We start from the raw sequence: 126,507 nt of genomic DNA, 5'->3' as shown, positions 1-126,507 counted from the left end.
CCCATTAATACTTTACGAATAATTTTGCCAGAGACACGCTGCGCACATATCAATGAGAAACCACGTACACAAATAAAGCTCTTATAATTTATACATCAATCTTGGACTGTAACGCGTCCTTGATTTATTGAAACATGCTAAACTAAAGGGGATTTCGTCTTGGCGCAATTAACGCATAACTGTTCCCTTCGCGCCATTCGTATTTTTCATTTCGAAAACACTGTTGTTTCTCCTACTTAAAACATCCATCGGGCAGTATGATAACCTAATCAATGTTTGTCACCGGAATCTCGGTAGAACCACCTCTGAATTGCACGCACGAGGCTACCCCAATTTTTATAGTATTGAATGAATATATTATATCATGGATCTAGTCTGGAGGGGTATTAACGTTTGTTATATATATAATTGGTGATCTATATATATTGGTTCTATATATAATTGGTGATCGTACGTGTGACTGGGTGAAAAGTAAAATTAGAAGAATATTCTGGCGATTATGGTGAAGCATCACATTACCCGCTAATGGCTAAAGAAGATTAGCGTTGCACAGACGTTTTGAAACCAGTGAAACAGGTCCTCCTATAAGTACCGATCTCAGTTAAACAAGCAGATTAGCAGTCTTACTATAATCGTCAGGGAAGTTTGATGTAGAAGTACGCCAAAGAATGTTTTCATATATTAGTTAGCACAGTCGAACATCACTGAATGGTAGGTTTATAATATTTTTTAAAAATAAATTATTTATAGAAATGAATAGCAAGTTTGTTTATAGCTCAGCAAAAAAGTATGGTTTTAGACTTAAATAGATAACCAATGTAACGGCAAAAGTTTGGTTGAGCGGTGAGTTGAACTCTTAAGTTTCATATTAACGGTGCAATAGGTAAAACAATATCTTCGACTGTGTAATCAAAATTTCATTTTTAAAACTAAACATTTTACCTTAAACAGTTATATTCTATTTTTATCGTACCAGCAAACAACTCTATCAAAAGCAGTCTTCTGCTCAAAGTAAGCAGTTATTTTTCAGTCTTGAGTCATTTTAGCAAGTCGATTTAGGTTGAACGGTATATAATAAAAAGTGCTAGGTAAAATTGAAAGAATTGTACTTTTTTGAAAACCTTGAAACGTGTGGGATTAATCCTTTTGAAATACAAGGTAGTTTGCAACATAAAATCTGTAATCTTTTTTTGAAATAGTGACGACAAGATTGCGGAGGAAAAAGACTGAGATTAATTTATCTTTATAGAACCTGTAGAACGTTAGCTTGGCCAAATGGCCAGAAAAATGGCACAGATCCTTTGGAAAACTGGCGGTCTCTCATAGGGCGTAAAATTGCACTTAAATCTTAATCTAATCAGAAAGTTAAATGTCGTCAATTCAAAGGATTCCATTAGCGAATCGGAAACAAAATGATTTTCAATAATGCTAGTTGCGAATCGTTAAGTTTGGACTTGGGCCCTCATCGGCTTATACCTTACCTTTACCAAGCTAAAGTAAGCGGAGGTTACGGAAGATGAGAAAGGATTTGTGGTTCGATTTGCGAATGAGCTCAATGAAGACCGATTTGCAACCTCGACTAATAAATGATAGTTCAGGTGGACATATAGCATTCTTAACATGTCAACTGGAATTTTGGCAAGCAGTTGCGGTCGAAGGCATGAGCCAGATTTTTGGATGTTTGGCTATTGAGAAAGTTCAACAATTCTACATGAAGCAGCTCTCCTTTAATGTCAACTTATGAAACTAATGAAATGGCTGTTCTTGCCTTTAATCGTGACTGGAGATTTGACGTATAATCTTTACCGAGCCGAAAGGATGACGAAAAATAGAACTTTCTATACCAGTACCTTCTCATCAGAGTAATGGGAATTTCGAACATAGGCCATACACACATAATGGTGGTAATGATAGGAAAAAAATACTAAAAATTTGCTAGAGTACTCTGTCTCGCCCATCATATAGCTTCTATTTCAGTCAGACAAAGCATCATCTTCTCAGTTTTCTTTAAATTCTAGTGAAGTAATATTCGACTCTATTAATAGTATAAAGGTGCGTAACGGTAAAAGGAGCAAAACGGGGCGATATTCGTTTCGTCCTGTTTAGAACGTGCAAAAGATATACTTTTTTCTGTCAAGATCTACGAATTGTCATATATCTGAAACGTCGCTATTGATAGGCTCTTGACCAAAGAGACCGCAAAAAGTCTCCTGGGACTCAGAGTGCAGAAAAATGTATCACCCTTGGCCTGATATTCTTGGAGTGCTTATGAGGATCGTGTGCTTGACCAATGGCGTTTTTAATGCCAATCTCAGTAATGCCTCAGATTATGGGAAACATTATCTTTACAGTTCGAAAAGTAAAAAAAATCGTTTCTTTTAATTTTAGTATATCCCTGAAATAACAGTTGATGCGGCGTCTCCAGCTCTTGCCTTAAGTCGGATTATCCATCTTGAGTGCAGAAGGTGTGACAATGCATGAGCAGAAGTTGCGACTGGTGATGTCGTTGGTGCTGTTCGTAGAGGTGCCATTTAACTGGGTTCCATGAAGGGAATCGATTCAAGTCCTGTTCCTTGCACAAATTCTACTTTTTTCTGAAAAAAGGCTTTAAAACCATAGATTGAATGATAGGCCTAAGATATATTTTAATAGTTTTAAGACACCGCTAAAGTAAGTGTGCTTCACACTCAAGCGTAAAGTAGGGTTATTAGACTACCATGAGCGAGAAAAAACGATGGTGGAAAGAACCTTCCTTCAAGGAAATTATCCTATCCTAACATGTAATTACTCTCTTATTTCTTATGCAAAATGAAAGATATTTCCAAAAGTTGCTTGTTTATAGGTAGACCATCGAACTACCCAAAAAACAAAAAAATACTAAATTTCCAAATGCACTTACCAATGTTTCGAACCAATACTCTTATTCATTTATTTCAAACAATTTATAAAATGTATTTTGTTCTGACTTCTTATACAAGTTTTATACCAGTTAGTTTAGAATCCGCTGACTCAAATTTGCAGAAGTGCTATGATATTCACGAAGAGGATTCACTCGAAAATCTTTCCTCTTGTAGTTTCCTTTCCTAGGTACACGGACTGCGTGCTGTTTTCCATTAATACTACCGTTTTTTTTTACGAACAAAAGGAGAACACGTTATAGTGAATCGAGGAACGATATCAGGTATAGTACGTAAAATAGTCCTAAAAAGTCTGGGGCCCAAATGAGGAAATTAGTTGCAAGAAGAACACGCATTTTCAGAGTTTATTCCTACATTAAATGGAAGTACTTTTTATCAATTTAGAGACTGTTGAATTCGGCCCAAGATAAGAAAAGTTGCGAGCTTTTGATTGGAATCGCAACAGACGCCCTCAGGGTATCGTTTCCACTTAACTATTTTTATTTATTACTAGTAGTAGAAGTAATTTTATTTACTCGGGGAGAGACGTAAACAACCTACTGTCGTTCAAATTACACTGCACTTATCAACTTTGCACTTAGTAGTCATGTATTAAAACCATGAGAGGTACCACTATAACAGTGACCAGAACCAAAGCCACTATGGTGGGGGCGATCTATCTTTTTTTAGTGTCAATAATTGTAACAGCATTAACAGGTTATCAATACAGTAATTCCAGGATTCAATTCTTGTACTATATTTTATTGGTACATACAAAGTTCCGAAATACCAAGAAACTCTGAACCGACTATAAAAGCTGTGACTCTTGTACAAGCCTTTTTCTTTAAGTGTTTTTTCGAGTTTGCAATGAGCTATACCGACCCTATTTTTTTTAAATATAATCAGTCTGCTGACTAAGTGCGTCGACATAAAGTCGCTGTTTTGAAAATCAGAGGTTTAATGCAACCTGAATTTAGTCTATGGGGCTAATTTCAAAAATGGTATGTAAAACGTCAAAGTTAATTGATCCGAAATTCAAGAAAGCAGTCAGTTTTTGAATTAGAGGTAGGATTATGGGAAAAACCGGCAAGAATATACGTAAGGGAATCGGTAGGGGTTCTTTCGTCGGAATGACACAGAACTCCCAAAGAATTTTGCTTTATTTTACTAAACGTACATTTGAAGTAAGGCATAGTCATTCTTACAGGACCTCATATGCAGTGTTTCATGAATAAAGCAAAATAGCTAAGTACTTTAATGAAATAACCCCACGGAAGCTACTACGCATGACTACGAGTACATTGAAGCAAAGTACTCCGCAATTTCCGCAATTCAGTGTTCCCTATTTCTCCGATGGGGTTTTAAAATGCGCAGCTTTTACATGTAGAGGGCAGAAATTTTTCCAGTATAACAACAGGGATATAAGTAAACATCCAGTAGTACGCTTTTCATTTTTAGATGAAATAAAACAGCTTAATCCTACGATGCTGATAGAAACGTGCAGCAAGGGTACGGAAATGGACGGACACTATGTAACTAATGCTCCAGCTCCACGCTTTGAAAGGCATGACAAGCCTGGCGCAACCATATTTCCATCTTTGGACACAAATGTTTCACGCTGCTCAATTCGAAATGTTTGACAATGACACTGTGGTATTAAAGACACAGGAGACCAATATTAATGCTTTGCAATGCAGGCCCCAGAAGACACTCTACTTATAAAGTAGTTAAATCTTTTCTCTCGTGAATCCTAGTAGTCCCTTAGTGATTGCTAAAGATCTTTAACGCCGTCTTGTCTAATCAGAAGCCAGTTGCGCTACGTTAAACTTTATCGGACTTTGTCATTTAGACTAACTTAATTTCAAGTAGCACTGTCGATCCACATCACGTTGTATATATGTAGAATGGAAAGAAAGCGCGCGCAGAAGAAATTACGCAGGAAAAAATAGTGTAGCAACAGGATTTGATGCATCATTTGTCGCCTTGAACGCCGCTGTCAATGAGCGAACATATGACAGTAACCATTTTTATGTTGTACTTTCAAAGCGGAGCCAGTTAAAGCCTTGGCTAAACTCTATTCTATGAGGTGCCGCGTTACATGCAACAGATTTCAAACAAAGGCTGAGGCACAGATGAATGCCTTTTCTCATTATAAATTAAAGCCACGAATTACTAGGTCCTATCGTAGGATCATACGGATCAAAATAATTATTTGCAATTAATGTACGGAAAAAGAGAAGTATTTTATGGTTAGAGAGACTGTATACTCACCATTTGAAACGACACGCGCAAGCTTCTCAATCCATCATTATGGAAAGACATGGCAAAGGAAAATTCTTTGCTTTTAAACGCATTGTCGTAACTTGGCAAACGAACGAATCCACACTGAACGTTTACCACAATGTTTCACATATCTTCTGGGCGAAATATAGCGCATTGAGAACAGTCTCCTTGCGATATTTATTGATTCCAAGACTGAGACGATTTATAGAAATAAACCATTACAGCAGCTTACTGAAGCAAGTTAGTCCCCCATTTTTTTTTAGACTATTTCTTTTATCTGGAAGGCCATTCAGGGGGTCGCTGCAAGATACAATTTAAGTTTCCTTCTATTTTCAATGGTAATACCTAACCCACAAAATACGATTTAATGACTTTCAAACCGGTGACAGCAAGAGCGGAAGAACAGTTTTCTTTGGCGGAGCATGTTTTTTGCAGTACAGGATAAGGAGCTCTGTTCAACATGTAATCTCTATAATCTCACCGTAAAAATATCACTCATCTTTCATTTCAAGTTTAAAAATGACAAAATTAAGAAAATTAATTATTCACAGTGGTGTTGTTTTCACCTCTACTAGACCCACCCAAAAAACAATAGATTATTCAATATTTATGCTATACTGAAAAATATACATTTTACACAGCGCTGGAAAGCGGCCAGGCTCATTAAGATTTCTTTATCACGACCCCGTACCTTACCAGAATATCTTTGTATCTCTAATTAGCGAAATTTAGTTGAGCATACAATATCTATTTTGTAATACTACTTTTAATAGATATGACCAATGAGGGTTTACACAACATGCCAAACAGCATGTAACACGTCGTTACACTAGGCTCAGTAGTATGTAAAATATAATAAAGATAACTCATTCAGTATGTAAAATATAATAAAGATAATTGCGTTCTTGTCGTACGTACGATCGTTTATAGATGGTATTTTTGAATCAATTGATTGTTTCGTTGTGTAGCTCAAGAAAGAAAAAGGCATTCTGGTTTTATGCCATTGACAAGTCTATCTCTTTAAAGCGTTTAAAAGGTTGGGATATGAAAGCTATGAACGGAAACACTAGGTTACTTTTATTTATGCTTAAAGGTTCATCGTTGGGTTTCCGGTTGTAAATGTGGCTGAGCGAGTAATAACACCTTAGAATCATAGTAACAAAATTTTAAAAAGAATCCCGGCAAAGCCCGTTAATTTTGTTAACAGGAAATTGTACGCCTGTGCAAAACATATACGTACAGAATTTCAAAGTAGCCCAACTTAGAACAAGCGTCATAGAAACCTTTAGGGTCAAACAAACTTTTTTCATTTATATTATCTGTCGAACCTATTACGGCGGATTAAAACCTGTGTCAAATAGCATGTCAAACGACTATTTGAAGCTCTACAGACGAAATACAAAAGAAACTTGGTATCAGTGCATAACTGTTAAACGAATGTCGAGTTACTACAACACCTCTAAGAGCAAGTAACGCTAACAGTGGGTTAGGTGGCTAAAATAATTTGACTCAAGCCTTCCCGTCCACCATAACCAGTACTTCTGTCTTACCGGCTTTTAAGATTACAGAGCAGAAAATATGAATGTTACTAACATTGTCAATAATTGAACATAGTGAGTGCTATTAGTGCAACTTAAAGAATTCAATACAATACGAACAATAATGACACCGTTCCATGTGTTTATGGTTCGTGCATTTATTTAGATAAAATTGATTTCGTTAAAACATAGTATTCTAGTACACTAAGACTATTCAAACTATCGCCTTTTTAGTGCACAGCTTGAGAACCCCGCTATCGACGTATTGTTCTAACGATAATATTTTATACGTTATGTATGTACAAAAATACAGTGTTTATTATTATTTTAAATACAGGAAATTGGTATTAATTAACGATGCAAATTAGTTTTAAATATTGATGTGAATAAAAGTATTCAGTTTTACCTCCCGTATAACCGTGCAGTACTTCAGACGACTGGGAGAACAAAATAAGCGTAGTTTGCTTTCGAACTTAGACCACCTTAGGTGTCACTAAATTTAGTAGGGTACCTGAAAAAAGCTAAATTCCCTATACTATTTGCAAGACGCTGTAAGGACTAGAACTGAAAAGAATAATGACGTAAGCAGCAAGACGGCAATCCGAGAAAACTATAAACGTCTAAAACACTAACGGCACACGAAACCGAAGCCAAGATAAAGGTTACACTAACGAAGCACAAATTGACGTAAACATCAAACACTGCTATAATTTGGAACAAACTTCACGTTAAGCTTGTTATTATGGATTATTATGGATTTCAATTAATTCATTGCCTAATGGTATCTTCGCTAACCCGCTAAGGAGTCTTAGTAAGCCATTTCTCTATAGGGTTGACTGCGTCTTACTTCACGGTGTACAAATTCTGAAGTCGTGTGTTTGAGTTCGACGCTAACGTCAGTGGCATTGATCTTTGACGTCAAATAACATGAAGTCAAAGATGACATAGTTCGCAGGAGGACTGTATGGTGGAAGTTCTGCGAAGAAGAACCTGTCACCATGAGCGAAGATCATTTGAACAGTTATTATCTATGCTAAATTATCGGGCAGTTCAATAATAGATGAACCTTCGCTCTTCGATATAGGTAAATTGTCAATAACCAAGCTGGCTGACTTGTGTTCAGTTGAAGGAAGACGCTAAGCCTGAATACACACTCTGGATTTCGTGTTGGAGAAAGCTAGTGCGCGAAAGATTTTTGTGGTAGCTTAAAACCGGTTGGTACTATTCTCAAGTCAATTGGGTATCAGGCTTATTATAATTAGGTATATTCAGGGACACTAATATGGTATGTTTTTGTTAGAAATCGTATACTCAATAATGGTTATTTCACCCTATTGGAAAATCTATTTATGAAACGGAGAACAGTTTTAGATTTCATATTTAGGTCAATGCTGACACATTTTCCCCACAGGTTCTCTCTATTAGAATAGATATCCATTTCCTTAATATAGACGTTCTCGTGCATTTCATCAGATGTACTTAAAATAGAACATCAGAAAAGGAAACGCTGCATAAATTTGTGACAGATTTAGTAACTCGATTACGATACGGCCATATGTTTCCTTAGTGGAAACACTATCTTTTTTGTTGTCTCTTCTTACTTCTTTTGAACAGACGAAATGATGGGAACTCATCCGTAGATATGGAAAAAAAATGATACATTACATACAAGCGTTAGACCTTTAGATAATCCTTTTCATGTAAGTTAACTTTTTGTCCAAATTGCGATGAAATGTTTGCGCATCTTTCAACAACAAAGAAACATGTTAAAGAACAAACGTTTTCCTGAACGAATGCACCCTTTCTGACTCCCATTAATATATTAGCTATAAGTGTCACGTGTCGTTAGTATTATTTTGAAGGCGGTAGGATTAATACGAGGAAGGGTTTATGGTCATTGCCCTGGTGGTGTTACAAATGCGGAATAAGAGAAGCAAAGGTTCCCTATTCTTTCTATTGTTGGGGAAAATATGAAAGGCTTTTACACTGTAGCTCGACAAAAACACCATTTAAGTTCCTCCAGGCGGGAGAAAACTTGTGGCACTAAGCACGATGCAGACCTAGAAGTGGGCCGTATTTTTAAACAGGTTTACAAGATTCAATTGTGCCGTTTTTATTATATTGAAGTATTTACAAAAAAAGAACTAAGCATCGGCACAAACATCCGACAAAAAATGTTTTTATTTCATTTACTTACTGCTTAGGACTTTTCTTTCTTTAATTTCCTTTTCACACATATATTATTTCATTCAAACAATACTTTGCTACGCCGAATCGCATGAGCAATAAATCATTAGAAGTATTTTCATTCTAACCATTTTTCTATGTTCATAAGTTCCTCTCCGTTGCAAGACATACGAAACACAATGCAAACGTAAACCTTTGCTTTCCTGTTGTATTGGCTAGCTGGTTAATAAACACATAAAACCAATTTAATATAAAGATTCACAAAATACATATGATAAGAGAATGAATATTTGTAGAATGTGATTATTATTTAATTTTTTTTAAGTTTTATTTTTCATCTTGATGGATTTCTGTGGCATGTATGGGTAACGGTGGACTTGGTTATGATAGTGACTCACAAGGATTTGAGAGTTCTCGCTACTTTGTATGCATCGTTTTATTTAATCGATAGTCTCAAAAGTTTTCGCAAATTACGGCAAGTAGCCTGACAACGAGGTAATGTGTCTAGCATGCACGCAGTTGAATTCATTAAGTAAACACGACTGTCGTCATTTGATACTGAGTTTCATCCGCTATAGAGTGACAAGTTTACGCTGGCTATCTGGCGTTTGTATAGAATCTCCACCGTTGCTCCGCTGAAATACAGAAAAACAGCAACATATTTAATTAAAGTCATGGGAGACTTAAGTTTAATCGCCGGTAATATTAGGCGATCAGAAAGGGATACGGTTTCTCCAACTGAATGGCTTTAAAATCGCATATCTCAGGTAATATAACTTACATTGATGTAATTTTCTAGCTGAGTAATAGATGTGCTTATCGGAATGCCTTCATTTGGACTAAAGGCAGAGCGCCTTGAATATGAGTGACATTTCTGAAACAAACTGCTCTATTTAGCTATTTTATGACAACAAAAATCCTCCTCCTAGTAATCGACCAAGTACAAAAAGTTGATAAAACTGTTGCGAAAGTTGAGCAACGTGAGTAGCCATAATATCACCAAGAAACATTCATTACCAATAAGTTTTTAATCATTTAAAGAAAACTGGCTACAAAAGAATCTTGACATTTGGGTGCCATGAAAACTGACCCAAAAGAATTTGTTCGATCGAATTTCCAGCTTCAAAGCTCTACAAAAACGAAACAAAATTGAGCCATTTCTAAAGTGGTTAATGTCGAGTGAAGAAAACTGGACAACGTACAACAATAGTGCACGAAAAAGATCATCGTCAAAGCAATTAAAGATTTCACAATCTGTGGCAAATTCCAGACTGATTGATTCGCACTTCATTGAAAGCTCATATTGAAAAAAATATTGGCAAAATATCAACTGAAAGCAAAAAAATGTGTTTTTTGCACCCGAATCGACTACACTTCAGCCTCTGCTGCTGACCCTGGTCTTCGTTACTATCAAAATTTTACCATAAATTTGTTCGATAAAGGAATTAAATTGAATTAGTAAAGGGCCAGATAAAAGAATTTAAAATAGAGTACGATACTTTTCAATTTTTTCGGAAAGGCAGCAAAACAAGTAATGCTCAAAACAAACAATGATCAAAATCGTTTATATAACCGTTTCAGCACTTAAGTTATTGTTCTTAGATTTCTATAAATCTCAGGCTAATCGATTTTATTGAAATTGTATGCACATGTACAGCAATCTGGAAGCATGCCCTCTACATGAAGCTGAAATTGCTAATGTTTAGCATTATATGAAATTTGAAAAGGGTAGCTCAGTTTTTTTTTTGACACAACGACGCATTTTTACGATTTATTTATTACAAGTGAATGCACCGAATTTTAAAATTGAATACAATTTAAGCTACGCGCCGTTAAGAGACGAAAATTGGTTGTTAACTATTCCAATCTTTTAGAAATTTGCGAGTTAAAACAGGCCGGATCTACTTTGGGAGAGATGATAGGTTTAGAAAAAGGACATATTTTTGTGTTTAACATTAACTCTCAGTGGTCAACCATTTGTTCATCGAATGCCACAGCGCTGTAGACATTCATTGAAAATTGCTGGAGATATTAGGTACGAAGGCCTTGCGTGAAAAATCAATCAATAATGCAATTATTTTAAGAGCGGAGATTGGAGTGTTGAAAACTAGCGAGTAGCTGACTAGATGTCGCAACCCAGAAGACAAGGACGCCTTGCCGCAATCGACCAGGCCTTCCACTTTTAGAGTCTAAGGGCTCCGTTGCCCAAGACTGGTATTTCACATGTAACGTGTTGTAGATTTATAATGTAACCGATGAGTATGAAGAAACTGAAATAAAATGGAACCCTCATAAATTGACGCCAGGCCTGTTTAAAACGCGTTAGATGTATTCTACGTGCAATTTGCGGAACTTCAGTTAACAAAAAAGCATTCTTGAGCAGATGATTGAGGGATTGAACTACACATGAGGCATCGTTTGATCTATCGTCAGGCGAAAAGGGATTAGGCGAGTAAATGAGGTTCCCCTAGAAAAAATCGACGTGTAGTTTCGTACTTAAAGCGGTAGTAATGCTTGCAGTAAACACCGAGAGTATCGGCTACTATAAAATATTCGCTTAAAATGAAACAATGAATGCAGCCCGCTATCTCGAGTTCCTCAAGGGCTTCACGGACCATTGGTACAGCGAAAACACACAGTCTGGGTTCTTCATGACAACATTAGACCCCACCGCCATATCTCAATAACTTGCCGGATTGACCAAAACAATATTTAACGTTAACTTCGGCCCGCTTATTCTCCTAATGTAGCATTCTGTGATCACGAGGTTTTCCATGACTTGAAAAGGGCAGGTGGTGGCTAAACAGTGATTTACAATAAAGTCATAGATACATAGTAATAATGTAATAGAAGTTACATATAAGAACGCGGATGGTAGGTATAATGTCCATAAACCACCAAACATGGGACAAGTGTGTAAAGAATAAAAGAACGTATCTCTAGCACATATTAAACCACTATCACTCCAGCCCAATTAGTTTAAAAATTATTGACTCCGAAGTTCATTTTAGGGATACCATAGACTTGACTTAGGTGATTGGAATATATTTACGTAGATCTGTGTTCTAATAGACCGCAATATTAGTTGAATAATGTAAGATTTTTTATTTCCACTGGATTTTTTTTCATATAAAGCGTATATGAGCAACACTTTGACGAGTTTACTTCACTGCATGCGGTTCTGTATACGATAAAGTTCAAACAGACGTATGCTGTTCAATAGGCTAACATTAAGATTTCGTGTATCAGCTGAATTGACGATCGAACGTTTTGGTGCTGTTGCATTCGTTGTCTCTTTACATATGGATTTTTTGCATTACATACCATTTCTTATTTAGAGAGTTATTACACTTAATAAGCTCAGTCCGTTGAGTGAATTTAGTGAGTTGTCCATATAGTACTCGTACAGCTACTATTATTATAGTGGCGGTGGTTATTTGAAAATTAGAGAGCAAACATTTTTAAAATCACTAATGAATGGTTTAGATCTAGAAATGGAGCTGTACTTAAAATTAAATGCTTGGTAATTTATACTTTATACAATAGAAAAATACTGCTTGTTAGCTACTGAACGCAATGAGTTAGCTGAGTACGTGTGAATTTAAACGTTAGATCTCCTGTATCATTGTATGGACCAATGAACGGCCCAACAACTGATGGGTCAGTATTGACAGTAGGAGAAGTTAATAACGGAAGACTAAAGACTTAACTTAAGGAACACGGAGCGTTCTCTGATTTTCACTATAAGTTCCGTAAAACCCCCTTTACAAAGATGACCGTAGAGAAAGAAATCTAGGAAAACGAAAGACATAACACACAGAACCAATGATCGAGAAAACTGTGCGCGCTAACCTTACTAGACATACAAAATGTCTTCAGCTCTTCTTGCTGACAAGTGATTATAGATAACATGAGAGAAAAGGGGTATTGCTGTATCTGCAGAGACTTGTACTTTAGCAAGCGAACAGTAGGATAGTAACACATAAGGACGTGACCTACTCCATGACCGCAGGGTTACTAAAACTGTCGATGCACATGGAGAAACAACTTTACAAGAGAGGGTCCAAAGGACGTTGGCAAGGATTAACGACTAGATGGAGAATTCAGCTTGAAACTGGATCAGGAAAAGTATTAAGCGGCTAAAGCATGGAAAAATTAGACGGAGACCCGATGGAAAAGTCATTAAAATAAAGGAGACCGCGTGATGTGACCGTTAACAGACGATTCAACAAGAGTTCTTGCATAGACATCGCAGTGACAAAGGGGGCATACGAAAGGCGCGAATAGCGTAGGTTAAATCATGCCAAAAGCGCAAAGACCAACAGAAAGGAAACTCTTGCTCACGGTGGCTGAAGCCATAGTTTTAGATGCGGCAGGCATACGGGGCTCGAGAATAAAGCGAATACAATTCTGAGCACTACAACGGAATGAAGTAGCAGACATTAGCTGGAGCTAGGATCCGAGAAGACATAGGACATATTGTTCACATGATCTCAACATCATTTTAGAAAGGTACCAAGATACTAAATGAAGCTTCACATATGGATCGAGCAGCTAAAACGGTTACCTTGGCAGCATAGAGCATTCGCAGATTAATGCCAAGGATAAGCAGAAAAAGGATGTAAATAATTGCTTCAGTAACGGACTCCAGAGTTTTCTACGCGGCTCCCGTCTGGGCAAAAGCTATGAAAGCCAACAAGAACAATGGTGGAGATTGTCACCCCCTTGAGATAAGTACAGCCTATCAAACGGCCTCGATTTTACTATCTTGACCTTAAGCAGGAAAGTACTGAAAAATGTCATACTCAAATAACTGGAGGAAACACATCAGGACTGCCTGAAAGGACGTACGCTAAAACACTGCACACCCTTTAAGAAGTGGAGGGCAAAAAAGCAAAAACTGAGGCACCCATTGAGAGCCAATGCAGTCGCATACGAATTCTTTAAGATTATAAATGTACGATGGCGACTTCAAGTATATCACAAAGATAACGAACCTTAAAAAGGAATAAGCGTGAAAAAGACATACGTTACGAGCTGAACTTCTTCCAGGTTTGCGTTAGAGAAACAATAGTAATATTAAAACAAAACCTCGTATTAGGGCAAGCGACATAGGAAGATATGAGTCCCCAGTAGAAGGAACGAAATCCTACAGAGTTGCGAGGAACTATTGTTTTAGCAAAACCTCTGACAAATCCAACCCTTTAAAGATTAAAATACCTAGCAGGTCTAATCCTGACAAAGACATGATTTATTCAATTTCTGCGGTAATACTTGCCAAATAACCAAAAAGTGTTCATTTCAGATACAGTACTCGTCAAAGCTGTTGTTCAAAGACTGTGTTGACATGGCGGTTGTAAATAAAATAAGCATATAATAATAAAACTATGCGAAACTTATTTTCCAGCCACCTGCATTTGCTGGAATCAAATTTACAAGCAAATGGCCAAGACAGACATTTATATAGTATATATAAAGTAGTAAAGATATAGTATATTTAAAGCTCGATGGACCATCAATTGGAGGAGAGAATATCTGATGTGATTTAGAAGTAGAAAGTTATTGTATAACTTTCTACTTTTAAATCCATAGGTATTATATATCTGTGGAACAGGAAAGGATCATAGCCTAAACCTACATCGAAGACAACAACGTAAAAATTTTTTGACACAAGTAAGATGGATATATATATATACATATAGTGGATTTCCTAAGATATATATATATATATATCTAAATATGGGTAATTCTAGTAAAAGGTTCAGGCATATACTTATCCTTCTAATCTCTTTTATATTAATTAAACACTTGATTAGCAACGTATACCACTGTGGTAAATATTGGGACATAAAACGGACCTGCTGTTGAGTTGTGCACGATGGTGAGAAGGCAACAGGCGTTGCAACGGGCGTCGCTCCCGGAGTAAGTCCAGTGCCTTCAATTAAGCCTTCGAAACTGTACATACCTGAAATAATACATGTTGTTATTTTATAAAAAGAAAAGACTAACTGACCGCGCACAAATGCTACTAACCGTAATGTGTTCGCAAAAAAAGTTTAACGAAAGAAATCTGAAGTGAAATATAACTTTTGTATAGTTGCTCTTTTCAAAAATAAAGTGTTCATAAAAAATCGGAGAAGGTGACAGACTTCGGTTAAAAATTTTGTGTTTAACAAAAATTCAAAAAAATGCAAAAAGCGAAAACAGTCATACGAACAGCATTGGTGAATAATAATATGTGCAGCGTACGTACATGCTTGTCAAGTAATCTACCGTAAAAAATAGGTTTGCATATTAAGGTCAATCAAAGCTCATGGGTCACTACTTCTTCTAGCGCAAATGTTACAATGTTAGATCAGTTAAATAAAATGTAATGGTACGGAACGAACGAACTGAATAATTGATGAATTTATTCCAACTGCATATCGAAATACACTTTTTTAACCTATGTAATTACAGAACAACGACAAACAATGCACGAAAAGCTTTCATCAAACCTGTCAAACTTTCATATTCCACAGGAGATGCTATACGCTTCCAAACGTTCGGCATACAAAACCATGCTAGTCATAACTACTGTATCCAATGATACAAAGTACGCGCTATAAAATATGCCAACACAAGTTAACTCATCTTACCGGGATTAGAATTAACGTGGAATTTAGGTTTAGACAACAAATCGTTACTATTATCAAAACCATGGACGTCTAATATGATATTTTTTCCATTTCTGACAACCTAGTCTTCTATTTGAAGTTGTATTATGCTATTGTAATTATTCTATTTTCTTGTCAACATTTACCTGTTGCTTTCAAGGGTGTTTTTTTTTGTATATTACATATTCATTTTTGAAAAAATTGAAAAACGCAAAATCATTATATTGTGCTACCACTTTTTGTCAACATTAATGCACGGACTATAGCAAACCTCATCTATATTTTAATGGATCAGATTTGCCAAAAGCTGAACAAAAGATTGCCCAAAAAACAGCCTATCAGCCCACATAGTGAGGACCTATCATGATAACAGTAATGTCGTACATCAGGTTTTTTAGATTTAATATAAGGAACACTAATCGAATGGACCCTAATATCTGCCCAGCTGATCTCAAGTCTTAGATTGTCACAAACTAATTTATTATGTATACACTGCCACTCTCTACGACCCTCTCTTATCTTTTAACTAATTCATTTATTCTATTTCGGTAGAAGTTCTCATATACGGTATTGAAAAACTTTTTCAGCTAGTTTCTGGTACACTCTTCGTTGCCAAAAAAACTGTTAGGAGTTTTCTTTAGCAGTAATAAAAAAAAGGTAAGCCGTCCATGCGAACCCTGGAAAATATGGTGAAGAAAGAAGAACTTTCCAAGATCTTGCCAGATTATTTTAATGCCTCTTGCGATATCTGGAAAAATATAATTTCCTTTTCTTGTTGGATAAGTTCGTTTAGTCGATGCAACTTGATTGTATACGAATCCTTGTTGGCCGTACTGCTTCTCTCAAACATCTCCCAATGTGTAGTAACTTTATAGCAACACTAAACACAAATGATGATGTTCCTCTGAAACCACTCATGCCTTCGTAAAGACACCACTTCTCGTTATCCAAAACAATCATAACAATTCTAGAAACTTGTCGTTATAGCTTCCTGTTGTCAAATGTCGGGCGCGATGTTAAAGGTGTAACAAAAAGCAGTTTACTAAACAAGTAAGCTTCTAATTTTTGTGTAAATTCCATCAAGCTAAAATTGTTAATGCTAGTTATCTCAGCTAATTAATATTTTCCTAGAAAAGTGCCTTTAGACTGTCCTCATTAACCTTAGATGTTCGATCAGAGAAAGATGTATGCTGCAGATCCAAAATTCCTTATTTGAAGTCAGCAAACCGTCTTTAAACTACGTATTCTCATACATTTCCCATTTTATGAATAAAAAAGCTCGGTACGTCGTAGTTTATACTGTTTTAATGAACAAAGCAGCTGTTCTTTCTAGGCTTATTTGTTTTTTCTAATGGATAACCGGGAATGTTTGACGCACACTAAACTTGACACCTAGGTACTTGTCTTGATAGTATGAGATTCGCATTTACTGAAGGCTCGCATTAATAACTTAGCCAGGAGAGTGTCCAACCTAGTGGCGCTCTATTCTAAGATATCTCCACGCATACGTAAATAATTGGTTCAAGTTCTACACAAAATCAGTAACCGATAAAGTAATACGGTGTGCATAGAATGGTGAAAAACGCATTTGAGAGAATTTGGTTCAACGAGCCATCGTAGTGTTTCATAGATCTCGAAACAGCTGCGCTACTTTTTCTACCATCGCACCATAATTTGAAATTTATCGGAAGACAATGAAGTGCACAAAGACTTAAAAATCCTTTACTATATTACATTGCACTTGCAGGTACTGTTGTTAGAGCAATAGCCCAGAAGATAGCAGTTTGTTTAGCCAGCGTTAGTGCATTTATCTGGGAGACGCAACGGTCATTTTTGACCACTAATTGCAGATAGTAAATGGATAAATAGATGAAAAAATAGAGCTTTTGAGTATCCAATATTACCTGCAGATGGCGTTTGTACGGGTATTCCGGTCCCTTCAAACATGTTGACAGCCAAACTGGTTGGACGCGTTCGCTTCTCTGTAGAGTCACACAAAATTTTCTGAATAAATTGCAATACAGTTTACCTGTACGTAACTATTTAGTTAGCAGTGTTCGCCGCCACTGAACAGAATTCGGCACAGCGCTGATATACGAATGCACCTAAGCATAAGGTGGCATCGCTACTTCAAATCCCACCAGCATTCAAAAGCGCTAAAGAACTTGTATGAATAAATTAAAAAGCTACTATTAGAACTCAGCTTGAACTATAAAAAAAATACTAATTGCTATCGAATGTACCGATAACGTTAATTTTTGGAGACGGCAAACTGATGCTTCAAAACATAGAATTCGATTATAAATAAAGAGCTTTCAATTTAGGCATAATTGATTATAAAGCCGTACGATTGCTAGAATTATCTATATAGAGTGTATGTGCATGAAATCAGGTCTACCTATATTGTTAATACAAGAAAATTTATATGGAAATAAGATACGCATAAGTTTGAATAACTGTTTATACAATAAGATGGCTTTGCTAGCAGTGAACTATTATTAAACGTTACAAAATCGTATATATTTTAAAGAGGTTTTTCGTACTCTGATTACTGTTTCTGCGTTAGTCCGAGCTAATAAGGACTTCGGCATGGATGCGTCAATTTTATTGCGACAAGTCACTGCTTGTCTCTGTTCCAAATGACTTACACATGAGTAGATATTTTAGCGCATATTTAAAAATTGATGATGCCACTTAGCTAAATTGCGTGACACAAAGCTTATTTCATTACATACGTGAAAAGCTGGACTAGATCATTAATTGTAGGATGTTTCTAATTTCATGTTGATCACTCCACAAAAAATGACAACGATGTCAGTGAATAATATCTATCGGCTGCTGATAGATGGTCTTTGATTACGAGCAACTCCCAGAAACTCATGAAAAATCGGCCGTGATATATATAAAAAAAAACAACTATGACAAAAACTTCCATCAGCTAAGTCTAGCGGAGTTATGCCATTGCACATTTTCCTACAAAAATGCATTTTAGTAGTCCTTATAGACTTTAGATGTCCGAGCGCATAAAGGTGTACTCCACGAATCCAAAATACCTTGTTTGAATTTAGAAAACCCCTTTTGAGACACACATCCTCGAATATTTCCTATTTTGTAAAAAAGCCCGGTGCGTCTTGTATATTATTTTAATTAGTAATCATCTTAGTTGATATTAATATTTTTAATTAATAGTATTCATTTTTAGGATATTTTTTAATTGTCAAAGCAACTACTCTTTTTACGTTTACTTCTTTTTTTCTATTGTTAAGATATTCGACAATTAACATCATTGCTATGAACAGAAAGGTACTCAGGAAATTATGCAGGAATATAGAGATATGACTAAAGTAGCAGGCACCAGAGCACCAGTGATGCTTATTTCCATAGCCTCCGCATTTTTGTACTGCACGTTGTCTTGCACTCTGGAAGAAAAAAATATAAAAAAGGCATCTCAATGCCCAGTTTTTTCACGAGGTCTAGACACGGCTAGGTGTTCCATGTCCCGGATGCTGTGGTTCGAATAAAATCATCAACGGGCACAACAAGTGCTCGACACTACTTATTATACAGTGCACAGAACATTGGTCTAAAGCACGGAGAAACTCTTTGCAAGAAAAGACCGGCTGACGACTGTTACTGCAAAAAAAAAGGAATCTTGCGGACCAGACATTGTGGAGGAGTTTACACGGTAAATTGGCTACAAGTTCAACTCCGTGAAAGCTCGCCCACTTGGTTCCGTCTTTTAATTCCTAGAAAGCGATTTTTAATAGACAGCGTGACTTCCAAATGAACCGTCTTATCTCAGGCTACAAGGCACTGATGCGACTAAACTTACCCATTGTAAGCAACGCAGGCACTTTATTTTTTAATGCCCTATATAGCTCGGACCATAGAGTGCTAGTTCTTCTTAAATGTTAGGCCTGAAGGTTTTCAAAAATATTTTAAGGTACGTTTGAAGGATATAGGACAAGGTTACTTGAGGGAATATCTTAGACATAAAAGAGAATTCGTCAAAAAAATAATGTAACCACTTCCCACTATCATAATGATTCCACGAGTGTACATACCCGTTTTGGTAAGTATGACAAGACTAGGTATCATCTGCAATAAACCATATTTTTTAGCAGTTTGTTTTTTAGGAGTATCGGTAGTCGTCTTCGATAAATAGTTGGCAGTCGTAATAATATTAACGTGTATATAAAATATCTCGAGTGTTACATTTGTACTTGGTCATTTAGTTCCGAATTTTTATTTACAAGAAGTGCCCCCAGTTTATATATTTCATTCATTGTAGATCAAAAGATCATTGTAGATAACCAGCTTAACGAATTGGCATATGTTACACATGCTCGAATCCTGACTAAATTTTTTTTTAAAACGCTTGACCCTAAAATAAAACTTACAGTGGACCCAAAGTTAAGCGACCTCAAATTTATTAACATATTGCGAATTTCGATGTAGTAAAAAGAGCATTTGCTATAAAATCAACCGTAAGGATATAATTTGCAATCAAAGATTTACTGAACTAATTTTTGCGGTTTTCAGAACCACAACAATGGCTTTGTTTTCTTTTGAAAGAAGATTTGGATCTCATCCCATTAAATAGATTGTTCGACTTTAAGCCAATAATATTTTTTACTTTTCTTCTACTCTTGTTAGACTAATTGTCTAAGATTTTTTGCCTCTTTTGGTAAAGGTTTGACCATAGATATTGGTCATCCGTGTATTCGTTGTAAGGCTTTTATGTCAACTACACTAAGAAGTTAGTCCTATACTCCCACGAAAAAGATTAAGCAATCCATGTCGAAATGCTTACCTGTTTTTTCAAATTTCCTCTTTAGCTTTTATTCGCGTGACAAACAACAATAGCTACGCTAGCAATTGACCACTATCGTTATTTTTGACAAAAAAATAGAAAAGTAGAAATTTCGATATAAGTTGGCATCATCTTTAGATTTAGCATGGAAAAGCCTATCGAATGCAGCTTTCTTTGACAGTCTACGGTGAACCCGCTTAACCGAGCTTCGTCATCATTATCAACTATGAATTCATCCTTCTAAGGTGGTCATCTAGAATATAAGAACATGTACAATAGCATCAAAGATAATCATTTTTTCAAACAACGTAAGAACATTTTTTTGCTAAAATTAAAGGATTTACTGAACACGATTGGTTTCAAATCTTTTTCCACACAGGAAAATACTTTAAAATCTTGAAAACGGTAGCGCTTTAAGAATACACTACGAAACAGAAGGCAAACTATATTGTCCCACTTTTTTTGATAAAAGTCACCGTTCTGGAGGCAAACAGGTTAAAAACTGCGTAAGCATTCTGCCTAATTTATATATACCAATGGGTAGTCTATCGTCCTCTAAAAACTATATTGTACTTAAAAAAAAAGGCGATAGGATTTAAATGAGTTTACATTTATTATCTTACTTGTCCCTTCTAATTTGAGTATCAAATACGATCTTTGCCAAATATCCTTTTAAGCTTTTAAGAAAAAGTCTGCGAAGATATTAGAAAGCTGAAGTACCCAGAAGGCGTCGGCCAGAATACTACACCATAACTTTCTCGTAGTGAAACGAGATTTGTATTATCATCCTCGAATTTCCTGAGCCACGAAAGCGACAATTCCGTTTGTTAACGTACCCTTTACGTCACTCTGAAGGAAATTTACAGCTGCAATAGTTTGTGCTATCCGTTTGGTACTCCAGGGACTGACAGGCATTATTTATAAAAGCTTCAGTCGTAGTTCTTTTATTAGGGCCAAGGTGTACTGTCAACGGCCGAAGGAGGTGATAAATAAACTTTGCACTAAGCAACTAAGACTAGTGAACAAAGATAAACTGCTCCTACCCTGCGACTGTGTTGGACCTCACACAGTAATGATCACTGTAGCAAAAATGCAAAAATTACAGGTGAAGACTCTGACATCCCACACTTCTCACACAGATTACAACCTTTTTTAAAATTAAAAATTAAAAAACTTAAAGAAATCGGTTTACTAAAAAAATCAAACTTACTGAAAGTGCTGTTGAAACTCTTATACCCTAGATTCCTAAAACTGCGGAATAAATAAGTTTACATTTAAATGTCAGAAGGTTAGAGATTATAAATATGAATACTTTAATGAAAAATAAATAGCTACACTTGTGAATAAGTTCAAAGGACAAAAGTTAACTATCTTGCTTTTCAATTTGGACAACCTAGTGTTATTTAATGCATAGCAGAGGATTGGGCACAGTTCAGGGCCAGATTGCCGAAAAGTGGAGGTTGCCCTGGTTTCAACCGTTAATACTAAAGCCAGGTTTCAGTCTAGGCGGTCGTCGGGACTGAAGCAAGGCGCGAAAAAGGCAGTTCGCCGTAAAGGGCTTCACAGAGGAGAAAGACCATACTGGTACTGGATGGAAAACAAGCGAGAATATACCGGGAGAAGATTGTACTACGATGATAGATAGACGTGTAAGAGCGCCAGGACAAATTAAGAACAATGGTGGTCACTTAAGAGGCGTCACGACGAAAGTGTTGTATCGTAAGGGCACTGCATGGGCGCAGCCACCGGTGGTGATCGTCGAGTGTGAAAAGCAAGGGTTTAAATACCGAATAGTTGCTATTTCCAACACTATAGGATGTAATTATTCTAGCCGCTAGTCTCACACCTAGCAATCACGCAAAGAGTCTATCTTTAAACCGAGCGCTGTATACGTTGAAATCCTGGTTGCGATTAGACCACTGAGAACTTTAATTAATTAAACTAACTCCATCGATGAGGTCAGAGGTTAGTTTTGTTGAAAATACTCAATACAGAAATGACGAATTTGTGTGTCGAGGATGAACTTTTTCCGTGCCGAACGTGCGGACGTACAGGGATCTATAGCTTGTTTCCTTTCTCATCTCTCTCCAGCAATAGATTATACAATTTTTGGTGTTTCGTTATTAAATTATATATAATAGATCCAATTTCGTGGTATAGATATCCTTATATGAAATGTGGCCTCGTTCCTACAGGTATATGCAATATTAAGTATCTCCTAGTTTACGGTTGGAAGTCCTGGCAAGATTGTGTAGCAAATTTTCCTGTCTAAAAGCAAAAAATTACCTGGTTGTTGAGTTTGTGGCTGAGGCGCAGCAGTGGACTCGATCAACCGGGAATCCAGAGTATCTTTGCAACGGACAATCACCTTGACCTATGGATATAGAGAAATATGCACAAAATATACCTGCTATTAGCAAATTCTGGCGGTATAACGTTTTTCGATGTGGAAAACTAACGCGTATTCCAAAATTTAAGATCGATTCTTCAAGGGATAATACGGGTCCACAACAGAATTTTTTGCAATGGAGCAATGGAGCCGATGTTTACATAGTGATGACAAGGCGGATATGTATCACTTGGGAAACACCCGATGGTGCGAGAACCACTGTCTCGATAGAAAAAGTGCATATAGAGCAGAGTCTGCTTTCCAGGATAATACAAATTTTTACCCAGACTTCAAATAAACCCCTTGGTAGTGATCAGTCAAATAAAACTAGCTCTAAATTCTTCGGTAAATTTTGCATTAATCGATTTTGTTTTTTAACTTAAAAATTAAATTTTGTTAGAGCTTCCCGTGCGGCACATAGCATCGTTTATTCGTCGGTACCAAACAAACTATTGGTTAACGTATAATTACTTACCTAACTTGGTATGATACCAGTAGGTAGCTGCACCAAGTAAGTAAAGTAAAAAAGCATAGCATCGCAAATATGAATACGTATCATCCTATAGAAGGTGTTTATAAACCTCAGTTAAAACTTACTATTACTACTATTAACTCCTGTTTACAGCGGAAATCTATTTTTAACAAAACGGTTCTGCTCTATACCTACATGATCTTTCTTTCTCCTTCGAGAGGTTGGTTCTCAACAATAATAATTGACATGTGTAAAGTTGCTTGAAGAATAACGGCGGTTTTATTAACTGATTCGCTTTTTTAATTCTTTGTTTGTTAATGGACTACTGTTATATACAACCGGCAAGTGTCCTCTTTGTTCTTTAAATCGATTTAAATCGCAAAAGAATTGTGCAAATCACAAATTATTGCTTTGATTTAGGGATGGGCCTGAGATGACAAAAATATTTTCAACATTTACTTTCTTTAACATTTATTATCCATATAAAAAAGCTGCATAAATAACCCAGGTTACTTTTTCATACGTGCTAATGACTCTGTACCTGGGAGACGTAGGTTTATCTAGCAATTACACTCGATTATAGATACTCCGTCCTATACTTCATACCTATTTCGAGTGGTTTTGACAACCCTTTGCCCTCAGTGAAAAAGGCATAAATGAGTGTTGCTGTTCCTTATCATCTAACATACCGATTTTTAGGGCACGAAGTAAACGTTTGTGATGTATTCAAAGCAATGTTAACAGTCTGGATAGAGAAATAAGGAGCTTCCCAATCGTCTATAGCACTTATTTTAAAAGCGAGAAGCAAACGAAGAGTTAAAAAGGAAAATAAGAAAAACATACTACTCTTTGAGTGACCTAATATCATTCTACTTTTACGCATATGTCGGCACTTAGCGACAAAATAACGCCTCATGGTCTTACCGGAAGTTAAACTTCTTCAGCTGAGATGTATTATTTTCAAATATTGGCCTCAATAAGCTGAAGTGTTGGAATATCCTGTTTTTGTACCAGACGGCAATTCGGAAAATCTGACGTACACTACAAAAGGCAGTAACATATTTGCATGTGTTTCTGCTGTTATTTTGAAAATCGTTTTTACCAGGTCATTACTGTTATTTATTAAATACGTTTTAAGTCAAATAATAACAAAACATAAGGTATGTTTATTACCAGTATCACAATATAGTATATTTCAGTATCATTAAGGATGACGTATACTGGGAGCGATCTGAAATACCTCTCATATCAATCTAGGCCACCATGATTTACAAAGAACTATTCAAGCGGATTTTCTATATTCAAAAACGGAATTTTGGGCTTCAAGAGTGTGTCCAACCCCGACGACTTTCCAAGGTTGATAAGGACCTCGGACGGCAAACAACTGGTTAATTGTTGTTATATTAAAAACAAGAACATATGACATTAACCCATAGCATATAGCAATATGCCGGGCACAGCCACAACGACATGTTTCTACACAGAATCATTGCGGATGACGACAAGCCGCACCCGACAATAAGCTTTTGCGAGTGAAATGGTTGCTCACCATTTACTTTTGGGTTGTCTGAGCTTTAGATGCAGCAATTTATACATATACTCATTCAGCTGAAAATTAGCTTGATTAAAATAGATAACGTGACCAAAAAGGCTTTAGGCATTCTCTTCAAAATATGATCAGCGAATGAAAAAAAAAACTTTAGATGGTCCTGGGTCTCTGATTGTATAATAAACTGTACTCTGTAGGGATGAAAGTGCAATTTTAGTTACAAAGGGCATCGCAGAGTGGTTTTTCGTATGCCGAGTTGTTAAACGCGACATCATGGTGAAATGGTTGAATCGGCATGCACACTGCTCCGTACTGCAGCGATGTTGTAACCTGTCCATGCGCTTTGTAGTCTTTCTGACCTTACTTCACTTGCGAATGAGCCGCTCTTTTAAACTTCTTTGATCAGTCGGCTCAGTATTATCGTCGTCAACTATTAGTATCGTCGATATTTTCTGCGGTACCTGGGAAGTCTAAATTATAGCGTCTTATCATCACAAGCCGCCAACGCCGCTGTAGTCATGGTTTGTCAGTCTGTTAGCCTTTTTTTATTTGCATCCACAGAGGAAGAGTTACGAAACGGGACGAAAACATTTACGCACTTCATATTTAGCGAAAAAAGATAATTCTCAAAAAAATACTCCAGATATCTTAACAAATGATGGTGCAAATACAATACTCTTGGCTGATATATAAATTATTATTAGCTTTTGATGTTTATGTAATTAAGGAGATTCGTTCTTAGTATGACATCGTCGTGAGTTTGTTGACCCATTCATTAATTTAACATACATTCCTATAATATAGATACAGGTAGGTAAACTCAAGTACCGCATTTGCACTTGTGGTCATACATAGCACCTTAAAATTCACACATGGCCCCTTTACTTTTTTATTATATAATGCTCTGATAACCTATTTTATGAGAGAAAAAGTTCTTGGAATAAACTCTTTGGTTTAAAGTAAAGAACCTGCCCCACTAGAAATAACCTGGGTGGATTCTGCTTGACTTTTATTTTTTCTGCAGGCCTTTGAAACACCATGACAAACATACAAGCAGCTACCAACCCAATTAATTTTCACAAATGATAAGATAGTTGACTCTAAGCCTGACAGGATTGGCGATTTTAAAAGCATTATACCTCTTAAAAAGGTAACCTTTTATAATTGCCCGGAAAAAATAAAAAACAGTTTCTAACTTTATAGATTTGGAAGGAATCGAAAACTGTTCTAGGGATTTCAGATATTGCATTAGTTTAAGGAATCTGAAAGCACGTAATGGAATATCGGTGCTCCGCAGCTTAGACAGTCTTGCTCTGCGCGACGATAAAGCAAACTGTTTGTTAGCTAGAAAAAAAAAATTCCAAAAAAAGAAGTACTAAAACCCAATGTATTTCTCCAAACCAAATGGGGATATTTGGAGATATCGAAACATAAATAAAATATGGAGACAGTTGGATAGCAATCTACCAGCAAAAGAAGTTCAAGATTTTTTTGCGTGGAGCGCAACACACAGCAGAAATCCTAAGTAGGCGTAATTTAGAGACCGATGAGAGATCAGGAATGCTTCAGGTACTTAGTCTTTTATGCCCTAAATAATACAATCACTGTTTCCTAAATCATGAACGACAACCCAAAAAATCTAACTTTCAGCCAGTAATGAGGCCACTCTGAATGTTCAGTAAATACTGTAGAAAAAATAAACCACAAAAAAACCTATGGTCCGCAAAATTGCCGCAGTCCGCATTGTGACTCATATAAGAACATTAGTGGTTGGTGAAATATGCGTGCACATTATAACTTATACATTATAACATTATACAACATTATAATATTATAACATTTAAACTTATGACCACTTTTTAACTCAGCTTTGAATATTTTGGATTACTATATTTAGGACATGCTGAACGAGACTCCAGTAAATCTCGAAATAACGTTGCTTCGTTCAATGTCGCTATCAAAAAAGCTTGCAAAAATAACTGTAGTAATATTTTATACAGGTTTGTGAGGAGGAGGAGGAAATTGGGGCTGTGATTAGGAAGAATGGAAGTTAAAATGAGTGAATATGTCCACTAGGATGTCTTTGTCGGCGCATGCAAAAAAATTGATCCATATATGTTTTCATTTATATACAGCTTACCTAAATACTGAAAAAATGATTTTTAGTTCAATCACTATTGTCATTCGATTAAGGGTCGCTTTTTCTTGTCATCCTCGGAGGTTGCCGTCCAGCTATTTTCGCCCTTAATAGCCGTTTTACCACGCGATCGGTTCCTGGTAGACGCGTCTCTTTCAGCTTCAACTTCTACGCCCCAAAGAATGTGCAGCACTGCAGTGTACAAGTCACATCATTGCACACACTAGCATCGCATGTGGTACAGGACATAGTCTGCGTTCACTTTGTGCTCATGGAAATTGTCGTAGCCCGTGAGTATCTTCGAAAAATGGTAGATGATAGCCTCAAAATCTCTCCCGTGCCGCTCCTTCTTAAGCTTCTTTGTTAATTTGTTAATCCAAACAGGAGTTTCTGTTGTAATTGATAGCTCGTGTCACAATTCTTCCAATAGTCTTCTCCTTAGCCTTGTCTCGGGTAGGACCCTCAGCTTGGCATACTTCTTTTTTCGACAATGATGTCCTATGGCACCGTTTTAATCCAAATAGTAACAGAGAGGGTCAAGGTAAGTCGATCTATTTTACTTATGGGAAGGGCAAGCGCTTGTTGCGCCTTTGTTAGAGTATACTTATCGTTCGCGAATTTTATGTTTTTACCTGATTTAGTATAGCGTGAAGAACTTTAGTCCACTACTGCCGTAAGCAGTTTCCTTCTCCATAACCCTGCTAAAACCTGCATGACCAAAGCATTTAAACCCTGGTCAAAACTTACCCCTAAATGCCTAACGACTTTGTAGCTTTACTGATCTGTCTTCTAAACCGAACGTCACTTATCTTTTCATAAGAGCAAATTGTCTCCTTCCCATATTGCCTCGCAGGTTTCAGGAGGGGTTTTATCAGAGTTATCTAAGCTCCCTTTGGCCGACCTATAAGGTGGCAGCGTAACTGAATCGGAAGCTCCTGTAGCGATTACTCTTTCTCTCTTTTGGTAAATTCTTCCTAGTTGCCTGTTAGTGTTGAGATTGAGACAGCGGTGGCTGGTACGTTTGCTCTTTAAGGTTGCTATGATAATGTGGTTAGGAAATTTGATTAGTTCAACGAAACTACGTGCGCTGTGTTTAAATTACATTGTAAGTTGAAATAAGGATTACCGTATTTTCCTCCTTGATTGATCTGAGGTGGTTCGACCTCCACCTTTGTTTTGACATATGAACCCTAATTTCCATTTAACTTTGTGGTTTTAGTATCCACATATTAGACAAAATAGATTTAAATTTGTGACTTGAGCACCCTTTATATTAATAAACGATCGTGTTGGCGATGTGGCTTTCTGCACTGCGTGTGAAGCAGCCCTTTTTTTGCCGTGCAGTGCCTTGCTTCATTTATTATGGTAAAGTACATGTAGCAGCGTTTGCAGTCAGATTTCTTTTTGGGACAATCACATGTTCAGTGACTTCTCCATTTCTGGTCTCGGTAGTTCTTACCTACACCGATAACCTTTTTTAAGTTCTACAGCTTGTTTCCTTGAGAGCCGAAGTCTTAGATCCAGTCTCTACCTCCACTCCTTATTTTAGCCTCATAATCGCTTCTACAATTTTCTGAGAGATGAACAGGCAGTTGATATTGTGTACTTGCAAGTTAAGCCGAGTTCTTGAAGACGCTCCAAGCGATTGGCAGATCGTATTACTGATGTCAGTTTTCGTTCTTGTTCTTGACACCTTTGTGACGGCGCATTGGTAAGCCTTTTTCCGCCGCTTGTTTCTAGCTACGGAAGGTCTGTCCCCGTCGAGAGCTGTTTCTTTTTTGTTTCTTCACATTCGCTTTTCATTGACCGTTTTCTGGGACTACATCATAATATTGATTGCTCTCCTTTCTTGTTGCATTCCTTTTAAGCTTGAGTTTTCGAGTTTTATTTACCTTAGAGGGATGTCCTTAAGCATCGTGTTTTTGGACTAGGCGGTGCTGTTAGCAACATTCGCCAATTTCTGCTCCAAAGCCTGCACTCCACGGTTGCTGCCAAAAACGTAAGAATCACAGAAATAGAAAGCTTTTGCGTTTCGTAAAGTAGGTTGTTTAGTGTTGAAACCTATTTCGCTTGTTTGCGAATATTCTATGTACCCGGTATACGCTTCTGCTGCTCAGACAACCCCCATTCGCCGCCTTCATCCTTTCTTGCACGGCGGTTGGTTGCGTTCTGGGAGAATCAAAAATATTTTTGTGGTGGTACACGTGATACGTCGGAAGAGCATATATCTGTATGTATCAACAGATTTCGAGAGCAAATACCAAACAACCTTAGACATGAGACCCACTCCCAACGCAGAAGCTATGCACGTCTATGTAGGCGAAAATGGAAGCAATGAATTAGCATTAAACATTTAGTTTGGCAACTGCATTACTTCTAAATTCTTTAAAGGTAGTAATTATGGTAGACCTTTTTCTAATCTGGAATAGCAGGCTACCGTATATTGCGAAGAGAATCGAATAAGAAGTGCCGGAAGTACTGATAACATTGTAGTTAAAACCACTTTAGTTGACAAGTTTTTCCTTAATATAGGAAAAACAGGAGCAAACATAATTTTTTATTCGCAAAGTTTAAATGCAAAGGTTCCAAACTATGTCCAACATTGGGCAATTCTTCTCCAGCGCTCGGGACTGTTGACCCATACTCTGATTTTGAATGTGGTCTAGCGGGTACCCAGAGTGAAATGGTTGGTATTTTTGGCAACAGTCGAATGGAAATGAGTACCATAGTTCGGACATACGGGACTCATCGCAGGCAAAATTTTACCCAAACATTTGACGAGAAGCAAAGTACTCGCACAATGTAAGCACACATGTCACGCAAGGAGCACAAAAACCGAAACTTCACAAACTGGCTGCCGTATTTCACTGGCGCTGATGATGAAATATTCTAAAAAATACTTCAGTATCATATATGTGCAACCAACCCAAGCTTCTGAGTCAGTATGGAACACCAAAAAAGTGGAAATTTATGACAACGTTTCTAAAATCAAGCAACGTTCAACATAATAATGACAACTATAATTTCGAACATTAATCCAGCTCAAAGCATGGTAAAAACTGTTGCATCTGATTTACCTTTACGTATTTAAAATAAAAACAAGCATTCTCTAGTATTTATTTGAGCAATGTAAGATATAGCATTGTGAAATAATCGTCTTTAAACATGAACAGGGGTTTCTCATACAAAACCCCATTGTGCGCTCGCGCACTGTACTTGCTAGGTAAATTTTCAGAAATCTCCTGTTATTTAAATAACAAATATGAATATTAATGTCGCGCTGGAGCTATAAATCACGGCCAATTGAACATACACAATTTCTTTGAAAAATAGCTGGAAAATGTACATCAACTTACAAAGAGACATCTTAACAAAAAATACTGCTATAATAGTATCAAGAAAACAAGGGGTTTCAATGGTTCTCCTACGGGCATTTTTCTTATATCTTTTTTGTTGTGGTCTGGTGTTTGCGGCAACAACTGTTGCTTCTAAGGCGTTACATAAACAGAAATTCCAAGCGTTTGCGAGAGATGTACTGTCTTTTCTAAACACGTAAGACATTTTGGAAAATAAATGTAAATAAACGAATTTTTGGACATGCATAAAAATGTAACACATATATATGTTAATTCACTCTACGCTTAAGATAATTTACTAATAGTTTGTTTCTTTTCCAGGATTTGGCCACCTTTCAGAGTTATTTATGATATAACGTAGTGGTACCTACAATACATTTAAGTAAACTCTGCCCTGTTAATTAAAAAGAAAATACTGATAAAAGCATATTCAAAAAGCCTAGATAGATATACCAACCTGTGTAGGGACGGCGATGGCTTCTGGTGCCTGTAGATGACTGTCGATTACAGTAACAGCGCTGGTTGCACCTGTGACAGAAATGATAGTAGTAGCAGCAAAGTTTTGAATTACAGGTTCAAAAGTTACGCGTGCTTATGGCACTAGAAAAAAAATTGGCCGCCATTAAGGCGCTATAAATAATGTATACGTAAAGCTCAACATAGATTAATGATTATCACTGCTACCGTCATGGATAGCGACACGGTCGGCAGTACAATTGGGCAGCTTCGTTGTTGATATGTTCACTACGAATATGCCTGTATACTGAGTAAACTTTTCAGGAAATGAAGACCCTTTGTGGGAAGGGAGTGAATTCATGAAGTGGAAATGAAATTAGAAATGGCTGGTATTTCTAACTCCTGTAGAAATTCAGATGGACGGCTATTTAACAAGGCCTGGAAATTCCATTCATCAGCACAATTTTCTACTGGTAACATCGCAAAGGGCCATGGTTTAAGAAAACATACACAATTTAATAATGCTGCTATACTGGCGCTGCGCTCTTTTAAGATGTTTATAAAGAAACATTTCGGGAGACACTGTTAGTTAGGCGGAAAAGCTTTCTCGATATACAACAGGGATGACTGGTGGAAAAGGCAAGGCAACTATGCCACCGATGGCTGCGACGAGATGTTACTAGAGCGGGCCTGGTCTGATCAAACCTCCTCGTTCAATATTTTTAAAGCGCACTAATTGGCCAAACCCTTGTCCCGCACAGTCGAGTGTTCTAAATGAATGCATAAAGCCAATTAACGCTTGATGTCAGGTTCTTGCGGTGCAGAAGATGATATTTACTTTTCAACAGGCTTTGACGGAACCACGCATCTGATCTTGGCTCTATCCGTAATAAGAATTTCCAAGGAGCCGTCTTCTTTGCCTCTTGCTGGAGAGTTGTATTTAATACTTGTCTGCACCCCATTAAAGCGGCAAAACCTTGCTTTCGGTTATACCTAAAGAAAAAAACGATACCATATAGCCATTTAGTTCGCACTTAGCTACCCGTAGATCGGCTTTGGCAGTATCTCGAGCTCGTCGATACCATCTTTGAAGATCAGTAGGTTGGAATACACTACGCAAGCACCTTACATCATCAACTAGGAAAATATCGAACCAGCGGCAGGCAGCCTGAGTCGGTATCTATCAGCAGTGTTCGAAGCCTTTCGGTCTGCATTTCATATGGTTGCATTTCAAATGCATTTTTTGCTTTTTCTTTTGAAAAATGCTGCTTTTTAGAAGATAACCCGTGCAGGTATGACAAGCAATATCTCGAACCCGCTGAGAACAACACTACAAGAGAGCGAAATCGTCATAAAGTACGGCGTCACCGAAACGGATTTTTTGAAGGAAACGACAAAAGCGACAAAGTCTGCTTCAGACTTAGCCCGCTTCTATTTCCGTAATCATCAACTATCTATTGAAGGGAACTAGGAACCGCCATCTGCAAGTAAATATTCCTGTATGTCAAGGTTTTTGAACTCGTGACCAACTCAGCTTCTATCCCCTGTATATTAAGTCATCTTGGATCTGAACCGTAAGGTATTCCTACAAAGGCCATACAGGGGAGAGGGGGGGTCACTAGGCCAACTTTAGTCTTCCGTCGAAATCTTAGAAAAGCTGGTTTACATTGCAGAGTGTCAGCCCGAATGTAAAGTAGTATACCCATGTTTCCTTCCATCGGTTGTTGGCTATTGGGTCTGTTGCATTAAAGAAATACAAATCCTCGATTCTTGTGTCTCCTACGGATAAAAAGTCATGCAGGACGTGTTGCTTGTTGCAACAGTTAGAGCCATCGCCATTACTTTACAAGTCTTGTACCAAACAAGACAAAGAACCGTGTGCAAAGAATACCGTGAGAATCGGTATTATTTGCACACGGCTACGATCGCTGCCACTATCGTACCAAGTGGGATAATATTGTGTTAGACGATTTAAGCCGAAATCGCAAACCGAGATTGCAAGCTCAGCCTAGAAATCAATTTGCGAAAGGCAGACGCAACAAAGATTTGTGCAAAGGTCCGCGATTATTTACGAAACATGTTATCAAAGGGCATGAAAAGCACTTGTATCAGCTGCAACGATAAAGGAACTGCACGATCTTTTTTAAAACAGTTTTTACCTTTCCTGACTAAAAAATAGGCCCTTGTAAGCCGTATGAAGTGTCGTAAGTGTGGAAGCACTTTAAGGTCAATTAACTCTGCTACCTCAATCGCGTAAAGCCGTCATATCGGTGAAGAATGGGTTTATTTACTTGTTCACTAGTATGCCACTTTTTGTAGAACAGCTCAGAAAATAACAGAGACCCAAACGTCAATTTATCTCGTCCCGTAACTTATGAGTTTCATGATATTGCGCGTAAAATCTTTCACTATCCCAAAGATGACTGCCAATGCCATCAACACTGTTCAGCAACTTCTAGCGGGCCACTGTTTTATTATTTGATTCGATGCATGGCATTATAAATGAGGCAGGCTTTCATTTATTTGATCTAATTTCACATTTTTGATTTCTTTGCACCAATTTATATTAACCCATAACAAACATATCTACTAACGTAGTCGATCCAACCTATGGGAAATAACGTGTTATTCACGTATGAAAAGGTTACGCATTGCTCCTAGTGTCAATTATCGGTTAAATCTTATAGCCTCAAGTTGTTTAAAATCTATATATTTAATTTTGAATGTATGAACAGAGTGGAGGCGGACATAGGTAAACCATGTTTCTGCTGTTTAAGGCGACTATGAATAGAGTTGTAACGCCATCGTTGCAAAATAGGCGTATGCTTATGGCAGTTATCTCAATACATTTGTTTTATACGAGTAGCTGGTAAACTAATTATTTGCCAGATTTACCTGTATCTACTGCAAGCTTTCGGAACTCTTATTATCGATTTTTTTTACATGTTTTTACATTTTTTTTTTACAGTTTTTACATGTTTTTATTTTTTTAATTTTTTTTTAGATGTTTTTACAGTTATCAACGTCATTTAGTTGCCTTCGGTAATCGCAGCTCACGGATTACCACTTACATCTTTAAAAGTCCCCACTTGAATCAACAGGTCTAAGGATGGTAGCATAATGTTTTTCCTTAAAACGAGAAATATATTCGTTAGACATTGACTATTTTTCATTTCTTGGCAAATCAATTCACTTGGCATGTGCCTCGTTGAAGAATCGTTGAAAACGGTGTATCCATATTAATAAAAGCTATTGCAATAAACAAAAAATAATTCCAATGAAACTTTTTTTACGCCGGGTTTATATTAAGCGGCCTAGTAGAAAGTACTATCCCAGATCCAGTCGAAATGTTTTTATACAGGCATCATGTTTGCAAAGATCGTCACATTACTAGTTATATTACAATTTTAGCAAGTGATTTGTTGTCGCTAATTATTAGTAGTAACAATCAGCGACAACAAATAGCATTGATAGCTACGTACTGTATATCTGTACATTCCCCTACCAGAGGATATACTTTGGTGGTTAGTCCCATATCATCAATACAGCAGATTCATATCTTACTTAATCATATCGGTCTATATTCTGAGTAAGAATTTCTGATTTGCTGATAGCTTCGAACACGAGCTCTTTTCGGTGCGTTGATATCCAAATTTGAACAGTGATTTCCGTGTTTGATATATCCATTTAGATTTCTCCTCTGCACTTTCCTTCGGGACTTCAGTTTAAATATATTTTTCATAAAATAGGTAAAAATTACTAACCTGGTGTAGCCGTAGCAGGAGCTCTAAGCCGGCAATTATTCGGCGAAGAAATACCACTCTGACGTTGTTGAATACACGAATGTTGTTGAAGGAGTTTTTCAAGTTCTTTTTTGGCTTGTTTTAATGAATCAAGTTCTCCGCGTAATTTTTTCTGTGTACCTTCTAGCCCGTCCACCTCATCCTGCAGTTCTTTCGTCTGATCCACACGCCTTTGTCTAAAATGTGGAACCCAAAGGATAGAATTACACTTCTGTTGTGAACTATCTGCTCTTATACAAACGAATGAGAGGGCTTAAAAAGGAAAAAAAAAAGCCAAAAGTAAGTAATACATGAGCCTAAGCGAGGACAAGTAAATAAGCCCATGATCTGAAAGTTAAAGATGATCAGCATCTCGAGTAGGGTTATAATGCTTCGTATCATATACAGAACTCTACAGGGATATATGTATATATCCTTGTAGAGCCCTGTATATACTCGAAAGCACGTCCTACGTGCGTAATTTTATCCACAGGGACTTACCATTGATTAGCCAATGTTACAGCTCAGAACTGGATATTATTCACTAGGCTTTAGAGTCCTAGCTTATATTTTATGAAACGATAAATATTTAGGTTTTACATTCAGTACTATTTTTGAGTACCGTTTTAAGCGGCTAGCTTTAAGCGCAAAGCGAAAAGTATCTACATGCGTGTTCAAACCAAAACTATCGCATATATTTTTAAGTTGCATCTCATTTACATCATCGTAGATCCTTTTATTTTTCTCCTTCTATTTTTTAGGCCGATAATCTGTCTAACTACCTCACTAAACCGTTGCGAAAACTGTGAAACATGATTAGCTATAATTGCAACTATACTGCGCTTGCCTGGTGAAAAATGTGCCCTGCGGTCAAAATGGTATCAATATACCACCGACATTGGTGGTAACAGGTGTCAATAATGGTACTGAGGTGGTCTCAAAAACCCACTTTGATATCAAGTCCATGCGAATTTATGTGTGGGCACTTTCTTCACAAAGCGACCAATTGTATTCTTGAAACAGTCTCCATTTTTTAAAGTTTCCGTGATGGTTTAGTGAACAATAGAACCGATTAACGGCCTAAGCCTGCTATAAACTGGTAAAGGCTTGAACTCTAGAAAATAAAAAATAAAAAAAAATAAGACTAGAAAACACTATCTTTCCCTCTCTAGTAAACAATAAAAACATCCCCTTTTCAGCTGAAAAAGAAATGGTCTCGCTATAAATTGAATTAATACTCGCCTTCAACAATTCCACTGCATGTCATCGCGATAGCATTACTATTATAAACATGTGTTAAACCACTGAGAACATAACACTGTTGACGTGCGTCAATATGATACATTTGACACACGTCAAATGTAATACCGAATGAGAATCTATATGTACGTGTTTGGCGGTAAGATTCTGTAAAAGTGGAGTATGACATTGAATAATACGGAGAGCTTCATACATTTATTAGCAGAAAGGCAAATCTTATGCCGAATACATTGCGAAATCCAGAAGACTAATTCTGTAATGCCGCTTTTGAGACTATGACACTCTAAAGAACTGTACAGATGAAAACCCGTTGACTTCACAGATTCGCAGCTAATTTGTCGTAAAAGAAATACATCAGGTCTAATCGGAGCAAAGAGCAGAAAGAACAGTTAGTTTGAGCGGTCTGATTGAATTATTCATAATAAATAATTTCAGTGCATAATCTTGGACCATTTTTATTGACCAAATTATGAGAACGTTAATAGCGGTCTTATCCTTCTTTTTAACTGATTTTTTAAGGAGTATGCAAGGCGGTTCCACAATAATCTGGTAAAACAATATGTAGTTGAACTAAAAAATCCTTGCAGACGATTTTATCAAAATAAATAAACCAAAAAGTGTTAAATCCTACTTACTTTAGAAATATTTTAAGATGACTTTAAAGACTAAATTATTTTTTAATCAAAGGTTGCTTCTTCGGGTCTATAAGAACATATTCGTTTCTAAAGCTTTAGATAAATAACCCGACTCATCGAGGAGATATTCTATTAATAATTTATGGTAGAGTTTTTCATACCGACATCTTGCCGCAGCGAGTTTATTCCTCTCCCGTCTCTGACGTCGTCTTTCTTCTTCTTCGGGCGGCAATCCCTCATCTTTTAGATTTCGTCGGGACGTGGAAGGATGACAACTTTGTTCATGTGCGGAGCTTGGCGTAAAGGTCGTGGTACCTCTTGACGTTGCAGCACAATTTGACAACGCAGTTCGTCTCTTATTTGCGGTATTTGCTCCATTGCAGTCCTCCACTGATCCAATTAACGAGGGCACTGATGTTCTGACATTCCAAAAAATATACATTGCTTGGGTCATAATAAGCTCATGTACTAAACGCCCAATCCAGTTTGCAGAATTCAATTTTTCGTAATATGACTTAAGCTTTAAGAAGCAACTGCGTGTAAAATAATATGTATTAATATCTATTTTCTATCGTACAAGACATTTTCCAGTCTACCGTTTACATAAACTACCTAGATGGCTTGCACATTACAACAAATACAAGGTTTCAGGAATATGTTGTATACAGAATATATGTTGAAATACTTTATCATGTTTATTGAACTCTAAAGGCGGTAAGTACAAACTAACCAACCAAATAGATTTTAGAAGGTCACAAGGGAACTCTACTAGTGTTTAATTCATATACAACAGATTTCAATACAAAGTGTGAAGTATTTGTGCTTCATTATACGAAGCGAAAATACTGAAGCTATTATTGCTTTAGGAAGAGATAGAAAAACCGAACGTGCATTTGAGCATGCAATCTATATTGGCCGCCTCGGAGAGTATCGTCTTGGATAATAAAAAAAACTCGTTATAGCATTATTTCCTAAACTTTGACTATACACCTTCATGTAAGTGTTTTTGTGTAATCTTTGTATAGTAAAAGTTTTTGTTGTTTTCCTTTCAATGGCATATTTCATAGATACTTTATAAATTGTATTGCTATCAGTATAAAACTATACTATTCAAACAGTTTAAGTATATAGGTTTATTTAATCTGAAACGATTCCTTAAAGTAAACGGATTGGGCTAATTTTCTGTAGATCTCCAGGGAAAGTTTTGTTGAAGATAAAGCTGGTTAGGCAAATATATTTTTCCCTAGAATACAAAACTTATTGGATCCATGCATGTTATTTTGGCTGGTCGTAAACCAGGACAGCAACTTCTTTTTATTTTTCCACGTATCAAAGCGACGTCGCACCGCCGTTTATAAGCACTAAGGTAATCACCAGCATCGTCTGCCCTGATATATCACTAAATTCACAAATGTAGATTTGCGTAAAAACCGTGTTGTTTTTACTCTTTTTTTTCTTTACTTGTTTTTATTAAAAAATTCAGGTGTGCTTAACTTGTGTTGCGCGAAAGGTTTTGTTTAAACTAGTATGTCAAGACATTAGTAATTTCGGTTTCTTCATTTAACGTGAAACAGCTCTTCATTTGCACTCTGACAATAAATAATTGATCATAAATTCATTGTCACTCTTCATGAACTTCTCCTACTTTTTTAGGTCTTCTTTAGGAAAATTTTTAGTCTGTTATTGCGTATCTCATCCTACCGGGTTTTTAGACCCTCTCCAATATCGAATGTACAGTTGCTAAATTTACTTGCCAGTAATTGGAAAGGAAGATAATCTGTTAGAGCGTGGTGTAGAGTATATGGTGGATGCAAATTAACCTTCCATTTTAGCGCTCTCGCAGTGTCTTGATAGCCATTGCTATGTGCGGCTTGGCATTGTCTCTGAACGTAAATGGCTATTTCGTCTACCACGTTTTTTCTGTTGTACGACCTTATTTGCTTAATGAAACTGGGCCATATGCAAGTTTTTATTAACCGTCTCTTCTGAAATTTTCAGTGCATAAGACCATTCCAGTGCCAAGCAAATCATTGTCTCGTTAAGGTCCGCTTAATTCTAAGCTTTGGCGTATCTTCTGGGGCTCCAAAGAGGCTTTTTTGCTCTATGTCGGCGTGGAGACGACTTCTTATAACCGGTGACAACTCTATGTAAGAGGCATCAAGCACACCAAGCAACATGCGGCTGCATAATGCTTGGTGCCGGGCGAGATACTGAGAGACGATGGAAAACCGTCTTTCTTAGTTAATGGGGCAATTACTCCGAATTTTTAAGAACCCCTCATATATTTAAGGCGCCTGTAATCAGTTATATAGCTGCAATTCATTTCCCCACTAAATTAATGAACTCTTTGCCGATTATCTCCTTTCAAATGTGCCTTCAGTTGACCTTCATTAACGTCAAATGGCCAACCGGGGCAGGGTCAACCTCCAGGTACATGATGCCGTTCTTAACTGCACAAACTATTCGTAAACAGTTTTCTCAGAAATAGTGCTCGATATAAACGGCACAAATATCCCGCGCTGCTTCGGTAGGTATTTTCGCAAAAGGCGAAACAGAATAATCAAAAATGCACTTTTTTAATAATATATCAAAGTGAACAATTAGTGAAAAGGTAAAACGGAAAAAATATTACGACAAATTAACGTAGTAACGTTTCAAAATAATTGATTGTGAAAAAAGAGTTTGTATTTATTAGTATTAGTCTTATGACTAGGAGTTATTTGAGATTGCCTATAATACAAATATAATTGGCCCTTTAACTTCAATCTTTATATACGTGAAATGAAATGAAAATAATAGCAAAACAGCAACGAAGCAAAGCCTGCGCATTGGGCTTTATTAGCAATTAGAATGCAACTCTGGGGCCAAGCCCAAAATGTCCGCAAGAGTTTACTGTAGGTATAATTTCATTGATTAAGATATACTCGTATTTCTTTCAAGTATTACATATCACAGTGCAATTTTGCACAACTATTGTAATATCATTCTTTGTCAACTTATATACCTCATTAATTACACATGTGGATTCCGTTTTTTGACTATGGTAGCGGACCACACAATAAGAAACTGACCCTTGCCAACAATTTCGTTTAACGATCAAGAGAAAATATAAAAATAAAGCTCATCCAGAGACACGCTCGCAAATCACGAACCACATTAAATACGACTGTTGTTACCCTTAGCAACTATCATCATCAACCTACAGAATACCTGAGACATTTGCCTTTTTGATATTCTGCTATTCGTTTGATTGTAGGATTGTTAATTTTTAAATACTTTAACTATAAACTGCAAATGATTCAGTCCGTCAACGGCTTTGAAAAAATTAAAATTATCTTCTTTATGTTAGTGTGTACAGCCGTGTGGACCATTTCAATGAGTTGAGTGAGTATGCATTTGTCTTTTGAAACCGCATTGGTGTATATGATAGTGATGATGAATAATTAAATTGGTGTTTTATAATGAGCTCTTTAAAACTATACAAGTGATACATAACTGCTCAACCGAGAAGTAGTTATCGATGCTTGACTTTAAATGTTTCTTATGAACTAATGGTACAAGGAATGTAAAAAAAGTTTAGAAATAGCTTCATCCAAAAAAACCAATTATGATAGCGTCCACGGACGTTAAGCCATGACCAAGGCTATATATGTATAAAATTATTTGGGAATAAAATGAAATAGAATTTAGCGAATAGCTGTTCGATTCTATTTAACATGGCTTTCTTTGAGGTTTACACACGCGGACAGCTTGTTTCGGACTGCGTTAAGTTGGTGCTCCATATTATATTACAACTACACCAGACAAATACGCTTTAGGCATATTGAAAAGGGACCAGAAAATCAAGGTAATGATTTATTTTAAATTGTAATTATTTCAAACTTCATCAGAAACACACCTGGTAACATCAGAAATTTGAGGGAAGTTTAAATGACCCTGTTGAAAGTCCACGACACTGGAATTAGTAATGTCCCCTGCTGTACCCGATCTCGAAGCGGTCGAAGGCAAAAGACCTGGATCTGTCCACGGAGTCTGAACCCAGCCTGCATCTTCTTCAATTATTTCTTGTTTTACCTAAGTATCGGCAAAAAAGGAAAAGGTTGTTCACTTAAAAAGACAAGTGGAAAGCTTTTAGACTGATATATAATAGGTACAAAAGCATATGTACCTAAATATACGATTCCAAATCTGTTTTGTAGAACGCGAAGACAAATCATAATCTAAACAAAACTTACATTGAATTTACGACAACATCAGTACAACAGAATGAAGAATATCTACGTCCAACAAGGCACTTATTTCAATTAGTTTGTATTTTCTGGACACATAACAATGTAGTTTTATAGTAGAGAGGCTATATTAAATAGAAACGACCGCCTTTGCAATTATTTCGTTTCTTTGCATGTTTTACAAGTCTTTAGTTTATGTATGCATCATACACAACTTCCATGACTGAGGGTTATACAAGCGCTCTATGGTGTGGCCATGTACATATAAACCTGTAAAAACACTACGAGCATAAATGTTACCGAACTACTAACTTAGACAATGCTGACATTTAATGAAAGACTTGATGATTAATCCTGGTATACAGGAAAACAGTGTCCTGTTAGTTCTTTGTAATTTACTGAAACATTGAATTAGTCCTTTTACATGGGATTCTTGAAAATATCAGAGAAAAAGAAATACCTCAATGTCGTGTCGTTCGCGCTGGAGTGTGCTCACAGCGTTGTCTTCGAGACTGTTGCTGTTTGGGTTTGTCCCGACCACGGGGGTAAGTACACCTTGACTGTTGTGGGTTCCGTTGGAGGCAAACTGCTGCACTATTACAGAGGGAGGTGCAAACCCGGCTGCCATTTGGTGCTCCATAGGAGGTTGAACCTTCATTTGATTACATTAGAAGTCATTTTAGACGGCATTGCTCATCACTTTAGTTTAAAAAGCGACCTCTCGTGATGTTAGTCACCATCTTGATAAGTGATAATAAACGAATATGTTACATACAATTAACAATGTATTTAATAACAATGCTATGAAAAACATTAAAAGGCCTTATGCTATTATTCAAATGGAATTTAAACATTTTTAATAAAAAAATTATCAATTACTTTCGTATCACATGAGAACGTACAGCTACTTTCAATATGTAAGTTACAGATAAAACGCGATTCATTTTTTGTCTACTTTGGAAAATGTAGTGCTTGGGCAGATGAAACTGTGGTGAAAAATAAACTAATTACTTTCCTTCTTTATCGTCCAGGAGAAGTCTGATACGATATGAAAACATACTTAGACGTTAAAAATAGCTCTGTCTTTTGAAAATTAATCAAAGATTAATTTCTTTATTCATGCACCAGACTTCGGACTAGCGTGGACCCAAAAAGTCCTAAAAGCTTGATAATATCCACTTTTTAAACCAACTTTCCCTCACTATAAAAACGGAATAACTTATACCGATTCACATTCCACTAAATATTTCAGATGAGAGAGCTGAGGACATACAGTGCCCTGTAAAAAACAAGTGCAAAGTGGATCACAGGGAAGTTACCTATTATACTGTATCATGTACATGAATCTCAGATTCGGGAATTCTAAAATAATGGCGTGGTATGATATTACGTATATTAGTATCAAAAACTGCCTTTGCAGCGGGTTCTTTCATCCAATATTCGACCATCCAAGTATTCAAAGCGACATGTTCAATAGATTAATCCTCAGCAGACTCGCAGTTTATCTCGCTGTGACGGTCGGTCGACAGTGAATATGTTTCCTGCAGCTGGACAGTAACGCTCGCTAACGTCGGAAAGGGCTTTAATCACCGATATTCAATGTCTATTTCTGATGTATAAAAGAATTACTACTTAAGTACTTTGTTATTACATTTCTTTACAATATGAGCGTAAGTGGGTAAGCCTATTAAAACAGAACCGATAAGCCAGAACCAAGAAGAGGTGTCCTCTACATCCAAGTTAACTGTCTGCGTCGAAACCTAACCCGACCGTTCTTAAAAACACTGTGGCTACAACAGTAATACGACAGTACGACAGAAATAGACCTCAACCAACTATAGGAGAAATAGAGTAATAATAAGTCAGGTATAAGATAAAAGCTTGGTCGGCATACCTCATGAACGTGCACTGATTTACCTATGGGTGAAAACAACCGCATTTTGCTGTACACCGTCACTTTTCCTTGTTTACACACAAATGTAAGCGGATTTGAAACGGGGACTCATCTATCGGCGATACAGATCACTATTTATAAGCACTTAAGATATTTCTCTGAATAATGCAGCCACATGAACTTAGCAGTAACTTAGTCATAAAATGTTTGAAAACATACCGCGGCAACATACCTCATTGTCGTACTCGACGAAAGAATCTTGAATATTGCGCAGCGTAGTCGGTGTCAGGGTGGAAGTCGTCCGCGTAGGAATACTGAGATTTGGCGAGTACTGTAACGCAAAAAAATGTTTTATAGTCTCAAATTAGAATGTGTATCTATTCATAATTTCCCCTCCAATGATGACAGACCATTAGAGCATGAGATTTGCATGAAAGCAAAGAATTTGCGAAAAACCTTTGCATAAAATAGGTGGCCTTCGCGTAATGAGATGAAACTGCAATACACTAATACTGTTGTTTATCAGATAACATTGAGCTGATGTCAGGTTTGATTTTGCGTTTGTTATTTTTTGTTCAATAGGAGTGATGTGTTGGGACATAGGCTTAAAGACCGTAGCTGCAGGTGTGCATCATTGGCGAGGTTCAATACCAACACACAATAGAAGCAGAAAAATAGGTGCGTACTAAATACGATCACTGTTTATATTGCATAGATAAAACAGTGTGTTATTTGTAGGACTAAATGAAAAATAAACAGTTATGTATGAACATTGAAATTGTGTAATTTTTTTCCTAGCCTTCTGTCTGGTCTGTGTACTAGTTTTGCTTTCTTGAGTGTTTCAAACAACCGTCTGTATCGACTTCTTAACATTTTGGGAATTTTTACCGCAGAATTCCTTACCGCCCGTTTCTATTGTTTTCTTCTTGTCTCTGCCTCTCAGTCGGTACCTTTCGATTTTCAGTGTGTACAATTTCATGCCGCAGTATATAGACTTTTAAGGGCACATGTCGAACGGAACACCAAGCGAAATTTCGCTATCTTTAAAACCGATTAGGTCGTGTACTAACGGCGTTCGACGCCGTCGGGGTGCCTTGCACGGGTCTTCCGCCAGGCAAGGTTCCTGCCATCATTATACACATCGTGGAGTACTTGGAATCATAGCTTCCCATGCCTTACCCTACGCTGCTCATCTTCTCCCAGTAACAGACTGACAAATCTATCATTGATGTAGTAGAAAGAAATACACCTCAGCGACTTTCTCCCACAAAAAATATAGTCGGGTATATACGCACGCGTTCTAACCCAAATGTCTGTCCGAAAAATTGTACGGCATCATCTAGTGAAGCTTTCTGTGCATTTGCTAAAAATGCTAAAAGCCTTGCTGCTTGCGGAACTGCAAATCGTAATTTCGTTAAACCGGAACACTAAAGGACGATGCGTAAGCAACAAACTGGTAATTTTCCAATCGTTCTGCTGTGATTACTGGCGATACGATAGCGTGTCAGTGAAGTTTTGTTTTGGAGTTGGTAAGTTAAGAGTCGAACTTCAGTCCTGTCGTGAAGCCAGACAGTGCCTGTTTTATGCGAAGCTAACTCAATTTGGCATCTCGGTCACCAAATGCCATATTCTCCTGATATATAGTTTAAGAAGAACTTACCTTGATTTTCTAAGGGCATACTCAAAATTTTAGGCTATTTCACATTGAACGTCTCGCCTGCCTCTGTGACGATACAAAATAAAACGGAATGACTTAACTATGTCCTTCGTCAATAGGAATGAGCACTTAATAGCCAGTGGTTCTGCGCATGTATAGACCTATACGTGTGACTATTCACGTATTTGTTATAATAATAGATTCATTGTCGCGATGTAAAACACATATTTCCGAAAAATTTTGAAAAGAAAATTACGTCTATCAATTAAGTTAGCACCTTCTTTTGTGTATTTACTTTAATGAACGACTTGTGTATATGAGGTACTATAAAACTGAACTTAACAATATAAATATAAGCGTGTTCAATTTTGCGTATGGTTTGTGTAGCTCACAAGTTAGAAAAGTCTGAGCTCCTTACGTCTTCATTAACTTTTTTTTGCATTTGGATCCTAAAATAAATCAAAACTATTCTTAAAATAAACTATTACTATGGGCGTACTCTGCTTAGGTTCGTTGCTCTGGATCAGTACCTCGTATTTGAAACAGTTAGAAGTTTTAAAAACACGAGTAAAATTTAACTAAATAATTTTCGGATCATTAGCACCATTCCAACATATGTTAGTATCTCTAAATCTTACAGGAAAACAACATGATCACATAACTTATACTTTTCTTTGTATGTTTTACTAAAATAAGGTCAAATGAGAGTTAACAAAGGGTTCTGCTTAGTTCAAAGATTCTGATTTGGTTGATGATCGTTTTGGACAGCCGTTAATAGTACTACAGTTGAATTTTTAAGTTTCAATTTTTTCAGCTCAATTTTGGGGTTCGGTCAGTGAATCTTTCTAAAATTGAAATATTGTACAATCATTGAAAGTTATTTAATGAAATGTAATTGATATAGATATCTGCCTAAAAAATCCGATTTTATTGCTAGGGTTGTATTTGTGAATGATATGATTAACTTGATACTATTAATTTGTTTTTTCGATATTCGAGAAGCCTATGCATTGTATAAGTATACCTCTACAGTTTCTACTTCCTATGTGAAACAGATACTCTAAGGAAATGGGCTAAAATACATAGGGAAGGGAATAAAATGTTTATAGTTAGCAAAAATTAGGTGTACTGTTCTGACAGAGTAAGAGGCAACGGATACGCGCGTGTAAACAAGTAGCAAATGGCAATCTTTCGGCTCACCCTTCAACACAAATTGTTCTTCTTACAAAAAGGCAAAACGAGAGTTTCGCCGGTCATAGTTGTTTAGAACAAGCCTAAATATGAAATTATTGAATTCATACGGAAAGCGGTTCCACTTATTTGGTTGCGAAAACGATAGAAATAAAAGGTGCTCTTAGGTTATTTATGTGTCCCAGTGATAGCTTTTTGTCTAATCTTAGGGACACGTTGTGATCTAGATTCGACTCCGCCCACCACCACACCCAATGAACACATTTCGTTCCCTGCTGGAAGTCAGTCGACAGCGATGCCGGGTAGAGAGAGCAATCTTGAAATGTGGGAAATGTATTTCAGAATCATGGGTTGAAAAGTTTATATTTCATTTCAAATTAAAATATCTCTCGCTCAAAAAACGAGCTAACGTGGTAACTATTCACTTTTTTAAATAGTACGCATATAGTACAAGCAACGGAGTCAAATGTACTCAAATTCAAGTGAAACCGATGGCTTATCAGTGTATTAATTGGTAATATGGTGGAACCCATATTTAGACTAGCTGATCTGTCTTATGATGTAAAGATGATTGCGTTCATATTTGTATGAAGCTATGATATGTTAGTAAAATGACTAAAAACAAAGTAATGGCGCCACATTGGCGCAATTCGATAAATGAATCGTAATTTAAGGAAAGTACTGACAGGATAGGTCCAATACAACTAAGCATCATTTTTTGGATGGGTAGAATCTTAATAAGCTTATAACAGGCTAGCAGGTTTGGTAAAAGCCCATGGGAACGGAGTTCAATGTAAACGCAAAGTTTGCGATATGCCAGTATTCACATAATATACGCAGCATATTTCGAGCACATTCGTAATATAATACACTAAGAGCTATTTAGATGCACCCTTTCAAAGTAAAAAAAACATTAAACACTCCGCAATGTTTGAGTAAACAAATACTATAGAATAGAATATTATGCTGCAAGGCGGTATTAAACGAGAAGTCATTCACATATAGATATCTTATTAAAAAAAACGTTTTAAACACACAATCAAATAAGATAATTTTATTAGTTGCTAGATCAGTGATAAAGTAAATCAACTATATCAGATATCAGGGTATATATATTTTACCAAAGCTTTTTTAGAAGCTGTAGAGATTCGCGTTCCTACTATAATCACAGGAAGGTATAGTTATTATTATTATTGACTTAAGTAAAAGCTCGCCTTTTCTCGGATTAACTGACAGGTTTAATTGCAATATGTTCCCATAATATTCTCATTGATCTCGCAGAGAACTCGTTGTCAAAACAGGACTGGCAAACACAGCAAGCACTTCATCAATTCCACGTTGTTATTGAAGTCGGCACAATGGAAGGCCTACGGAAAAAACTTCACACAATTCAGAGTTTTACCTTTTTGCCTTAAAATTTCTTTCGTTAGTTTCACAAAACAAAGCATTTTGTTTTACCCAATATATTCACACATTTATATAAACAGTATATTTCAAAAAAAAACAAGAGCGTGCTTGTGTATCAGTCCTTCTTGTTCTAAAATCGTCAGAGTTAAGCTCGCACTTGCTCAGAACTGCCAATCTATTCAGCGATAAATTATATAAACAATATCAACGTAAGGACCATTGTGGCCTCTGTACTCCATAATGCTCTTTCTCTTTCGATATTTATTTTCCATTGCCAAGTCACTCATGTGGCCGCACGAATCTAAATTCGTCATTATCACTAAGACTGGACTTAACTCAGATAAACGACACTGTCTGTAAAGGCCGTTCCACACTTACACCGTTCTAACATTTCACAATCTATAATACAGTACAGGCCATATGGCCGTTGTGCTTGCTGACGTTTTCTCCTCCCTAAATTCGCATTCCTTTGGACTCTATAGCCACGTCACTAATCTATTTCGCTTTTCACTACAACCTCCTTGCAATCACAGGAAGCTTGAAATAATTTTTCAAATAACAGAAGTTTGCATACAGACAAAGTAACGTATCACCAGCATCTTATTACCGAATTAATTGCATCGTGCTCGATGGTATGGCTGTTTGTAGCTTTGAACTTACAACTTTTTCTTTATTTACATGACTTATGTAATGTATGTATGTACAATTTTTAAATAATTGTTTAAATATAATGGTAAACAAACATAATCAATTTGAAATTAATCTCACTAGGGGTTAAGCTAATTTTGTCGGCTTTACTTGGCAAATTTTGAACCGTTCTTAATTCTGGCTTATTAACTCCTAAATAATTTTTTACTATTGTCGGTTGTATGGACAGGATGTCCAAAACTTGGCTTGTTAATATGATTTTTTATATACTGTGGTAGAAAACTATATTTTTTTTCGAAGAAGGATGATAGACGGTATATATATATATAGTCGGGCGAGCTACAGAGATGCACAAATCCATATATGACAATATCCAAGGAGTTTTAAATATAAACTGTCGGTCTTAGTTTATTTGATCCTAGTGGAGTGAGATAATTAAACGCTGGTCAACTCTACCTTACCAAAATACGTCACTATAATACAGTATGGGCTAAACGCTTGTGCTTTAGTTCAGTACTTGTGAAGAAACTGGGGCTAGCAAACCATCAAACGATAAACACAGCAGCGTTTTCAGTTTGTGATGATAAAATGGTATAATTTGGAGAAGCGTTTACGGTGACACCCGCAAGCATCGCACAGAATACAGACGATTGATCAAGAAATTTGAAGAGACTAGTTCACTAACGAGCCCAGGGAGACCATGAACTGAACAAACAAGTCACAATATCACTTTAGTACGAAGCCAGCGATTCTCACATCACGTCGTGCTCAACATGCTCTCTTAGTTTGCGCGTATAGCACAAATTAAACCCCCTGGATTGAGGTAATGTAAAGCATACATAGACACTATTCTATAAACCTTCAAGTAGAGAAGCGATTTCTAGTCCAGCCCGTATTATCCTGTAATATGCTTATAACATGGTATTACAGAAATCGTAAAATCGCATTGTTTCCTGTGACAAATGTGATGCACAGTTAAGCCCGTTCTTTACTGCAATGGTGTAGATATCCCCTGTCACCTTAGGCAATGTGAAATAAGGATGCACTGACTATTCAGATATTTTTTCTATTATTTTTAAATATATATATATATATATATATATATATAGCCGGTGTTTAATCAAATAAACTCAAGTTCAATTAAATAACTTCAACTTTCAATCGCGTAGCACTACAAATAAGTCTAGGCAAACGATTTCTGACTTATGACTGCGGTATTATTCTACTTCATATTGGAACCCTATAGGTTGATGAAGGCATAGGGTGAACATTTTCAAACAGTTGATAGAAGATGTGAGACGTAAAACTGACATACCGTATCGATCACCAGCGTGATAGCTTACTACAGTTGGATTTCCGCAGGTCCATAATTCACATTTCGTGCTAATAAATCGTACTACGTGCAGCAGTTATATCTCGCGGTGTAACACGACTGTTGTCGACGCTGAACAACTAAATAATGGGATTGTGTGATTGAGTGTTTTTTAGTGATTTTAAAATATGAAAGCGGGAAAAGAAGGAGTTGGCCCTTAAAGGCAGAAAACGCTGATTGGCGGGCCGCTCCGTCAAAACGAATGTGCGTAAAACTGCTGAAATGTTTAGTGTTTCTCAGCATGCGGTCGCAAATGTTGCTAGGAGGCGGACGAAAAACCTCTTGCTGTCGTCGCGTAAAATCTGTAACAAGAATCAAAAAGGTGTACCACGAAGCAGGACGATCGTGTGATTTTTTCGCGAAACTTAAAAATGTAGGTGTATTTTTTAACGTCTCCCAAAGCGAATTGAAGGATTGTGGACCTGTTCCGCCGAAAATTACATTTTGCCACCTATTCAAAGCGGGTGGGTTCAAGGGAAGTAAACTCGCCAGAAAGCCCCAATTAAATTAAAACAAATTAGCAAATCAAGCCAAAATTGAACCGGTAACAATTAATACATAGTTTACGTTGCAAACGAATTTCATACTGAAATTATCATTCCTTCAGACGTGTTAGTGAACGACGCAGTTTTTAAAAACAACGTCATGTCGAAAATCAAACATACAGAAATTATTATCTAGCCTATGATTTCTGACAGAGGGATTACGATGATACATTTCGCATAAGGAATACTAGAGCGGCCGAATTTTAAGGTTATCAAGAGCAGATACTGTTTTGGGTATCGCGATAGTTTTTTGACGATGACTACGTTGTCGTGTACGATGGGGCCCTTGTCACAGAACTTGAGATACCTTTAGACTATTCACTACAAGTGATGTTTAAATGCTACCGTAGCCTGCTAATTCGGCAGACCTCAACCTCATAAAAAGTCTAAAAAATGATAAAATCACGAATTTGGGAGTGTCAGGAAAGAGCAAACCTTCTAGATTTCCGTGAAAATATCACTAATATCTGGTAACAGGATCCAATCATTGTTGAAACAGCGAAAAGCTGCATTTGATACATTCCCCAAAGGATGGCGGCAGTCATCGTTGTAAGAGGCAGTGCCAAAAATCGTCATACCGGTATCTTTACTGAGATGCAATATATCAGTGTAAAGTAGAATAATGCCGCTTTCATAGGTCAAAAACTGTTAGAAAATGTTTAGCTTTGGTGCAACACAATTGGCCTTGAAAGTTGAAACTCTTTAATATACATATGTGTAGAACCCACGAAATAACTCCTATACAAGCTACCTCGTTGTTTCTAACAGAGAAGCGTTGATTTTAAGTGCTATCAAATTTTCGACACTTTCAAATACACAAGAATTAGAAATTTAGTGCAATTCCGGTTACTGGAACTTTTCTTTAACTAAATTTTAGTTGAGCTACTGTTAGGTATTTTTTTTTGGTATTTCCTCGAATTTTAATGTAACCATGAAGAAGCAAAATAACCACCTAGGTCTTCCACCATAGTTTCGCCTGCCCCCAAAACTACATTTTAACGCAAGCTATGCTTTATAAAAATCATGACATGAAGTTATATTACATGATCACTCTGAAGCTATATGAACCACGGTATTTCGAGCATATACAAAACAGGATGACATCGATGCTAATTTGATAAAGAAATTGAAAGCACTAAGAGTGGCCTCAAATACAATTAAACCAACAAACAGTTTCAAAATGGCGTCGTAGTTTGCATTACTTGTATGACTTTATCGTCCACAACTGGTGACATGCAGCTACTTTTAACAGAAATTTTGACTTCATTGGCATAACGTATAGCCTGCACAGAACAATATTATTAAAGTTGGCACCACATTACCGATAATTATGACTCTAGATAAGAATTTACTATGGATAATTATACTAGCATCATGCCTAACAACGATAGTTTTAGGCGTTAGCCTAATCAAATTGAAAAATGATAACCATATTGACGCTGTACTTCCTATCTTCTTGAACAAAATGCAACTCAACGATGTGCCAGTTCCTGGGCAATTCAAAAAGCCGCTCCACGCTGTGCAGCAGAACTTCATGTGAACACAAAATATACGATTCATAATCTTTGACTTGCTTTACCTAGCAGTAAATGATAAAAAAGCATCGGCTGCTTTAGCGATAATAACATCCCTTTCTAGAAAAAAAGCATTTTATTTTTATAACTTTTTCTAAAACGTTCTAAATCAAAAAAGAATAAAAATTACGCAGTAAAATTCATGAAACGTTACTTAAATTGATGACCAGTGAGAACTGAAACAAACTTTTTCTACACTGTTTCCTTCGATGCTTACTTTGAAATAAACGTCATTATCTAAATAAATATTTAGCGAACTAAGGATTTAAACTCACTTATTAATTTTTGATTTGGATTGATTTGGACTTGCAGCGCACAACAAGTGAAATGTCGAATAACACTAATATAATAATAATAACAAAGCAGGTTATCATCTAAACAAATCTTTTAAAAACGAATTTGACATTCATTTTGTGTTTTGACCCGTCGACGAGAAAGAAGGCTTAAGAGACAAACTATGTTCTTAGAAGAGGCTTGCTCAAGCAAAGCAGATATGTATACGTATATAACTCTTTGAGTGGTTTAAACGATAATAAAAGGTTTATCAAGACTAACACATTTAGATAGTCTTCAGTGCCGCCAAGTAGTTAAACGTGCTATATTTTTACAATTTATCCATTTATTTTCCAAAGACAATTCTGCTATGTCAATAGATCTTGATATCACTTTAATTTTTAGGCACGAGCATATCTAGAATTTCCACAGACCTTACCATTATCTATCCGAACCGCAACATAGAAATTAGCTATAGTTCTTTAAAGAACCAGCTTTTCCATGGTCCGATGACTAATGAATTGGTATTTCTCGCGTACAATTACTGGTAATATTCATAATATACATTTCGAGAAAGTCGATCTAAGGCAAAAAGCCTACGCATACAAGGAGATCATAATAAACAATTTTATAAGGTACTTCGGTACATAATAGTTGAAGGACTTGAAACTGTGGAACCAATCTAACTTCAATTTAATATATGACAATAGGTTAAGCATGCCTCTAACCTAGGCGAAACGTTAGTGGACGGGAGGAGGAGCCACTAGGACTTGGGCGTTACAAAGTTGTGTATCCCTCGCATGTCGGAGGAGATAGTACGCTTGATGTTTATAAATTGCCGATCGAGTTTTTATAGCTGCTTCTCTTTCTGGCCGAAGGTAAGGTAACCGTTTCGTAAAAAATCCCGGTGTCTTGGAGAATTCCCGAAGGTTCCGGTCAACAACCCCTAACAACGGTGCTTCGCAACCTTCGATGCCGCTTTTCTCGGCTTCACTGTTTTGTCACAAAAAGCCTGTAATTATATGGATGCACGTTCCACCAAAAAATTTTGCTGCAAATATGGTTAAAGATTGGGAAAATACTTATTTTACGCAATGCAAGTAGGGAATGGAGAACTTTATACGCAACATCAAGTCGAAATTCTTCTAGGGTGCAGCTCCTCGTCATCCAAAAAAGCACTTGCCCAAGAAACTTAGATGGGTTTTTAGGTGAGATACAAACTGTGTTCTACCCTTTAACCTCCGTTTTAAAATTATATGGAAAAACGTACGCATCGCCGTGGAAAATACATTAAGCAGTTGAAAAACCATGTCACCACCGATGCCGTAGTTAACACATCACAACATCTAGAGGGTTTGAACGACTGGCGCCTCAAACTTTATCAGTCATTCCTCCATGCAGTCGTTTCCGAGAGATACCATATTTGGCACGGGCACGCGCTTATAGGTACGACATGGGAGAAAGCAATTTCAGTCCAATTCTACAATCTTTAGCAGGTGTTCGCAGTGCAAGCACTAATGCAAAATCTTCGAAGCCGATGCAGAAAAAGCCAGTTGAGCCGTCGTTATGGTGCGAATTCGCTGAGAAAAGCACTTGCCACATATTGTTCTCCGACTGAGAGACTGAACATCTTATCAAAAAGCGTGCACGACATATCATTTCGAAGAAAATGTTTTAGAAAAACAGCTTTCTATAGCTATTCTTCAAGCTGATGCCTATCTTATTCTCTTGAGGAATAGATTAAACCCCTGCCCTTCTCTTAGGCAACTGACTTGCTGATGCGAATAGCTTGAACCCATTTATATTCTTATTCGAAGATCTCTGTCATTAGATAAGAAAGCCGAAGAATTTAATCAAGATTATTACGTACGTAAAGATATAGCACTGGACTAACAGACCAAAGCATCAAGTAATAATCATCATTATTAATATATTCCGTTCATTACTCGTGCGATTTGTATAAATATAGAAAGCTCAGTAAACATGTAAAAAATAATGGGTTTTGATTTCCAGAAACAGGACCGGGGTACAAATTGCATGATAGAAACCGTGCATTATATTTATGAAAACAACGTGCTGACTGACTTGGCGCTTTCGCATCTAAAAGTTATTCATCATTATTTGTGTTTGAAAGAAATCATCAACGCGTTTTTTGTATAGGTACCTGTCCTCTTAAAATTAAAACGGTACTGGAGAAATTTGATTAAAAATAGTGTTCTTGTAACCAGATGGATAAAGTTGTCAAATAAGACATTTAAAGGCAATATAGTTACTTTAGGCTTTTTACAATGAGGCAGTCTTAATCTTAATTAAAAGAGTGAATAGTATAGCTAGCCATAGGTTAACATTTTTAAAACGAAGAACGTAAAGCCGTGTTAAGCGAACATGAGGCGATTGGGAATTTCATCATCAAGTAATAATAAATATACCTATATATAAATTAGCGCTTTGGGTTTTTGAAGGTACCTAGAGCTGATTGTTTTTTCGTGCGATAGTTAACGTCAACCCGGGTTCAAATACTGAAATGGTGTCTCAGATCTAAGAAATCAAGGAGCTATGCACTTCCGCATTTGACACTCTGAAACCGCTCCTGGAAAACGTCGAGATGGCGAATATTGCACGTTGTCAAAGCTCTTGAAAAGTCGCACATTTTGGCCTCAAAGTAAATATTCAAAATCCCAAAACTAATATTGCTTACTTCAAAAATGTGTTGCTCATTTGGCGCTTAGAGTTAGATAAGTAGCCCAGGAGCAATCTAAACCTGCTCAAAATGTTCATAAGACGATTTCCGCGATTTTCTCTATACGTTGCGATTGTTTAGCGCCTTTGGTGTTGTATTTTCCAAATACTTATATAAATAAATTTATCTATTCATTATGATATAGTCAGTAATTGATTTTTGTTAGCGGATTGACATGAAGATTTAGCGTCTAGCTGCATGATATATGGAAGTCTTGGTGCTAGCTTATAACTAATGGACTTTTTTTTCTAAAAAGCTACTAGATCTTAAGGAAACAATTAAAAACTTCATTGACTTAACGATGACTTTCAATATAAGGTAGACTCATGCCATCTTGTCTCCACTCTTTTTGCTTGCTGCTCTTGTGGCTGTCGAAGCTATGTGGTGGGTGAAATGTATTTTTTCAAAAGGAAATTTCAGTATTTAATGAATTGAAGCACTTCGGTCGGTCACTTTCAAACGATGTCGAATATTTTCTGCGCGAGATCAAAGTGAATTCATCAGGAATATATGGTCTTTTAGAAGGGCGGAAGAGTTACATGAGTATTACTTTTTAAACCAACAGAATTTGCGCAATTTCAGAGTTACCGTTTTACAAAACGTTTTTTTCTGCAAGTACATATTATAAATTTATAGATTGCACTTTAATAATTTACTTTGTTTCTATGTGATACTAGATAATGAATGTAAGATGCATAAATGTAACGTGTAATAGCATACATTAAACATAGAAAGAGTGCCACACGTATATCCCATATTGGTACGTAATGAGACAAGAATGCTGAACTCCTCATTCAGCCTTGCAATCGTAACGTTGAAAACTATTATTATTCATAGCTAATTGAAGGCCATTGACTATTAAAGAACACCAACCTGAAACATCTTGCCACTTTTTTTGCACCGGGCAGAATCTTCACTAAAAGCTATACCGCTACGTGAAGACTTAACTTTACCAAGGCTCGTTACTGTGTTTGTTGCCCCCCGCGATGAGGGTAATGCACCCTTCCCGCACGTATCTTTTTGAGGTACAAGTATCACCTTTGTTTTTCCACTGGCAGTTTCAATGTTGACTTTTTTTAATTTAGGACTGCTTTTTCCAACCTTGTCTTTGGGGGTAGTTTTGCCACTTCTAGAGTACCTGCCTCTCACTTTTTCGCATGAGTGTACTTTTGCGCGCAATGAATTTTTAGAGAAGGCCTGCACTTTACCACTCCCAGTCTGTTCTACCGCATCCGCGTAATCCTTTTTGTTGCCAGTATCCGCATAAGAAAGCAGTGAGTACGCACGTTGAGAAGATCTAACTCCCGTTGGATATGATGGTTCGTTAAGACATTCGATGTTAATGTTTTTAGATATATCAGACACAACTTCCTTCGATTTAGCAGCCTTTGTCGACCCAACAACGGATTTTTTAGCACCAGCAGAGTTGCTCTCAATCGTCAAGGCAACCTTCGCTGACCGCTTTTTTATGCCACAATTTCTCCTTGACACTTTTTTTGACTGCTCACTTGCCACTTTTGGAGACTTGTTATTCGCGTTCGACCCCTTACATTCGACCATAAAGCTGTTGCTTATTTCGGAATCTGTCCTGCTATTACGAGTAGTTCTATCTTTCTTGCCGACCCCCCCTACATTGTGCTCACTATACTGAAAGCGAATTTTTTGCGGCCTTGTTTTAATATTTCCTTTAGTGTGGTTTCTACTGATTCTGTTGTGGTAGCTGTAACTGCTGTTACTGTTAGTGCTACTACTACCAGTACTGGCACGCTGTTGTGTAGCCGCTCGGGTATGCACTGCCATGATCTATCTCGTGAACCAACTAGCTAGCGAGGCAAGCGAACGGGCGCGGGAAGGCAGAGTCGAGCTAGGCCAGTCAAAGCGCAGTTGCTGTAACACCCGCTGCAGTAATAGACGTAGCAGCAGCCCGGACCTCGCGCTACCAACATCGATGCTGCTCCACGAATGACTCACACTGTCCGGCGCTTTCCTGGAACTTTCAGCAGCACTCTGAGTCGGGAACAACAGTAGTAGCAGCATCAGCTGCCATTGCTGGAGCAACAACTAACCGCTGCAATGGAAGGTCCGTGCCTTCCCTCTCCACTGACGTCATCCTTCGCTCCACTAACTAGGCAGCCAGTCAGCAAACAATATGAACGACAACGAAACGACGATATATACAGCCATTGGTGTTACAATACACCAAACATTCTGCATCTGGTAACTTCGTGATGAATACTAAACTAAAGATGCAAAAATTATAGAACGAAATATAATTAGAACCTATACACGCAAAAAATAGTCATTCACAATTAAAAGGTGCTTTTGTAAAATTATCTTCTGCTGTCTAGGTTTTATCATTTAGAAAAATGAACGAATGTCAGTGCACTGGATTAGATGACAAAGTCTTTAATTGAAAACGCGAAGACACTTTCTTTAAGCTCCACAGCATAACACATGTACACAATGTGTGCGAGACATAGAAGATGTACCTAAAAATGGATCGACATGCGACAAAAATGTCTGTACGTTGGTGGTAAGACTTCAGGGCAAACACCAGAGAAACCCTATTAAATATGCCGAATGCTCTTATATTGCATATTGAAAAACATTTAATCCTATTAATTCATTCTAAAAGATTTTTGCAGCTTTTTTATTAGGTGTCTTGCGCTTATGTTATGGAGCTGTAAAAGCTGTGTCTGGTAATCAGTTCTCTTGTATGTATAATTTAAACATATCTTGTGCATATGATAACTATTCTATTAGGTGCTTTCTATTCTGTTGCGAACTTCAGCAAGGTGATAATACATTGCCGTATTGACATACATCCTTTAAGTAAGGATTACATTTGTAATGACTTCTGTTAAATCTCGCCCAACCGGTCAAATCATCGTCAAAATAAGAATATGTACATAAAACTCTTTGAATCTTCGTTAATATTTACTTTGTATTAAAGGCTGTTGCAAGTCTTAAGTTTCTGTTGAAACATGTAAAATCGTGATCAATGTATACGAAATATTACGGAAGGAAGATATATTTCTAAACATTGTACACGAAAAAAGAAAGTACAAAAACTCTCGCTCTTTTGCATGTTATAGGTTCAGCTAGCAACATTCTTGGCTTCACGAAGATTCAGGTTTTTGCCGTTTTTCCGTTTTTTTCGTCCCACGTGTACTGCTTTTCTCAAAAAACCAGAGTTCGAAGGCTGAGAGGAGATTGAAGGATAAGCTTGCAATCTGTGTAGTAAAGTGTTTCGAAATGTTAATAACATAAGCGATATTATTTTACATTTTAGTTCGTTTGATTAAAATATACGTGTTACTCTTTACAAACTATTGGTAAGCACGAGAAGCATTTCTTAGACGTCGTCCTACCCAAGTATCTTTGGTAGACAAGATCACAATTTCGAATAATAGCCCTTGGCCTTAGTTTGAAATTCAACCGCATCGTTTTTGTTAACTACTATGTGTTAAGCTTTGAATTTCTGATTGACAGTAATAGACACAAGCTGCTACAATTGCTTATTTTAGGTTTTGTACAAACATTGTCTTGCCTTTAGTTACAATTAAATCTCATGTTTGAGGTTTCTATCATGTGTAAGCTCGTAAGTTTACTTATCCATTGCGTGAAACAACAGCTTCGTAGCCGGCAATCTTAAGATCTCAGTTAAAACTGAACATTTAAGTGGGCTGTGAGCACTGAGTTTTAATTCATAACAAAGTTAGCCTTCAAAGCCGCGTTCAACCAGTGAAGGTCATGCACAGTTTTGAACTATCCGGAGTTTCTTAACTATTTTCTGATAAGCGCCGCTCCCAGGTTACACACACAGGCACAACAAATGTTGAATGAAATCACGAGACAGCTATAAAAAGATAAAAAGGCACCAGTTACTAACTGGATTTATATATTGCATGGTTTGACCAGATAATAAAACATCGTAATTCAATATAACGTTATTCATGTCTTTGATTTGTTTTGTGCAAAGGCATATTGTAAAAAAATATACATATACTGAAGGCTAAAATTCTAGTGATATTAACTTTGCAGTCTTTCTGAATCCAATTAGCAGTAAAGCCAACATTAAAAAAAGAAAACTAAGCGTCTTGTCTGAACTGCCAGTGTGATAATATGCGTTCTTTGTGCAATTATTTTTAGATAACCCTACTCATTAAAGATAACTATATAATCATCAACAGAATTCAAACACAGATTGCCTTACATAGGTATATCCAATGTGTCAAGTTTACTCGTCGGCAATTAGCTGGTTGGTATGTTTAAAAAGGGCAGAAGAAAGACGGTGAACAAACCGAAAAGCTTGGGAGATCTATGAGTCATAAAGGAAAGGGAACACCTTAATACAACGGAGGAGGATACATTGATGTTTGTGCAGAATTGTCTCAGCTTATTCGGGGGCCATATAACGGGGGCCTTTCGTCTATCACCGGGAATGCTGATATACACGGAAAGCTTCAGTATTCATAAATGTATATATCACAAAATTGTGTCAAAAGTTAGAGCCAAAATATGTAGATATACATTTCGGCACTTATATGGTGCTGGCTATTGAATTTTTACGGTGCCTTATTTTATTTAGGCTTTACATGTTTAACATATAAAGCTCCGTACTTTGCATAATGTAATTGAAAGGTAAAGGTGTTATATTTATCGCCTAATGTTTTAAGTGGCAGATCACCTTGCAAGCACACCAGCAGTGAATGATCAAAGCATGGAATTGCCAAAAATTAATGACCTTAAACTTTAAACTCCTTATAACAAAGCAATTATGAAAATATTTTTATCGAAGCACAAATCACATTATAGTATGTATAGCAAGGGAATTATAAGCATTAGTAAAGGATGCGTTTATGACTCAAATTCTATAAAGTAGAAAATGCTGAAATAACTTAGAAACTCTTCAACTCTACCTAATAAAATGATTTTGTTTTATCGAATAATTATTTTTCGTGCATAGAATGAGTAAATTGGTTATTTCATTTACTTTATTACTTCAATTTATTAATGTACTTTACGATCAAAGTCACGCTTGTTTCGAGAAAAACAAAATCATTACCTAGGTCTTTGGTCTGATGTTCAGTCAATTTGGCAACCTATTTCTTCAGAAAAGCTTTCTCTTAATTCCCCTTGGCATAAAGCTAAAACCTGTCAGCACTCATTACTATTTTTGATAACCTTAATTAATAGTCTACGTACTGTCGTGGCAGCAGTACAACTATTGTGGGTCGACGGCGCGCTTCCACATCAGTTGAGTCAAAAGTTAGTTTTTATTACTTTTAAAAAAGTCTCGAAATTATCTGAGAATATATATGTTAAATAAATACAGTTGTATCAGCTCAGAGTGTTACCTTATGATCATGGTTTACTGGCTATCTTAAAAATAGCTTTTCAACCGCTTCTACCTGAGATGCCAGTTTGGTCTTTTTATGGTTTAGGGCCCACGTGACTTAGTTTATAAACTTTCACCTCATGGATATACGTGTGCGTTGCCAATCAATGAAAAGGTGCTTAAAACAAAATATTTTATTTCTGCACATACCTCGATAGACCCCACAGGTGATTATTCGTGCAGGTCCTTAACTTAGGGCCTTTGCTATGCTTAATTTACTAAGGACTGAAGAATAACATGTTCTTATAGTATGTTCGTTTTCTCCTGACAAAGTTGTGCCGTCTATGAATAGGGCCAGCATGATCAAATACATCAGTGCTGCGAGCTAATTCTGATGGATACTCTTATCTGCTTGAATCACATCTGCGAATTCATATCGGTACAACCGTTGCCAACTGTTTCATTTTAAATATAATAATAAATAATCGAGGAAGTCAAAAAAAGAAGACAATCCTAAACATAAAGCGATTATGTGAGCGTGGGTTATTTCGTAACTAGTTGTTACTGTAACTTTTATCTAAAATAATAATATGAGAGGGTACAGTAGTGCCAATGAATTATATTGATTACACTTTTTTTTTTATCTCTTCACTAATATTAAACATAAAGTTTCCTTGAAAAAACCTTAATATGTTGTACAAAAAAGTAATTGGTGTATATCAATAAACACATCTTTTTATTTTGGCGTATTTAGTCACTTCACTCACCCTCTCCTTTTTATTGAGAGCTTTATGTCGTCTCGGTACCATTCGATTATTAAAGAAGTATAGATTGGCAACAATTGCAAAATACGTTATAGGTTCAAAACTGTAAAACCCTTGGGAACCGTACATTCACGTTTTTCTGACTGCAGCAAAATCAATGTAATTTTAAGTAATGCAATAAACCAAATATGAGTGCATTTCACTTAACATGTACTGCCTCAATCTACCCACTTTTAGTAATCCTTTCACTACCTTTTTGAGTACAAAGGAATATTGATACTGCGAGGAATCATACATGTAATATACGCATATGAAATTATTATTTACCTGTGTCGACACCACAGTGATGGTAACAATATTGCTATCGTCACTTGCATTGTTGATGGCGTTGGAAAGTCTTGTAGATGTCGACGGGGAGGAAGTAGTTGACCCCATAGCGGTCAGGATGTCGGCCACCATCCTTTCCTGCTGAGGGGCATGTCCAACAGCAAGGTTCACATCCGAAGGCATTGGACCATACATTATGTTCTATGATGCTCACGCACACTCCACTGTGTTTTCCAAACTGCTACAAGGGATCTGCGCTTGACACGTTGCTTGGGCCCGCAAGCTATAACTTAAAGCACCGCGATTTTTATTTGTTTACAATATTTATCGAATATTTGTCGAATTGGCTAAACATACTTTAAGTGCTAATTAATATTTTGAAGGATGCAGTTCATAAGCTTACTAATAACCCTAGGTTGCTATCACTTTTAATCATTATACAATCTCTTCAAGAATGTATGAATAAGCTAGCATAATCACTATATACTACCCCAGCTTGTACCGAATCAGAAGAGATTAGCTTTTCCTTGAGATATTTCCTTGAGATGAGAATCACAAATTGTGACTTTTGCAAGAGGGCTTCATATGCTTTGTCCATATGTCGTTTTTAAGGCATATGCTAACAAACGGTAAAGGATGATGCGTCACTTTTTAAAATATGAAGAACATATCCTCAAATATATTCTTCAATGGTCTTAAATAGAATTTTGTTTGTTTAATGTATTTTTAACAGTTCCACTTCTTGAACCCCAGTGCTTACCATATATAGACGAATACCCTTTAAATGATACTTATAACGCTCTTCACACCAAACGTTTAATCAACAATATTCATCTTTACCAAGTGTTAACCATGGTAATTTCACAATATCGACTTCACTAAGCGTTTTCACGATGAAGGTGCGCAAATAAGAATTGAGCATCTTATAATAATCCTAAAAACCCCATCCAGTCGTCTTTATATTTACTGTTCTGAAGTACTGTAAAGCCAAATTCGAACACTCGGGCGGAACCAGAAACACTTTGTAGCAGTTCGCTTTCCTCTTTCGCCGCTGTTGTTGAGCACTATGAGCTTCGCCAGTGAATCCAACTATGCTCAGTGGTGACGCCCAACGCTTGGAGCTCTGCATTCGTCTACAATAGTGACGCATGCCCAAGAGTTCTGGTCTGTTAGAGTTGCAGTAACAAAGTAAACGCATCTCTCCTTTCATTCGTTTGATGCCAAAGCAAGCGACGCGGTAGCTGTTGGATACGACTCACACAGAACTCTTTTTTCCTTCGCATAAAAGACAGCCGTACGCTTTGTGGCTGGTGAATTTCTCACATTCGTAAAGGGCCAAAGAATAATGGAGATCTCATGATTCTTAAATAAATAAACAGCTTGTATGACCATTACTCCAATACTATTTGGAATCTCCGGAACATGATTACTATGCACATTCTTTTTTAAAATACTACTTTAGATGGTGAGCGGATGGAAGAAAATCTTTTACCTATGAAGGCTCTTAAGAGCGTTGAAGCTTTAATGGTGAAATTCGTGATTTTGAGGTCAATACGGTACATATTTACTAAGATACTGCACGAGTAATGTTGGTTGTATTTATATTTATGATAGCCGCCGTGCAGTTCAGTAGATAATATGATAAATGTTGCTTATCTGGGAAAAAAATTGCTATTTTCGATAGCATAATGATAAACAATAATAATTTCATTTATAGGCATTTATGACATTATTATTAAATAAATATTGTTGTACATATATGCAAGTACACTTGCTAGCCATGAAGTCACTACGGCAAAATGCTTGTAGAGTTAAGTTTGTTCATTGTACTCCGATCAGGCTTTCTTCAAATTTTGCTCACTTTCGGTATGTTAGTGCCTTCCTATACATGCACTTCCAGTAAATCTAGGCTTCCTAGCGTGGAACTTATAGGAATAAGAAAGGTATTAAAAATACTGATACACAAAAGCAGGCTATCATGATAATTTTATGTTGATTATTAGAAAAAAGTTGTCTTTAACCTATATCTTGTGTGATGCGGTATAATTATGTTGCACAAAATAGCGTATCAACCTCAAGTCAGTCGGACAGAATATCAAGCGGGGTTCTTAATGGTCCTTTAAAATTTGAATCTTATAAGGCAAGATTATTAAGTATTTTATATAGCCTATTTGGAAACACTAACAATCGCATTGATCGTTCTGAAATTCTCTGTGATATTATGCATAAATTAAGCAGCATTAATTCCAAAATATCACCATTGGTGATTTCAATTTTCGCCACTTAGCCAAATTTTCTTTTTCACTTTTTGATCCTATTACATTTGTACGCTGTTGTGTTCGCATCAGTTTCCTCTAAATAGTTTCGAACGCCTCATGTATTTTACTCTAGTCTTAACTTCTTAGTCACGGTTGATCCGGATCCCATCAATAATCCGTCACTTATAACACTTTTGTCACACTTTTCGTTTTGTGTAAATAAAGGGGTTATTCGATTTAATTTTATAAGAATTTTGAACACCGCTTATTTACATATATCGGTGACTTGTTCCAAATTTTAGTAGTAATGACGAAGTTTAGAATTAAGCACTACCACCCCGTTAAATCGGCTAATTTTCAAAAAAGCGCCAATAGAAGTACACCATTTGTTACAATCTCGAGACTTCCTACCGCGAATTTCTTACTGAGAGATTCTTCTTTAAGCGAAATTTGTATTGCAAAAATAAGATTTTTAGAAACTTTATAGTACGATGGGATAAGTCTTATCTCGCAATGCCACGTATCGATCATACCTTTTAGCATAAGTTCAAAGTTTACCGAATTAAATTATTGGCTATTTATTTAAATTTACTTTACCATACGGTATTTTTCATACTTTTCAGTAAGAGTAAGAATGCTACTAAAGCTTTCTGCAAGTTTTTTATAGAAAAAAGAAGATTACCTATGTTGTGTTTGCAATATGACACATGGGGCAGAAAAATCCTTAATTACTCAAGCATAAATGAATATACTAGGTTCCACCAGAAGAGAGGGCTGTTTTCTTACTATTTCCTTTCATTTTTACCTATTCTGCTTATTTACTTCTATATACCATCTGGATGTGCTGTCTTTTCTCGTTATGTTGGCTGTAGTCATTGTATAGCGAATGCGGCTCTATATCGAGCCCAAGCTTCAAGACGCTTCTCGTGAAATAAGCGTATTCTCAACACTTCATCTGTTTCATCGTTTACCGTGCGAAAGAGGCTGCCGAAACAGCTAGGGATATTTACGGCATGTGCAGCGGGAGGTGTTCAAAAGAACTTGCTAACATTAAAAACAATACCCTGGACCTAAAAGGTGTACTCTACCACGATTGGTGGAATCTGAACACACTAGATTATTCTCAGACATTTTAGATTCATGAAATCTTATTCAGGTGTTAAGGCGCGCAACAGACTCGGTGGAGGAGACAAGGTTATTAATTTAATTCATATCTGACAGAGACGATTCAGTAGACAAAGCAAATTTACTCTTTTCCATGAACCAAACATTAGTTTCCTAAACGTCAAGAATGCGTTCGGTGGGATTAAAGATCCTATACATTGGAAAATGCTAGACAAAAATACAATGGTCAAAACTATTCAACAGCAAAAAAAACTCAATAAACGATACAGAGTCATTTTTCTCTACGACAATGCCATGCCTCATATGGTAAAAATTGCGACAGCCATTTTGCGAGAGTTTGTGCGAAAGGTTTTTCTGCACACCCCATATTCTCTAGACCTCGCTCCGATAGCCTGTTCCGATTGGCAAATAAACTTGGTAGCCGTACATTTGACAATGGAGAGATACATAATTAATTTGTTGCTAAAATTTAAGTGAAATGCTACGCTTTTTGTTACTTGGAAAAAAACGAAATTACGTATGTTTTAACTTAAATCTTGTGCGTCAGGATGATACATATCATTCGCACTGCAGCATCACCCATAAAATTGAATGCCACGCAAGTAAGGACCAACCAACTCCAAAAGCTTTATTATTGCTTCTCCAATTTTTTCTTTCCTATCATGTACAATTTTAACCTAAGGGAATGTGCTCTTTTTGTAAAAAACCTATTAGTATACCGCAGGTTCATTGGTGAAGATGCTTAGAAACAGCTCGCACCAAATTCGACAAACATTTGACTCATCTGAAGTCTCGCAACTCGAAGAAATTCGCAAACGCTACTTTAGTTGAACGCAGAGCGGCACTGTTCCTCTTAAGAAAATGTTATTTAAAAGCAGAATCGTGGGTGGTTATGCTCAAGGTAATTTTTGCCTTTATGGGAGTTCTCATTACAGTCGCCATACGCTTTTGCTGGTTTTTCACTTTGCGCTTTGATCCAAGCTTAAATATTAAAATAGGAAACGTATTTGCAAACATGCATAGGACAACACATCTTCTGCTCCATACCATCTTCAATTTATTATGTCAACCTACGCATTTTGAAGTTCTTTGTATGTACAATGCTAAATCGCGATCGGATTTAAAATATGTAAGTTTGTCATAAAAGACCCTTCAGTGTCTTGACTGGTACGTATCAACGTGCATCCCCACTGGTGACCCCAAACAGCATTTAACAATCACATGTATAGTTAATGAAATCTGAAATCATAATTGTGGTTTCAGTATTTTTTGTCCTGTATAAATGGTCAAACTCCTACCTCAAACTAAATATTAATTGGCTGATTTATAAGTAATTCACGGTGCACTTTAATCATAAATGCATATGTAACAACGTTAAACGTTCTTATGTGTCAAACATAGGATATAACGCATCTGAGTATGATAAATGGAATATTTAAATTCGTTAAAAAACTATTACTTAAGGGCGCACATTTAGCCCAATGGGTAGCGCTCGTTCGGGTAGAAGAAAAACCGCGTGTATGGTTATTAACTTTTAACAAGTATCAGTAATTGATTGCAGCTTAATTAATCTGTCAAAATTTTCCGTTAATTGAAATCATATCAGTTCCTTCAACCGACATCTTGCTATTACTTGAATTCTAATTAAATCTATCTGATATTTTTAGGAACAGGGGTATAGTTTAGAAAGTTATAACCATTATTATCCTAATGCATCAGTTATCCTATTAAATTTGGCTAAGGCATGAAATCGAAATAAAAACTTTTGAATGAGCAAAGTACAGCTACTGGCTAAGAACGAGGGATGTGTTCCTGATTGATATAATTTCCATGATTAGTACCCACAGCACCTGTTTGAATTGCGTTTACACATCCTGCACCCCCCGCAGAATTAGTGTTTGCACCCTGAATGCTCTGGCCTGTTTGATAGGCAGACGCAAAGTTATGGTTGTAGTTTCCTGCCGGCGGCGTAAGGTCTACACCCATAACATTGCATACCCATCGAGCCATGTCTACCCGACGGTGTTCGGCTCTTGCTAGCCATTCGTGTCCTGCTAAAGTTTTGAGATCACCGCGTTCCGAAGGATTACGCTTCAGACACCGATCGACAAATGACTTGAACTCAGCTGAAAAGAAACCAGGTGTAGCAGGTACCGTTGGTGGGGCCTCATTTACAATATAATCGAGCAACTCAAAAATGGACATAGCCCGAGGAGGTACTACTGATGCTCCTATATTCATGCCTACAGTGGTGTCTGTATCTGTAGCGCTCCCTAACGACAGTCCAGTCGATCCTCCACCAGATCCTCCAGTACCACAATCGCCACCTGCTAAATAAATTATTTGAGGCTGTATGAGTGTCACTTGAAAGAATACTTACACGTCATTTAGGAATTACAACTTACGCTCATTTAGAATTAATATAAAACAAAACGGCGCTAAAATTATTAATTCTTGTATACAAAATAATTTTTCAGCCTTTCGCAGTCACCTTGAGCACGGTGAATTTTCGGTAAAAGATGTAGGAAAAAATTCGCCAGTACTTATCAATTAAACGCTACCGTTGCCGAGATATGATATTTTTTTTTATAAAAAAATTGGAATCCACTTAAATGATATCTCGGCTTTAAGCTTATCAATGTTTTGCGATATTATTATAAAAATCGGACCATAAAGCAGCGAGCGAGAGGTGTCTACTGACGTCGCGTACAGCGAGAGCACATTGAATAGTAGATATAATAGGCGTGGCCTATGCGTGACAGGCTAAAGTGTCTCGAAATCGCCACTTTGCACTGCGTCGGCAACGTGGAGCTGGAAGATAAATTCCTTGGTTCATCAAAGCGCTTCCATCTTTACGGCATCAACACTAGCGCGCCATTTAACGAATGTAGACAACCCACTGGTGAAAGAGGTGCAGTGGGGTAGATGCTATTAGTTTAGTGGCTTACACTTCAGAAAGCTCGAAGAAGTTAAATTAGGTGCCCCTATAATCAACTTAGTTTGGGTTGTCTTCAGCCTCCGATTAAGGATGTTAAGGTATGAGGAAGACTGTTTACTGTTCGACGGAACGTTTTTCTTACGTGGGGTACTCTAGGCTAGGGAACTGCATAACTAAAATGTCTACCAAGGCGGTAAGCTCAGCAATGAGCATCGGATCTAAGATAACAATTGATATGCATAGCTAGGTAAATTCCTCAAGAACCTAAACAGAAGTGCTTGAAATAGCCAAGAGGGCATAAATAGATATCGGCGCGAAATTCGGCATCCGTGCCAATGAATATATCCGAATTGATAAAATAAACTGTATGGTTGAGGGATAATGACACGTTCACGGTTATTTAAGCTTTGAGCGAGCAATTGTGGAATGCTTGCGCCGCCTAACAAAAAAAGTCGAATTGGGCTACTTCAATATATATTCAGTGGTGAAAACAATAGGCCTGAGAAAAACTTTTTGTGCGAAACAATATAAAGGCTCCTCCTTAAAGAATAATTAAATAATATAAAGAAATTATATCAACAACGATTTAAACTTTTTAACACATGTCTTATAAAGGCAGCGATATATATAATATTGATGTCGAATGTATCGACAGAGGCATCAATCACGTACAAATTTAATCACCGTAACTCCTACTCGCTTCGAGCATGACTTGACTAATACTAATTGCTCACAAATCAGGTTCGAAAATTCCTCGTCTAAAATTGCAAGTGACAATACAAACCGTGAAAGAAGCGATCTTAACCCATGCAGATTTGTTGAAGCCTCTAAAAAGTTTTACTTTAAGGATAAAACCGGGTCAAAAAATTTAGAAGGTGCAAAAAGGCGCGAGATCTATCTAGGTGATTCAATATAGTCTCTATTGAAATTTCTCGTCTCGTTTCATGGAAATCTTCCTTAGTTTTTTTATAAGCTAAAGAACGACTGGCAACACTGCAAACCGTAAATCTCTAGCACCCAAAGAAGTTCATAATCTGTGGAGATCCATCCGACGCAAACACACAGGACAATAGCTAATCATCGCGCATAATCTGAAGACAGAGCTTTTGCCTCCGCCTTTAGGGGCTAGATAGCTAGAGATTTGTTAAAGGCTTTACTTTAAAAAGAACTAGCTCCTTTTTTGGAATAGTAACAATGACTGAAAACGACAAGCCGTTGTAATTCATTTCGAACATCATGTACCATGCAGATCATTAGTGTTTTCTCATTGCTATACTGGTCACTGCTGTACTCACCCGCCTGCTGGTTTGTCGAGGAAGTAGAAGAACCTGGTGTCGCCGCCCCAAAAATGGCTGCTAATTCTCTGTGGTCTGGCGGTGGAATGGGATATCTGCCAATCGCCATTTCAACAAGCGATAATCCAAGCGACCATATGTCTGACTGAACTGTATAGTGAGTTCCCTGGAGCCGTTCTGGAGCCATATACGATCTGCCAAAAAATAGCATATAATAATATAAATTAATAATTAAAACAATCATTCGGAACAAAAGCTGAGACAGCTTTGAAGGATTCCCAGAAATTAAAAATGCCAAAAACTTAAACAAAAGCAGAGCATCTGGTTATATATACCAAAATAGACCAGCTATCCAAGGTGACCTCCCTTGTTCTACGCGGCATATAAACGGAGTGCTCAAAACTGCCTGTGTATCAAAAATATTTTCTACAAGGCTAACCACACAACTAGTTCTAATGTTCAAAAAATACTTAGCAATTAGTTTTTTTTTTGTTTTGTTAAAAAAAACTCTCTGATGGTGTCGAGTCTTCCTGGACTTTCAGTTAGTTTTCATAATGTGTTTTTATAGGTTATGCTTTTATAATTATTTGTGCCGGAACCACGCGATTATCGTATATTTGTTATGCATACCAGCACTTGATTCCCAAAGGATGGTCCGGCAATTGAATATTGATAACAATTCACGGTTGCGTTCCACTAATTATATCCCTTATCGTTCGGTCTCAGAGTAGAGCTTGGCTTAACTGTTGATGCCGGTAGCAATAGAATTTAAGAAAAGCGATCGGACCATTTTCCTAGACGCGCTGTCTGTCGCGGGGTTGCCTGTCGTCTAGGTAAGCAATTATCCCTACTTGGGTTAGTTCTTTTATTCAGCGGCAGGAGTTTCTTGTCACACATCACAATGAGGTGTAGAAAAACAATAGGAGCGATGTCCGCTATTAGAAATCATATCTTTTGTCAACCTTTACTGCCCTTCGCTTATACAACCGCAATATATAACCCCAATAAATGTCTTCAATATAAGGGATCTCATAGGAACACCCTTCTTTCGCAAACTTGAAGCAGCTCGGCTGAAAATTGCCTATACCAGACGCGTCCTTGGACTTTCCTGGACGGCACAAGCTTACATTCTCAAAGGGTTGTCCCTGTACACAGATAACTTAAAATGACGCTCTAATGAAACACCCCTTCCTTTCACAAATGTCCAGCCAAATAGGAGAATAAGTTCATGGAAGCTGACGCAGTGTGTGAACTAAGTTATATACAGATACGTCCCGATGCGGTTATAGTATGATAGATTTTATGTTTCTCGACGTCGCCAGCTAACCTCCCTAAGAAAATTATCATTTTCACTGGGCCCAGAAAGCTATTGCTGATCCCTCCAGAATAATTATGAGAATATATTTATACAAATGTGTGTAAGGTGTAGTGTACAAAGGTGTAGTGTAGCACTTTTTGTGATCCACCTGGTAAAGAGTAATTCCTTTTACTGTACTAAATGCTGCAGTATAATTAATTCGTTTCTCACCAAGTGTTTTTACAAAAACTATTCATTTTACATAGTTTTCTTTTTCGCCCTTCAAAAGCGACGGCTATCCGAATATATCTTGATAGTCGTAAAACTTCAACTATGTGTATTAAAGTACACCATTCATATCAACGAGATGTCATATGGATAATAGCTTGAAGGGACTGCTAAATGCTTGAAGTTTTAAACCGCCATAAGGCATTACTCAATTAGAATATTATATCCTTTATCCTGTTTACCAGACACCCGTACCGCAGGCAATTCTTACATATCTAGGATACTTCTTTGTAGTTTTATACATGATGTTTTTTACTGCAGAGTTTTCTTGTACAGCCAAACATAGTAAACAGAGGTTGTTGCTATGTGCACAAAGAGAACTATAGCCGAGTGCGGCTTGCGCTGTTTAAAAAGTATCTTGGATCAGAAAAGTACGCTTTTCTTGATTTTGAATACGACGAGGATCACTTCGTTATTTTTCGAAAAAGATAAATGTTAGAAGAGCCTATACTGCTGGGCCCAAAAAATATCTGGAATCTGTTATAACTGTACACCCAATTCTTAGTCGTAGATCCCATGCCGAATTTGATGAATTTATTTCGTAGATCTCCTCTATTTTCTCGAAGCTTTCTTCCTTGACGTGTTTCTTAAACTTTGGAAAACAGTCACAAGGGACTGGAGAGGCAAAAGAAAGATCGAGCTTATCGAGTTTACGCAGCGACGATAAACAGATCAGTTGTCATCATGAAAAATGAACGATTTGTTCTCTCCGAGTATTAACCTATTTGGCCCTAATATGTTAATTTTACACAATATATTCATAGATTTTTGGTATTCCTTTCAAAATAACATTACTTAGTAATAGTGAAACCACCCAGCATGTATTCACAAGCAAAAGAGCATGGCTAGCAAAGAAGGCAATGAAAAGAAACTTTACTACCACTTGTGGGCACTTGTTTTCACTCTCGATACAGGATATAGTGCACGCTCTTTGATACATCATTTTCGCTATTGGCTAAAAAATGAAGCACGGCTGGCTGAATATGCATATATGCTGCCAGTTACTTTTGTAAGCCTTTCCTCTCTCCTAGTATATGTCTAACAGCACGATTCATACAGTAACACAACAATCAAATATATGGTATGTTACCTCGCAAAATCGATAATTGTTCATTCATATGTCTCCTAAATTGCAACATGCATGGGCTTGAAAAAATCAAAAGCTCACGCCACAGGTGTCAAAACTGCGTCAGTGCTCAGTGTGTCAGATTCCTCTGTAAGGGAATTAGGGGGCAGCAACCCGCATGATATTTGTCACAATTTCGCCCGCATCTACAGCAACTCATGAAAGCGCCTGTACATAATTTTGTAACAAAAGCCGTGCGTTACGAAACCAGTGATAGGGTGACATTTTGGGCGGTGATGGTTTGCGATAGTTTGTCCAACTCTTGTTTCTTGTCGGCTTCGTGTTTAAAAGTTCGCGAATTTCGTGTCGGTAAACTTCTGCGTCCATTTTCTAAAATACTAGGAAAAACAGTCGGCTGCTGGAAACCTGAAACGACATCTTAGATCCCGGATGAACCGCGAAGCGTCAACAGGTTCATTTTGCCGTACGATGAATATTCAAAACACGCTTCAAAACGGAAGCTTGGAAGGGTACGTCCAAATATCTTATTGTAAAATCTATTATATCAAACGGCGTGGCTCCAAAAACATCAGCCTGTATTTTTATTATAGACGTAATTGAAATAAAAAGAAGCATAAACTTTTCGGGTCCTCACACGCCTACCAGATCTAGTAGAGAAGGATACAGGGAGTGTGTTAATGTGTGATTAAATGTGTGTTAATGTACACTAAAGATCTGCATCACATTTTACAGAACTCTACAAAATAGAAATATCAGTGTTCAAGTTTATAACGTACTTGAAAGAATCAAACGTCTTCTGATTTAAAAGTGAGTCTGAAAAACACTTATATTAAAGAATATGAATCCATTTAGAGCTGTCAACTTATATGTTTGAATCAATAGAAATGATGTATTTAATTAACAGCAGTGACTGTGTATAATGCAGCATGTTGTTACTTCGTAAAATACTAAAGCAACAAACCACTATAATTACATACTAAACGCGGTATAAAACAAGTAATAAAAACGGGAAAAAGCAAACGTTTTACGCCACTGCGCACTAAACAATGCAATGTGTTCAGAAGTATGACAATATCCACTAGCGCTAACAATAAATGGTATGAACTGTCACGCTACAGCAAAGAAAACACAACTGACCTGGTTCCCACGAAGGAATTAGCCATCGAATCGATTAACTGACCGGATACTCCGAAATCGCAAAGTTTAATCTCACCGCTTGAATTAACAAGGATATTTGAGGGTTTGACGTCGCGATGCATGATCTGATGTTTCTCCCTAAGGTAGCTAAGACCCTTGAGAACGGACATCGTGACCTAGATAATCAGCAGATGAAATGGGAATATTTTAATTGATTAACATAGATATGTCTGCCCAGTTAATCATAAAAGCAATACTTTACTAGTTTTATTAAGAATACTATTAGAATGTACAAAAATAAGAAGTACTTATTTGAGTGCCTTAAATAATAAAAGGTTGGCATAAGAGAAAAGAGTGTATCCCTAATAAAACGCTCATGCTTCAAACCAGGTTGCTTCTTGAATTTAAAAAAACTAATTAAGCGTAAACTGGTAACTAATAGTATTCATTTTTCATGTCAGACTTCAATGCATGAATAATCTTGAAACATTTCTTGTACTAAAAACTAACAGTTCGACTTATACTGCAAATAGGCGCTAGATCAAATTGAACGCAAGGAGGTTTATTACTTTTAGACTTCATGAATTAATTCAGAACGAATTCATTTTGATTAAAATAATATTTATTTAGTTTTATATATTAATTTGCATTAAACTGATAGTACCAACATTCTTACAGGTCACTGTGAATTTTCTAAATAAACAAAGTATTTTAATATGGTTCCATTTTGTAAATAAGTTATATTTTTCCATGTCAGCGAAACCACGTTACATTCATTTAAATATTTTTAAACAAAAAACAATAAATAAATAAAAATCTTAAAAGCACCTAGTAAGTTAGATAGAGATTAAAACAAATCTAAATATGTCTGTGGCTAGAGTACACTAATAAGGGAAGCTTGGTAAGGTTAAGCATGTGTACTTTTTGTTATGGTTCTGTCACCGAAAATTGCCGAGTGTTTTCAACTTTTCAAACCTAGTAAAATATTAGCTAATGCTCGAAGTGGAGAATTCTAAAAACTCGACCTGCGGGAGCTTTTAAAAATAAACTAATGAGCTGCTAATGATTGTGTTAGCCAATGCTAAGTTGTTTAATCTTCAGATAAGCATATCTTTTTCTGCAAATCTATGTCGTATATGTATCGTTGGATATTTTGCAAATAAACAAAGAATCTTCATTTACATTACAACGACGCCTGATTGACACATAGTTTACCACAAACCCACAAGTGTGAGTAAAGCGCATGAGACCTTAGGATCAAAGGAGGAAAAACCTCTTAACTAAGTGTTGCATCTAATCATTCTGATGCTATAGATTTGCAGATTAAGCGAGTTATTTTTGTCACTTTAGTGTTGATGATTGATTGTGATATACGTTTAGGGAGAGGTATAGGTATGGATCGCACGTTTATTGCATCCAGCAAGAAACACGGTCACTACTTTTAATATTAGCAGCAAAGAGGATAAAGATTTCAACGGGCCACGTGTCAGGATAGCTAGGACATTAAGTCATGGTTCATGAACTTCTTTTGAAACATGCTTCAAATGGGACGTAGACATTGTGCTAGATCAAATCAGTCAAAGTAATGCGAAGCAGTTCGACAAAATGTATCTGAATCTGCATGATTTTTTTACAATTTGAATTTTTAAAATTGAAAGAAACATATAGAGACTTAAAACATGGTTCACTTATAGGCGATTATATTGTGGTAGCTCGTTGGCAGGTGGCTTATAATGAATGACCTACTAAGCAGTAGAGTAACAATTATGTGTTTGACTAATTGAAAGCAGTCCATCATTCAAAGTGCCTAAAAAACTGGACAGCCAAAATTAAAGAATTTACATTTTACAAAATATTTAAGGAAATACATTAGGCAGTTTCTAAGTAACCTCATTTTTACAAATGTTTAATATTTAAAATAATTAATTTTAGAAATACAAAACGGTTACCTTTCCAAGTACATCCTCTGGAATGCGGTGCGCCCTTCGTAGTACAAGATCAAGGGATCCTCCGTCCATGTATTCCATACACACATTGATTTCACCATCACTGTAGAATGATCCGTAGAAGCCTACAATATGCGGAGAATTACACTCGTCCAGCACCTACGCAAACATTTGCAAAACCATATTATATCTTTTATATACAAAAAAAACAGGTACGTCACAAAAATGGGTGCAGATTCTCTGCACCCAAGACTTCTAATTCTATAACGCCAACTCTATTTTAAGCTTCATATATACTCATATATTATCTAGTCTTTATATTTTTTGCTAACTATTCAGTAAGTAAGCTTGGCTTTATAAAGAAACTCTGCATTGAAAATCTTAAGTCGTAGAAAATTATTTTTAAATTCGATAAAGAATAATACTCTAGCGACTTAACCTATGTGCACTAGAAGACAGTGCTGCTCAGCGCGATGGCGTGAAATATTGGGTACGAAAATGTTGCAGGTTGTATTGGAAAGCATCACGTAGTGTACGTCAAAAAACCAAGCGTTTCCTTTCTTTTGGAATAGGCTAGGTCTATAATGTTGGTCTTATTATATCGTTTAACGACCAAGACGTTTGTTTCTAAATGCATGCGTTCAGAAAATTAGCACTTAGTATCGACCATTCGCTTATAATTTGGCGGTAATAGAGCTCATAACTTTACTTGCCCGTAACCTTATTAACGCGTCTCGTATACACACCATACAGAAAATGAATATAGTATTAATATGATGACGAATAATGAATACTGTATCATAATAAAGTATCTTTAAACACTCAGGTTCGGCACTACTGTGTTCTGTAACATCATGTTTTTAGTGTCCAGAGCAGAAGGCGTTGACTGAACGGCGTGTGGCTACAAATTATTTAAATGAGGAGTAAATCAATACTCAACCACAGGTCCGGTTAACAACGACAAATACTAATTCGGTTAATAGTTCGTCGTGTAAACAAACTATTTTAGGTTTCCCATGTTACCAGTATTTTTTTTTGGACTTAGCGGGAGGGTACTATCACCATCGCCACCACTACTGCCATACTTACCGCCATAGAACATCAAGCAAAGCATTTTAGGGACAATCGTTTCTACTGCATATTTAGTCTCCAAGTTGACATTTGCAAATAATAATGGTTGACATTTTTGATCTTCGGATTTATTTTTGCTTTACCTCTGTGTCTGCTTTATGAACGTATTTGAGCGAGACACCAATAGGACTAGGTTAGTGACATAAAATCAACTACACATTTAAAGTAGAGTTCAAACGCTACTTGAAAATATGATCAATTAAAGCTAAAACCCTAAAAATTATTAAAAAAAAACCTAAAAAAAAAAATTATCATGTCATACGAGATCGATGTGATTGTTTTTCATTTTTAAACGCGCGACGTGTCGTGTCTGGAAAGTTGTGGGACATCTACGTGGCTTCTTCATCTTGTTTTAAGTTATTTAGCTCTAGAGTAGTGAATGGCTGGCTTGTAACTTGTTTTGTGCACCTTCTTTTGCTTCAGGTACCTTCATCAGGACCATTCCATTCCGATATTTTTCAAGTATTCTAATCTAATCGAATAAGTTTTTCTTCCACTTAATCGTTTTTCCCATTGGAATATTATGCACTGTGTTAACTCGTCATCGGCAGCTGTCTTTGTTTTGGCTTATTTCTGTCTACAAGGTTGAGATCTTGTGTGCGTGTCTGAATATTACATTTTAGCTGTGCCTCATAAGTACCTGCTCCAGACAACATGTTCCACGGCATAAAGATACGTAATGCTTAATACCTTGAGTTTTGACTTCATGTCCTCTTTTGGACCGCCAGCAGTCATTTCCAATAAAACTTCTTATGCTCCCTCTCGAGTGTTAACCAGAGAGCATTCTTGTCTCTTAAACTTGTACTTTAAAATTAATTGATATTCATCTATTATATGCTCACAGGATTAAAATGCAGCGCAAAATTAATCTTCCTGCTATATGCATAAGTCCTACTTTTAATAATTCTTCCTGTCTCCTCCATTTGTCTAGTCTTCTGTTTTTAAAGGTAGGCAGTAGCTTGCCTGAATGGCTTATTTTACCTATCTTCTGCTTTTTATCACGTTTGATTATTTTATCTATAATACAGGTATTGACTTACATGTCGCCCTTGGTTTACTTGGTTTACATGTCGCCCCTAAAAAATACGTACATCTTTCGTTTGCCCATAATATGACTTCGGACGTTGAACAACCTTAGCACATGGTAGTTGTGTAGTAAAATCACTTCGCTTTTTATATGTGGTGCATATGAAATCCATTATGTTTTTATTTTTTAAAATCAGCCCCACGCCCTTCTTCATAACCTAATCTTGGAAACTGTAGTACATATTCTTTATATCAAAAAAATAAACCTCATTTTTTGGCCACTTGTTAACTTTATTACTCTTAGTCTACTGGCAGTGTGTCTGCGTATCTTCGAACCGCGATGCTTGTTTGATTTTACTGTGTATCTCTTTAGGTTATAGCTTTGTGGAGTGGCAGTTATTACTTATCATTATCTGCTGAAAAGAACATTTCAGATATTTTTCTTATTTTTAACATAGCTTTTTTTTACATACAGCCTCTGCGTTCGCTGTTTCCCCGTAAAATTCAGTGCAGAGACTTATGGAGGGAAGCTTTTGTTCAATCAGACTAAAATTTCTAAAAACCATCTGCATAGATTGAGAAGAGCTTTAAACCAGCCTTCCACTGTTCTAGGTGCGGTCGAGTTGGAGCTATGGAAAACGAAGTATAAGAGCCACACAGATATTACTACCTACTGAAAAAAGCATCTCACCGGTTTAGAGAAAAACAAGCACGTAGATTTGGTGGGTTGAATGGGTTGAGTTGACTCGTTTATTCAATACATTAATAGTCTATAAGCTGTAAAATTCTTCGCTTTCTAATTCCACCTAGTTAAAATATATCGTCCGACTTTAGCAGTGTCCAGTGTTTTCCAACTATTAGAAGCTGTTGGCTTTTTTTGGCTTTAAATACATCTACTTCAAAAAACGTTTAGACCCTAGCTGAGGTGTGATTAGTGACGTATTGCGTAGTAATATGCCTAGCTCCAGTTGTGTAAAAAATTCGGCTACTTAACGTTACTTTTACAACTCAATTATATATTGTGGGCGATTGCTACTGCGAAGATTTTGACGAATTTCAAAATAACATTTGGGGAGGAGTCAAAAAGTTTAATTTTGGAAAATAATTAAAATCATTAAATTGCAAGCTACAAAACGCTCCAATAACTGCCATTTTTAAACATGTTTTTTCAATTTAGACGTCTGATATACTGCATTATTATATAACATACCTATTATCACTAAGTGTAATACCAGCTTGATGGTCCATTTAATTCAATTGATTAATAGGGTGTTGTGGGTATTGAGGTATACCTTAAGCTCGCGGATGATCTGGTTACGTATAGCAGGCTTCACTTCAAGGTGAATCATTTTGCGTGCCATTATGAGACCGGATGGCCGGTGAAGAACCTGACATGAAAAATTAACTTATTTAAGAATCTATTTACTTTAGGGTGCTCAATGTCTACGGGTATTCTTCTAAGTACATACGAATACCATGGGTCCTTCTTTTAATTATACTCAAAATTACGAGCCTTCTCCAGCTCTTGTAGGACCTCTGCAATTTCTTGACATTGGTACATAATCGAGCGAACTACTTTCGCACTATGAAAGTCAAAGAAACACACGTAAATAACACATGGATTCTCCATTATTTCGTTTTTGAAGTAAAAACGTTTTTTCGTTTCTTAGGCTGCTACAAATATGTGAATAAATACTTGAAATCACTTCATCCGCGTTAGTATTAAGAGCTTACCCCCCACTAGAATATTTAGTCGAGTGAACATTGCTGATTATCTCAGGATTTCTTAAAAGACCATGATAAACATCTGCTAACGCCGAAATTTGAATCAGCGATAGCCAATTATTCAAGATTATCATGGCAAAGCATTCAAAAAGGCGCGTATTAAGTACCCAGAGCACGCCGTTGTTTCAAATTCACATGACCGAGGGAAAGGATCATTAGGAAGAGAGTGTTTAGACTTTAGCGAACTTCCTAAGCGAAACTAAGCAAAAAACAAATCCTAAAGCACGTAACAGAGATTGGATCGTCGGATAATTCATAATATTCATATAGTATATATATTTATAATACAAAAGTAATTTATAATATTTTAAATTCTATACATATTTTTATCAATATCATTAGGAATATTACTGTTGAATTTTCCGAGTAGTGAATGTCTGACAGCTGATATTGAAAAAATCTGTATAGATAGCGAAATATGACTAAAAAAATATTTAACTATTCCTGTAATCTTGATACTAATTTTTCACATTGAGTCGACATAACAGGTTTTGTCATGCTGGGTTCTTTTGAATATTTTCTGCTATCAAATAGTAATAAATCAAATTTTTTGCACACCGAATAGAATAAGAGAATCAAACATAAACAGTAATAGCTTTAAGATTTAACGCAAGTATATAGATAGAGAAATTAGATAATTACTTTTGTGACGACTCCGCCATTTCCAGCTCCGAGCTCACCAAGACTATCGAAGTCTTCTGGGCAAAGATCCTTGTCTTTTCCCTTGACTCTTTGTTTTTGGAAAAGAAAGTCGGCTAGTCGTGTGCGTTGCTTTTCGTCTAAATCTAAACCCTCAAGACTTCGACGTACAGCATCCACCTAGAAGGTCGATAGCAGTATGAAACAGAAATAAGCCTAATATAAATGGCTAAAACACGTAATTGTACTTGTTGTCGTAAAATTGTAAAAAACGGCCAGTGATGCTTGCGCTACGCAAATAATTAAGAAAGAGACCCTTTTAATAAGCTCTAAACCACCTGTAACCTTAGGGTTATACCACGGTACCTCAAAAAAATATGTTAGCTGGGCAGCACGCCGCAACTTATGGTGCTGATAATATTGTTATTAACAATAACACAAAAGCTCCCCATTTTGTGCCCCTGATAAAATTAAAGAAGTCAATAAATATCTAGATACAAACTAGCGATTATAGAGCGCTATAAGTCGATTATAAACAGAAAGGGATACTTAGCATATTAATACTCGTGATATTGCTGTTGAGAATTTCAGTGCATAACAATTAGGAACGTGTTCAAATTTGTTGGATCAATTGAACCTCAACCAATATAGAGTGGTTGAATCGAGTAACGATTTCACTAAGGAGATCACTGTGATATAAACGCCTGATTAGTGTCAAGCATCTACACCACATAGATAATACAAAATACTATTAGTGCTGATAATGATGACGATAATCACAAAATATATCTACGTAAAAAAATTATCTGAGCAATTATCATTCGCTAACTTAGTTCAGTTCACAGTTATTTAACTCAAAATTGTACTATTCTTATTAGCACAAACAACACATGAATATTGTTTCTGCAGTGAATGCAACCTATAAGATTATTATTTTGCCAATGCAACGCTCGTATTGATAACTTCTATAAAAGGTAAATCATTACATTAAAGTTACTAACAAAGTCTGATTTTTCGATATCGATGAATAGAGACACAGCCGTATTTGCAGAGCCGCACTGCCGGTCATGCCCCATTTGATAACTTACTACCACAGTATTCGACAGCAAAACGCCTGCAAATGCAGTTTAAGCATGAATGTGACAGAGGTTGGCAGTTTTTTTGCTCTATAGGAAAACGCTGAGAGGAAACAAGAACTTATTTGCCTAATAGTAAGAGAGGTGGCTGATTGAGAACACTCCTCATGCATAACTCAGAGTTGGCTGTGGTCCAGCTGGAGATTATGAGAGCTTCCTTTCAAAGCATTCTAGTGTCGGAGAATCCACTGCCCGTTGAAATTCCATAATACAACAGAATCTGTACTGGAGAACATTAATCACGCAGAAGGCGTCTTCAGTAAAATAAAATTATTGGATTGTATAACAAAAATACAGTCTTAATACATGTCTTGAATATATTGTTTATCGATTTTACGGAAACGTTCGGCTTTGGATCAAGAACTGTAATTTGAGAAAAGACAGCCAGTCCGGGTGTCGTCTTGAGGCTTTTGGAAATACTTGAGGTTATATTTTGAAGGACGTTGCCTTAGTCTACGGTGACATCGAGGAATGACCAGGTATTTAGAAAAGTATGAGATGAACTCAGGAAGAGAACCTATTCTCTCTGCCTTTCTTTGTTCCGATCAATGGTCTTTGAGCTAAAATTAAAAGTGGTATCTGTTCGTATATATGATTCCCTGCAAGAATTTAGTACTGTTGTTAAGTAAAAACAGGTTTACTTTCTGTAGGCCACAACGACATTGACTAATTATGTGAAGGAAATTAGTTCGCAAATATATACGTAAGACGAAGTAATGAAACTTCGTTGAGAAGAGGCACCGGCAGCCATTAATAAGCTAAAGCTGGAAACGAAACAACTTTTGCAACACATTCATCTATCTCGAGGGTCCCTTTGTCAGCCATAGTTTATTCAATTAACACAATTAACAAAAAAAAAAGGTATGATAGACCTTGGTGGCATCCACCTCCATCCTATCTTAATAATTTTATAGTTTACTCAATTGGAAGGTGCCTCTTACCGCTGCATACAAAAATTCGAGTAATTAGAAAACATTTTTTCTCAATATACCTATCGGCGCAGGACGAAGTAAAATCTAACCCACTCAGGGATGTCACTTTTTATCATCAAGTCATCATTTTCGTTCAAGACGTTAGACCTTGTAGAAACATACGTGTATGAAAGATTTATCAGAGAATAGAAAAAAAGTGGCGGACATTGGCTTCATAAACAACCACCATAGCCGGAGAGATGTTTACAAAAATAAATGATATGTAGTTACTGCTCTTTCCATGTACGGCTTTCACTAAAAGAATTGTAAGATATAGGAATATCATAAAGTAAGGGTAACTGTAAATAGTGTGGTCATATCTGCTCTTGATGTCATGCCGATGATTAATACCCTAGCACGTAGGTGAACAAGGGTAGGCGTAGATTCACAGCAATATAGTTTAAAAGACTTTATAAAATAACATGTTATAATATGCTATCAATGCTCAGTGGTTTGTATTATATATTTGGATAGGTAATTAAAAGCATGCAAAATATGTATGAAGACTTTATGCAACTTTATTTGTGAAACGTCTTGCCTTATCATTAATGACATATTAAAGGGCGTGAGGTTATATGGGACAACGATTACGCGGGTCACTTCGTCTTATTCTATCAAAAAAACGTTGATTTGAAATGTTTTATTTTCCGTGTTTTACGTTCGATACTTGAGCCGTCAGGCATTACGTAAGATGGCTGACTCCCGGCACGAAATGAAAAAGCAGATTCAAACTCAGACCACTACATGTCCTTAAATTTAGCAATCAACGTTGTCCACTACCCTATCACAAGGACATTAAATATATATACTACTAGATTTTAAAAATTTTTAAATATGTCAAGAATGCATTGCGATTCGCGTTGCTGGGTTTGTCCGAAGCAAACTGCAGGTCTTATGCTTTATAGAAGTCACCGCATCCTGCAATATTACACGACCAGTCCTGGGTGATATATGGGGCAGGATGAGGTAAAGCTATATGAGCCAGCCTTATTTCGGGCTAATATGAAATAAAATGTCATTGCTTATTACACAGAGTAATTACAACAACTAAATTGTCTTACGACACAATTCATCGTAGTGGGCACACGCAAAATGCAACATCTAAATTAGAACGTTTCTATGTTTTGCGTCTATAGTGTATCTGAATAAAAACTATGTTTGATAGTCAGTTTCATTCAATATTATCATAATTTACTGCTCGCAAATCAATTCGGGAATTTAATCGCTTAGAAAGTTATTTTCAGAATATTCCTTCTGTAATCCACAAATAATACTTTATTAATTACTGTTTGTGCGTGAAAAGGTTTTGGTGGTTATGAGTCAATAAAGATGTTGCTTAAATACGCTACATATAAGAAATTCTAACAGAATTAAGTTTTCATACCTTACCAAAGGTTTGAGGAAGACAAGGGCTTCAAACGACTAAAAAGTCCACAAAGAGCAAAAAGCTTTAAAAAAAATTAATCATTAGAGCTTATCTAGACGACTCAATTAGCAATTAAAATTTCGCTCTCCAAGGTGGCCGTTAATATCTACACAACAAATCCAGGCGTATACAAAATAGACCTTTTGAATTACTTTTTGAGCCTTTTAAATCTAAAACCTGATGATACTGTTCACCAGATTTTTCAAAAATTGCATAAAAATTGCCAATAGCGTAGATTGTTGATTTCCGGCAAAAAGAAAGTTTTTGATCAATGTATGGACCGGATAATAGCTCATTTTTGCCAAAATTGCAAGAGCAACGCATTGTTTTCCATAATGGCTAGTCTTTATTTTAATGAAAACAGGATGCCTTTCGGCACCAAAGTGCCGAACAAATGCATGCCTTTATGACAAACAGGCCGCCAAAGCTTGCTTCAATTCGGGTGCCATATCTTGTATATATGTATAGAAATTTGATACAAATGTATTGTTTACTTATGTAGCACCCTTCTAAAATTTTTTTTGGAGGAAAATACGTTTTGAAGGAGAACGCTATCGCCAAAATGGCTTAAACACTGTATCCTGTTTTTCAACGCTAGATAATGTGCGTTAAACGATCATTTAAAACAACCGATTTTAGTACCTATGTTAGTATAGAAGCTAGTGCTTCTAAAGAACAACTGATATCACAATTATTAGCTCGTTTTGTACAACATGTTGTAGTGATTGCTGACTCAAAGTGGTATGTACATACGAAAAAGACGAATGGAGACAAAAAATCTCGAAAGAGTACAAAAAGCAGCTGCTTTTTTGCACACATTTTTTATCAGGAAGACAGCTAACGAGTTTAGAATGAGCAAGTTTTCCTTGCTAATCTTAAAACTGTGTCATACAGTTTTACTTCTCTAATGTATTTAATCAAAGCAAGACATCCTTTATTTGACAGTAATAAACCCTACAAAACCTATTGCGCGCGAAGGAACGAAAATGGCTGCTCAAGTGACGTTACAAGGTCATGAAATTCTTGCTACAATGCTTGTTTTTGTGTAAGCAAAAATGCAGTTCCGTCGTATTTTATGTTTTCTAAAGTACACTTCGAGAAGCACATGATAATGGATGTACCACTTGAAATCCAAGGTTTTCCAAACCCGTCTGGGGAGATTATCAAAAAAAGAATTCGGAAATTTCCTAAAATGTTTCGTTGCCACCATTCGTAGTTGCCTGGAAAGGCCATGTTTGCTAATTGTGGATAACCACGAGATTTACGCAGGCCTGAGTGTGCTCATGTTGGCTTTGGAGAATGGCGTTCATGTGGTTACACTTCCTCTATATTGCTCGACTAAGCTACAATTCCTAGGCAGCCCTTCGACCATTAAAGACTCCGTACAGCTCAGCAGAACTTTGCTACTACTTACGGTAAGATCTATGATGTTAGAATGGGCAAAAAGAAATACGTATGAAGCATTACAATAACAGGCATTGCTCACAATGTTTGTCATTTGGTTTTGAAGGACAGGTATCTTTTTGCTGAATGAAAATGTATTCGCAAAAAATGACATTTCCTCTAATAGCACAGGCTGATAATTAATTGAGGCCATTAAGGAGCCACCCACTGTCGTTCTTACAAAGTAGCCTGCATCGTTGAAAATAGAGACCCTATTACGAGCAGCTGCATAATCAATTACCAATCTACCCAAAAAGAAAGAAACAAAGCTCATTGATCACCCGTAAATCTCATTAAAAGAATATTAACATCTCCGTTTTTGAAAAGATAGGTTCAGCTGTCCGCTGGGATTAATTACATTCAACTATACTGTTCAGACACTATGCAAGGCTTTGTAAACATGTAAGCAATAATAGTATTCAATGTGGGAGCGGAAGGGCAGAGTGCTTAAGGTTTTGAAAATAGGACCGAAAGTTTGCGGTTAACGAGGAGAAACAAATTTTTTAAAATGCACTACGATAAGCTAATTCATATTGCTACAGCTGAGACGGAACTATCATCGGACAAGTACCGATCTGAATGAACGCTGGAAAAAGAGGCAGATAATGTCCTGCTAGTTGGACGACACTATAATGATCTATTTATTGCCGTCGCTAAAGGAACAGGCGAGCGAAAGCATAAAACTGCAGCCAAGTACACTTTAACAGGCGGGTTCGCTATTTCGGCTGTAAGACCATTCATGTCGACACACTGGGGTTGTTCCGATATGAGGCTAAATAATAATTTGCGGCAGATTTCTTGGGAAACGAGTGAATGCTGCAAAGCCAATCACCTCGCTTGCAGAATTGCGGAAAATTAAACTCCCCGATCTATCATTTGTTTTCGGTTTGGCCTGGTAATTTTGCTACAGATACAAAGATGCGACTTTGTTTAAAGCCGTACTGTTCTTTAGGAAGTTTCTGATATTCAGAGCCAGTTTTCAAATTTGCCCAGGCAAAGATTTTTGAAAGATTATTTCAAGTAGCGAAGAGATAGAGCTGGACGATCACAAAAAATGTCAGAGCTACTTGACACTATGTTTAAAATTTGGCACGACGTGGTACTCTTAACGTCTTGGGGAGCGTACTATCATAATATTATTTATAACAACGGCTATGTCAGGTCAACGCAGTAACTGACTACAGTGTCATAGGACAAATTTCATGTTAGTTGTTGCAGAATGTAATATAGGCAGAAACATAACTCAGATATATTCACTTGAAGTAAGGTCGGTTGCGAGGTTTTACTACAAAAAGTTATTCAATAGTTCAAGGTAACTTCAATATATCATATTGATAATTTTATGACGCTTGTGTATTTGTATTAATGATGGGCAATACTATTCCACGAAAATGCTGTGTTGCAGTGCCAGAATTATCCGAAACCGAGTTTAATTAACGTTACCTAAAAATGTTTTAATACATTCAGAATTATATTTTGGTTTAATTAAGTGTAACTACGGGTCTTATTACTGTGCATATTTACGATCCGCGAGGATGAATGGCGCTCATTAAACGTCGTAGTAAAAATATAGAATCTTGCGTAAGATCAATTTAAATGTGCACAAGTGTTACAAGATTATAATTATACAAACGAGCGAAAAATAAACAATGTCATAAGATCTAGTTTATTTTGAACATCAGCGTCAAGAGCTAAAGTGTTTCGACTTCCACGTCAAAAACTACGCCAGCAATATATCAAAGGACTGACTTCCAGCCCGAAATAAACTGTCTTTTTCAGGATTCGCGCCTTTTGTCCAGTGGGCAAAGCTGCCATTTCCCCATCGCAAAGACCACTTTTATAATTACTGCTACAAAAGGTCGTGAGCTCCACTTTCCGCTTTTTAGCCATGCATCTTTTGTATATGTACCTCAAACATGACTGGGATAGTGGTAGCGTTTTTCCTCTCTTGTAGGAGACATGTCTTCCTTGCTTACCAGACGATGTAACGATCTGATGTCTCAAGCGATGATCACTACCATTGTGTGCAAGTTCTCCGTATCACTAGCACGTGAATTTTATGTGAGCTAAAGTTATTCTTTCGCTTCTAGCACCTTTTCGCCCTTTATTTTGCCACGAGGATAAAGCCTTAACACAAACTCATTACTGTGGGAATGCCTTAAAAAAATTCTGCAAAGCCTTTTGCACTAATATCCGAATTCCAACGTCATCCACAAAATTGAGCTGTAATGTCAGTATCGCTACCATAACCATCTCCGAAAACGCACATTCAAATACTAAAGTCATAAATACATAAAACTTATAAAGACTTATAAAAAATTATAAAGAGTTATATAACGCGATGTGATATCACAATTTTTCAATGCAAACTTTGTGTCAACAACCCCGTCTATGTTATATCGCGTTCAACCATATATTGTTTTATATAATTATATATAGCCATATGCCTATTATTACGGTCCCAAAACATTGTATATACTGTATTTTGATTGGACAAGTCTCTTTTGATGGTACAATAGCTGGTGCTAATTGCTTTAATTTACAGCAAAAGCATGTTCATTTCATCTGCATTCGCAATGATGTTAGTGAAGATGGCGAATTTTATATTCAACAGGAAAAAGCATCTGCACAACACCACGAAAATCTTTCAAAGAAATGAATTAAACAAAGGGGTTTAATAAAATATTCTGCCTTTTCCCCAGATATAAAACTAATGGACTTCTTTATAGCAACATTAAAAATAAAGTTTACATTAGAAAACTTACAACAGTGTAAGAATTAAAAGCTTTAATTTAAAAAAATGCGCCTCAATACCAAAAGTTTGTTTCATTACTGTTACCCATTGCTATCAGCGGTGTATAGACCAGAACGGTATACCTTTTATACGTCTGCCGTAAAATTATTTCATCCGTACTTTTTTTTCATTTTAAATGTTTAACGATACAAATAAGAACTGAAGTGATAATCATGCAAGCTGTGTACATTTTCTAAAACGTCTTTTATATATATTAATTTGATTTGTCAAAAAGTAAGAGTTTTTTCAATTGCTCTTTTTGTCTTTGATCCTTTTCATGTCCGTTATAATTGTGCGGCAAGCCATTTTATTTTAAATACATGCTCCAGAGATGGATCTTTCAAATGGAAATCTTATTTACCGGGGACAAGCCAGCAGGATCTGTTATACGTACATTGCGTTTCATTGTATATCAGCCTGCTAAATGATGGAGCAAACATGGCGGTTGATAATCATCTATACGTGGCCCAACTGCATTGAGTGAACGAAGCTACCCACCTGAACTTACCCACGCAAGACGAAAACATTCTTTTACATGTCCATCAAATAGGACAAGAAAATTTCTAGTGAAATGAATTATCTAATATACCTGGGAAAAGTCCTAAAGATTGGTAACAGATCGTAAAGAATAAATTTCTTACTTGAAATACATGTTTGTTCTCAAGTGAAAAAGTGCCAATACTTTTTTTCTACATATATATATATATATGTATATATATATATATATATATATAAAAAACGATTCCGAAAATTTACGGCCCGCAATACCACCTATTGCCGAGCCCCTTATTGAAACGGCCAGATGGAACAGAACGTCACATCTGTGTTATTTCTGAATAAGATTAAATGCGAATTGAACCGACAGACATCTGCGGCAACGTTTACTCTATGTTACCTATGAGAAAACAGCTTTAAGCGTAAGAAGCTTTGACTCCCATTAGTTGAGGAAGCATAACAAACGTTTTGACGTCCAAAGGCTGTACGCTTTGTCTGTCGTTCATGCAACAAACTATTAATATCTATTAAGTGCTGTTAATATTAATTTTAGGCACATCAAATGATAAAGGAAGTCTCTAGAAACTATGGGCGCATGTTATATGATGAAAAGTTTCTTATCATTTTTTATTTTAGTTACTTCTGTCTATCACTTTTGCTTTTGAAAGAGCATCAAAAATACCAGTATGTAAAGCACCGAATGTTTCAAGTAATATTCGTAAATCGTAATTGGTATTTACAATTACTGTATTGACACTTTAGTTTGTCCTATGTGTCAGTCCTTTGATTAACACAGTTTTGTCGCGCAGTGTTGTTAACACATTATAATAATTGTAATCCATATATGATTTTTGCATTTGAGTAACGCTGATACACCAGTGTCCCCAGCAGCTTCCGCTGTAAGCCTACTAATATGATTCTCATAATATTATGAGTTGAAATTTTATGCAAATTATAAAAATTTCCCATGACATGAGAAAAGGGTTTATGATATTTCTTTACTGTCTAATTTGGTGCATGGTCTTACTATATTAAAAATACATATTCCAAGGCTGAGTTTTCACTATGAGCCCTCCGCGCGCAGCCAGTCCACCTCTGGAGTTCTAAACAATCGCTTATAGAGTCTAATAATCGTAGTAATAATCGTTGGGAGAATTTGAGCACACACATGTGAGACAAATACATAAAGCGAATATAGATCTATGCAAATTAATCTAGAGTAAAACGCGCTTATGAATAGCGCTAGTTTATGTAATAAAATAATTGACTTGCATTTGTACAATTCGTCTTCTTGCAGCTATCTTCATTACACACCCTACAATATAGTTAATTTCAAAATAAACGGAATAAGCGGAGCATGTGTAGAAAATCTAGTTTCAAATATCTTAAGTGACGGCAAGGCACACACCTGTTCTCCGCCAAAACCTCCAGATGATATGGAATCATTCAAATGCAAACTCCCACCTCCATTAGTTTCCCTGGAAAACAAAAAGCCAGTTTATAGCGCAGCCCGACTAATATTTAAATTTCATTTTTTTAATAATTTAAACTCCATTGGTGACAATATGGACGTTCGCTCTCAAAAGCTTCAAAAAATCGGTAGTAATAATATAATAATAATGATTATTATTATCCTTATTATTATTAATATATTTATATATTTAGCCTACTGTATTAGCAACTCCAGTTGCGTTGACTTAACGTGTTTCTCTTTTATTCTTTAATTATTGTTATCCCACTGCGGCTAAATAGACGCTGCATTTCTTTTTGTAAACTGTTACCAAGAGCGGCTAATTTAGCTTGCAGCTTACGGTCCACATTTGAAGTGACATGCTTTGAAAACTTCTGTACAATTCTCCGGTATCCTAATGGATTCCATGGTCCCGATTACATTTGAAATAAACAGGTATCTAACATTGAGCTTGGCGTGTATCCTCTCTGCATCCGTGTATTTGGCTACCCATTCCGTAGAGGAATCGCTGTGATAAATCTAACAGCGGGGCAATTCGTATAGAATAGTCATGACCCACAGTAAATATTTGCTTCAAACCTATAATAGTAATACTTGCAAATATTTTGAGGTTATCCATCTAGCGCTAGAGTATCTCTGCTATAATACTGTATGATTTTTCTCTCTTCTTTAGACTTCTACCAACAACCTATTGTGGTTTCAACTAGCATCCATAGGTTAAGCTTCTGATAAATTGATTTTTTGACAGCATGATTAAGATTTTGCCGGGTTCCCGTGATAGTGCAGTGGATAACGTGATTGCCTGCTAAACTTAAAGACACGTAGTAGTCTAGGCTCGGATGTGGGCATAGATGCACTTCGTTTCGCGCTGGGAGCCAGTCGTCTGAAGTAAAATCAAACGGCTTCAGTGCCTGACGTAAAACACGAAAAACATTGATATGGATTGAGCTTCTGCATCATCATATGCCAATACGTAAAATTCAAAATCAACAACCATATCAACCAATTTTTTTAGGGCTGCGTCGAGCAATCACCACACACTGAACCACCCTACAGTACCCTCCCAAGGGCAAGATTAATGCAGTCGATCTTGACAGATCGTCCTGCTGCGCACCAAAAAAGCGGATCTATTATATACCAAAATAAAAGGGTAGACCCCTTGTAGTTATATCATATTATGGGAAAGAAGGCTGTAGCATGATTCTTATAGTACGATATTACAAATAGTATAAAATGCATTTCAAAAAGAAAGGCCAACTAAGACGAAGAGTAGACCCAGAGCAGTTGTAACGACTTTTGTTGCATACACGGTAGCTTCAGCTCCGTCCTCAACTACAAAACAGGTTTCGTTCGGTAATACCCCATCCGTCTTTAATTTTTTACTGATTGTAAGGGCGATCTTAGTAAAAACTCTGTGCAAGCTATGACTGTACGTTATTGATTTGGAACCATATTCTTTCTTCAATGCCGTGAGATTCGGATTATTATGATCGTGTTGTGAGAAGGAAGTCGTGTGCCGTTTAAAATCGTTTCTAGAACTCGCGAGATTTTTGTAAAAGTTATATGTAGTACGTAGTAAAGTGCGACCTATCAGCTTCGAAGCCCAAAGCACATGTGGAACCGTAGTTAGAATGATTATTCGTTGGGAACGAAAGGCATGCGTTCGAATTGAATCTCGAAAACTTAAAACGTCCTGTTTCACTTAAAGAGACAGACAGATCTTTACTTTTAGCTCTTGTTCTGTGTTCTCATTAATGAATGTAAAACAATCATTGTATAATAAAGCGAGTGTTAAAAAACTAAGTCGCTCGTGACTAGCCTGCTTTGTGCTGAGTCATTTCTCTTAAACAATATTGTTAGAGCTCGGACCATTCCTTGGAGCTAATGTGCGCGCGGTTAAGAAGCTCTTAATACACCATACATTACGAGTTTATGAGCTTGCTGTAGATCATATGGCTTAACCTGGAATGCTTTGCTTGGTTTACTGGGTTCTATTAATAAATATAAAAAATATGATAGATTAATGCCAAAATCTCTAGTGCGATCTAGATTTCATATATTGCTTGGAGCCGATTATGTCACAAACACTGAGTCCTGTTAAGGGTATTTCCTTAGAGGTTTCACCAAGAGCCTTGAGGTTGCCCCCCCAGAAACTGCCGCCAGGAAGAAGTCTTTCAACAGGTGTTGTTAACCGTATCGAAACGCAATGCTGCCTATAAAGTAATAGCTATGGAATGGAGCTCTCTATTCTTATAAAGGTCTGTCAATGTGTAGCAAAAGCGTGTTTTTCACACTGTCAATCTATGCAATTTTAATGGCTGATAGGCTGACATGTCTCATAGAGGTTATACGAAAAAAGATACGAGTAATTAATGTTTCATAAACACTATGCTTACTATGTTTTAGTTTATGAAAGTGATTGTTTTTACATGATTCTCGGAACCTCAAGCTACAATATGAAGCCGGACTTTTTCGAACATTCTGTAAGGGCACTGCATTATGAAATACTATCTACCCCAAGCACATCAGGAGCAGGAGCATCAGTCAAGCGGATTTGGGAAGGTAAGATAGTAGAAATATCAACTATTGTTTATGTACAATTTTTTAAGATATTTGATATTTATATGATCAAGATTATACCTCGAATAATTTTTGAAATTTGATTAAGGATTTCCAGAATACAGTCTCTCCAGATATTCCAGAGGAACACGACAAGTCGAACGTCTAAATGTAGTGATTTTTCTACAAAATTGCCTTCTGGCGTACTATCCATTTAATTCTTGACTCATTTGCTGCCTTAACATCTTAATAAATAACATCATGTAATCAAGAATCGAAAACTTTTTACAGTCCTTAGCCGATATTATCATCTACCCTTTTTTTGGCATTAACAAAGCTTGTTCTACATTGCGTGGCAACCTGGACAAGGTGTTATCAGAGCTACTACTTTTCTCAAACATGAATATAACGACAAAATTTAGTTCTGCTAACTATCGGATTCACCATGCAATCCTGCATGTAAATGTTTTGGAACTGACCAAATTGTTCAGTGCAATGTTCAAATGATAGATATAAAAGTGTTAAAATATTCATGTCTATCTGTATAGTATAAGCGCAAATCGTAACTTCAGAAAAAAAAATCGATTTATCGAAAATGAGAAATAAGGTTAGTCTTTGACGAAGTATCTCTTAAAAATCCATGATAACTCAACGGATATTTAAATTTGCATTGTCGTCAATATAGTACGTCATTCAATAGCTGGTAAAAATGGTCTTAATGCTTTGGTAAAGTCAAATATACCCAGCGTATTTGAAATTTTGGATTTTTTTGGATCGTTTTCTTTCACAATAAGTAAGCAGCGAGGTGTCAAATTCCGAGGACTTTTTCAACATGGAAACGAAGAAATACTAACTGTCATTAAATATTTCTACTTAAAGTTCTACAACCGATAAAAATGTGACTGAATTTAGCCTTAAGTGACCTTCACATATCGTCTACAAAAATTTTTCGTTCGCTTTTTAGTCTTCATGGTATTTGAGGGAGCACACATTATAAACTACTCTTTGTCATCCTAATAAAATGCTTTGGGAAACGTCTTTAACATAAAAATAAATGAAGGTGTTGATAATGGAAAAGAGGTATAGTGTTGCAAGGTGATCTTAGTTCTGAATTTCGTGCTATATTTGATAAGATCTGCGCAAAGTAACTGCCGCGCTGGCTCACGAAAGATCATAGCCAATGTACCTAGGATCTTTCAAGTGACACCTTAGAACTGTCCAAAAGAATATAATTCAGTGCCTGCGTTTAGTTATAAATGGAATACGAATCTATGGTTATTCTCCTGATTCAATTATAATAAATTCCTGAATAATTAAATAATAATTATAAAAATGATATAAATTCCTGTAGCAGCTGCTGGGTATTGTGGAGCCATTTTGAGCCACTTTAAATCACTGCTATAAAATGGCCTCACGTGAGCGAACAAAAAATGTCGCTCTACTAGGGCAGTGCCGTCCGCAACTAGCAATTTTGAAGGTTGTTTGATTAGGATGATTAAAATAAGTTAAGCCAAGCGTGACAGGCTTACTTACAGTGCTTGGTATACATATTTACCAGAGACTGGCAACAACCTTCCAGTTTCAAAGCGAAAATTTGTAAGAAGGAAACCAAGACAACAAGCAATTTGGAGTCTCTTTTTAAACATTCTTAAAATCGTTTTCAGGAAAAAGTTCCAGTCTAATTTATGGGCAGGCGAGTAGCTTTATTAGACGAATATATTTTGTTGAGTTTTTTGAGTTCCAAAAATCGCCTAAATATGTTTTTTAGAGACCAATCTTATTTTCTCTATTGAATATAAATATGAGCTTTGTTTACAATTTGTGATACACTATTAATACAAAACTTCTTTGGCCTTTTGGTATCAATACAACTGGTGCACACCAGATTTTACTAAAAGGAATAACAGTTAAAAATGTAATATAATTCCCATTTAAATACACTAATTGCTTTGTAAGATAGTAATTATACTAAAAATATATTTTTAAAAAGCTAATTTTATTTAATCAAAATAGCTAGTTTCTTTTTAATCGATACGACCAGCATAGCCCACGCGGCGTGCAGTCTATATTTATCATCGAGTGATACAAGTCAAGTACTGATCATTCAAAGCCAACTCGTTATTTTCAAAGACTCAGAAGGCTAGTGCTATGACGAAAGAACGGGCCGGCATATAAACACTAGAAATTGGTTTGATTTGTAGCGCCTTATTTAGGAAAGAATGCCGAGCGCCACTATCATGCAATTGGTAGAGTTCAGAGTAGTTGCCGTGCCATCAAAGCAATTTAAATTCGTAATAAAGCGTTACCACAAACATGGAATAAATAACGGGTTTTTAATACTAACAGGGCACAACATGAAGGATCATAATACATCTTTACTAAATACAGCAGTAACGAATGGTGAAATTGATTAACGTATCATGCGTTTGGAGGAAAATTATAAACTACAAGCGAAGAAGGTGTAAGGTGAAATAGAGTGAATAACAGATAAATATAATAACTACAGATGATATGTGAAACGAATAATAATTTATATTCGCCTTGAGAAAATAACTCGTAAATTGGATAAATCGTCGTTCGCGTTGAACGTTGAAGACATAAGAAATCGTGCGTATTTGGTGGCCCAAGGGAGCTCGTCCCTTTTATTATTTCAAAAAGATCGAATACCTTTGGAAGTCTAATTCGCCTGATTTCGACCGAATGATAACGCAGAAAAACAAAAATGAAAAGAATATTCTTCGACTAAGCACTTATCACTATGTAATTCAATCAAAAAATTTAACTGATATGAATATTAATTTCTAATCAAAAGGTTGCCCTTCAGGCTTCACGAAATATTCGCCGATAGTCCAAAGCATCAATTTGCACATGCATTTAGCATGACATAAGAAAATCTTTTTATGATACGTACGCAGGGATATCGCACAAACATAGAGACAAGCTGATTGACAAATTTTAGTTTTGTTGCTCAAGATAAATCACGTGAAATGAAGTTAAGAGAGTGAAGTATGTTTTCAGAGGTTAAGAATATTTTTATTTTAAGACTAAGGTATATAATTGCGCCAAATGTGGGATCAGCTTTTTCGGTGACAATGGGTAATTAATTAGTTCAGCTAAGAAAAAGAAAGCGTCAATTAACTGACAAAGTTGTACTACTTTGACAAAAGACAAAAGGTTTTTGACCATGAGAGTTCACAGTTCATCGAAGCGATCAACCTTGTTGGAAATGTCGCTAGTTAAACGAAGCGATTTTTTCGGCAGTCTACACATTAATAGGACCCAGGGCTCTCGTTTTAAATTATGTGAATATGTCCATATGGAGTGAAGAAATGAAAACTTGCGGCTTATTTTTTGCGTAGAATTATGCGTTCGCTTTCTTCGGGTCCCCAGATTTACTTAGAAATTAGGCCAAAGGGTCGCCGAATTCCTTCCAGAAGGGAATTTTTGTTTCATGAGTTTTCAACAACGTACGTTGCTCTATGATAACAATTCAGCAATTCTGAAAGTATTTACATCGTTTCTTTACTAATTGGCCAAGGTTCCAGACCGCTAAATGGATAACTACATTGTAGAAAACGCTTGCCCTACATCTGACGTAGGAACTTGACTGTACAGCAGTAATATTTAACTTCTCAAAACTTCTATCTGCTTCAGTATATCTTTTCAATAAACACGGACTTTTAACACGCTTGACAAGCGGTATTTTTAAATTGTATGTCTATATTGAACAAATGTACTTATTTGTTCATATGTTTACACAGTTGTCTGGTAATTTCTTACCCGAAAATAAGCTTTTTTTTTGTAATCAGTCACCTTTTGTATTATCATTCAAGCAAATCTGTCTGATGTAAAAGAGCGACCACACACTATTGAGAGTCACTGTCCATGCACTCAAAAGCATCATGGATCGGGACAATCATCAGCCAGCAGTACTACGGAAGAAAATCCATTACCCGAGAACGACAATTGCAGTTTATCTTAAAGACAAGGTACTGTTCAGCTGGGATAATCCTTGTTTTATTCGATGGAGAGCTGATAACCCGGCTACAAGCACGCGGACTTCGGAAGTGTTGACAACAACGAATTTACGTTATGGTAACATTATGCAACATATTAAAATGCACAAGCGGAGAATATAGAGAAACCTAAAGAAAAGGTACATCTGCATATTTTTTGGAGTGGAATTATTGGGGTTTAAGGCACAAACGCCTTCAGGCCTGCTAAGGACATTTAGAAAGTAGCTATTTGAGCTCACGGCGAATGATCTGTTCGTACTTCAACATGGAAGTGCGAAAATAATATAGAATAATAAAACTGCGTAAGAAAAAATGAACATTATTAATTTTGCGACAATGAATACCTGTGACGGTTTTGATGCTGCGGTGCAAAATGATGACCTGTACTCGATGCAAGACCTGAGAGGGTAGTACTACACATTGTGAGTGAAGAGCTGTTCTGTGTACCTCCGTTTCCGCCTCCAGTATTTCCTACAGCGCTGTTAGTGTAAGGTTGTTTATCATCACTTTCTGGATGTTGCTGACCCTGCGTATTACTGTCCATTGCTGGTAACTTTAAATTAAGCTTGTTTTTTCCACTGTGCTTCATCATGGCAAATTTTTTTGTTTTTGTTTGTTGATCTTCGGTTTTTGGTGGTTTTCCTGCACCAGATAGCACAAATACAGAAAATCGTTTTGTCGGAGGAGAATATTTATTTATTATTGATTGATTAATTTCATACATCACGTACATCGAGGGGCATATTGGAACATAATGACAAACATTTATTTGTGAATCCTAAGTTTCGAATATCTAAACTAAGTAGATTTTGACAATTCTTGTTTGGAGGTACCCAAGTTCTTGAAACTTCTTTTCTAGAAGACTGTAATTTTCTTTGCTTATTAGTGATAATTGTTTAGTATGTAGAAACTCGCTTCCCTTAAATGACACTTTTAATTAGGTTCTGCATTATAGGCATAGTACCACTAAAAAACTATAACTTTTTTCATTATGTTACGACTTCATTATGTTTCATTATGTTACAACTGTTGAAATCGGCTAAGCATATTCGAATCTACGATACTTTGCATTTAGGTTGTCGCCACTAGCAGCATTGATAAGAAGCGTATTCTATTATGTAAGTGTTACTAAAAAAGAAACAGTTCTGTTCCGATAACCGGTGTGCCATACAAATGTACCAATTAACCCAGTCCTAGTAATATCTAAATATCTGCAATTTTGATCCACATTCAAATTTATCGACATCTATAATGCTACTGATTTCTTTAAAATCCTTAATGAATACCCTTAACACAATTTCGCTCACCACTAGTGATATTTGACGCAAGATTAGCAAAGTAACTCACGATGATCGTTGAGATGAGATGAGAGAGAGCACCAAGAGCAGCGACCGACTGTTTGTAAGTTATCTACCAGTGGCGGGCGGCTGGTCTGTCATAAACACAAGGAGATCCTTTCAAGACGTCTTCTGTAATTTAGCGAGCAGAAAGTGCGGAATGTAATGACAACATCCGCGTTCTTGTACAATAAAATTATGACCATTAAGGGCATGCGTTAGATCGAAACACAATAGTCCTGAATATATATAATTCTAATCAAACTTTTAAAGCATGGGCTATCTTAATTTAATTAATATAATTTCCCCAATGTGCATTATGCTAAATAGGCAATTTTTGGACTTATGGCAAAACATTTTCAAGAACCCGCAACAATACTATCGGTGCTTTCGATTTTTTTCTGATTGAACAAGAGCGTACAATTTGAAAGTAGTAACTGGGCATGCATTTTTAACCACTATTGATGAGTGTCCAACTTCGCTTGTTTTAGTAACACAATTGAAATCAGAAACGAAGTTAAATATTTTCGAAAATTAAGGATATCTCAAAGTAAAAGTCCATCCCGGAGTTCTTTATAGAAAGCGGTAGCCGTATACATAATTAATCCCGGTTAGTTTAAGCCTCTTGTGCCAGTCCACTGTTCTATATCATATAGGTCCCTAGTCATACTAAAGAATTTGTAATAAACAGAATTGTAAGTTCTCTATTCAGTTATGAAACAAGCGTACAGTATAATAACAAAATTGGCTTATTAATGTAACTCAGAAATTGAGGTTTAGGTACATACGCGTGCATACGCGGCATATGTTAATCTGTTCTAACTGTTGTGACCTTTAAAATTTGTACACTAACCTATATTTTCTTCAGTGAAGAACGACCAAGGCCCATCTCGAACGATAAATCCCTTGCTTTTAAGTAAAAATGGTCTCTTCGTTCTGCGAAATTGATATTTTCCGTACTATTAGAAATCTGTTGATATTTTTCGGCAATGTTTTGTCGTATTTTTTTTAATGTATTTACCGTAAAGCTTTGAGCACGGCTGCGTCCAGTAGCACTTACTTTGCTAATATATATGTATATATATATGTGTCGATTTACTATACTACTATATTGCCTGAAGTGACGCCTAACAACCTAAATACCGGATGTGAAACTCGAAGCATTTTACTATATTACTCAAACAGGACATGTATCTGTCCGACCCAATCGCCCTCGTAACGCTGACCTTTTTGTCAGCTAGCAGCTTCACCCCGAGGTGGGCTGTGCGTGAAATTTTTCTGAAATTTGGTTAGAAGCAATTCCTCCTCCCATAAATCGTAATTCTGATTCTGGGAAGTGACCTTTTAGTGATTATTCCACAATTGTTGAGCGTTTCTCAACAAGTTCAATTGAAAAGCCGTTTCTTATTTCAGAACATGCCTATTTCTCATATTTCCAAATTTGGTAATAGAATAGTGATGAAATGTTGAAACTGATGTTCTGTTATTAATATTAGAAATTGATTAAATATGTCAATATGGAGATTGAGAAACGGAATTATTTATTATTGGAAAACACGAAGGGTACTTTGACTCGCTAAAATTATGATTACAAGAACACTTCAATAAAGCAGCAAGTTTACTGTGCCAACAGAGTTTCTTTGGTCCTGCACATGTTTCAATTATTATTTCAATGCAAGTCTCCCAAAGTTTCTTTCTGTTTAAAAAAAAGAATTAAAGTCCACAAAACAAGCACAACGGTGTGGTTTGGGGCTATTTAAAGATGTAATTGTTATTTTTAGCGACGTGCAACAGGTATCAAGATTATACAAGCTTTTCAATGAAAAAACCGGGACTCTTTTATGGCGACGGATTTGATGTTTTGTGGGCACCATTCAGCACAAATGCTCTATCACATCGCACGGTGGTTCTGCAGAAACAACTACCGAGCAACTAATTTCAGCATTTTCGACTTCACTTTCTGTTTGCATTAGAACGCACTACAGAATGTCAAAAAAAAAATGGAAAGTTCCTTCCGCAACGTTTGCCGGTATCACCTGTTTGGTCTTGCACCCCGTTAACACGCTACATTCTTCCACAGAAAGAACTGTGCACGGTAAAGCCTGGTCAGGCTTAGGTAAAGCCTCAAATTAGCGCCTCGTGCACGGCCTAAGGTTAACCTTAGAGTTAACAAGTAAAGTGCTACATGGCAACTGTAACAAAGCTGTAGGTTATTCTAACCAGAACTAATCACTCAATAAGGGTAACAGGATAACTGCACTAATGTAAGGAAATTACAGAACCAGAGAAATAGAGTTACTATAGAAGGATAGCTGGAAGGGTATTAGAATTAGGTACTGTAGGATCTCAAAGCAATTGCAACACTACAACTGTAGAAGGGTAGGGCTGCAGTTGAACTATAGTTTTCCTTGGGTTAGCTGTAGCGCAAAGCAACTTCGCTTGCAAGTTTATGGAATAACTGTAGAGGAATAATAACTTTTTAAGATCTAAAAAAAACATTTGACAGTGTTTACAAAAGGTGACTAGTCAGCAAAGTACACTCCTTCGGCCTAAATAGTTCAGCCATAAAACTTACCAGCTTATACTTGGCCAGTAGAGGTCAAGTGGGACAAGGCCTCAAGTAAATTAATTCTTGTCAAAATAATGAATACATGTAACGAACCGTGGGGTTCAGTTACGATACCTATCTTATTTAACATTTTGATAAATGACCTCCATGAGTTCTATACAACAACCTCTGCCGCAATACAAACAAAACTAATATATTGGAAGTTCACTTAGGAAAGCACGCAGGTTAATTTAGCTGCCTAATGACTGCACCCTCAACAATAGAAATTTACTGAAAATGTTAAAAGAAATCATTCACAATCATACAACTTTATTGAAGTACCCACTTTCGCAACGATAAGTTACTCTTATTGTCCGTAAATAAAAGATGTGAATACTTATGGGTACTTGGGAGTAATATACCAAGCTAATCTTAAATATGACATACATATTTAAGCTATACAGTAAAAATTAAAAATCGGTTGTGTCATATTACGTAGATTAAGGAACATACCTTAAGCCGAATTTAGCAGAAAAAGTACTTCTCATTGATACAGTTTTATTGCTCAAACAGCGTGATTTTATTCGGAGTAAATTGCGAAACAGATATACAGTCCATCACCAGTCCCTAAAAAAGTCCTAGAAATATTTTCAGGACGCAGTATTTACCACCAACACAACTTAGCATGTTAACGAAAGTTTCCATATTTGTAGCCTTTACATGTATTATTAAGTTATCCGCACGAATAAATGCAAATTAAAGATTGGGGTCACCTTATGACTAACTATCACTAAAAGCCTATTAGCTTATTGGCTGGAAACAATGACAATTTTAAGTCGAGCTGTTTATGCACATACAAGATATGTGCAGTGCGTTAACCAATTAATTTTAATTGGCACATTTATTTCAGAAGATATTTCTTTAGTCATTGGAACAGAAATGCAGGCTGATTGCACTAACCTGACAGAATCACTAAGAGTAAGAAATTAGCAGAATCAAGATGATATGGTTACTGACTCAAATGGTTGCAGCAAGATAAAATAATAAATAGAATGAATCAATTATTAAAACATATTTATCTAACAGCTGTTCTAGAGGCAAGACTGTTCCTACATTTCAATGAGAAAACAGGATGAATATACAATACATTGATTTGACCAACGAAGTATAATTACTGTAAATAGATCATGAAATTGATGCTGCAGGAGATTTTCAATCGGGCGACCATCGGTTTGCAATCGAACCTTCGTCCATGGTTAGCTAGATGTGATGCGAATGAGATAAATTTCTATGAGAATGAGCTCATATATAGCAGTAAAAGGTAACGAATTAGGTAGGCTAGAATAACATGTGTACTCGACTTATAATTTAGCTTAGTCTGAAAGTAACAACGACGAATCAGATAGTTACATTAATAGAAAAAATATGGCGCCAGGTAAATTCATCATTAAAAGTCGATTATATGATCGACTATCTGTAACCTCTAAATCATATTCTTAGAGTAGTCGCTTTAAGGTAATGCTTTGCGGCTGACTAGTGTTTCATCCTGGGGTGGGCTGAATGCCTTTTCCGGGACATCTCTTTCCCCCATAGATCATAAATGCAAAGTTAGGCAAGCCAGCGATCGATGGGAATTCGTGAGATGTTTATATGGGATAGTGGTTTATTTCTTAAGACTCTATAGGATACACACAAAATTGAGTCACACTTATGTTCTTCACCTGTCAATCAATTCGTCTAATTTATACTTGAGAAGAGTGACAATATTATATATCTTTTATTATAAACCTAATTAGCCTCCTACCGCTAGAGGATTAAAATCAAATTTCATTAAAAGCAACACAAGCACGAAGGGAAGCCCGTAGGTTCATCTAGTATCTACTAAAGCCCCTCTGTCTGCTTGTCTAACTTAAGTCGTCTGTGCAAAGTACTCGTCTTTTTTACCAAGTAACAGGGCCACAAGGAAGTTGCAACAGGAAAACACGGTCACTACAGCATGCTAATAAGATTAGAGTAGCTAAGTAAGTAATCGTTGTAGCACAATAATGCGATCCAAAATAACGAGGTTACTGAAAAGTATAATGAATTGATTGAATCGGTGAAAGAAAATACTGTAACGGGACAGCTGCTACAAGAAAACACAATTTTCCGCAACAACGACAGGTTTAATGAAAATTGCTACCAAATAATTATAGAGATATAGGCCTGCTATTAAGTCGCAGTACATTATAGTGACCTCCGTATATAACCAATCCAATTCGTGTATGTTATAATAGGCTGACGAAATAAGAGCTAAAGCTGCAAACGAGCTTGGTGGAGCGGGATAATTGGTAATAAGGACGGTAAGAGCAAAATAAAGCGGTAGTAATAGAGGTAATACCAATGTGATAAATGTTGATGTGTAGTCGAGTTTTACATTAGGTCGGTCTAGTTAAACCAATCAATAGCAAAAATGACTTAAAATATACTTTAGAATACGTGGTTCCTTTTTATCAGCTGATTTGCAATACAGATATTTTAGCCCATTAGAAGTGTCACTATACTATATACTTATAAAGTGTGAAACAAATAGAGACTTTAAAAACTTCTTCACAACTGTGCTGGTAAAAGACCCTTTATTATTCGACAAAGTTCGATGTAAGTTGCTAACATTTCAAACAGAGCTCTTAAGAACTGAGAAGTTCTACAGAGTAAAATACAATATTCCTGTCTAAAAATTGCATAGATATTATGATGTTTGCATCTACCTATGCGTCGCATGAATGCAGCTCATAATACTAAATAAAGAAAAATCCGTTTCAAGTTCCTGATTGCCTTACCAAAACTGAACCTCTCAAACCAAAATTGAGAGCATGTAACTCAATGTTGTGATATCTATAAAACTGTCTCTACATCATATAAGCCGCTACATGTTGTGTTATTCTGTAATATATGGACTCTTTCTTACTAACCGTTCAGACTTTTTGTTGTATTCAACACAATTCAGATCACAAGATTTACTGCACAATTTTAATGAATAAAGAAAATTATTTGAAAAAAGTTTGTAACTCGAAGCTGTCCCTGTATTTTTTCTCCGTCCTTCGTTATCTCCGCATTAGAGTCGTCACCGCCTTTTAGATCTATCGTAGCTATGTAAGCAACATTGACACAGATGTTTAATTGCTGATCGGTCTCAGTGTCGTGATCATACAGTTTGAATCAACTCCTTTGATTACCCATCATGTTCTCAGACATGGATTATGCACACCTAACTGTTAAAACAAATGATTCCGACAATGTTTGAATTTTTTATATTTCCTATTACGTAATTTATGCTTTTAAAGCCTCATTACTGCAACAGTTTAAAGTGCAAGTAATAAAACATACATAAATTCATACATGTTTTCCTCTACTTCTGTTCGCTCCTTGTGTGGGGCCCTAATTATGTGTAACCTGTTCGTTAATTAATAAACATCAATTATTACGCTATGTTTCTGTACAAATTTCACCTCTTTTTAGTAGTCACTATTCTTTACCGAAGACGAAACGCTTTAAATATTTCAAGTTATACGTCCGATACTTGAGCCATTAAATATTGCTTCATTACCGTATTTTTAAGTGTAGTAAGCAAACATGTTATCACTACACTATTGAGAAGACAAGATAAAATGCGCTGACATGTAGCAAGTCCTTTTTTTACACTTTCACTATTTTTATGTAATAGGCCAGCTCTTCGCATACAGTGTGCCGCAACTTCCAACTTTATAACCTATAGGACTATACTAAGTCACGGCTTTTAAATAGCGCATTAATTGCATAACTACAGGACGCTGTGTAATGATGAAATATGAATGAATAGATTCTTTCGGTCATCACAACATGCGTGATTTAAAGCCCGCCAATTAGGTACTTCTGGCGGTTTCTCTTACTCTGGATTTGAATCTATTGACGATCATTTTCTCAGTACCCTCTACAGCGATTTCCTACCAATGAAGCATAAATGTTCACAAGGAATTCGACTTTAAAGTTATTCTTTCACCGTTTACTTGCTTGACGCTAAAAATGCTTCTTTAATTCATAGTAAGTAATTCCAACACAGTCAGGTGTCGACTGCTAAATATTACTAGATTGTTCGGAATATTTTTAACTTTTAACTTTTTGCGTTCTAACTTGGATTAATCTATTCTTATTTAAGCAACATGTAATTGCAATGGTTCTGTCTATTAACGCACGCTTTTGTCTTGATAGCGAAAGACATAACTCGATTTCCAATATAATTTGTTTTCAAGACTATTTGAAACCAGTTTTTGTAATTCCAAATGCAGATGTCTTATATATATATATTGCTATATATAACATTAGTACGTTTTATCAGGCTTTTATTTTTCGAATGATAATTGATACGACTAACGCATATTTTAAGCACCGTAATAATCATCTTTTCATGATCTGAGATTACAAATACAGCAGTTACTCAGGCGTGTGAATGCGTATTCTTAACTAAATCATAACGGGCTTCGCAAGCTACACAATACAAAAACGCAGGAGAGCACTACCCATAGCCCCACTTCTCACAAGTCTACTTAAAGCAGTTTTCTGACAGTTAATTCCGTTTTTCTTAGGTATTACCTGGTGTTTATTTTGGGCGTTCTTTCATTACTTAAAGCAATAATAAAGCTAATGCATTCTCTTAGTTTAAATCTAATCGATCTGCTTCATATCAGATATTGATATATTGATTATAACCTTTATAAAGATTTTGGGCAAAATAAATATTTATCATACTTACTGATCGCTTGTCCTATTAATCAAGTGCCTCTTCTGTTAACTGCCGTATTATTTTGATTTAATACTTGCTTGTTCTAATCTCCCTTTTTGTTACTCTTTTTAACACTAGTCACTGTTAACACGCGGCTCATGATCCATGAGCTCATGTTATAATCATCGTTTCCCAGTACTGCATTAATTTTTATTTTGTAGTATCGCCAGGTATTTTTTTAATCAGGGTCTCTGCTTTGTTTTACTACATTTTTGACGACAAACATATGCGTATATTTCCACATCATCAACACTTCTCTTAACAAATATTGACTGGGCTTACCGGTTGTATATTAAAGGTAAAACACCTTTCGTTAACTCTAATTCTCAATTTATCACTAAATCCATTGTAACTTTAATCAAGCTTCATTTCTCCATTTTCTTATAATAAATCTTGGTAGTGAACTACTACTATTTACTACTCTATTTGTTACACCCTTACCTGAATTCCACCAGGGTCCCACAGCAACTGTTTAATTTATGTTAGTACAGATGCAGGACATCATCGATGGAAATGGAATTAAGCATGACTTGTTATTCAGAATTAAATAGGTGTGGGTTCCACCAAATTAATGCATTTGCCTATAGAACTTTGCAAGAAACTTGTACATAAATCTCGACTGTGAAACTCCTTTTCTTTCCGCACCAATGTCGAGACATGTGACGTTATAAAAAAAAATTTTCAAAAATGGATGTACTGATAGGCAAAGAATATTAATCGTACTGCCAAAAAAAGTCGATATAAAAACGCAAAAAAAAACTGAAAGAGCTGTCAACGGTAAGCAAATGGGTGAATATTCATGATTTACCAGTATTTGACATACTGCCCGAATGTAATAGCTAAAAAGTACATCATGGCTGTGTAGTATCTTATGGAACAGCGCCTCAAGCACTCAACATATACGATCCGAAAGAGAGCAAAACAATGCGCACTGGAAACTGCAGTAACTGCTGGATAGTTGCAGAACTAGGTGAGATCATAACGTATTACTAAGCAAAATCTGCTCACCGACCGCACGGGCTCCTATTATTGCTAGAGCAGAGATGGTCTAGTAGTGTATACATCGATGTAACACGTATTTTAAAAGTCGCAGATAGCATGATAATCAAAATTAGTTAATCTGTCCTGAGACAAAAAAGGGATCGAGTCACAGATACCGCTTCCAAATATTTTTGAAACACGGGAGTGATAAACAGGAATAAAAAACGAAGGTACAAAAAGTAGATCTACATGTATATGAAAACCTTAATTAATACCCACACAATCCAGAAACTTAAGCACGTACCTGCCACAAAGACAAAAGTGTACGTAAAGCCTTTAGTGTATACCAAACATTCATTACAATTAATGTTTATATACGCTTACAAAGGAACTAAAGTTTTCAATAATAAATTAATTTTTGAAAACGGTACGCGGTATTTTTTAAATTATTAAAAATCTTAGCATTAAAAACCGGGTTAACTTAGGGCGAACGCAAAACTCATTGGATAAGCAGTTATCTGCTAAATACTATGGTGTAGACTGTAAAATTCGTCGCTGACTCAACCTGCAATTATCATTATGAGATATTTTTGGACCTTTTTTTCCTGCTCCAAAAGGCTCTCTCCACTTTCGTCTGCTCAGATCAACTCGCACGTAGTTGAGCTTTTGATTAAGTCGTCTAATAGCGGGTTTCTCCCGCCCTCCTGAGTGCCTGGGTCGTAGAACGAAGCGATAACGGACATCATAGGGTAAGAAGGTTCCTGTTCTTTTAGCACTGGATTGATGCTAGCAATTCAGCAGACGTCGAATGATAATCATAGTTTAAGCGAACGAGAAGGTTCGGCGATTTAGAGTGACTTTGTCAAAGCCATTCGTGAAATCCATTTTTGCTTCAGCATATATGTAAGTAAACCATGAGAAGCATTTAAAACTTTATGTAGCGTAATTTATCCCAACTTGATTTATAAAAACCGCATTACCAAAAATATTTTTGTATGCATTGGAAAAACAAGAGATTGCAAACGAATCACTGGGCGAAGGTCACCCTATATAACTTTTCTATAGTAGATTTAGAGGTTGAATAGTTAGTCGTGTGTTTTATTGCAGCAGGAAACGCATCACTAAAACAACAAAAAGCGGGCATAGCCAAGACAAATTCAACCTAATGAAAATATACTCTTAGCCAGGTGCTTCTTACGAGTCACGAGCCATTGGAGCAGGGGCTTCGCAATTCCGTATCAGGAATTTTATATTACAATCGATGCTCTTGTGTATCTGCTTGTGGCTTTTATAAAAAATGTGTCCAGTATGACGATTCAATTAGCTGTGTTATATTCAATTCCAAACAAGGGCCGACAGTCGACTATTGAGAGTAAGAAGAGTAGCGGTCATCTGGTACGACCGTAGCCGGTCAGTGCTTTATAGGGTTCGCTTGCATGAATGTTAAAGCCAATTTATTGCTACTAGCGCCATTTCTAATATGTTATGAACTAACTGACAACAAGCCTTAAAATTAAAATACTTAAAAAAGCCGATTCAGTCTGTCTAGTTACCGTAAATCGTCGTACATTGTTATGTTTCAAATAACGTCGATAGACTATTTGCTTGACCAAAGCCTGCAGTCGTCACGTATTTAGCCCGACAATCACGCCATTATAACATTGCAGCCCATTTTTGTAAATGAGGGGCACTCATTTTATTTAAAAGAATAAGCAAAGACTGGCGATCTGCAATAAGGATGTATTTATTATTGTGCAAAATAATTTAAGTTTTTTGCATGCAAATCTAAGGGTTCAGGCTTTTTTCTATTTGGTAATAGCTCTCCTCAATTCAAGTAAACGGTCTGCTTGCATGACAAACGACCTTTTCAGTGTCGTCCGGAAATATACACAAAACAGTAGCTCTGATTCCGTATGAACTTGCGTCATAACTGCTAATAAATTGGTAGTTGAATTATTACAACAGGAAATTAATAAAATCAAAATATTTTTTATTTTATAGAGATTTCGTCCTTTTATTTCATCCCTTCCTTTCAGTGGATATAGTGCAGCCAATACAGTATACTTCATCTCGCAAAAAGTTACTGGTACCTTAATTTTTAAGTCGAGCTTTTAGATGTGGAGACAACTTCTCTAGTTTTCATTATGATTTTCTAAAGTTGTGTTTGGTGCAAGGATCGAGATATGCTATGGTTTCACTTCGACCTATATTTAACTTTGAACAGTGACCAATTTTATTAAAGAAAGCTTTTGAGGTATTCGCGGACACAAATCCTTTATAACGGTATCAGCTTCTACATATAAGTCTCTACCGTGTATAGCCAATAAAAGTATTTACTTTCAGTTAATTAACATTTACAATGTTAATATATCATCTGGTATTGCCAAAACTAATAATAACCGTTAAATATATCACTTAGTCTAGTTTATAATCTGCACAAAGCTTAATACGGCGTTATAGTAAGTGATAATAGAAGGTGTGGTGTCCTGTGAGTGATTAATAAGTTTCAGAAGATTATCTATTCTAGTTTCCAGCTTCAGTAAATTGGCATAGGAAACAAATATATGGTCTTACTGAGCGTAGAGGCCCGATATGCATTGTATTTTAGGAAAAAATATGCCTTTTATTTCACAAAGAGAACTAAATCAAAAGAAGATACTTTGTTGTACTATATTTTTTTGATGTCATGAACGTGCTTAGATTCCATGGAAATATTAAACATACGGTGCTAGGTTAAACGCTTCCTAGATATTTCCGTTAATAGCCCTAACATTGAAGCTATAATCATGAAGTTGATAAAGAGAATATGGAATATCTGTTTATTTTTTATTTACTGTCGATGCTGACCGTTCGATTGAAATAACTGTTTTTTAATAAAGGTGAGAGATTGCATCTACACTTTGTCGCTACTAGGTAGGTAAACTTAAAACCTAATTCAAGGCAGTGTGAGACGTGTTACCAGCGGTTGAATTTTTTTTGTTAGGATCTGCATTAATGTAGTACCAGAGAATACTGGACAAATAGATTGCCAGCCTGAACTCTCTGCTTTAACCAGACGAGCTTAGTCCTGCGATATGTGAGCTCGGTCGTGCGTTCCAGCGAGCGTCTTCCACGTTCTGTACTAGGCTAGCTTGTTGCTCTTTTTTAAGACTGTCTTCCATAAGAATACTTTTGGCGAACCGCTTTCTAAGAGCCCATTGCTCTTTATGACTCAGCCCGGCCTTAAACAGTCAGTTTAATGCGGTTCTTATTTTTCGGTTGGCATGCCTATTTTTGAGTAAATTGAAGGTTACGCAGGATGCTGGCATATATCCAGCATTGTGTTCCTCTTTTGCTCCGATGCACGCAGTACGCCAATTGGGCTTTTGGTTGTCTAATTTGTAGATACAGCTAAAAGTTTCCACATCTAATGGCAAGTACGACAAGATAATACGTGCCTCTTTCCCTGCATTGTCTATGCAGTCTTTAAGATACGGGGTTACGTTCCGTAGGATTATTATAAAGTTGCATGCAAGAGCAACTTTCAAATTTTTGCTGGCATCTGCGGTCAAGTTGGACCGACGTTATTTCCTCTTTTCTGCTTTTAGGTCTCATAAGATGGCGGCTGGACTTCTATTCGTAAGGTGCTGACGACTCTACACGCCTGTATCACTTTTGGCGTAAAAATGCAACGGGTTTCCTGAAGTGAACTGCCTGTGTGCTTTTTTAAGTTCTTTATGAAAGCCCATACCATAGTGCTACAAAGTACGCACTCCAAATTAGCCTTTTAAGTTCTACCCTCGTTAGGGCTGTAGATGTTATAAGCATAATCAGTTGAGTGGCGACCGAGTCGCTTGGCTGATTTCGGCTATGTATGGGATTTTTTTCATGAACTGATCCAATAGATGTGTAAGTATCTGATTCCAAAGAATTCATTAGGAGCCCATTGAATTTTATTTCGCGATTACGGCTAAAGCAAATGCTATATTGTGAGCTACGTTGTGCTTCTTAATAAGCGCTAATGTCAGGCCATCCTCTTCAGCCCAACATGATATATCATTCAAACCGTCGTTTACCCTCGCTTGGACCAATTCAGATATGTAATCCTAGATCCTTCCTGTATGCTATGAATTCAGTGCCTGCTGGCAGGTCCGTGAATCGCAGGGTCCCGCCATAAGCAAAGTTCTACGGTAATAGTTTGATGACGGACGCCTGGGGGAGACTACTTGTCATCTGGAAGGCCGTGCCATCACGGTGTAAGTTCTTGTTTTTGGAACAGATTAATATCACAATAATGTTGCTCTTTTTTAGTCTGCGAAAGATAAGTTTCCGCGAAAAAATGCTAAAAACATTTTTGATGTTAAACAGAATTATAAGGAATAAATCTCCAGCTTCCTCGTGAACTCCTTGACTGTTTTGCCTTTGATGCTACTTGGCGGACAGTCGTAAGCACTGACGGTATCTTGGTTGAGTATACGGTAATCAATACCGTTGTTTCGCAATGTTCTGAGCTGTAATTGAGAAGTAATTGCTGCAGGTCTCTTCGCTAACGTGTCAAAAAAACATATGGGCCTGTTAGCTATCTTTTAAGAATCAGCACTGCTTTTTCTTTCTTCCGGGTACCGGAAAATATTTCTTTTCGGAGAGCTTTCGAAAAAGTTTAGACAATCGAAGAATAGGCAAAACAAATAATAGTCGTTATGCATCTGTGCATCTAGCAAAGCAGCCGGACACTACTGCATATCGAAGAAGCACATGGCTAGTTTATAAGGCGAAAGACGGCCTAGCGAAAAGTTACATGCGAGACTTTTTATTGATGTTGTATATGATATGTTGAGATCGGAACGTAACAAAAGGTTTGAATATTAAATTTCTAGCATCTATACGATAAGCAAATAGGTAAGAACGAGTCTGAACAAATTAGCTTCTTATATTTTTATGATCGGCGGAACGCGCAACTGGGAAAGACGTATTTACATTCGTCTTTTTGAGTTTGGAAGGCGTACGGAATTAACGTACAAAGTCTATTTCACGACTAATCTTTTGCAGATTTTCTACGAAAAAGCAACGGAGATGACATCGCTCAACAAACTTAATTTATTGGCACTGGATGTGGCGGGAAAGCGTGTGGTAATGCGAGTTGATTTCAACGTACCTCTGAAAGATGGAAAAATTACCAATAATCAAAGAATTCTTGCGGCTTTACCTTCAATTAAGTACTGCCTTGATAAGGTAACAATTAAGAGCAGAATATTAATAGTTATCAGTTTACTTGTACTCTTAAAATCAGAGAAAGGCCCTTATATATCTTACCAGATGTTTTCGTAACACATTATATGTTTCTATAACAGTTGTTTTCTTATAATACTTTATTTTTTGCTAAATTGGCTAAATTTTGCCAAGGTTATTTGAAACTACCAATTTTTGGGATCCAATAAGTTTTACGGTGTGAAAGGTGATATTGGTGTAGATTCCCATCATTGTTTCGTGATATATGTATATGTTATGATGATGTACTACTACAAGCATAATTTGGATTTATTCGCCCGACAACTTGTTCATGAAGCGCTATAGTGCCGGAAATACGACTTACATATCATTAGTACTCGCTGTAACACTCGACTGCGTTACCTACATTTGTATTTAAACTTACGGCGTTAGTGAGCGTTGCGTCAAGTACGGTGTCCAAAACTCGATTGAAATTTAACAACCAATATTCGACAGATATGATACGCTGCAATCCTTATATCGAAATGTTAAATAATGGCTCGGCTGCTAGAGTATGCTATTTTTGTTGATATTTGTGGTGTTTTGCAGGTAACTTTCGAAATATTCAACATGCACTTTGCAGTATTTAACATGCAACCAATTGTTGACAGAAAATGCCAATTCTGTAGGCATGTAAATGGTTACCAATCAGAAGTGGCACAGGATTCTTTGTAACACAGTTGTGCAGTTACTTCCGTAAATTTCGCGCGTTCAAAGAAACTCTGCGGAACCAGTTCTGTTTGCTAAGGCTGTTGTTGCTGGGACTACGCTTTGATACTTGGACGTACGCACTTACCCATGTTCTGCAACAAATCGCCCATCCCACATTCCCTCACATGGAGGCGGATGTCGCGCTCAATGCGCCCCATCCACTAGGTTTCGGTTGTTGGAAATTTGCATTGAACCTGCGATTCCATTTCTACATATATATATATACTGGAATAGATATGGAAACGCTTTGAAACCCGCTGCGCAATTATGCCCTTATATCCACCTGTCTTCTCAGACCTACAGAGATCGGGATTTCAGTCTGGACCTCGGTGACGAGCACATCACGAACATCTAATACCGCATTAAGTGCAAAGATGATCTCATTAAGGCGTGGATCCTCCAGCTGCGTTGGACCACTTTCGAACATCGTGGCAGGCACCAGCAGATGGTTTGCATTCCAACGAGGTCCTTTGTTTCGTGCAACATTAATACGTCGAATCGGGCTTCTGTTAGCGCGAAAATGCATATATTTAATTCAATGCGACCGTTAGCGGACACTACTGCTTTAATAGCTTTAATAACCAGTGTTGGGCTAGGCCTGCAAAATTTACTTTCAGGTCTATAAGCAAGCTCAAAAACAGGCTTATGTGGCGTAAACGCTTACAGCTGTCCCCAAAAGACAGTGTTGCCTATGCCTTAGCTCGCCTAAGCTAATAATTTGCTCTCCTATTGTTATCTACGACTGTGGCGACGACAAACCTTGACAAGCACTAATAAGCCTTACTGAAATTCACTTCATTCTTATCTAATGATAGCAACAGAAATGCATAAGCAGTAAAAAAAGGATGTTGCTGCTATATATATATATAATCACATCGAACCACCTAAATATATATAACCTCCAAAATATATATATATACAGTAGCTTTATTGGACCATTTTTGCCAGTACAGTGACTGGTGCCATCTATTTGAAGTCGTTGCAGACATTTATTTTACCACGCATTCGGAATTTATGTCAAAAAAAAAAAGGAATGTCAATATTTAAAGAATCTTACAGGATGAAGTTCATGCATTCTGCTATCATGATGTAAGATTATTTCCTGATAACCTTCTAATGAATTAGATGAAAAGGTTCCACAAAATACACTATTCCTTTGACCTGCTATCACTCGGATTGTCCATATTTATTATGCTGTATACGAGAGTTCATAGAAGTTCAAAAAATAATGTCGATATCATACTAAGGTTTAAGGAATTGTCAAGATAAAAATGAGAATTAGTGAAAGCAACCTCAAGTAAATTTTGTGGATAACAAAGAATTTTAAGCTCCTGGATTTTGGCCACCTCAATTCTCGCAATGTGAGGTCAAGCGTGATCGTGCAATAGACTGATTTAGCTCTATTTACTGATTTTGCCTATATAATGCGGAGTTTATATGAGTTTATGCGGAGTAATTATACTGCATAACATCTAGAGTAGACCACCAAACGGACACCATAAACTACTGCAGCTACACATTTGTTTCAGGATGATGTGCCGCTATGCACCCACTGGTGTGAGCTGTGATTATTGTATAAGCTGCAGTTTTAATCACAGTAAAATTCGATGGAAAAAGAGGTCACTATTATTAAAAAAGGGCAAAAAAAATTAAGATTCTACGACGTCGTTTTTGCGTTAAAATAATGTGGCACCCATTTGCCAATTTTTTCACCTTATGATTTCATACTTGTCCTATTAAATGGACTGACTTAATTTGATAATTGGCTGACAGGAATAAGTTGAATCACTTATTAGCCACTTGCTCTGCACTTATATAGCCGTAGACGTGTATTTATTCATTGGTACATATTGTAGGATTCCAATTATTACAACTCAGTTATGTTTATCTATCGGGATGTGCCTGTCACGGCTCCGGTGTCCGCTACTGCCCCGTGTGTTTACGTTTCACAGTTTAGGCCCTTTCGGATCCAGGGCCGTCATAACCACTGTTTTCCCGACTGCCATGTGTTGTAGTGTAAGGCACGTATTAGCGATTTTTTGGTAACTTCATCTTCTCTGATGAAGCTCAGTCTGCACGGAATGCCTATGCGAATAAACAAAATTGTTGCACTTGAAACTGGGTGAGTCTCAAACAATTACTTAACTCGCAACGGTCACTGTTTGGTCAGGCATGGCGACCAAAGGTGTCACCGGGCTCTTCTCTTTTCAAACATTACGATGGAGTAGTAGCAAGAGTCAATGGCACGCCTTGTTGCAAATCTTTTCTGTTTTAATTTTTTTTTTTTAATTTTTTGTGGTAAATGGTTCTACATCCTTCTGTGGACGCAAATGAGGGTATTGGAAAACATTGCACGAGAAACAGTAAATTAGTTTGAACTTAGGTTCTTAGGCTGGTTGGTCTCATTGCGCGGTAGTGACATCGCACGGCTGTGATCCACAATCTGAAACATTGTGTTCGCGAAGTGATTAGTGAACCTGGTACTGAAATTACACGGGATAGTCCGTTTCGCCAATCATTTAAGTAATTTAAGTGTTCTTTTAGAGAAGATTTGACAGGCATTGTTCTACATATCGTGCAAATAAAGCCCCCTGGGCTGAGTTATTTTAACAATCAAAATGCTCACAAAAACCCATTTTGGTTTCCAGTTAGGGTATGATGAAAAAGCTGCTGCTTTTAGGGCATCGTGTACTAAGACTGTCTGTCTGACTGTTTGTCTGTCACCCACAAATCACCCTTGAGAATGGTCGCTTCAAGTTCTTTCCAGATAGAACCTTATCGTGCGGAAAGCTGCGTATGAGGTGGAGTCAAATGAATACGCCCGACCATGAAAGTTTCTCTGTTATAAAACGTGAAACTAAAGGGATTTTTTCCTTTTTCAGTGATTTGCTCTGTATTGGTTGAGAACCCCTAAAGACCATATTCGAAAATCGTTCTTAAAATAAGATCGCATTGTGAGGCTAATTTTTGGTTTCTAACTTTTGTCATGCTACTGCGATAAAACAATCGTGATTGCTGCTAAAATACAATAATATGTTGATTTTCTGCAAGTCGATAATAGGTAGAATCAAAATCCCCTAAAAAGTTCTTATGAATTTCTGAAAGGAAACCATATGTAAAGACAACAATTACTTCTCCGCAATGCCATTACATCGGTTCAACTTTTTTTTTAATTACGTAACAATAAGTCGTTTCCTACAATATCGATATTTTAAAGACTTGCACTTGCCGCTTTAATGCTGAGACATGTTCATCGGTACAATCATTTAAGTGAAATTACGCCTAAGGGAAGCGACAAGGCTATACCGTTCATCTGTAAACATACTTAGCCTTTTATTTCTAGATAATAAAAATACAATTTGCTTGATAGCAACAGAAGGCAGGCAAACAGAAAGGGTCTGTTCGGGAGACAGCTTCTTTCTCCCGCAGAGAGTAAAGCTAATTTGAACAGGTTCACTCATTTTTAGCAATTCGTTCAGTTCGTTAAGAACCCGAGAAGGATTTATACTAGAAGGTTGTTTATTTTTAAACTCTATTTATAAAAATAAATAATGTGCACTTTTATTTAAAGTGCACAACATTTAAATTAAAAAAAAATTAAACATTGTGAATTTTTATTTTTTATTTTACGGTAAAGTAATCGCGGAGGCAAATCAACGACCCGTTAAGTATCTTTTTTTATATGATACCTCATTCAGAAATTCTGAATTTTTAAGTTGTCCTGAAGTATGCGGTCCTAGCAAGCCATATTTTACAAATAAATAGGAGAAACGGACATTACATTTTGCAGTGTGAAGCCAGAAAAGATTCAAGCTTTCAGGTGATATTTCGTATTTTCATCTCTCCAAGACGAGTGCGTTACTGAAATGCTTTATCAATCTGTGAAAAACTTTCACAAATAATCTGCCCCAAAAGTCGCATAATTATACATAATGTAAAACTAGCCAAGTTATTATGTTAACAATATGTTGCGATCTGCCTAATGGCAGTAAATATTTCCAGAATTTGCGTCTTAAACCACCATTATTTATTGTAGGTTTTAGTATCAGATAATGAACTTTTGCGAATAAACTAGATAGTATGGAGTTGAATAGTTATTGACTGTTCCCAGATGGTTTGAAGAAGCCAGGGTAATAAAGCTGAGAAATTGTGAACCAGTACCATTCTCCATTTTGTGCCGGAATTTGACGTTGCAGCTAGCGTAATTCTTATAGCTTTGTCCAAGTGTTGTCAGCTTTGTATTCTTTTACATGGCGCAAATTTTAGTGCCTTTAGTAAACATGGAACTAAAACATGACTGAATAGATTGGCGAATTATTTGCCTAATTGTATCAAATGAGGCACACGTTCTTTGATTCAATTACATTCACGTGACGTTTTTTTTTACTGTATTGCACGGGTCGATTAGATAACACTGTTATGTGTTTGATACTCATCATCTTATTTGCCATTCTATTTCAGGGTGCAAAGTCAGTTGTGTTAATGAGTCACTTGGGTAGACCTGACGGTCAATCAAACTCAAAATATAGCCTTGCGGTGGTTGCAGAAGAACTAAATCAACTTCTTGGAAAAAAGGTATTTTTTCCAACATTGCAAGTGAACCACGATCTTTGCCTGTCATACTGAGCCACTTCGTTAAAAAATAAAACACGACGTCTTAACTTACTGATAAAAGTATATTCATTTTTTTTCTTTAGCTATAAAAGACATAAGAATGAGAAGACTTGATTTGTCTCTTATTTTGTTATTTTGGAAAATATCTACGGAATCCTGGTAAATACAGCTGTCTGAATGTTTGCATGGACCGCTGGAGATTTAAGTTGCATACCCTAAGTCAGAGTTTCGCAAAAGTAGCTTATTTATATTTTAGGTGTATAACTGACAAGTTCTGCTACTAACGAGTGAAAATATTTTAGGTAATCTTTTTAAATGACTGCTGTGGTGCTCAAATAGAGGCTGCGTGCGCAGATCCTACACCGGGAAGTGTTATTCTCTTGGAAAATCTACGTTTTCACATTGAGGAGGAGGGAAAAGGCGTTGACACTGCGGGTAATAAAATAAAAGCGGATGCCTCCAAGGTTAAGGAGTTCCGTGCAAGCCTCACTAGACTCGGAGACGTGTACGTCAATGATGCTTTCGGAACAGCACATCGAGCCCACAGCTCTATGGTGGGTGTTGAGCTCCCGCGGCGCGCAGCCGGATTTCTCATGAAGAAGGAGCTCGACTACTTTTCAAAAGCGCTTGACCAGCCGGCACGGCCCTTTCTCGCCATTTTGGGCGGAGCTAAAGTTAAGGATAAGATTCAACTTATCGAGAACCTGCTAGACAAGGTGAAATTTAGCAAGAGGTTTTCACGTCGGCTAGTCTATTTAGCTACGTGAAATCAATTATCTATAAGCATGCATGGTAAAACTTAATAATAGGTTTGTATTGCGTTTTTGCAGGAAAGGACCGTCAAACCGTGTTTATATATTATATACGGCCTTTTTTTTAAAATGGGTGGCAAATCGTGTAAATTGTGATTAAGCTAGGTAAGACAAATAAATACAGAAATTGGATTAACGCCCGTCACTATCCCATACGTTCTTTAAATTCTTTTTAATACGTACGTAATGTCTGTATACATGAAAATATCAAGCAGGTTACGTAAAAATGAATCGCAGCAAACAAAGTGACATATTTGTTTCTTATAATGCGGAACTCAGCACGCCGAAATCTTGTCTAAATCCCCCAAGGTGAACATTTTTATTTTAAAGTTTGAATGCTAATTCTGTTGATATTATAAATCAAAATGATAATGATTTTAAGTTGTGTCTTTAAAGGTTCTTTCGATACGAGATTGACCGTCACAGCAAGCAAATGAATACTCAAAACAGTGTTCTAGTAACGACGTGACGTTTTCATATTAAAGTACGCGTACAACTTTTTTGGCAACGAATCTGATATATGTGTACTAGAGCAAGAGTTAAGTTAATTGTGAAAGACATTATGGACCTAAGAGTTGCAATTTAGGCCAGTTTGTGCTTGAACAAACATTAAACTAACATTATGAAATCCGCTCTTGTTGAACTAAAATATTACAAAAAAAGTTGCTATATATTATAACGAGTAAATGTGTAAATAATTGTCTCGTGATAGATACCTTTATTTAATGCTCGGAGGTATAGTAATTGGACGCAATATGTATATATAAGGCGTTTATCGGCTATATACCGTAAAAGTATCATTTGTTGGAAATATTATCTTTAAGGGATTCGCATGTACACCCTTAAACTCAACAAAGGCGATTGTATCGGGTCAAATGTTAACTAGGCTGCCCATATATATAGAACATATCCCTTACAGTATATTGACATACTAGTATACAGCCTTAATATGTAGATCATGAACTGTGACGAAGAGTCGATCAGTGAATGTCTTATTTTAAGTATAATAATTCGTCCAAATATTTAATCCTCGACCAAACGATCGGTTAGGAGGGCTTACCCCAGAAACGAATTAAATCACTGCCTGGGAGGAATGTTTTAGCCGTTAGTTAAGATTCAAGAATCGAGGCCAGATACTGTTGTGTAAATTTTTATACGTATCAAAAGTGAAACCATGCATCATGGTTTTCAGCCATGAACAAAATAATTTAAGTTCAAAGAGGCCCAGACACTACATAGTATCAAAATAATGAGTATTTTAAATACTCTGATTTTATTCAGGTGAACGAGATGATTATTGGAGGTGGTATGGCATACACTTTTCTGAAAGTTACCCGCGGAATGAAAATCGGTGACTCGCTCTTTGATGATGATGGAGCTGCGATCGTTGAGAAGCTAATGGCTAAAGCTGCAAGCAACAATGTCCAAATTCACCTTCCAAGCGATTTTGTTATCGCTGATAAGTTTCATGAGGTACGACTTAGACTGAGTAATTATGATAAGACAAAACACTTGATAAGGTGTTTAATACAAACATATATAAATATAAAGAAATATAAGTAAAACACTTTATCAAGTGTTTTGTCAGTAGGCCGATAGAACAATCCTTTAGAGCTTTTTTAAACTCCCATATTTGAGGTTTTATTGAGTGTCTTTGCAAAGAAGAGAAAAGTAGGAAGCTCTGGTGGCTTTTATTAGTAAATTCGTGATACGACGTTGCCACTATAATCGGCTCTATGAAGCAAATCATGGGAAAGCCGAAATCTCTGTATTACAGGATTCTTTTAAGTTTCAACATAATAAATTTACTCATAAGTGACAGTAAATACCTATTTGAACTTCCTTTGGTTTATGGGGTACCATTATTTGCAGGATGCCACAACCGGAACTGCGGATATTTCAAACGGTATTCCCGACGGCTGGATGGGCCTAGACTGTGGTCCCAAATCAGTGGAGCTATTTGCAGGTGCTGTGAGTAGGGCCAAAACAATCTTATGGAATGGACCTGCTGGAGTTTTTGAATTTGAGAAATTCGCTGTCGGCACAAAAGGATTGATGGACGTTGTCGTGGCTGCTACCGACCGAGGAGCAGTTACGATTATCTGTGGCGGCGATACAGCAACTTGTGCTGCTAAATGGGGAACTGAAGACAAGGTACATAAAGATATATATCAGGTTCTAGTATTACTGATATCACTAAAGTATTGCTTATAAACGGCAGTAAATATTTTACTATTGGTTATATAGTTACTATTGGATAAATGAAAATACAGTAATATAAACTTATAATTTTTTAGCTGTCATTTTATCTGTATAGCTGTAACTTTTATCAAACTGTTTTTGAACAAAGGGAACTGTGAAATCCTTGTGTGTGGATAATAATGCCTAGAACATGGTTACTTTTAATCACTTATTAAGTAGTAAGCTGCATATTTAGTTATTACATATGTGCTTTTACAGGTATCACATGTCTCAACGGGAGGAGGGGCCTCTCTCGAGCTCCTTGAGGGTAAAATTTTGCCTGGTGTAGCAGCACTCTCAGACGCTTGAACCAACGGATATTTAATCTATAATGAGTACGGACTTGCCCTCGGTTCGCGTATATATAATATATATATATATGATCCAACACTCAACCACATCAAAGATTATCATGATAATACTATAGATGTTAAAGACAGGTCTAACAGAAACTGCTTAAATATGGGTATATTGGGTATAACGCGCGTTTTAGAACAAATGTGTTTCGGTAAAATACGTTACGAAAAACTTCGTAGAGCTGTTTTCAAATTCTCAAATTTCTCTTCTCCCAAAAGAAACGAATTTATGAGAATTTGAAAATAGATCTATAAAGAGCCTTACTGGTACATAATTCAAATCTGCAGCAGAACTGTTCGAAATCCTTTATACTTTGCCTAAAGCTCTTGGCCATAAACGAATTCCTGTAAGCGGTACTGTTATAATGGATACTGTGTATGTAATTTTGAGCAGAAAAAAATAAATGAGATTTGTTTTCATTAATTTTTGGTGATGTTTTCTGGTATGTTTTTATTTTACCCAAATTCAACACAGCAGAACGGCTAGGAGAAGAGTTAAGAAATTAAATATAGCTGAGTCTGTTTTCATTAAAAATCAGGGCTTCAATGTTTGAACTCACCTCTTGTTCTAATTTAGCTGGAAAAACTTTTATTCAGTCAGAAACAAATGCCTAATATCTCTTATGAAAATGGTGTCTTTCTGGAAACAAAACAATGATGATCACTATTGGTTTGCACAGTAATAGTGCGTAGCGTCAAAAATTAAAGTCTGAAATTTCTAAAATGTCTAAATTTCAATGCTACTTTTAGCGTATTTATAAATCAACTTTTTATCCTTAGCTGTGCCAGCAACCCCCGAAACTCGCCACAAAGACCGTTCGGCGCAGTGGGCTACGCTAATGTCATTAGCGCCCTGATGAAACACAGTTATCGCAGTTCAGATAATTCTATTGCGACATGACAAATCAATACGGTGGTAAATGAGTACGTGAGATAGACATTGAGGACACAAGTTCTAAATGAATACCGCGCATGCCTATACAGGTAAACAACAAGTGTACGGTTCTAGGGGCTCCTCTTTCAAGCCTATGTGGAAATGACCGTAGAGTCAGTTCTATGGAAGCGAACGGAATGATTCGTGATTCGTTCCAAAGACAGCGGTGCCCGAATTTGGTCGACAGTGGCTCTATGAAAGCTACGGCAGGTCTCGTAACGATGAAGCATTGTTTTTATCGAACTCGAGAGACAGCGAGTTGAAACTCTCTTGACACTACTATAACGCTCATCTCGTCATAAGTGAAATTCGAGCCTTTCGTAAGCCGCGTTATTGACTTCAGCAATCCGTGCTTGTCGATGAACAAAGTGAATGCCGCTAACTTAATTTTGCCGACGAGTTGTTCACGTGTCCTGGCAGTTGCTCTTTCGTAAATGATTTGTCGTCAGATATCTCGGCGCAAGTCAGCATCGGTAGGACATAGCCCACGGCGGCACCGGGTGACGAACTACACAAAATGGACAGCGCTCTCCGAACTGAAGAAGCGATGAAGAAGTTGACGACGACGGTATTTAAAATATCGTCAGTGAAAACTACGGAAAATCCTTGATGTTCAACAATGTGTAAAGATTTACTAGCCCGATTATGTTCAGGCAACAATCAAAAGGCAGCGCACATACTGAATGCATGCGCACAACGTCGGCCCATTTGGCTGCAGTCCAAACAAATAGACTAACCGAATACCGATCCTAGCTTGGTTCAGTGAGAACTAGATGGTTACTCAGCGATCGACGACCACTATATATTTTGGCTTACACATTCTTAAATTGTCAGATCTACCTTGCACTGTGGTCGGATAGAGCAGGATAATTTGCTTCTTGAGGAATGATAATGCGATGAAGCTCAGCTTACTACCTAGGTCAAGGAACGGATTTGAGCGCCATGGCGCATAACATAAGCAGTCATCACTAGCAACAGTAGTACCACCGTTAATGCTGACGTTACTATAACTGTTTTCTGCGAGATGACAGCCAGTTTAGTATTAAATCCATTCGTCATTACCGCGGATGGTGCTGTTGTGTTTTATGTGTTTATTTGTGCTGCTGATGCTGGTATGATGATGAACCAAACGACAGTGAGTCTAACACTGGCTGCAGGAAGAGATTAATACCTGTTTTCGGTAACTCGTGTTACGTTTGACGAAAGTAAGGAGGCAATTTATTCAATCCGCGGATGTTCCCGCGTGCTTGCTTCGTGCGGCGTTATCGACACTGTAAGGCAATCTCGCAGTTACTGCTATCTTGTCTCTTCATTTAGTATCTCCGTAAATAACAGGCTTTCAGAAATAGCATTGCGTACTATTTTCTCGTACGTCAGTGCGTGGAACATGCAAACCGCTCATGGACAGCACTGAACTTTCTGCGATTGACGGAGAAGCCTAAAGTCACTGGCTGATTCTACTGCCAGAACATCTAAGAGACGACTTCCTGTCGGTATCAGTTCGTCCTTATTTTGATTCCAACAATTTTAGAGCAATTGTAGTTATTCTCACCACTCGTACTTACGCTTATAGTCAAATCCCGCGACAGTTCACGGAGCTACTTTCCCGTACCACTCGCAGCACAACGCCGATCTGTTCAGTACGTGAATTGACTTCTTCATCGTGATAGGTCGTCTTTGTAAACATCAGAGTAAACGTAATTTCTAATTGATACATGGCTACAACTTTTCGTATGTTACGTTGATGCGCGGCTGAGAATAGCGGAGCTGATCCGTTGGCAAAACTCTAGTGCCGCCGCCGGCCGACGTCATTGCTTCATTAACAGGGACGTCATTACAGGCTGACTTCGCAACGCCGTATTTGTGCACCATATGCCTGATATGCGCGAGACACCGTTTTTTTGCTCGCAGCTGGTCTTTACCTCATTCTCGACGTGGGAATCGATTAAGATGGGGGTACTCTAGTTCTTCTCGATCGAGAACAACTGGTGGTAGATCTTTATCACATAAGTCAGTTCTGAAAGCCCCTTTTTTTGCAGTTTCTTGCAGCAAGAGTATATGTGAAAAGCGGCGGCGACATCATTAACAATAGTTTTTCTTAACTTCGTGCGTTTGTAATAAAGGACCAAAAGCTTCATTATCTTCGCGGTGACAGTTCACTGCTGTTGACTGATTTGACTCACAGAGAGTATTATATTGCTTATGACTATTGCTTTAACGATTTGACTGAATGGTATAGGTAATGACTGACATGACATGCACAAAGATTCAAGCGCAAAAGCAGAGTCAATCCCAGTGGCAACTAAAAAAAGATGTGTTAATCCATAATCATGCGTACATTCGCACGATGTGTAGGAAGCAGTATTTTTTAAGATGAATTGTAAAACTTGCGATAAGATCATGCGAGTAGCACAGGCATAGCAGCGCAAACGCTGTATGCGCTATTATGCCTGTCTGAAATTATAATTAGGCCAACGCGAATAATCGGAACGGAATAATAACCTTCGAGGACGCGGCCGTTCCCTTAAATAAAGTGTAATTTCCTATACAGTTAAGCTTCACTTTGAAAGTTCACGGGGCTTGAGGTCAAACGATGTCCTGATCTCGCTCAAAACATGTTTTCAACCACGGTTAGCTGTACGTGCACCTGCGCCACGTTCAAGCTTCCAACCATGCAAAAATATTTTTAACTGATGACTGCGACATTCCAACATGGTCATACAAAGTGTCCTATAATGACTTGCTTCATCCACCTCTGCGGGCGCATTAACATACCTTAATACAATAACATACGTATTGGGTCGCCGTTTCAACAAAAATGCCTCTCATCACCAAGGTAGGCCTCGCTGTTATATATTAGCGATTTCACTGCTGATATTAGTGAAGTACCGAGCCCAGACACCTAAGTAGATATGGTTCTTTTGGTAGGTTGCGGTCAATGTTAATTTAAGTACAAAACTGCGCCTGACCAGTAGTTTCCGTTCCTCTATAATTCATAAAAGACTCACTAGTTGATTCAACAGTGACACAGGCGCAGCGGGAAACCAAGCGGCCGTTCTCGCCTATCTGTTAAAAAAAACTAGTAGAATAGATTACAATGGATAGATTAGCCGATTAGCAATCGCAATCTCGATTAGAACGAATAGACGGTTGACTTGACTCGAGCACGTCTCTCTCAAGTATGCCCAGAGGTGGGCATATGTTTTTTCCAAACAGAGTCAATCAGGCAACACTAAAAAAAAGCGCAGTAGAAATGTACCAAAAGCCAACATATTATCCGCTTCGTTGTAAACTTTTCTACATGTTTCATTATATCCAAAAAGATCTGGTGCACTTTTCTAACCCTTCCTTCGTTGTCGCCATGCGATCAATGCACGATTGAGTAACAAATGAGTTTGTGAAGAGCTCCTTTCTGTGCGGAGCTGCCAAAGATACTGTGCGCAGCGTTATTTGCCTCGTCTTTAGAGCAAAGGACCCAAACGTCAAACCTTGCTTCATTCATCTTAAACATATAAGTCTAGAACTGGCCATGTCTCAAGAGAAACTGTGTTAGGTGATACTCCAATTCTCTGAGCGCTCTATTGTACCAGCCTCTGAAGGAGAAGCCGTCAGAAGCTTACGTAGAAACCTCTGAATCATATTTGAACCAGATATGACTGACCGATTCCCTGTGCTATCTCTGCCCATTGTTCCTGTTACTTTTAAATAGATTACCTCAGTGGTGTAGAATTCAGGCGTAACCTCACTTAATTTCTGGCTAGGAACCAGCCATGTGAAGTAATGCTTCACGGTCTAAGTACCACACGTAAAACACAAAACGTATTGGGGATGCATAAAATGCTATTAACTTCATCACTGCTGTACATAATTATATTTCCCTCTCTGTAGCGCTTCCCATCTTCGGCACCAAAATAAACTGAAAAGGAAAGCAGAAAAAAATGACCACCTTTGTTTTACAAGTAACCTTATCTTTGCGCCATTATCTACAGAATGTTTAAAATTATGTAATGCAAATGTATGCATTAATAGTCATCAAAATTAGCTACAAGGTTTATTTGGCGTATACATATGGTATTGTTGCGTATTGGAGCGTCGCGAAAAAATAATGAGTTCGCCCTGTCGTGCACGTTGGTGGCTGCAGTCCTGTGCTTCTTAACATTACGCAACTATCGGTTGAGGAACAAGCAGAGAAGTCCTTTCAAGCAAACGCCCATACCATCCATTTACAATTTTCAAATCTAACAGCCCTTTTAAGGTGTTCACAGGGATCGAGCAAAAATTTCACGTTTTCTAATTATATTCTGTACAAACCTACTAAACAAAAAGCACTAATTAAGATACTTTGATGCACTATTAAAGAAAATCAAGTGAAAAAAGGAAGCCGTTTGGGGGCAAGGCTGATGACTAGTGAAATCCTACACGCATACAAAAAAGCATTACATTTAAGAATATTGATATCGACAGACAAAAGTCTCCATTACAATTAACAGCAGTTATGCCAGTTATCAGCAAAGGTGTTGTTTACAAGTTCTGCATGTGCAACTTGCACAGCCTGCCACCATCGCTGCATAAGTTATATATACAAAAAATTACAGATAAAATAAACAGGTCTATCAAATTTCTCTGCACCAGTGCACTAATACCCAAAAATGTAATCTATTTCAATTGCAACATCGAGAGACATGTTACTTCAGTTTCCTTCAAAAAATAAAGAAAGATATTGTTAAGATCAAACAAAACTTTTATAATGCAACTACACTGCTGATGATAATCTTAAATTTTTTATTCAGGGCTGCAACAAGTACATTTTGTAGGTTTTATAACAGAGGCGCAGCACTATAAGATTTTAAGATTTTGACTATAAGAGATTCCAGATTATAAGAAAAGAGTAAAACTAAATATGAACGATTGCTCGATCAGTTAAATAGTTTATAGCTTATATCTACGTTCCTATTTATATGAAAATTTCTAGCCAAAAGTCAGTAAAATTTTCACTTGATGAAAAAACTACTAGTATATAAATAAAAATGTGCGCTTCGGTTGTAATTAGTTCGATTTTTATACAGCATTCAGTATAAGACGCTTAAACCGTCCCATAAAGTTAACTATAGCATTTGATCTAGCAAACGTTTTTCATTTAATATGCAGATGATTTCGGTGATGAATTTTAACTAGCACATAACCAATAATGTGAAAACTGTTATTATATAAATAAATTAATTAATTTGCAAAACGGCCTTATAATGCGTATAAGTATACATATTACGGCGAGATTCAGCGGCTGTACATTAAAAAGCACACTGAAGTATCATATACATGCAATGGATAGGCTGGATATATGAGAGATTGAATACTGGGAGAAATCACTTGTAAACGATAAAACTAAATTTACAAAGAGGCAATTTACTTAGCTGGCATCTTGCAACATATATATACGTAGTAGTAATTCGAGCTTTTATGATAGCCCCAACTAACGATTGTGTAGTCGGTCTGTCTACCGCATATGCTCTTAATTAAGAAGATGACCTCGTCTGTTAAAATTACTGTTATATATTTAAAAAGTATTTAAACTGTGTATAGTATTATACACTATGTGAATATCTTCCTCAAAGATTATTGTACATGTTTATCATCTAACTTGAAAAACGTGAATTATCAAAATGCATTCGACAATGTACAAGCGATGAAGCCATAAGATTGATTTTCGTCAGTTATAATATCAATAGAATAGAATTAGTTTCTGCCGGCGTACCGGAAAAGCATATGTTTGCATCAAGTTTCAACAGGTCTGTCGGTGTTCGTATAAATAGTATTCGTCTAAAAACACACAATCATTGTTATAGCGCTCTTATATTCTTAAGCCACATGTGTCAAATTAAGAAGGTTTACTACTCTTACACAATGCGTTTTACTAACATTTCTGAATTTTGACGTATGGCATATATTTGGGTCATAAAGCCACATGTTAGAATTTCAATTTGTATGCATTAGCGACCGCAATTTGTGTCCTGTAAGGCTTGTGTCTAGTGCAAATGGTGATATAGTTATGTCCAAAAGTCAAACAATTTCGATAATTTTTAAAAAAGCGCCCACGAATATAACTTGAATGCATGTAGATATATGAGGCTTCAGGTCATCCTTACACATTGATGTGGCGATGGTGCGATGAGTATATACAATGTACATCCACGTATAGGTATACATATCGAATATGTATTTTATTCTTATTATATTTATATATGTCGAATATCACGATTGTACTATCAACGGCAATGCTTGCCCTTATGTTGCAAATTAAATATCGTTCAAAACTATCTCCAAATTTCTTTATAAACACGAAACGAATCAGCCGATTTTAGTTAACATTTTCGCATAAATTTCACTAAGCCTTGATAGCTAAGGTTTCTTGTTCAATCTATTTGTTTGGCACATAATTAAAGGGGCCCTAATTTTACACATTTTGCTTTTCAAGAAACAATAGTAGAAAAGTTTTCAGCTTTTCGAGTGCAGAATGGAAAGGGGCACCGCCTTATTGCAAGCAACGTTGTCTAAGTCTAATTACAGAATTTAGGGTCGAAAATAACTTTCAACATGTTCCTGACGATCACTAACAGTTGAGTTAAACGAAACGCCGCGATAACACCACCTGCCCAAGGTTTTCATCTGAGAAGACGATTTTCGATATGAAATTAGAGCCGCATTACAGCTGCTCTTTCTCTTGCCAACCTAGAACGTTTCGCACGGCCTGAGTCTTATAAAACTAAAAACAGAAATTTCTATGTAGTATTCACTAAGTAAATTGCCTAATTTGCTCTCAGCTGCTAAATTAACAGCCTCTCCTGTGTGAGTTTCTGTCAGTGCGTAAGGCATGAGCCACTAGACAAAAAAGGGATATGCCCTTTGCATGAGTGAACACCCTTGTAGCGTATCAAACAGTCATCTAAGTGCAAGCCAGATCCTAAAGCAAGCGTCCAAGCAACCGGAAACACAAGGAACACCGGCAGTACTGTGCACTCTTGTCCCTTTTTTTTCGATTTTCCCTTTCGATTTGCCAGATATGGTAAGATGGCTTAACAGAGATATGACAAAATACGTTTTCTTCAGAGCAAACTACTAAAGGCGTCACTAAGATAGAAATTAGAAGAATAAATCCATAGTTTTGAGCATGTCATGTTAAGAGCCTGACCCCTCCCTGCCCATTCTACAAATTTTTTTGGCGCCCCCAGTAGAAATTTGTCGTGTCTTTTGTCAACACACTTATCAGATTAAAGACTAGAAGCCTAATCGATGTCC

The 126,507-nt window shown here is 36.8% G+C and overlaps 3 protein-coding genes and 1 long non-coding RNA gene across 9 annotated transcripts; 1 reads left to right on the top strand and 3 right to left on the bottom strand.

The window, feature by feature from the left end:
* Window positions 1-8,871: 8,871 nt before the first annotated feature.
* LOC111261248 (uncharacterized) lies at window positions 8,872-56,193 on the bottom strand. Of its 3 annotated transcripts, none has more exons than XM_022834585.2 (11): window positions 54,814-55,983; window positions 42,766-42,864; window positions 41,100-41,291; window positions 40,309-40,484; window positions 36,572-36,829; window positions 34,498-34,712; window positions 30,735-30,805; window positions 22,661-22,748; window positions 17,466-17,543; window positions 14,764-14,870; window positions 8,872-9,540 (listed from the first exon to the last, which is right to left on the bottom strand). In XM_022834585.2, the coding sequence occupies exons 1-11, from the start codon at window positions 55,738-55,740 to the stop codon at window positions 9,478-9,480; spliced, it is 2,274 nt and encodes a 757-aa protein (XP_022690320.1). In that variant the 5' UTR covers window positions 55,741-55,983; the 3' UTR covers window positions 8,872-9,477. The 3 variants fall into 3 exon arrangements, 2 of the variants coding, with proteins under 2 accessions (XP_022690320.1, XP_086824754.1); XM_086968628.1 differs by lacking the exon at window positions 54,814-55,983 and adding an exon at window positions 46,596-46,971; XR_015311429.1 differs by lacking the exons at window positions 8,872-9,540; window positions 14,764-14,870; window positions 17,466-17,543 and adding an exon at window positions 33,805-33,862 and having other exon boundaries at window positions 22,732-22,748; window positions 54,814-56,193.
* A 111-nt stretch (window positions 56,194-56,304) lies between these two features.
* LOC147753366 (uncharacterized) lies at window positions 56,305-61,776 on the bottom strand. The gene is made up of 3 exons (XR_015311430.1): window positions 61,133-61,776; window positions 60,373-60,661; window positions 56,305-57,799 (listed from the first exon to the last, which is right to left on the bottom strand). It is a non-coding gene; the product is annotated as an uncharacterized LOC147753366 (long non-coding RNA).
* A 3,013-nt stretch (window positions 61,777-64,789) lies between these two features.
* Window positions 64,790-95,987, bottom strand: LOC111261252 (dual specificity mitogen-activated protein kinase kinase 1). The gene is made up of 9 exons (XM_086968623.1): window positions 95,943-95,987; window positions 94,980-95,277; window positions 87,998-88,067; window positions 78,328-78,504; window positions 77,193-77,288; window positions 73,747-73,902; window positions 71,798-71,973; window positions 67,989-68,182; window positions 64,790-66,085 (listed from the first exon to the last, which is right to left on the bottom strand). The coding sequence occupies exons 2-9, from the start codon at window positions 95,225-95,227 to the stop codon at window positions 65,547-65,549; spliced, it is 1,656 nt and encodes a 551-aa protein (XP_086824749.1). The 5' UTR covers window positions 95,228-95,277; window positions 95,943-95,987; the 3' UTR covers window positions 64,790-65,546.
* Window positions 95,988-105,031: 9,044 nt separating this feature from the next.
* Window positions 105,032-118,704, top strand: Pgk (phosphoglycerate kinase). 4 transcript variants are annotated; one of them, XM_086968624.1, is made up of 7 exons: window positions 105,032-105,048; window positions 109,328-109,510; window positions 114,719-114,832; window positions 115,174-115,587; window positions 116,965-117,156; window positions 117,556-117,837; window positions 118,144-118,704. In XM_086968624.1, the coding sequence occupies exons 2-7, from the start codon at window positions 109,352-109,354 to the stop codon at window positions 118,231-118,233; spliced, it is 1,251 nt and encodes a 416-aa protein (XP_086824750.1). In that variant the 5' UTR covers window positions 105,032-105,048; window positions 109,328-109,351; the 3' UTR covers window positions 118,234-118,704. The 4 variants fall into 4 exon arrangements, with proteins under 4 accessions (XP_086824750.1, XP_022690325.1, XP_086824751.1 ...); XM_022834590.2 differs by lacking the exon at window positions 105,032-105,048 and adding an exon at window positions 105,055-105,202; XM_022834591.2 differs by lacking the exon at window positions 105,032-105,048 and adding an exon at window positions 108,415-108,534.
* Window positions 118,705-126,507: the final 7,803 nt, after the last annotated feature.

This window comes from Varroa jacobsoni, unplaced genomic scaffold (assembly GCF_002532875.2).
Source record: "Varroa jacobsoni isolate VJ856 unplaced genomic scaffold, vjacob_1.0 scaffold_537, whole genome shotgun sequence".
NCBI classification, from domain to species: domain Eukaryota; kingdom Metazoa; phylum Arthropoda; class Arachnida; order Mesostigmata; family Varroidae; genus Varroa; species Varroa jacobsoni.
The sequence above is the reverse complement of the archived record's forward strand: the minus strand, read 5'-3'. Positions and strand labels throughout refer to the sequence as shown.

Coding starts and splice junctions, on each gene's coding strand:
- LOC111261248 (XM_022834585.2), bottom strand. CDS start 55,740: ATGGCAGTGCATACCCGAGCGGCTACACAACAGCGTGCCAGTACTGGT. Junction 30,806..34,497: donor TCCTGCTACGGCTACACCAG/GTTAGTAATTTT, acceptor TTTCTGTCACAG/GTGCAACCAGCGCTGTTACT. Junction 17,544..22,660: donor GCCACAAACTCAACAACCAG/GTAATTTTTTGC, acceptor GTGACTCTACAG/AGAAGCGAACGCGTCCAACC.
- LOC111261252 (XM_086968623.1), bottom strand. CDS start 95,227: ATGATGAAGCACAGTGGAAAAAACAAGCTTAATTTAAAGTTACCAGCA. Junction 68,183..71,797: donor AATTCCTTCGTGGGAACCAG/GTCAGTTGTGTT, acceptor ATTTTTTGGCAG/ATCGTATATGGCTCCAGAAC. Junction 66,086..67,988: donor CTCGACAAACCAGCAGGCGG/GTGAGTACAGCA, acceptor TAATTTATTTAG/CAGGTGGCGATTGTGGTACT.
- Pgk (XM_086968624.1), top strand. CDS start 109,352: ATGACATCGCTCAACAAACTTAATTTATTGGCACTGGATGTGGCGGGA. Junction 117,157..117,555: donor TCGCTGATAAGTTTCATGAG/GTACGACTTAGA, acceptor CATTATTTGCAG/GATGCCACAACCGGAACTGC. Junction 117,838..118,143: donor AATGGGGAACTGAAGACAAG/GTACATAAAGAT, acceptor GTGCTTTTACAG/GTATCACATGTCTCAACGGG.